Raw genomic sequence first — 144,179 nt, 5'->3', positions numbered from 1 at the left:
TATATTCAAGAAAGAAATTGATAATGTTTTGGATATTAGGGGCATCATGGGGTATGGAGAGAAAATGGAAAAATGGCATTGAGACAGAGAATCAGCTATGATCAAATTGAATGGCAGAGCAGGCTCGAAGGGCCGAATGGCCTACTCCTGCTACTAGTTGTTATGTTTCTATCCTGGGGTTACCATTGACCAGAAACTGAACTGGACTAGCCATATAAATACTATGGCTACAAGAGCAGGTCAGGGGCTAGGAATCCTGTTGCAAGTAACTCACTTCCTGACTCTCCGAATCCTGTCCACCATCTATGAGGCACAAGTCAGGAGTGTGATGGAATATTCTCCACTTGCCTGGATGAGTGCAGCTCCAACAAAACTTAAGAAGCTTGACACCATCCAGGACAAAGCAGCTCACGTGATTGGCACCACCTCCACAAACATTCACTCCCTCCACCACCGACGCACAGTAGCAACAGTGTTCACTGTTCACTGAACATTCCTTCACCCATTCATCCACCCATTGCACATCCACCCAATGGCTCCCAGCCCGGATTGACATTCAGCATGGCATGATTTTTCTTTTCAGTCAGGAACAGACTTGGCAGCAGAGCTTAGTTGGGAATCAACTTCAATAAGAAAAAAGTCAGAACAAGTTTATTGAATTTCAAGCAAACTCCAGTGATAAACCGAGGCAGTGCTTTACAGTTTAAAGCAGGTTATACCACCCGTGTCGAGAACTGGACAGCTGAGCGCACCAAGGACTTCGCGCAGTATTGATCTTTGAGCTTTTCCTCTGTCTCTTTCTCTCTCAGGGTTTTTACCCTCTGATTCTGGTTCCTCTCTCCCACACAGCCTTGTCTCGGAGGGTCTCTTTTATCCCATCTGATCAACCCCTCCCTGCTTCTGGTCATATCCATGTGAGCAAAACTAGCTTCACTGAGTTATGTTAGTTTATCATATTCAAAGTTCATGTAAGCAATACTAGCTTCACTTAAATCGCATAATGTTCTCTTTATTCCTCATTGTTCTGACTTCCTCTTACCTCAAAGCTGCTAAGTCCTGTTGGCATTTATTTCACTGACATCCTGTATTAACTTCAACAACATCAAGGCGTTTTTTAGCTTTTAGCTGCAGTGAGCTTTTTAAAACTTCACATAGCATCCCAGGACCACTCAAACTTGGCATCTTTTCGATACGATGTCCTATTTCCTACCTTTGCCCACTGCACTATTTTACTAAGGAGAGTTTCAGGTGAAGTTAAATGTTAGCTTCTAATTATCAAAAGTTAAATGTTAACAACTTTTTTATTCATTCATGGGAGGTGGGCCTTGTTGGATAGGCTAACAGTTATTGCCCATTCCTAATTGCCACAGAGGAGGTGGTGGTGAGCTACTTTCTTTAACTGCTGCAGTCCCTGTGGTGTAGGTACACCCACAGTGCTGTTAGGATGGGAATTTCAGGACTTCCACTGAGTGACAGTGAAGGGACAGCAATATATTTCCAAGTCAGGATGGTGTGTGGCTTGTCCCTTCTCCTTCTAGATGATAGTGGTCATGGGTTTGGAAGGTGCTGCCTAAGGAGGATTGGTGAGTTCCTGCAGTGCATCTTGTAGATGGTACACACACTGCTGCCACTGTGGAGGAAGTGTATGTTTGTGGATGGGGTGCAAATAAAGCAGGCGCTTTGTCCTGGATGGTGTCAAGCCTCTTGAGTGTTATGAGAGCTGAACTCATCCAGACAAGTGGCGAGTATTTTATCACACTCCTGACTTGTGCCTCGTAGATGATGTACAGGTTTGGAGAGTCAGGAGGTGAGTTACTTGCCACAGAATTCCTAGCCTCTGACCTGCTGTTGTAGCCACAGTATTCACATGGCTAGTCCAGTTCAGCTTCTGGTCAATGTTAACCCATAGGATTGTGATAGAGTGGGGTTCAATAATTGTAATGCCATTGAATATCAAGGGGTGATAGTTAGATTTTCTCTTGACCAGGTCTTGCTGCATTTGGACATGGACTGCTTCAGTGTCTGAGGAGTCGGGAATGTTGCTGAACACTATGCAATTATCAGTGAACATCCCCACTTCTAAACTTCGGATGGAAGGAAGGTCATTCAAGAAGCAGCAAAAGATGGTTGGGCCGAGGACACTACCCTGAGGAACTCCTGCAGTGATGTCCTAGAGCTGAGGTGACTGACCTCCAAGAACTACAACCATCTTCCTTTGTGCTAGGTATGACACCAACCAGCAGAGAGTTTTCCCCCCGATTCCCGTTGACTTCAGTTTTGCTTGGGCTCCTTGGTGCCACACTTTGACAAATGCGGCCATTGATATCGAGGGCAGTCACTCTCACCTCACCAGAAGAGTTCAGCTCTTTTGTCCATGTTTGAACCAAGGCTGTAATGAGGTCAGGAGCTGAGCGACCCTGGCGGAACCCAAACTGAGTGTCAGTGAGCAGGTTATTGTTAAGCAAGTGCCACTTGATAGCACTGTTGATGACCCCTTCCATCACTTTACTGATGATCGAGGGTAGACTGATGGGAGCAGTAATTGGGTTGTAGTTGTCCTGCTTTTTGTGTACAGGACATACCTGGGCAATTTCCCACATTGCCGTGTAGATGCCGATGTTGAAACTGTACTGGAACAGCTTGGAATTATTTTGTTAATAACCTAATAATCTTACAGCATGAGCCCAGTGAGAGCATGAGCTGGCCCTTGGGGTATCAAGAGCTGGAAGTGGTTCCAATCAATACATTTTCTGTGTCATTATTTAAAAAGGAAATTAACATTTTGTCAAACCCCTGCATGCACACCCTTGGTGAATTACAATTTCTGGCCCAGACCCTTCCTATTGCTTCTACCCGGTGCATCCTATATGGTTTCAGCAGAGGGAGAGACAGGCTACTCACATCCCTGCTCTCACTGCCGAGAGGCTTTTGGTCTCCACACTCTGGGTTTCAGAGCCCCATAGGATCCTGGCAAAGACTGATCCACCTGTATCTGTGCAGGGGCAGATTCAGCTGGTGGGAGACTGAGGGGTGGGGGAGGGGTGGCGGGTGGTGGGAGGCGGCATGTCGAAAGGTGGGTCTGTGTGTTGAGAGCCGGGGCCACATGTCATGTGCTGCTTCAGGTTGGGAGGATGGTTAATGGGTGAGAAGTTGGAACACTTTGAGTCAAGTTCCCACTTCCATGTCTCCTTTTTCCATCATCTCTCTCCTGGGCCAGCATCACATCATTCCTCCCATTCTGCTAGAGCCCAGCTTGGTGGAGATCAGTGATGTGTTGTAAGGTCACAGATACAGTGTCTGTCATCCTGTTTAAAGCAGCAGACATCTCCTGCACGGCTGTGGTCATGACCTGCATGGACCCATTTCAGAGCCTTGCTTAAAGCTCCATGGAGGCAGCCACTCTCTCCATGACAGACAATCTCTGGAACCTTCTCCAGCCCCTTGAACCTTTGAGCTCCCTGTGCTCCTCCAATTCTGACCATTTGCACATCCACCACCCACATCACTCCACTGGCTGCCGATGCCCCAGGTTTTGAATTCCCTCCTAAAACTCTATCCTCCTTAAAATCTGCCTCTTTGACCAAGTTTTTGATCATCTGTGAAGCACCTTGGGATGTTTTACTATGTTATAGATTCTATATCAATGCAACTTGTTGTTATTGCCTTACATTGGTAGAATCAAGGATGTCACACAAACATTTTAAATCCTTGTAGCATAATTACCACAATCAGTTCCTGACTGGAAACTTAAACCTGCTGTTTCACTTTCAGTCAGGAACAGATCACAATTTTACATCAATCTCTGGCTTGACAGAATGTTTCCAGCATTTACCGTTGTTCTTCCTGACTCTAAACACAGTTGTAAAGGAGCCTTCTGTTCTGTATCTAGGAGCACTCTACCATGGAAGAGAGCGGTGGGACATATTTCTTACACACCACACATTCAGACTTGGATGTGATTAACAGCAGAAACAGCACAACTGAATCCATGCTGTCACTCATGAACTCGCTGGTGTGTCAACAGATGGGATGACCGAGTGAATCCCTTCCCACACACGGAGCAAGTGAACAGCCTCTCCCCAGTGTGAGTGCGTTGGTGTCTCTGCAAATGGGATAACTGAATGAATCCCTTCCCACACTCACAGCAGGTGAATGGTCTCTCTCCTGTGTGAACTCACTGGTGTTCCAGCAGGGTGAATGACCGAGCGAATCTCTGCCCACATTCAGAGCAGGTGAACGGTCTTTCCCCTGTGTGAACTCTCTGGTGCTGCAGCAGGTTAGATGACTGAGTGAATCCCTTCCCACACATGGTGCAGGTGAATAGTCTTTCCCCAGTGTGAACTCGCTGGTGTTTAAGCAGGTGGGATGGCTGAGTGAATCCCATTCCACACTCAGAGCAGGTGAATGGCCTCTCTCCAGTGTCTCAGCAGATCACTGCTGTTTTTAAAGCTTGCCTCACAGTTAGAACATTTAAATGGTCTCATATCAGAGTGAACACGCTTGTGTCTCAGCACCTTGGATGAATGAGTGAATCCCTTCCCACACCCAGAGCAGGTGAATGGTCTCTTCCCAGTGTGAATTCGTTGGTGTACGGTGAGTTGAGATGATTTCCTGAACCCAGTCCCGCAGTGAGAGCATCTGAACGGCCTCTCAACAATATGAACACATTGATGGCACGACAGTTTCCTGGAACTTTTATAGCACTTCCCGCTGTCTGGACATTTAAAAAGTCCCTTCCCAATGTGAATTTGCTGATGTGTCAGCAGGTGGCAGGACTGGGTGAATCCCTTCCCACACTTGGAACAGGTGAATGGCCTCTCCCCAGTGTGAGTGCGTCAGTGAATCTCCAGTAGGGATGGGTAGTTGAATCCCTTCCCACAGTCTCCACATTTCCATGGTTTCTCCATAGTGCTGGTGTTCTTGTGTCTCTCCAGGTTGGATGATCAGTTGAAGCCTCGTCCACACCCAGAACACGTGTACAGTCTCTCCCCACTGTGAACAGTGTAATGCTTTTTCCAGGCTGTGCAACTGGTTAAAGCTCTTTCCACAGCCAGTTCACTGGAACATGCTCACTCAGGTGCCTGTGTGTCTCGGTGCCTTTCCAGTCACACTGATGTTTGAAACCTTTTCCCACAGACAGAACAGACACACATTTCTCCTTCCACATTCAAAGGCCGATGATATTCAGGTCCCGATGAAGTGAGTGACTCTACCAGATCTTGATGTAAAGTTTGTTTTGAGTTTCCCATCTCTAAATCCTCCCCTTCTCATGCCCTGTAAAAGAAGTTTATAAAAGTCACCACTGGAAGAACAGGACAGAAATTCAGAAGACAAATCTAGTTTCTATGGAACATTGTTTCCCTTGAAGATGTAAATCCCCGTCCCACACATTATCTCATACCGTATGCTCAAGTCCAAACGCATCTCCAGCATTTCTTTCCTCCACACCCAGTTTTCTCTCTCCCATTACGCTGACTGGGATCAGCTCTCTGACCCTTGGGTATTAGAGTAAGAATAAAATGAATGAGTCAATTATTTCTCTCCTGGTTACTGGAACCCTAAAGCCCTGCCCAATCTCTGTTCTCGCACCAAGATAGACATGCATGCACTCTGCCTGCTGAACACACCTCTTCCAAGATGGTGGCAGTCACCTGAGTAACCTGTCACCGAGGAAACCCCGCCCTTCTGATTCATCTTGACTCTCTTACTTAAGCAGTCTCTCAGGATCAAGGATGACTTGCTTCCATTCTTGCTCATTGTGCTTGTAGATGGCTGATAAGTCCAATGCGTATTCGGCAGACTGTCACATGTGGGCAGGTGGTGGTTGAAGGGTTGGTAGTTGAGGCGTTTGGTGGTTTCTGTGCTCTCTGAAGTCTTGACTTCACCCCTGCATACTCCTCATGAAGTCTCTCAATATGTTTGGTGCCTCCAGAAATAAACCTCCAGTTTGGTCGGTTGCAATCCAGGGAGTCCTATGAGTCTGTGGGGATATTTGCTCGCTCCAGGGATGCTATAAGGAAATCCCTGAATGTTCCCACTATCCTCCTGAGAGTCTCACTGTGACCGAGGTCCAAGAAGAGCAGTTGATTCAGGAGCCTGGTGTTAGGCATATGACTGACATGTCCTGCCTAGTTTTGAGTGGTTCGTGCCTCAGTGCTGGGCTTGGGAGAGGACACTGCGGGCTGACCATCTTGCTACCAGATTTGAAGGATCTTGTGAAGGCACCACTGGTGGTACTTCTCCAGTGCTCTGAGGTGCCTGATGTAGGTTGTCCAAGTCTCTGAAGACAATAGGAGTGTGGGGATCACTGCTGCCCAGTAAACCAGGACCTGAGTCTCGGGTTTGACATCCTGGTGTTCAAATACTCCGTTCATCATTCGGCTGAAGGCTGAACTGGAATATTAGAGGTGATGATGAATTTCATTATCTAGTCCGCCTTTGACAAAAAGAAGCTACCAAGATATGGATAATGATCCACATTTTCCTGGATCCTGCCGTTGATATGAATCGATTGGGGAGGTGTTAAAACACACAAGATATATTACAAATGGTGAGTAGAAATTGCAAGAGATCCAACAACTCGTGGACACCAACAAGATGCGTGGTTTCCTCAGTGCTGTCAAGACAATCTGTGACCCAAACACTCAAGGGCCAACCTCCTTGACAGCCAAGCATGGAGGGAGCTCATCAAGGACATGGAGTCAGTCAGTGCTCACTGGAGAGAATATTTTGAAGAACTCCTCAATCGAGACTCTGCCTTCCACTTTTTTTATTCATTTATGTGATGTGGGCTTTGCTGGTACTGTTACACTTCTGGCACGGCCGCACAATCTCTTATTCCTCATTGAGAAGAGGGATAAATGCCAGCGGATCTTTGGGACACTGTGACTGTGATTATATTCAAGAAGAGAGACAAGTCTGATTGCAGTAATTACAGAGGAGTCTTCCAGTTGTCTGCCACAGGAAAGATCATTGCAAGGATCCTCTTCAATCACCTTCTCTTAGTGGCCAAAGAGCTCCTTCCAGAGTCACAGTGTGGTTTTCCCCCATCGGGAGACATCACAGACATGATCTTCACTGCGCGGAAAACCCAAGAAAAATGCAAGGAACAGCATAAACCTATGTACTTGGCCTTTCTCAACCTCCCAGAAGCCTTTTACACTGTCACTCATGAGGTTTTATGCAGTATCCACCTCAAATTTAGCTGCCCCTTGAAATTTGTCACCATCCTCCGCCTACTCCATGATATCATGAAAGCCATGATCCTCATCAATAGAACGACCACAGACCCTATCTCAGCGAAGACTGAGATCAGAAAAGGCATTTTCTGCTCAGCATTTCACCTCAAGCAAATTACCAACAGGCGTGGAGATAATCTACAGAACTGATGGGAAACCAACACCACCTTGAAAACAAAACCAGAATTAGTCCAAGCTCAGACATTGGCTCCATTATGCCCATACCTGATTTCTATGTTAAATCCATCCAACTGCCTAGATTCCATAACCCTTAATACCCTTGCCTCACCGACGTCCAGCACTCTCAGTTTTTTTACATTTTCAATTGACAAACTCGCAACAGAATTCCAGATTTCCACTATATTTTCTGTGAAGTGATTTCTGACATGGCCCTGAACAGCCGAGTCTCAGTTACACATATAAATATCGTTGATTGGTACCAAAAACAAAAAGTGCTGGAAAAACTCAGCAGGTCTGACAGCATCTGTGGAAAGAAAGGCAGAGTTAACATTTCGAGTCCGTATGACTCTTCTGAAGAAGATGCTGTTAAACCTTCTGAGTTTTTCCAGCAATTTTTGTTTTTGTTTCAGATTTCCAGCATCCGCAATATTTTGCCTTTATCGCTGATTTGTACATTTGAATGGTAACAATTATTTTGCTTTTAACTAAGTTGTGCAACAAAATTTTTAAAACATAATTTTAGTAAAATACGGTGGATGCTGGAAATCTGAAATAAAAACAGAAAGTTCTGGAAATCCTCAGCAGGTTTGGCAGCTACTGTGAAGAGAGAGAAACAGATTTAACATTTCCAATCCAATATGATTCTTCTTCAGAACTGAGTATTTCCAGCATTCTTGATTTCATTTTAAACACATAATTGATGTAAACTTTATTGTCCTTACAGGTATCTGGATGTAAATCTGATTTCAGACCTTCCTCTGAACAGTTTTCAAACTGACTCCAGCTCATTGTCCATCCCTTCACTAAATACCCGGATGGAAAACCCTCAGCACAAGATGGCGGCGGCCGGTTGCCCGGGTAACCCGGGCCTGTCACCGGGGAGAAGCCCCGTCCTCACTCCCCTCTTCCCTCACCGAGATGGCCGCCCATGCGCCCCGCTCCCTGAACAAGACTCGCTTTCCTCTCCCACGATGGCGGCGGCCAGTGAGCGCGTTCCCAGTGCGCAGGTGCAGTGTGGATTGTGCGCTCTGAGTATGCTCAGTGTCAGTCATGGTGACAGAGTGAGGAGGAATGGACGGTTCGGGAGGAGATTGTGAGCACAGGGTAGGAATGGAAATGGCGGCTGGACTGGGAACTGGAGCAACTTCTGGGGTAGGCCCTAGGCCCCGTTTTTACCCCGCGGTGACAGGCCCGGGGGAAGGGAGCGATGGAGCCGGCGGCTGGACGGGGAGGATTTGGAAACACTTTGTGGATCCGCAAACCCTGAGGAATAATTGTCAGCTCCTGGTTTGCAGCTGCGGGGCTTCTCCCTCCCGGGAACAGGCCCAGGTTAACGGCCGCCATCCTGGGTCAGCGAGTGGAGGATGGTTCACATCAGAGGATGGGGGAGGGGGGGTGGGGACAATAAATAAGAGGTTACACTTTGGGCACAAACCAATGAGGAATCTGATCTATGGGAAGGAAGGAAGCCCTGGGAGGTGGGCGGGGAGGATTCAGAAACACCCGCTGGAGGCCCGAAACCCCCAATAAGAACCTGCAGGTCCCGTGTTTGCAGCTCGGGGACTTTTTGTTTTACGTGCGGCGGCCATCTTGGTGAAGCAACAAAGAGTGGGCGGGGCTTCAGGGTCCCAGTGACCAGGAGAGAAAATGATTGATTTTATTCACCTGCACAGAGTGGCTGGAGGACAGAATCTAGCCAGATTGCATGGAGGGAAAAAACTGGGAGTTGAGGAAAGAAATGTTGGAGATGGTTTGATGGATTCAGATTTTAGTCCATGGAGGTTGGAGTGTATTTGGGATGTGGATTTACAGTTTTGGGGAACAAGAGGAAAATAAATTCCATCAAGGTGAAGCGATTGTGTTGTGGTAATGTCACTGGACTAGTAATCCAAAGGCCCAAGGTAAGGCTCTGGGAACATAGGTTCAAATCCCCTCACATCAGCTGGTGGAATTTAAATTCAATTAATAAATCTGGAATTATAAGCTTGTCTCAGCAATGGTGACCATGAAATTGTCATTGAGCGTTGTAAAAACCCATTTGGTTCAGTAATGTCCTTTAGGAAATCTGCCTGGTCTGATCTACATGTAATTGACTCTGAAATGCGCTCTAAAATGGCCTCGCAAGCTACTCAGTTCAGGGTAATCAAGGATGGGCAACAAATGTTGGCCTTCCCAGCGATGCCAACATACTGAGAAAGAATATTTTAAAAAACTGGAATTGTCAAGCCTGAATTTCTACACCCTGCTTACACTTATAACAATTAATTTTGTAAACTCTTTTTGCAGTTATTAGAAGGGAAGGATTTGTGGATTGAGAAATCTAAACAAGCATCCTGGTTTGAGTCATTTGATTATTCTAGACATGAATATCATGAACCTTTGAATGTGGAAGGAGAAATGTTTGTCTCTTCTGTCTGTGGAAAAGATTTCAAACATCAGTGTGACTGGAAAAGCACCAATACACACACGCACGCCTGAGTGAGAGTGTTCCAGTGACCTGACTGTGGAAAGAGCTTTAACCAGGTACACAGCCTGAAAAAATATCATAACATTCACAGCAGGGAGAAACCATACACGTGTTCTGTGTGCGATCGAGGGTTCAACTTATTGTCCAACCTGGAAAGACACAATGACACCCAAGGCATGGAGAAACCGTCGAAATTTGTGGACTGAGAAAAGATTCAATTCATCATCCTGACTGGAAATCCATCGACACATTCACACTGGGGAGAAGCCATTCAGCTGTTCCGTGTGTGGGAAGGGATTTACTAAGACAACCTATCTGATGTTACACCAGAGAATTCACACTGAGGAGAGGCCCTTCAGCTGCACTTACTGTGGGAAAAGGTTCAACAGTTCATCCACCTTCGCAACACCAGCGAATTCACACTGGGGAGAAGCCGTTCACCTGCTCCTTGTCTGGGGAGGGATTCAATCGGTCATCCGGCCTTTGGACACACCGGCGAGTTCACACTGAGGAGAAGCCATTCAGCTGCACTTACTGCAAAAAGAGTTTCGGGCAGTCGTCCACCCTCACTGCGCACCAACACACTCACACTGGGGAGAGACCGTTCATCTGCTCTGTGTGTGGGAAGAAGTTTTCTCAGTCATTTGATCTGATGAGACACCAGCGACTTCACACTGGGGAGAGACCATTCACCTGCTCTCTGTGTGGGAAGGGATTCGCTCGGTTATTCACCCTCCAGTCACACCACTGAATTCACACTGAGGAGAATCCATTCAGCTGCATTACCTGTGGAAAGAGTTTCAGGCAGTCATCCAACCTTCTGACTCACCAACGCACTCACACTGGGGAGAGACCTTTCACCTGCTCCTCGTGTGGGAAAGCATTCACAAGGTCTTCCAGCCTGCTGAGACACCGACAAATTCATCAGTGACTGTGGGGTTGGATTCTGTTGTTATTGCTGCTGTTAATCACATCCAGGATTGATGGTATTATGGAATATTGTGTGCAATTTTGGTCTCCTTACCGAGGAAAGGATATACTTGCCATAGAGGGAGTGCAGCGAAGGTTCACCAGACTGATTCCTGGGATTGCAGGATTGTCGTATGAGAGAGATTGGGCTGACTAGTCCTGCATTCACTAGAGTTTAAAAGAATGAAAGGGGATCTACTTGAAAGATATAAAATCCTGACGGGGCTGGACAGACTGGATGCAAGGATGATGTTTCCTCTGGCTGGGGGTGGAGGAGGGGTTTGGGGGGTGGTGGGGAGGGGATGTCCATAACAAGGGATCCATCTCAGGATAATGGGTAGAACATTTAGGACTGAGATGAGGAGAAACTTCTTCACTCAGTGCGTGGTGAACCTGTGGAATTCTCCACCACAGAAGACTGGAAGCCGAGTCACAGAATATATTAAAGAAGGAAATAGATTTCTGGACTCTAAAGGTATCAAGGGGGATGCCAAGAGATTGGGAGGATGGCTTTGAGATAGAGGATCAGCCATGATCATATTAAATAGCAGAGCAGGTTCGAGGGCCAAATGACCTACTCCTGCTCCTATTCTCTATGTTTCTATATCAGGGTTGTTCCTGCTTACGTTAACAACCCCGAGAACTAGATGGAGTTTAATATTCTGGAGATGTCACTGCTTTTTGCGGCTGCAGTGTCCCATTTTAAAAGCCCCATCTGTGATCTTTCCCTTCTCAACTGGAACTCGTTTGCAATAAAATAATGAACTTTCGCTTCAATCCTAAATTGGTTTTTGGTGCCAAATCTACAATTCAGTGTCAGAAAGGTTCCACTGATTAACATCCCCAATTAGAAAGTGCTGATTAATCCTTGCTGAAAATTCTTACTGACTTCACAGTGACACCTCTGTTATGAAAGTAAATTATCAAAGAAGAATCAAAATAGTAAAATATTTTACAGGTACATCAATAAAAGCTTCATTGATCAACATTGATATTGATGAAGCTTGGAAGTCGCTGAGTTCAATCATTTCTAACACAGCAGCAGCAATATTTGGTAAAGTTGGAACCCACAAGGACTGTTTTGAGAAAAATCAGCAGACATGACAATTCCTACCTGATGCACAAAACCCCACATCTAGAACCCTCCGTAACTTGAATGTAGCCAAGACAGTCGTGTAAAAGACAGGGAGATACTGTCATGAAGCTATTAATGTCTACAATATTTTGGAAAATGTTTTTCTTTCAAAGTAGCGGTTTAGTCTGTGGGTATGTCTTAATTGGATAAAAGTTAGTCTGGGTGCTTTGAAATGTAATGGTTTTGTTATGTAAGAGAGAGAGAGCGTGCATTTGCAATTTTTGAATAGATCATTCAAGAAGTAGGGTGAAAATTGACATTTTTCTAGCAGCTACCAAGCATTATGTTCATCTTACTCATAAAATTGGTATTATGAAAGGGGTGTCATTGTTAAAAGGTAAAGTTCAAAGAGGTTGTTGATACAATGAGAATTAACATTCAATGAGGCTGGTAGATATAACTTCAGTAGCTTTCAAGTGCGCAGGCAGAGGCAATGTAAGGTCAAAAGGCAATTGCAAGCCTTCAACTGGTTCCACAGTGAAAATAACCTCATTTTGAATTTCTAAGGTGAAAATGCTTTGACTGGTGTTTGGTGAAGTCTATGGACTGCTGTTGCCTTAATGGAGATTAGTTTGGGAATTTGTTAAAAACTATAATAGTATTAATTTGTAGCCATGTGTATATGTTTTCACCTGTGTAAATTAATAAATGTTTCAGTTAGTTTCATGTAAAACCTCGAGATCTGATGGTCTGATTCCTGAATTTAAGGCCGCACCTCGAACATAACACTTAAAATGATAGGTTTTGACAGTTGGTTAAAGTTTCCCTCTGGGATTTTATATAACTCTACTTCACCAACTGCATTGTTCATAACAGCAAATAAACACTGGATCGACCTGTGTCAAGAAATTCGACCAGGCTGCAACATACGTGCTATGTGTGATTGGATGAACAGGGCACTTGGTCTGATCATCACCGAAATCACACAGTGAAGTGCTCAGCAACAGAAGTAATCAGATGTCCTGCTGGGTTGAACATTACTGTGATCTGTACACCCATGAGATGGACATCTTCCAGTCTCTGTTTGACTCTCCAGTAACTTCCTGTCATTGTTAGTTAGACAAGGAATCCTCATCACTCGAGCTTGAAAAGACCATTGATTGTTCAGCAAGCAGAAAGTCACGCTGCCTAATGGAATTCCAGCTGAACTGCTCAAGCACGGAAAGTCCCATCTATTGTTAGCACCCACTTCTCTGTTGGGAGGTAGGAACCATTCCACATGCGTGACACAAAAATCATCACAATAACCAAAAACAAAGGTGACAGAAGAGATTGTGAAGACAGGAACATCTCACTCCGTACTGTCACTAGGAAGACCTTCACTTGCGTCATGTTTTAAACATTATCTTTTTGCAGACCGAGTCTATGGAGAAGCACAGTAATGTTTCTTGCTGGTAATTCTACAGTGGACATGATCTTCTCCATACACTAGCTACAAGAGAAGTTGGAGGACGAAGAAAGGAAAAGCAATAGTGATAGGGGATTTGTTAGTTAAGGGAACAGAGAGGTGTTTCTGCGGCCGTAGACATGAATCCAGGATGGTATGTTACCTTCCTGGTGCCAGGGTCAAGGATGTCACTGAGTGGGTGGAGGACATTCTTCTGGGGGAGGGTGAACAGCCAGAGGTCATGGTCCATGTTGATACCAATGACTTAAGTAGGAAGAGAGATGTTGTCCTGCAGACAGAATTCAGGGCGCTAGGTAGAAAATTAGCAAACAGGACCTCAAATGTAGTATTCTCCATATTACTTCCAGTGCCATGTGCAAGTGAATATAGAAATAGGAGGTTAAGGCAGATGAATGTGTGGCTGGAAAGATGTTGCAGGAGGGAGGGCTTTAGATTCCTGGGACTGGTTCTGAGGGAAGATGGCACCTGTACAAGCAGGAAGTGTTGCAGTTGAACAGAGCTGGGATTGAGCTCCTTGAGATGTGTACGCTTGTCCTGTTGGGGTGCGGGGCCTTCAAACTAATTCAGCACGGGTGTGGGAACCAGGAGAGAATATTAGAGAGTAATACCAAGGTGCACAAAATACTGGGAGAGACAGATAACACTAGAATAGCAAATAGGGAGTGAGGGAGAAAGTAATACACTCAAAATCAGTGTTATACTATATGTATGTGAATGCACGGAGTATAGTAGATAAGATTGCTGAGTTACAGGTGCAGATTGCCATGTTACGTTGTGGCGATGACCGATAGCTGGCTCAGGAAAGGGCAGGTGTTAAATATTCCTGGGAACAACGTGTTCAGGAAAGATAGGGCAGGAAGAAAAGCAGGAGGGGTGGCCATATTGATTAAGAAAAGCATTGCAGTGCTGCAGAAAGAAGATGTCCCAGAGGGTTCAAGGACAGAATCAATTTGGCTAGAGCTAAGGAACAAAAAGGGTGCAATTACATTGCTCAGTGTAGTCTATCGACCGTCAACTAGTGGGAAGGATGTAGAAGACCAAATTTGCAGGGAAACAGCAGAGAGGTGCAAACATTATAGAGTAGTTATAATGGCAGACTTTAATTGCATGATTATAGACTGAGATAATGGTAGTGTAAAAAATAGAGAGGGGCAAGAGTTCCTAGGATGTGTTCAGGCAAATTTTCTACAGCATCTGTCCAGTCCAACAAGAAAGGAAGCACTGCCAGACCTGGTTCTTGGAAATGATATGAGCCAAGTAGATCAGGTGTCAGTGGGGAAATATTCAGGAGACCATGATCATTCTATCGTAAGGCTTAGGATGATGGTAGAAAAGGACAATGTGCAATCCAGAGTAAGAATAATTAACTGGGGGAGAGCCAAATTCAATAGAGCAAGAACAGAACTGGGCTGGATAGACTGGAACCAAAGGTTGGTGGGAAGAGGTAGCTGAGCAATGGGCTACCTTCAAAGAAGAAATGGTTCGAGGTATAATCCCTCAAAAAAGAAAGGTAAGGCAAAAAAATCCAGAGCTCCCTGGATGAAAAATGAGATAGAAGTTAAGATAAAGGAGAAAAAGTGTGCCGATGACAGGTGTCAGATTGAAAATACAATTGGGAACCGATCAGACTACAGAAGGTTCAGAAGGGAGGTGAAAATGCAAATAAGAGAAGCAAAGTGGGGTCATGAGAAAAAAACTGGAGCCAACATAAAGGGGAATGCCAAAGTCTTCTATATGTACATAAAAGGATAGTAAAAGGAGGAGTAGGGTCGATTAGGGGCCAAAAAGGGGGATTACACATGGAGGCAGGGTGAGGTGTTAAATGAATATTTCGCATCTGACTTTACCAAGGAAGCAGATGCTACACAGGCCGCGGTGACAGACAGGGAACCTCTGTCACTGGAAGGGTACAAACTTGATAAGGAGGAAGTGTTGATTGAACTGTTGGCACTTAAAGTTAACAAGGCAAGGGGACTGGATAAGATGCATCCAAGGATACTGAAAGAAGTGAGAGTGGAAATTGCAAGGGCACTGGCCATAATCGTTCAATCTTCTTTTGACTCAGGGGAGGTTCTAGAAGACTAGAGAATTGCAAACATTACGCCCTTGCTCAAAAAAGGTAAGGATAAGCCCAACATTTACAGACCAGTTATTTTAACTTCGTTGATGGGGAAGCTTCCAGAGAAAATTATTTTTGATAGAATTAGTCATCACATGGAAGAATATGGGTTGATTAGGAAGAGCCACTCAAGTATTTCTAAAGGGAAAATTGTGTTTAACAAGCTTGCTGGAGTTCTTTGAAGAGGTAACAGAGAACGTTGATGAGGGTAATGCACTTGATATGTTTATGGACTTTCAAAAGGCATTCAATACAGTGCTGCACAACAGACTTGTGAGAAAGGTTATAGTTCATGGAATAAAAAGGACAACAGTAACGCGAATACAGAATTGGCTGAGTAATAGGAAACAGAGTTATGGTCAATGGATATTTTTCTGGCTGGAGGAAGGTTTCTAGTGGAGATCCCCACAGGTCAGCATTGGGACCCTTGCTTTTTGCGACCAATATTAATGATCTGGATCTTGATGTGCAAGGGACAATTTCAAAGTTTGCAGATGATACTAAACTTGGAAGCACTGTAAACTGTGAGGCAGACAGCATAGAACTTCAAAAGGACATAGGCAAGTTGGTAGAGCGGGCAGATAGATAGCAGATGCAGTTCAATATGGAGAAATGTGAGATGATGTATTTTGGTAGAAAGAACATGGAGAGGCAATATAAAATAAGGGGTACAATTCTAAATAGGGTGCAGGAGCAGTTGGGCCTGTGTGTATACGTGCATAAATCATTGGGCCTGCGTGCATACGTGCATAAATCATTGAAGGTGGCAGGAGAGGTGAAGAGAGCCGTTAATAAAGCATACAGTATTCTGGGCTTTTAATGGGGCATAGAGTACAAGAGCATGGGGATTATGCTGAATTTATATAAGGCACTAGCTAGACCTCACCTGGAGTATTGTGTACTGCTCTGGGTGCCACAGGATAGGAAGGATGTGATGCATTGGAGAGAGTGAAGACGAGGTTTACAAGAAAGGTTCCAGGGATGAGAATCTTCAGTTATGAAGATAGATTAGAGAAGCTGTAACTATTCTCCTTGGAGAGGAGAAGGTTAGAGGAGATTTGATAGAGATGTTCAAAATCACGAGGGGGCTGGATAGAGTAGATTGGGGGGTGGGGGTGAACTGTTCCTGCTCATAAAAGGATAGAGAACAAGAGGGCACTGATTTGAAATGGTTTACAAAACAAGCAAATGTGATGCGATAAAAAAAAATTCACTGAGTGAGTGGTTCGAGTCTGGAATGTACTGCCTGGAAGTGTGGTGGAGGCAGGCTCAATCATTCCCAGGCATTCGAAGGCATTGGGTGATTATCTGAATAGAAACAATGTGCAAGACGACAGGGAAAAGGCAGAGAATAGCACTAAGTCATCATGCTCATTTGGAGAGCCAGTACAGGCACGCTGGGCCAACTGGCCTCCTTTTGTGCCATTACAATTCTGTGTTTCTGTGATTATCAGAAGGATTTGAGATCCCAGTTTGAGCTGGAAAATCATGGGTAAAATCATGAAAAGGTCATTCACCCTCTCAATGTGGAAATGACTTATATAAAAGCCACATAATGCGGATGTTGGAAATCTGAAATAAAAACATAAAATGCTGGAAAAACTCAGCAGGTCTTGTAGCATCTGTGGAGAGAGAACATAGTTAATGTTTTGAATCTGTATGACTCTTCTTCAGAAGAAGTGATTCACTTGGTCACCCCATTCGCTGACACAGCAACACAGTTACACTTGAGAGAGACCATTCAGATACTGCATTTGTGCAAAGGGGTTGACTCACTTTGCTCACCTGTTAACACACCAGGTTTAAACCTTCAGAGGATTTGATCCAAAATTGCTACTGACAACACAGAGTTTGAATGTTGTGCATGGGAAGAAAAGTCACTTGTTCAAACCGCCTACTGAGAGTCCAGTGAGCTCACAATTAACCGTAGGTGTAGGTTCTGCTGTTAATTATACCGGGACAGAGCTATGGTGGAGGTCCGGTGCACTTTGGTTGCCGTATCAATGGACTTAATAATTTTATATAACAGAAACAAAGAAAGTGCTGGAAAAACTCAGCAGGTCTGACAGCATCTGACAGAGAAACAGGCTTGACGCTTCAAGTCCGCATGATTCTTCTTCAGAACTGAGGAAGAGTCATACGGACTTGAAACATCGTGTGTGTTTCTCTATCCACATTTGCTGTCAGAACTACTGAGTTTTTCCAGCATTTTCTGTTTTTCTTTCAGATTTTCCACATCTGCAGAATTTTGCTTTTATGATAATTTTATATCTTGGCCCTGTGACTCCAATCAGCATCGGATCACAAAACATAATTTTCTGCTGTACAAAATCACATTTCAATGGCAGCCTATTTACCCAGTATTCGCCGCGGGGTGGAATGGACCCTATTCTTTTTATTCATACTCGGGGAAGTGGGCGGTGCCGGCTCAGCCAGGATTAGAGGTGATCCTTGCGCAGGCGCGGTATCGGGCAGCGGCTGCAACATGCAGTGAACTCAAACCGGAGCATGCGCAGTCCGGAGCTGACCGAATGACTGAGAAATATCGAGAACAGGCAAGTGAAGGGAGCCGGTGAGTGGGGAGGAATGGAAGCGGCGGAGATGGCGGGGATCTTCATAAACACCCAGTAGAGGTCCGAAACCGTGAATAAGAAGCTACTGGTTCTGCGGTTGCATCGGGCAGGTGGGACCCGCTTTACCTTCGGAGAGACACCCGAGTAAACGGCCGCCATTTGTATAGGGGACAATGTGCTGCAGGGCGCATGCGCCGCCGCCATCTTTCTAGTGGGAAACGTGCAGCTGGACTCAATCACACAAAGCAGAAGAGGCCATTCGGCCCATCGAGTCTGCACCGACACGTGAGAAACACCTGTCCTACCTACCTAATCCCATTTACCAGCACTTGGCCCATAGCCTTGAATGTTATGATGTGCCAAGTGCTCACCCAGATACTTTTTAAAGGATGCTGGAAATCTAGAACAAAAACAAAAATACCTGGAAAAACTCAGCAGATCTGACAGCATCTGCGAAGAGGGATACAGTTAATGTTTCGAGTCTGTTATGACCCTTCATCAGAACGAAGACATATAGAAATGAGATGAAATATAAGCTGGTAGAAGGGGGTGGGGCAGGAGAGCTCGATAGGGGGCCAGTGATAGATGGAGGCCCAAGAAGGGATTTCCAGCTTTTAAAGGATGTGAGGCATCCCGCATCCACCACCCTCCCAGGCAGCGCATTCCAGACCGTCACCACCCTCTGGGTGAAAACGATTTTCCTCACATCCCCCCTAAACCTCCTGCCTCTCACCTTGAACTTGTGTCCCCTCGTGACTGATCCTTCAACTAAAGGGAACAGCTGCTCCCGATCCACCCTGTCCATGCCCCTCATAATCTTGTACACCTTGATCAGGTCGCCCCTCAGTCTTCTCTGCTCCAACGAAAACAACCCAAGTCTATCCAACCTCTCTACATAACTTAAATGTTTCATCCCAGGCAACATCGTGGTGAATCTCCTCTGCACCCCCTCCAGTGCAATCACATCCTTCCTATAATGTGGCGATCAGAACTGCACACAGTACTCCAACTGTGGCCTCACCAAGGTTCTATACAATTCCAACATGACCTCCCTACTTTTGTAATCTATGCCTCGATTGAAAAAGGCAAATGCCCCATCTGCCTTTTTTACCATCCCACTGACATGCCCCTCCACCTTCAGAGATCTATGGACACACATGCCAAGGCCCCTTTGTTCCTCAGGACTTCCTAGTGTCATGCCGTTCATTGAATACTTCTTTGTCAAATTGCTCCTTCCAAAGTGTATCACCTCACATTTCTCAGGGTTAAATTCCATCAGCCACTTATCTGCCCATCTATATCTTCCTGTAGCCCAAGACACTCCCAAAACAATTAGGATTGCAAACAGGGGAATGAGAAAGCTCTGGCTGGAAAAGCAGGGAAAATCCCAAGATATTCCAGAAGTATATCAATAAGAAGAGGATAACCAGGAAAAGAATAGGACCCATTAGGGACCAAGGGGAAAATCTATGGGTGGAGCCAGTGACGGTCTGGAATGCACTGCCTGGGAGGGTGGTGGAGGCAAGTTGCCTTACATCTTTTAAAAAGTACCTGGATGATCACTTGGCACATCATAACATTCAAGGCGATGGGACAAGTGCTGGTAAATGGGATTAGGTAGGTAGGTCAGGTGTTTCTCATGTGTTGGTGCAGACTCGATGGGCCGAAGGGCCTCTTCTGCACTCTGTGATTCTGTGATTAAGCTCCACCCTGCACTTTCTCTATTCCACTAATGCCTCAGCTGATTTGCTTCCCTTGTACCTGCTAAAAGCCGCTCTTTTCCTTCTCATCGTATCCTGAATATCTCTGGTCATCCATGGTTCTTTGGGCTTGTTACTGCTTCCTATCACCTTAGAGGGAACATGTTGAGCCTGTACCCTTCCCATTTCCTTTTTGAACCCCCCCCCACCACCCACTGCTCTTCTGTAGATTTCCCCACAAGTAGCTGTTCCTAGTCCACCTTGGCCAGATCCTGCCTTATTTTATTAAAATCTGCTCTCCCCCAATTCAAAACATTTTTTGCAACTTGTCTATTTCTTTGTCCAAAACAAGGTTAAATTGTACCATGTTGTGGTCGCTATCACTAAAATGCTCCCCACATGCGCGGTCATCCCTCTCCCTGACAGCAGGAGGAGAGAATATTGTGAATGTCTATCCTGGACTGACAGGGATGGATTTTGAAAACTCTTTTTACAGGGGGTTAAAAGGGGAGGATTTACACACATCAAACGCAAACCAAGAGAAATGTATTTTTCCTCTCAATGTCTATCCTGGACTGGCAGTCATGGATTTTGGAAATTTCTTTTCCAAGATATTAGAGGCAGAGGATTGACGGACAGGAAACTCCATCACATCAAGATCTGACAGAGTCATGTGATTCGTCAGGACCTGAATATCATCAAACTTTTAATGTGGAAGGTAAACAACTTATCTGTTCTGCCTGTGTGCAAAGATTTCAAGTAAGGGTAAGAATAATTAACTGGGGGAAAGCCAACTTCAATGGGGTAAGAATGGATCTGACCTAGGTAAGTTGGAATTTCAAAGGGAATGGAGTTTAAAAATCAGGAAGTCTTGCTAAAACTATATAAGGCACTAGTTGGACCACACCTAGAATACTGTGAACAGTCTTGGTCCCCTTCTCTAAGCAAAGATATGCTGGCATTGGAGGCAGTCCAGAGAAGGTTCTTGAGGTTGGTCTCAGGTATGGAGGGATTTTCTTATGAGGAGAGGTTCAGTAGGCTGGGTCTGTACTCATTGGCGTTTAGAAGTGTGAGAGACGACCTTATTGAAACATATAAGATTCTTAGGGGTCTTGACAGGGTAGATGCTGAGTGGGAGAGTCTAGGACCAGGGGGCATAATCTCAGAGTAAAGGGTCGCCCATTTAAGACAGGGGTAATGAAGAATTTCTTCTCTCGGTAGGCAGTGAGACTGTCGAATTCTTTACCACAAAGGGCTGTAGAGGTTGGGTCGTTAAGTATATTCAAGGCTGAGATAAACAGATTTTTAACCTGTAAGGGAATCAAGGGCTATGCAGGAAAGTGGAGTTGCGGATTATCAGATCAGCCATGACTTCACTGAATGGCGGAGCAGATTCGATGGGCCGAATAGCCTTCTGCTCCTACATCTTAAGGTCTTATGAATCAATGTTTGGCAGATGAAGCTGTAACTGAACAATGCACTGCCTTCAAAGAAGAGAGAGATCTGACACAGTAAAGATATATTCCCATGAAGGGGAAAGGTAGGGTAAACAAATCCACAGCCCCCTCGAAGAGAAAAGAGATAGAAATTGAGATAAAGGAGAAAAAGTGTGCTTATGACACATATTAGCTGGATAATAAAACCAAGAAGCAGGCTGAATAGAGAAGGTTCAGAGAGACCTGGAAAACCAAATAAGAAAAGCAAAGAGAGCATGAAAAGAGACTGAAAGCAAACATGGAAATAAATCATGAAGTCTTCCATGGCCATGTAAATAGTAAAAGAGTGGTAAAGGAGGAGTGGAGGCAATTAGGGACCAAAGAGGTGATTTAGGCATGGAGGCAGGGGGCATGGTTGAGGTATTAAGTGAATATTTTGCATCTGCCTTTACCAAGGGAAAATATGCTGCACAGGTGATTGTGAAAGAGGAGATAGTTCAGATCCTTGTGGGGTTTAAAATTAATAAGGAGGAGATATTGGATAGGCTGTCTGATAAAGTTGATATAACTCCAGGACTGGATGAGATGCACCCAGGGATACTGAGGTGAAATGAGAGTGGAAATTGTGGAAGTGCTGGCCATAATTTTCCAGCCTTCCTGAGATTCAGAGTTGCTGACACAGGGACTGGAAAATTGCAAATGTTACACCTTCGTTCAAAGAAAGGTACAAAGATAAGCCCAACAACTACAGACCAGTCAGTTTAATCTCAATGCTGGGGAAGCTTCCAGAAATGGCAATTCAGGACAAACTTAATAGTCACTTGAGCAAATGTCAGTTAATTAAGGAAAGCCAGCACAGATTTGTTAAGGGAAAATTGTGTTTAACTAAGTTGCTTAAGGTTTTTGATGAGGTAACAGAGAGCGTTGTTCAGGGTAATGTATACATAAATGATTTGGAGGAAAATGTAACTGGGCTAATTAGTAAGTTTGCAGACGACACTAAGGTTGGAGAAGCTGCAGATAGTGAAGAGGATTGTCAAAGGATACAACGGGATATAGATCGGTTGGAGACTTGGGCGGAGAATTGCGAGCTAATGCATTTTGGAAGGTCTAATACAGGCAGGAATTACACAGTAAATGGCAGAACCCTTAAGTGCATTGACAGGCAGAGGGATCTGGGTGTACAGGTCTACAGGTCACTGAAAGAGGCAACGCAGTTGGATAAGTAGTCAGGAAGGCATATGGCATGCTTGCCTTCGTTGGCAGGGGTATTGAGTATAAAAGCTGGGAAGTCATGCTGCAGCTGTATAGAACCTTGGTTAGGCCACGCTTGGAATATTGCGTGCAATTCTGGTCACCACATTACCAGAAGGATATGGAGGCGTTGGAGAGGGTGCAGAGGAGGTTTACCAGGATGCTGCCTGGTCTGGAGGTTATTAGCTATGAGAAGAGGTTGGAGAAACTCAGATTGTTCCCAGTAGAGTGACAAAGGTTGAGGGGCAACTTGATAGAAGTTTACAAAATTATGAGTGGCGTGGACAGAGTAGATAGTCAGAAGCTTTTTCCCAGGGTGGAAGAGTCAATTACTAGGGGACATAAATTTAAGGTGAGAGGAGAAAACTATAGAGGAGATGTGCGGGGCAAGTTTTTTACGCAGAGGGTAGTGAGTGTCTGGAATTCACTGCCAGAGGAGGTGGTGGAAGCAGGTACGATAGTGGTGTTTAAGAGGCAGCTTGACAAATACATGAATAGGATGGGAATAGAGGGACAGGGACCCCGGAAGTGCAAAATGTTTTAGTTGACAGGCAATATGATTGGCGCAGGCTTGGAGGGCCGAAGGGCCTGTTCCTGTGCTGTACTTTTCTTTGTTCTTTCTAATGCTGTTAATGTGGTGTGCATGGACTTCCAAATGGCATTAGATAAAGTGCCATGCAACAGACTTGTGAGCAAAGATTATATCTCATGGAATAAAAGAGACAGAAGCAACACGGGTACAATATTGGCTGACTGGAAACAGAGAGTTGTGGTTAATGGATGTTTTTCAGACTGGAGGAAGGTTAAGAGTGGACTTCCCCAGGAGTCAGTGTTCGGACCCATGCTGTTCCTTGATACATATAAATGATCCAGACCTTAGTGTTCAGGCACAATTTTGAAATTTGTGGACAGAGTCTTGAATGGACATAGACCACGTAGCAGGTTCCCTTCCCTGAAGGACATTAGTGAACCAGTTGGGTTTTTATGACAATCCAGCAGTTTTCATGGTCACTTTTCCCTTGTGCCAGCCCTAGAAATTACCAGATTCATTCAGCTCAATTTCACAACCTGCCTTTGTATTTTTATAGGTTCTCTCTCACTTTTTTACATCAATTTCACAGGGTATTAGAAGAGGAGGATTTGCAGTCAGGCAACTCAAACCAAACATCATATCAGAATCTGACAGAGTGATCCAATTTATCGTAACCTAAATGTCACTGAATTTTGAACATGGAAGGAGAAAGCACCGTTCACAGCGGAGAGAAACTGTACACATGTTCTGTGTGTGGACAAGGCGTCAGCCAATCTTCTGGCCTGTCAGAACATAAATGCCGTCACAACAGGATAAAACCATGGCAATGTGGAAAGGGATTCAAATCCTCATCTCACCTGGAACGTCACTGCCGCACTCACACTGGGGAGAAAACATTCACCTGCTCCGAGTGCGGGAAGGGATTCACTAGTTCATCCTATCTGCTGATACATCAATGAGTTCACACTGGGGAGAGGCCATTCACCTGCTTTAAGTGTGGGAAGGGATTCCTTCAGTCATCCAACATGCGGACACACCAGCGAGTTCACACTGACGAGAGACCTTTTAAATGTCCGGACTGCGGGAAGTACTATAGAGGTTCCACGGAACTGATGCGCCATCGACGTGTTCATACTGACGAGAGACCATTCAGATGCTCTCTCTGCGGGACTGGCTTCAGGTGGTTGTCTCAACTCACTGTACACAAGAACAGCCACACTGGGGACAGGCCATTCACCTGCTCTGTGTGTGGGAAGGGATTCACTCAGTCATCCAACCTGCTGAGACACCAGCGAGCTCATACTGGGGAGACACCATTTACGTGCTCTGAATGTGGGAAGGGTTTTACCCAGTTATCCAACCTGCTGACACACCAGTGTGTTCACACTGGGGAGAGACCATTTCCATGCTCTGAATGTGGGAATGGGTTTGCTCTTTTATCTACACCAGCGAGTTCACAAGTAACGACAATGTTTGGATTTTGCTGTTAATCATATCCAGGATTGGGGTCTGTTTCTGATGATGTTAATATACTCCAGCCCAGTTATTTGGGCTGATATTGTAGATAAAGGTCAAATGGATCAGCTTTGTGTTAAATATACAGTGTCTTGAGTCTTTTTAATATCTCAGACCTAAGTTAGTTCCTTTTGAAGTGCTCTCTCTCCCCTGTCTCCTCCACCCTCACCTCCAACAACAAGTGTGAGGATTTCATGGAGCTTCTTTGTCACTAAGTTTAAGACAATCCAATCAGCTGCCTCTGCTACTTCTCTCCCTCACCAGCAGTGGCTGTGACTATTTGAATTAGATTTTTACATAATCACTTGGTAAGTGATCGGGTGTCACTGAACTTTGGCAGAAAATTGTTCCATTATCATCCTCACAGTGACTGTATCTTGCAGACCAAGTGATTCTATCCACACCAGCCTTTCTGGAGAAGATCACCAGAGAAGAGTGAAGACATTAGAGTCCACAACCCAGCTCATAGCGGTGCACACATCTGATAAATTCAGTTAAAATGTAGAGTATATCGGTTTGCTACAGGTTTATCTATAGACAGTGATTATCAATCATAATAAATATGAATTAAAGTTCCTGGGTCCCCAGTTTGAAACCAGGCAGAAACATTATCAAAATGAATTGTAGTGTGAGCAATAATTCACCTTTATTGTTAAATATTAACTGAATATAATAACAGCCAAGTGATATTAGCTCTTCCCTGCTACAGTCTGTACAAACTAGACAGAATCTTCCACTTGCTCCCATTTCCAGTCCTGATGGTTCAGAAAGCCTCCCTCAAACTTGCACATTCTGGCTGATTGATGTTGATTTGTGTAAGATTATTAAAGGCTCCTGCAGCATGACCTCCATTACTAACAGTTGGTCAAAGCTACATTTCAGATGGGGCAACAGACGCATCAATGATTCTGTCTTCCCTGCTCCACAGTGAGTGAGACAGGGACAAGCAGCAGGATTTTGCCCTGCACACTCCAATCACCCGCTGCCAACCGAAAGCAGCTTCAATCAATACTGCCCATCCCTGGGATGCAAGGTACCGCCACCTGGTCCAAACCTCCGAATACACTGAGCACAGACTCAGGAAAACACAAGGTTATATTCCAATCAATCAACCTCCAAGCAGTGTTCCAGAGTCAATGAAATATTTCTTGAGCTTCAATTAAGAACCTCAGCTGATACAACTTGTGGAAACTTATTCTGCATGAACGTTTTCACTTTTATGAAAGAGGCTAAAATCCTTTTACATTTGGTAACAGCTGCATCAGACTATTCATGTCCTGAGAACCTTTTTAACCAAACTCTTAAAATACAGTCCACAAAATGAGAAGCGACATAAGTGCATGGCACTAAGAGCACAAAGTGATGAAAGTGTTGACTGTCACACAGCAGATACATTAGCATTTCTTACAGCCTGCAACAGAAATGTATGGGTTTATTGAAGCAGATTGCCATTTTTACACACCAACATTCAAATATCAATGTCATATATTAAATCCTGAAACAAGCCTTGAAAATGGATTGCAATGTTTGGAAAGAGGTACAGCAATGAAGTGGAAGATGAGAATGATGTTATTGATGATTGAGAGGAATGCATTGCACCCTGGGGCTTTTGTAGGTCAATTACCTTCTACACTTTGAAATTCAGAACAAACTGAGACACTGGGTGGAAACCAACATTTGTCTCCCTGTATTTTGAGATATGAAAGCCTGATTCATGAATGCCCGGCTGCTTCAGCCCGTGGGGCATCAGCTTCTTAATCTTAGGATCCTGTGTTCAAGCTCCTTTCGGATTAGGGTTAGGGTTAACTTTAAACATTGCTGCTGTTTTCAGGAGTAAACCCCAGCTTTCCATTCCTCCGGCAGCGTCACCACATTGGAACGGAGTCTGTCTCCATCAGGTAACATCACAGTTATTGGGCTCGGAGTGCAAACTGGCCTTTGCTTCACTGGAAGTGCGGGACAGAAGCTTGTAGGTGCAGGTCTGATATGCAATGAATGATGATTGAGTATTTTTAAGGCAGAGGTAGATAGATTCATGTTAGGCAAGACAATCAAAGGTTATCAGGGTTAGATGGGAATGTGGAAATTGAAACACAAGAAGATCAGCCATGACCTTATTGAATGACGTAGCAGGCTCAAGGGGCCGAATGGTCTACTCTTACGCTCTTATGGCAGTTTAAAAGTGGCAAGTTCCACTCAAGCCCCTGCACCAACAGAACTGTTCAGAGTCACAGAATTAGAATAGTCAGTTCCTGGAGGACTGATAGCATCGAGTCTACATCCAATGGGATCCAGATGAAAATGGTCTAATTCATAAGATTACAGGAGGGAAATTAGGGAACTGCAACTGAAATTATCCAAGTCACAGTGGAGATTTCTTTTCCTGTGTGACTTGTGTGGATTTGTTCAACGAAATGTTTGTTCCAGTTAACAGAAGGGAAGGATTGAGAGTTTTCAGTGTGGGGCAGAAGTGAGAGCAGAGAGAACTGATTGAGACAGAATGGCACCATCATCCCTTGTGTTTTTTTTATTCATGGGATGTAGATGGTACTGGCTGGGCCGGCATTTTATTGACTATCTCTAATTGCTCCTGAGAACCAAGTCACTTGCTCAGCCATTTCAGAGTCAACCACATTGCTGTGTGTCCAGAGTCACATGTTGGGCAGACCAGGTAAGGACAGCAGGTTTCTGAAAGGACATTCGTGAATTGGATGGGTTTTTTAAGGACAAATGATGGTTTCATCATTTAGGATTTTAATTCAAATTTCACCGCCTGCCATGGTGGGATTCACACATTTCCCTGGGCCTTTGGAGTACTAGTCCAGTGACAATACCAGTCCACTGCCCCCTCCATTTCTCCTGCTCCTACCAACTTATCACAGACATTCCCTTTTGTTTCTTCCTTCTCTGCTCTGTATCTGTTTCAAACCTGTTACATCTCAAACATTTACAAGTTTTGATGTAGCACAGTGGTATTTTCACTGGGCTGGTATTCCAGAGACCCAGGGTAATGCTCTGGTGGCCCCACCATGGCAGATGGTGAAACTTGAATTCAATAAAAATCTGGAATTATAAGTCTGTAAAAACCCATCTGGTTCACTAATGTCCTTTCGAGAAGGGAATCTGCTGTCCTTACCTGGACTAGCCTACAGTAGCTGACTCTTAGCTGCCCCATGAAAAAATGGGCAATTTAATTATGAGCAATAAATGCTGGCTTAGCCAGAAGCGCCCACATTCCATGAATGAATAACAAAAAAATAACATTAACTCTGTTTCTCTCTCTGCCTGCTATTTTCAGCATTTTCTTGAAAAGTCAGGAGTCACTCCATGAAAAAAACAAAAGGGAAGGTCTGTGATAGAGAGCGAGGCAGGATGGATAAACTGACACAAGAATGATGGACAGGGCAGCACGGAGCTGGCGACGGTGGACCCCGGGTGGTTTGGAGTCATTGGTTTCACAATCACAGCCTGGACTTGATGGCCGGTGACTAAACATAACCAAACAAACCATTTTGTGTGAGAAACCTGTCGGCAGTGTCAGTGAATGGAAGGGCAGTAACTGGTAAAGAGATGATCATCAGAGATTTTGAAGGCTCAGTTTTCAGTTTTCCTGGTCAGTCCAACCATTGGAATCCTCCAAACATTCTGGCAGCTCAGCACGGCCCTGTTTGCTACACAAATATTTATCCTCTGTAAGATTCCGTTCCAGGAACAAAATTATTCCAAACGAAATGAAGGAAATGAACTATTGAAGAACCTGATCTTGGCAGGGTTCTGTTAAACTCCTTAATAAACATTTTCCTCTGTAATACCACACCCTCCATTGAGTGGTTGTGGAGCAAAAGTAATAAGGTTGTATAAATTAACTCAGATATAATGAAATGTTTGATCACAACAAAAAACACTTTCATGCATTCGATATGAAATCAATTGCATAATTACATCATGTTCATATAGGAAAGTATATTAATCCAAATCGTCATGTGAACCTTGTGAATTAAGGGAAACGAGGCATGGATTCTGCGGAAACTACATTTTCAAAAGGGAATTCAGCAATTTAATGAAAGGGAGGAAAAAAGACTGGTTCATTAAGAGAGAGAAGCAGATTGCGATTAATTACTTAGCTCATTTAAAAAGGGGCCTCGGATTGGATGATAGCAGGGCCTCTTATGCCTTTGATTGGATGCACAGTGCTAGCCCATTTTATGATTACATTGTTACATGAGTCTCGCTGCAGCGTTCCTGAGAACAGCAGTTGTATTCCATTTCTCCGCAATAGAGACCCAGATTGCTGCAGCGTTACAGCGCAGTTTAGCATTCCGGACAGGAATACCGTGACCGCGCGGTAGTTTCTGTAGTGTAGTGGTTATCACGTTCGCCTCACACGCGAAAGGTCCCCGTTTCGAAACCAGGCAGAAACATTATGAAAACTTACTCATTAAATAGTGAGGATAATTTGCGTCATTGAAGCCTAACTGAATCTCCTAGGTTGCAGGCGATATTGCATTTGCTCTCACCGAGGTCACAAAATGAATGCAGCAAAATCAGCACCTGCTGAGATTCCATGACACACTTGAGTGGATAGATGTTCGTCGTTCACTGCGCTTACATATTAGCAGCTCGTTTAGTCAACACGATAAATCCATGGGCTTTTCGATGCAGCTTACGAACGTTACTCACCGTGTCAAAGGTGTCTCAGTGTAATGTGTGCTCATAAAGACAGACAAAGAGGGATCAGATCTAATTAACGCATCATTCCCAAGCCTATTTCCTGTAAAATTCTTTGATTTTGTTGAAATGCTGACATCTCACATCAGACCCATAGCAAATGCATTACCTGGTGACTTACATTCTTTTGTTTGACAGTCAAGTTTGCAATTCGATGTTGTCGATTTCAGAGAGCATCAAGTCAACCAAGGGCATCAATATCAAATACATTAATACTGAATGGTGAATAAGGTAAAACAAATTGCTGAGAAAAGTTTGTTGAATTTCTTCTGCCGAGGAGAAGTGTGTTCATAATGATTTAGCCGGTAGCAATGCTGCCTAAGACATTTGCTGAACCGAGTCTTCTGAATTTTGAAATTCAAACAGCGGCACCAGGTGGAAACCAAAAGTTGTCTTTCTGTAACAAGTGACATGACCTCTCAGTCTAAGCACTGGAATCCTCCAAACATTCTGGTAGATCAGCACTATCCTGTTTCATAAAGAAATATATATTCTGTAAAATTACATTCCCAGAACAAAATTATATTTAAACAACTGAACGAAATGACCTATTACAGCATGTGATCCTGGCAGGGCTCTGTTTAACTGTAGCAATCATTTTCCACTGTGATATAACACCCTCGATTAACGAGTCATGGAGCAAGTGTAATCAGATTGTGGAAATAACTCAGAAATAATGAGATGTTTGATCAGAAGAGTACGCATTTTCGTCAATTCGATATGTAAACAAGAGGTAAGTAAATAATGTTCATATGCATAGCTATGTAAGGAACACAAGTCTAAACCTTCATGGCACTGGGTGAGGGAAACGTTGTTAATTGAGGCAAACGAGGCATGGAATCTGCGGAAACTCCTTTTTCAAAAGGGAATGATGCAATTAATTGCTATGCAGAAAAATAACAAGATCGCTAATAGAGAGAAGGAAACTGGGATTAATTCATTGGCTCTTTAAAAAAACTGACAGAGAAAAGATGATGGAAGGGCCATTGCATGGATACATGGTGTTAAGCCATTTTATGATGACATTGTTTTTGAGTCTGTCTGCAGCATTCCCAATTATAGCAGCTGAATTCCATTTGTCCCATCCAAAGAGCCAAAGCGCTGCTGCATGACAGCACAGTTTACCATTCCAGATAGATTCACTGCAGTGATGTCTGGCCAATGTTTCTGTAGTTTAGTGGTTGTCACGTTTGCCTCACACGCGAAAAATCACCGGTTTGAAACCTGGCAGAAACCTTATCCAAGCATGCCAATGTTGAGAGAGGAAAATTTGTGTATGTCATGTTTGTTGTTGAATGTTACCTGAATCTCACATGCTACAGAAATGGTGCTTTTGCTCTTACCTGGGCCTTGAAATGAATGCAGCAAAATGAGAAATACTGAAATTTCATGACACACTGAGTAGAAATAGATGTTCATTTTTTGACTCAGCGCACATTTTAGCAGTTCGTCTGGCCAGCAACAGAATTTAGTGGGTTCTCGGTGCAGATTTACATCGTTACTCACCATCTCACAGATGTCTCATGCTAAAGTGTGCACATAAGGACAGGTACAGGCGATGCTTCAATTGAACCAGAGGAAATGACAGACCTGTTACAGAATCACTCCTTTAAATATTCGGTCTTCAGCATAGAGTATCAGAAAAAATGACCGAGGGAGTCATGGAAACCGAGGCACAGTGCAGATCTGCTGGCTTCCCCCCCTGTCTTCTACATGGTTGCGATTAAGGCACCAGAAGGCTTCTCACCTGGAGCAAAGAGGGATCAAATATAACGAATGCATAATTCTCAAAACTGCTCCCAGTAAAATTCCTGCATTTTGTTTAAAAGCTAATTGTACTCAATTTGAAAAGAGCACCACATGGTTTGCATTACATATTGATTGGCATTCTTTTGTCTATCAGTCATGTTTGCAATTCGAGTTTCGGTGTATCTTTCAGAGAGTCTCAATTCAAATGAAGGCAGCAATAACAGATACAATATTAATATTAAATATAGAATAACGGAACAAATGCGGAGTGAAGTTTGTTTAATTTTGTCTGCCAAGAATAAGACGGATATTCCTAATAATTGAGCAGAAAGCATAGCACCCGGAGACATTTGCTGGATGGACACGCCTACATTTTGAAATTCAAATAAGCTGAGGCAGCAGGCTGAAACGAACAGCTGTCTTCCTGCAACAAGTGACCCTCAGTCCAACCATTGGAAACCTCCAAACATTCTAGTAGCTCAGCATTGCCTGGTTTGTTCCACAAATATTTATCCTCTGTTAGATTCCGGTTCAGGATCAAAATTATTTCAAACCAAATGAAGTAAATGAAGAATTGAAGCATGCAAACTTGGCAGGGCCCTGCTAAACACCGGAACAAACATTTTCCTCTGTAATATAGCACCCTCGATTGAATGGCTGTGGAGCAAAATAATAAGATTGTAAAAATAGTAAGGTTGAAAAATCACACTTTCACAAGTTCGATATGAGCTCAATTGCATAATTACACCATGTTCATCTGGCGAAGTATATGAGGAACCCAAGCTCAAATCGTCATGTGAACCTTGTGAGTTAAGGTAACCCAGGTTTGGATTCTGCAGAAACGACTTTTTCAAAAGGGAATTCAGCAATTTAACGAAAGGGAGGAAAAAACGGATTCACTAAGAGAGAGAAGCAATTTGCGATTATTTAGTGTGCTCGTTAAAAAGGGGCCTCGGATCGGATGATAGAAGGGCCACTTATGCCTTTGATTGGATGCACGGTGCTAGGCCATTTTATGATAACATTGTTACATGAGTCTCGCTGCAGCGTTCCTGAGAATAACAGCTGTATTTCATTTCTCCGCAATAGGGACTCAGATTGCTGCAGCGTTACAGCGCAGTTTAGCATTCCAGACAGTGCTCCATAACATATCAGTTTCTTTAGTTTCGTAGATATCACATTCGCTGAACACGCGAAAGGTCCCCAGTTCGGAACCGTGCAGAAACATTATGAAAACTTAAGCAGTAAATATTGAGAATCATTTGCATCTTTGAAGCTTACCTGAATTTTCAATGTTGCATGCAAATTGCATTTGCTCTCACCGAGGTCATAAAGCGCATGCAGCCAAATCAGAATACCTGCAAAAACTCAGCAAGTCTGGCAGCATCTGCGGAGAGGAACACAATTAATAAATAGAAAAAAGGTATATGAGATTTAATATTTCTCCTCTTTTCCAATTTTACTCAGTTCTGTTGAAGAGTCATACGGACTCGAAACGTTAACTATCTTCCACTCCGCAGATGCTACCAGACCTGCTGAATTTTCCAGGTATTTTTATTTTGGTTTTGGATTTCCAGCACCCGCAGTTTTTTGCTTTTATCTGCAGCAAAATCAACACGTCTTTCCATGCAGCTTAAAACAGTTACTCACCATATCAAAGGTATCTCATAGTAACGTGTGCTCATAAAGACAGACAAAGAGTGATCAGATCTAATTAACGCATCGTTCTCAAGCCTATTCTCAGTAAAGTTCTTGCATTTTGTTTAAAAGCTAACTGCGCTCAATTTCAAATGAGCACCATATGATTTGCATACCTGTTGACTGACATTCTTTCGTCTATCAGTCATGTTTGCAATTCGGGGCTGGTGTATATTTCAGAGAGTTTCAATTCAGACGAAGGCATCAATAAGAGATAAAATATGAATCTTAAATATAGAATAACGGAACAAGTACTGAGTTTCTTTAATTTTGTCTTCCAAGAATGAGAAGGATGTTCCTGATGATTGAGCAGAAAGCATTGCACTCGGAGACATTTGCTGGGCGGACACGTCTACATATTGAAATTCAAAACAAGCTGAGGCACCAGGGTGAAACCAACAGTTGCTTCCCTGCAGCAAGTGACATGGCCCCTCAGTCCAACCATTGGAAACCTTCAAACACCCTGGTAGCTCAGCACTGCCCAGTTTGTTCCACAAATATTTATCCTCTGTTAGATTCCGGTCCAGGAACCAAATTATTTCAAACCAAACGAAGTAAAGGAACAATTGAAGCACGTGATCTTGGCCGGGGCCTGTTAAACTTAGGAACAAACATTTTGCTCTGTAATATCGCACCTTCGGTTGAAGGGGTATGGAGCAAAAGTAATAAGATTGTAAAAATAGTAAGGTTGAAACAATAACACTTTTGCAAATTCGATGTGAGATCAATTGCATAATGACATCATGTACATCTGGTAAAAGCATATTAGGAACCCAAGTCCAAATGGTCATGTGAACCTTGTCAATTAAGGCAGCGCAAGCATGGATTCTGCAGAAATGACTTTTTCAAAAGAGAATTGAGTAATTTAATGAAAGGGAGAAGAAATAGATCATTAAGAGAGAGAAGCAAATTGTGATGAATTCGTTTTGTCGTTTTAAAAGGGGCCAGCGATCGGACGTTGGATGGGCCACTTTTTTCATTGTTTGGATACGTGGGTGCTAGGCCATTTTATGATTACATTGTTACATCAGTCTCGCTGCAGCATTCCTGAGAACAGCAGCTGTATTCCATTTCTCCGCAATAGAGACCCAGATTGCTGCAGCGTTACAGCGCAGTTTAGCATTCTGGACTGGAATAACGAGACCGCGTGGCAGTTTCTGTAGTGTAGTGGTTATCACGTTCGCCTCAAACGCGAAAGGTCCCCGGTTGGAAACTGGGCAGAAACATTATGAAAACTTACTCATTAAATAGTGACGATAATTTGCGTCGTCGAAGCCTACCTGAATCTCATAGGTTGCAGGCGATATTGCATTTTCTCTCACCGAGGTCACAAAATGAATGCAGCAAAATCAGCACCTGCTGAGATTCCATGACACACTTGAGTGGATAAATGTTCGTAGTTCACTGCGCTTACATATTAGCTGCTCGTTTAGTCAACACGATAAATCCATGGGCTTTTCGATGCAGCTTACGAAAGTTACTCACCGTGTCAAAGGTGTCTCAGTGTAATGTGTGCTCATAAAGACAGACAAAGAGGGATCAGATCTAATTAACGCATCATTCCCAAGCCTATTCCTTGTAAAATTCTTTGATTTTGTTGAAATGCTGACTGTTGTGCTACATCTCAAATCTGACCCATAGCAAATGCATTACCTGGTGACTTACATTCTTTTGTTTGCCGGTCAAGTTTGCAATTCGATGTTGTCTATTTCAGAGAGCATCAAGTCAACCAAGGGCATCAATATCAAATACATTAATACTGAATGGTGAATAAGGTAAAAAAAAATTGCTGAGAAAAGTTTGTTGAATTTCTTCTGCCGAGGAGAAGTGTGTTCATAATGATTTAGCCGGTAGCAATGCTGCCTAAGACATTTGCTGAACCGAGTCTTCTGAATTTTGAAATTCAAACAGCGGCACCAGGTGGAAACCAAAAGTTGTCTTTCTGTAACAAGTGACATGACCTCTCAGTCTAAGCACTGGAATCCTCCAAACATTCTGGTAGATCAGCACTATCCTGTTTCATAAAGAAATATATATTCTGTAAAATTACATTCCCAGAACAAAATTATATTTAAACAACTGAACGAAATGACCTATTACAGCATGTGATCCTGGCAGGGCTCTGTTTAACTGTAGCAATCATTTTCCACTGTGATATAACACCCTCGATTAACGAGTCATGGAGCAAGTGTAATCAGATTGTGGAAATAACTCAGAAATAATGAGATGTTTGATCAGAAGAGTACGCATTTTCGTCAATTCGATATGTAAACAAGAGGTAAGTAAATAATGTTCATATGCATAGCTATGTAAGGAACACAAGTCTAAACCTTCATGGCACTGGGTGAGGGAAACGTTGTTAATTGAGGCAAACGAGGCATGGAATCTGCGGAAACACGTTTTTCAAAAGGGAATGATGCAATTAATTGCTATGCAGAAAAATAACAAGATCGCTAATAGAGAGAAGGAAACTGGGATTAATTCATTGGCTCTTTAAAAAAACTGACAGAGAAAAGATGATGGAAGGGCCATTGCATGGATACATGGTGTTAAGCCATTTTATGATGACATTGTTTTTGAGTCTGTCTGCAGCATTCCCAATTATAGCAGCTGAATTCCATTTGTCCCATCCAAAGAGCCAAAGCGCTGCTGCATGACAGCACAGTTTACCATTCCAGATAGATTCACTGCAGTGATGTCTGGCCAATGTTTCTGTAGTTTAGTGGTTGTCACGTTTGCCTCACACGCGAAAAATCACCGGTTTGAAACCTGGCAGAAACCTTATCCAAGCATGCCAATGTTGAGAGAGGAAAATTTGTGTATGTCATGTTTGTTGTTGAATGTTACCTGAATCTCACATGCTACAGAAATGGTGCTTTTGCTCTTACCTGGGCCTTGAAATGAATGCAGCAAAATGAGAAATACTGAAATTTCATGACACACTGAGTAGAAATAGAAGTTCATTTTTTGACTCAGCGCACATTTTAGCAGTTCGTCTGGCCAGCAACAGAATTTAGTGGGTTCTCGGTGCAGATTTACATCGTTACTCACCATCTCACAGATGTCTCATGCTAAAGTGTGCACATAAGGACAGGTACAGGCGATGCTTCAATTGAACCAGAGGAAATGACAGACCTGTTACTCCATTAAATATTCGGTCTTCAGCATAGAGTATCAGAAAACATGACCGAGGGAGTCATGGAAACCGAGGCACAGTGCAGATCTGCTGGCTTCCCCCCAACCCCCATGTCTTCTACATGGTTGCGATTAAGGCACCAGAAGGCTTCTCACCTGGAGCAAAGAGGGATCAAATATAATGAATGCATAATTCTCAAAACTACTCCCAGTAAAATTCCTGCATTTTGTTTAAAAGCTAATTGTTCTCAATTTCAAAAGAGCACCACATGGTTTGCATTACCTGTTGATTGGCATTCTTTTGTCTATCAGTCATGTTTGCAATTCGAGTTTCGGTGTATCTTTCAGAGAGTCTCAATTCAAATGAAGGCAGCAATAACAGATACAATATTAATATTAAATATAGAATAACGGAACAAATGCGGAGTGAAGTTTGTTTAATTTTGTCTGCCAAGGATAAGATGGATATTCCTAATAATTGAGCAGAAAGCATTGCACCCGGAGACTTTTGCTGGATGGACACGCCTACATTTTGAAATTCAAATAAGCTGAGGCACAAGGCTGAAACGAACAGCTGTCTTCCTGCAACAAGTGACCCTCAGTCCAACCATTGGAAACCTCCAAACATTCTGGAAGCTCACCATTGCCTTGTTTGTTCCACAAATATTTATCCTCTGTTAGATTCCGGTCCAGGATCAAAATTATTTCAAACCAAATGAAGTCAATGAAGAATTGAAGCATGCATTCTTGGCAGGGCCCTGCTAAACTCCGGAACTAACATTTTCCTCTGTAATATAGCACCCTCGATTGAATGGCAGTGGAGCAAAATAATAAGATTGTAAAAATAGTAAGGTTGAAAAATCACACTTTCGCAAGTTTGATATGAGCTCAATTGCATAATTACACCATGTTCATCTGGCGAAGTATATGAGGAACCCAAGTCCAAATCGTCATGTGAATCTTGTGAGTTAAGGTAACCCAGGTTTGGATTCTGCAGAAACGACTTTTTCAAAAGGGAACTCAGCAATTTAATGAAATGGAGGAAAAAACGGGTTCACTAAGAGAGAGAAGCAATTTGTGATTAGTCAGTGTGCTCGTTTAAAAAGGGGCCTTGGATCGGATGATAGAAGGGCCTCTTATGCCTTTGATTGGATGCACGGTGCTAGGCCATTTTATGATAACATTGTTACATGAGTCTCGCTGCAGCGTTCCTGAGAATAGCAGCTGTATTTCATTTCTCCGCAACAGGGACTCAGATTGCTGCAGCGTTACAGTGCAGTTTAGCATTCCAGACAGGACAACATGATATATCAGTTTCTGTAGTGTAGTGGCTATCACATTCGCCTAACATGCAAGAAGTCCCAGGTTCGAAACTGTGGCAGAAACATTATGAAAACTTAAATATTGAGGATGATTTGCATCTTTGAAGCTCACCTGAATTTCCAATGTTGTATGCAAATTGCATTTCCTCTCACTGAGGTCATAAAACGCATGCAGCCAAATCAGAATACCTGCAAAAACTCAGCAAGTCTGGCAGCATCTGCGGAGAGGGACACAGTTAATAAGTAGAAAAGAGGTAAATGAGATTTTATATTTCTCCTCTTTTCCAATTTTACTCAGTTCTGTTGAAGAGTCATACGGACTCGAAACGTTAACTATCTTCCACTCCGCAGATGCTACCAGACCTGCTGAATTTTCCAGGTATTTTTATTTTGGTTTTGGATTTCCAGCACCCGCAGTTTTTTGCTTTTATCTGCAGCAAAATCAACACGTCTTTCCATGCAGCTTAAAACAGTTACTCACCATATCAAAGGTATGTCATAGTAACGTGTGCTCATAAAGACAGACAAAGAGTGATCAGATCTAATTAACGCATCGTTCTCAAGCCTATTCTCAGTAAAGTTCTTGCATTTTGTTTAAAAGCTAACTGCGCTCAATTTCAAATGAGCACCATATGATTTGCATACCTGTTGACTGACATTCTTTCGTCTATCAGTCATGTTTGCAATTCGGGGCTGGTGTATATTTCAGAGAGTTTCAATTCAGACGAAGGCATCAATAAGAGATAAAATATGAATCTTAAATATAGAATAACGGAACAAGTACTGAGTTTCTTTAATTTTGTCTTCCAAGGATGAGAAGGATGTTCCTGATGATTGAGCAGAAAGCATTGCACTCGGAGACATTTGCTGGACGGACACGTCTACATTTTGAAATTCAAAACAAGCTGAGGCACCAAGGTGAAACCAACAGATGCTTCCCTGCAGCAAGTGACATGGACCCTCAGTCCAACCATTGGAAACCTTCAAACACCCTGGTAGCTCAGCACTGCCCAGTTTGTTCCACAAATATTTATCCTCTGTTAGATTCCGGTCCAGGAACCAAATTATTTCAAACCAAACGAAGTAAAGGAACAATTGAAGCACGTGATCTTGGCCGGGGCCTGTTAAACTTCGGAACAAACATTTTGCTCTGTAATATCGCACCTTCGGTTGAAGGGGTATGGAGCAAAAGTAATAAGATTGTAAAAATAGTATGGTTGAAACAATAACACTTTTGCAAATTCGATGGGAGATCAATTGCATAATGACATCATGTACATCTGGTAAAGTATATTAGGAACCCAAGTCCAAATGGTCATGTGAACCTTGTCAATTAAGGCAGCGCAAGCATGGATTCTGCAGAAATGACTTTTTCAAAAGAGAATTGAGTAATTTAATGAAAGGGAGAAGAAATAGATCATTAAGAGAGAGAAGCAAATTGTGATGAACTCGTTTTGTCGTTTTAAAAGGGGCCAGCGATCGGACGTTGGATGGGCCACTTTTTTCATTGTTTGGATACGTGGGTGCTAGGCCATTTTATGATTACATTGTTACATCAGTCGCGCTGCAGCGTTCCTGAGAACAGCAGCTGTATTCCATTTCTCCGCAATAGAGACCCAGATTGCTGCAGCGTTACAGCGCAGTTTAGCATTCCGGACAGGAATAACGAGACCGCATGGCAGTTTCTGTAGTGTAGTGGTTATCACGTTCGCCTTAAACGCGAAAGGTCCCCGGTTGGAAACTGGGCAGAAACATTATGAAAACTTACTCATTGAATAGTGACGATAAATAGCGTCGTTGAAGCCTACCTGAATCTCATAGGTTGCAGGCGATATTGCATTTTCTCTCACCGAGGTCACAAAATGAATGCAGCAAAATCAGCACCTGCTGAGATTCCATGACACACTTGAGTGGATAAATGTTCGTAGTTCACTGCGCTTACATATTAGCTGCTCGTTTAGTCAACACGATAAATCCATGGGCTTTTCGATGCAGCTTACAAAAGTTACTCACCGTGTCAAAGGTGTCTCAGTGTAATGTGTGCTCATAAAGACAGACAAAGAGGGATCAGATTAATTAACGCATCGTTCCCAAGCCTATTTCCTGTAAAATTCTTTGATTTTGTTGAAATGCTGACATCTCACATCAGACCCATATCAAATGCATTACCTGGTGACTTACATTCTTTTGTTTGACAGTCAAGTTTGCACTTCGATGTTGTCGATTTCAGAGAGCATCAAGTCAACCAAGGGCATCAATATCAAATACATTAATACTGAATGGTGAATAAGGTAAAACAAATTGCTGAGAAAAGTTTGTTGAATTTCTTCTGCCGAGGAGAAGTGTGTTCATAATGATTTAGCTGTAGCATTGCTGCCTAAGACACTTGCTGAACCGAGCCTTCTGTATTTTGAAATTCAAACAAACAGCGGCATCAGGGGGAAACCAAAGAGTTGTCATTCTGTAACAAGTGACATGACCTCTCAGTCTAACCACTGGAATCCTCCAAACATTCTGGTAGATCAGCACTATCCTGTTTCCTAAAGAAATATATATTCTGTAAAATTACATTCCCAGAACAAAATTATATTTAAAGAACTGAACGAAACGACCTATTACAGCATGTGATCCTGGCAGGGCTCTGTTTAACTGTAGCAATCATTTTCCACTGTGATATAACACCCTCGATTAACGAGTCATGGAGCAAATGTAATCAGATTGTGGAAATAACTCAGAAATAATGAGATGTTTGATCAGAAAAGTAAGCATTTTCGTCAATTCGATATGTAAACAAGAGGTAAGTAAATAATGTTCATATGCATAGCTATGTAAGGAACACAAGTCTAAACCTTCATGGCACTGGGTGAGGGAAACGTTGTTAATTCAGGCAAACTAGGCATGGAATCTGCGGAAACTCCTTTTTCAAAAGGGAATGATGCAATTAATTGATATGCAGAAAAATAACAAGTTGACTATTGGAGAGAAGGAAACTGGGATTAATTCGTTGGCTCTTTAAAAAAACTGACAGAGAAAAGATGATGGAAGGGCCGTTGCATGGATACATGGTGTTAAGCCATTTTATGATGACATTGTTATTGAGTCTGTCTGCAGCATTCCCAATTATAGCAGCTGAATTCCATTTGTCCCATCCAACGAGCCAAAGCGCTGCTGCATGACAGCACAGTTTACCATTCCAGATAGATTCACTGCAGTGATGTCTGGCCAATGTTTCTGTAGTTTAGTGGTTGTCACGTTTGCCTCACACGCGAAAAATCACAGGTTTGAAACCAGGCAGAAACCTTATCCAAGCCTGCCAATGTTGAGAGAGGAAAATTTGTGTATGTCATGTTTGTTGTTGAATGTTACCTGAATCTCACATGCTACAGAAATGGTGCTTTTGCTTTTACCTGGGCCTTGAAATGAATGCAGCAAATTGAGAAATACTGAAATTTCACGACACACTGAGTAGAAATAGATGTTCGTTTTTTGACTCAGCGCACATTTTAGCAGTTCTTCTGGCCAGCAACAGAATTTAGTGGGTTCTCGATGCAGATTTACATCGTTACTCACCATCTCAAAGATGTCTCATGCTAAAGTGTGCACATAAGGACAGGCGCAAGCGATGCTTCAATTGAACCAGAGGAAATGACAGACCTGTTACAGAATCACTGCTGTAAATATTCGGTCTTCAGCATAGAGTATCAGAAAAAATGACCGAGGGAGTCATGGAAACTGAGGCACAGTGCAGATCTGCTGGCTTCCCCCCCACCCCCATGTCTTCTACATGGTTGTGATTAAGGCACCAGAAGGCTTCTCACCTGGAGCAAAGAGGGATCAAATATAATGAATGCATAATTCTCAAAACTGCTCCCAGTAAAATTCCTGCATTTTGTTTAAAAGCTATTTGTACCCAATTTCAAAAGAGCACCACATGGTTTGCATTACCTGTTGATTGGCATACTTTTGTCTATCAGTCATGTTTGCAATTCGAGTTTCGGTGTATCTTTCAGAGAGTCTCAATTCAAATGAAGGCAGCAATAACAGATACAATATTAGTATTAAATATAGAATAACGGAACAAATGCGGAGTGAAGTTTGTTTAATTTTGTCTGCCAAGGATAAGACGGATATTCCTAATAATTGAGCAGAAAGCATTGCACCCGGAGACATTTGCTGGACGGACACGCCTACATTTTGAAATTCAAATAAGCTGAGGCACCAGGCTGAAGCGAACAGCTGTCTTCCTGCAACAAGTGACCCTCAGTCCAACCATTGGAAACCTCCAAACATTCTGGTAGCTCAGCATTGCCTGGTTTGTTCCACAAATATTTATCCTCTGTTAGATTCTGGTCCAGGATCAAAATTATTTCAAACCAAATGAAGTCAATGAAGAATTGAAGCATGCAATCTTGGCAGGGCCCTGCTAAGCTCCGGAACAAACATTTTCCTCTGTAATATAGCACCCTCGATTGAATGGCTGTGGAGCAAAATAATAAGATTGTAAAAATAGTAAGGTTGAAAAATCACACTTTCGCAAGTTCGATATGAGCTCAATTGCATAATTACACCATGTTCATCTGGCGAAGTATATGAGGAACCCAAGTCCAAATCGTCATGTGAACCTTGTGAGTTAAGGTAACCCAGGCATGGATTCTGCAGAAACGACTTTTTCAAAAGGGAATTCAGCAATTTAATGAAAGGGAGGAAAAAACGTGTTCACTAAGAGAGAGAAGCAATTTGCGATTAGTTAGTGTGCTCGTTTAAAAAGGGGCCTTGGATCGGATGATAGAAGGGCCTCATATGCCTTTGATTGGATGCACGGTGCTAGGCCATTTTATGATAACATTGTTACATGAGTCTCACTGCAGCGTTCCTGAGAATAGCAGCTGTATTTCATTTCTCCGCAACAGGGACTCAGATTGCTGCAGCGTTACAGTGCAGTTTAGCATTCCAGACAGGGACGTCTGATACATCAGTTTCTGTAGTGTAGTGGCTATCACATTCGCCTAACACGCGAAAGGTCCCTGGTTCGAAACCGGGTAGAAACATTATGAACACTTAAATATTGAGGATGATTAGCATTTTTGAAGCTTACCTCAATTTCCAATGTTGCATGCAAATTGCATTTCATCTCACTGAGGTCATAAAACGCATGCAGCCAAATCAGAATACCTGCAAAAACTCAGCAAGTCTGGCAGCATCTGCGGAGAGGGACACAGTTAATAAGTAGAAAAGAGGTAAAAGGTATATGAGATTTTACATTTCTCCTCTTTTCCAATTTTACTCAGTTCTGTTGAAGAGTCATACGGACTCGAAACGTTAACTGTCTTCCACTCCGCAGATGCTACCAGACCTGCTGAATTTTCCAGGTATTTTTATTTTGGTTTTGGATTTCCAGCACCCGCAGTTTTTTGCTTTTATCTGCAGCAAAATCAACACGTCTTTCCATGCAGCTTAAAACAGTTACTCACCATATCAAAGGTATGTCATAGTAACGTGTGCTCATAAAGACAGACAAAGAGTGATCAGATCTAATTAACGCATCGTTCTCAAGCCTATTCTCAGTAAAGTTCTTGCATTTTGTTTAAAAGCTAACTGCGCTCAATTTCAAATGAGCACCATATGATTTGCATACCTGTTGACTGACATTCTTTCGTCTATCAGTCATGTTTGCAATTCGGGGCTGGTGTATATTTCAGAGAGTTTCAATTCAGACGAAGGCATCAATAAGAGATAAAATATGAATCTTAAATATAGAATAACGGAACAAGTACTGAGTTTCTTTAATTTTGTCTTCCAAGGATGACAAGGATGTTCCTGATGATTGAGCAGAAAGCATTGCACTCGGAGACATTTGCCGGACGGACAAGTCTACATTTTGAAATTCAAAACAAGCTGAGGCACCAGGGTGAAACCAACAGTTGCTTCCCTGCAGCAAGTGACATGGCCCCTCAGTCCAACCATTGGAAACCTTCAAACACCCTGGTAGCTCAGCACTGCCCAGTTTGTTCCACAAATATTTATCCTCTGTTAGATTCCGGTCCAGGAACCAAATTATTTCAAACCAAACGAAGTAAAGGAACAATTGAAGCACGTGATCTTGGCCGGGGCCTGTTAAACTTCGGAACAAACATTTTGCTCTGTAATATCGCACCTTCGGTTGAAGGGGTATGGAGCAAAAGTAATAAGATTGTAAAAATAGTAAGGTTGAAACAATAACACTTTTGCAAATTCGATGGGAGATCAATTGCATAATGACATCATGTACATCTGGTAAAGTATATTAGGAACCCAAGTCCAAATGGTCATGTGAACCTTGTCAATTAAGGCAGCGCAAGCATGGATTCTGCAGAAATGACTTTTTCAAAAGAGAATTGAGTAATTTAATGAAAGGGAGAAGAAATAGATCATTAAGAGAGAGAAGCAAATTGTGATGAATTCGTTTTGTCGTTTTAAAAGGGGCCAGCGATCGGACGTTGGATGGGCCACTTTTTTCATTGTTTGGATACGTGGGTGCTAGGCCATTTTATGATTACATTGTTACATCAGTCTCGCTGCAGCGTTCCTGAGAACAGCAGCTGTATTCCATTTCTCCGCAATAGAGACCCAGATTGCTGCAGCGTTACAGCGCAGTTTAGCATTCCGGACAGGAATAACGAGACCGCGTGGCAGTTTCTGTAGTGTAGTGGTTATCACGTTCGCCTCAAACGCGAAAGGTCCCCGGTTGGAAACTGGGCAGAAACATTATGAAAACTTACTCATTAAATAGTGACGATAATTTGCGTCGTCGAAGCCTACCTGAATCTCATAGGTTGCAGGCGATATTGCATTTTCTCTCACCGAGGTCACAAAATGAATGCAGCAAAATCAGCACCTGCTGAGATTCCATGACACACTTGAGTGGATAAATGTTCGTAGTTCACTGCGCTTACATATTAGCTGCTCGTTTAGTCAACACGATAAATCCATGGGCTTTTCGATGCAGCTTACAAAAGTTACTCACCGTGTCAAAGGTGTCTCAGTGTAATGTGTGCTCATAAAGACAGACAAAGAGGGATCAGATTAATTAACGCATCGTTCCCAAGCCTATTTCCTGTAAAATTCTTTGATTTTGTTGAAATGCTGACATCTCACATCAGACCCATATCAAATGCATTACCTGGTGACTTACATTCTTTTGTTTGACAGTCAAGTTTGCACTTCGATGTTGTCGATTTCAGAGAGCATCAAGTCAACCAAGGGCATCAATATCAAATACATTAATACTGAATGGTGAATAAGGTAAAACAAATTGCTGAGAAAAGTTTGTTGAATTTCTTCTGCCGAGGAGAAGTGTGTTCATAATGATTTAGCCGGTAGCATTGCTGCCTAAGACATTTGCTGAACCGAGCCTTCTGTATTTTGAAATTCAAACAAACAGCGGCATCAGGGGGAAACCAAAGAGTTGTCATTCTGTAACAAGTGACATGACCTCTCAGTCTAAGCACTGGAATCCTCCAAACATTCTGGTAGATCAGCACTATCCTGTTTCCTAAAGAAATATATATTCTGTAAAATTACATTCCCAGAACAAAATTATATTTAAACAACTGAACGAAACGACCTATTACAACATGTGATCCTGGCAGGGCTCTGTTTAACTGTAGCAATCATTTTCCACTGTGATATAACACCCTCGATTAACGAGTCATGGAGCAAATGTAATCAGATTGTGGAAATAACTCAGAAATAATGAGATGTTTGATCAGAAAAGTAAGCATTTTCGTCAATTCGATATGTAAACAAGAGGTAAGTAAATAATGTTCATATGCATAGCTATGTAAGGAACACAAGTCTAAACCTTCATGGCACTGGGTGAGGGAAACGTTGTTAATTCAGGCAAACTAGGCATGGAATCTGCGGAAACTCCTTTTTCAAAAGGGAATGATGCAATTAATTGATATGCAGAAAAATAACAAGTTGACTATTGGAGAGAAGGAAACTGGGATTAATTCGTTGGCTCTTTAAAAAAACTGACAGATAAAAGATGATGGAAGGGCCGTTGCATGGATACATGGTGTTAAGCCATTTTATGATGACATTGTTATTGAGTCTGTCTGCAGCATTCCCAATTATAGCAGCTGAATTCCATTTGTCCCATCCAACGAGCCAAAGCGCTGCTGCATGACAGCACAGTTTACCATTCCAGATAGATTCACTGCAGTGATGTCTGGCCAATGTTTCTGTAGTTTAGTGGTTGTCACGTTTGCCTCACACGCGAAAAATCACCGGTTTGAAACCAGGCAGAAACCTTATCCAAGCCTGCCAATGTTGAGAGAGGAAAATTTGTGTATGTCATGTTTGTTGTTGAATGTTACCTGAATCTCACATGCTACAGAAATGGTGCTTTTGCTCTTACCTGGGCCTTGAAATGAATGCATCAAATTGAGAAATACTGAAATTTCACGACACACTGAGTAGAAATAGATGTTCGTTTTTTGACTCAGCGCACATTTTAGCAGTTCTTCTGGCCAGCAACAGAATTTAGTGGGTTCTCGATGCAGATTTACATCGTTACTCACCATCTCAAAGATGTCTCATGCTAAAGTGTGCACATAAGGACAGGCGCAAGCGATGCTTCAATTGAACCAGAGGAAATGACAGACCTGTTACAGAATCACTCCTTTAAATATTCGGTCTTCAGCATAGAGTATCAGAAAAAATGACCGAGGGAGTCATGGAAACTGAGGCACAGTGCAGATCTGCTGGCTTCCCCCCCACCCCCATGTCTTCTACATGGTTGTGATTAAGGCACCAGAAGGCTTCTCACCTGGAGCAAAGAGGGATCAAATATAATGAATGCATAATTCTCAAAACTGCTCCCAGTAAAATTCCTGCATTTTGTTTAAAAGCTATTTGTACCCAATTTCAAAAGAGCACCACATGGTTTGCATTACCTGTTGATTGGCATACTTTTGTCTATCAGTCATGTTTGCAATTCGAGTTTCGGTGTATCTTTCAGAGAGTCTCAATTCAAATGAAGGCAGCAATAACAGATACAATATTAGTATTAAATATAGAATAACGGAACAAATGCGGAGTGAAGTTTGTTTAATTTTGTCTGCCAAGGATAAGACGGATATTCCTAATAATTGAGCAGAAAGCATTGCACCCGGAGACATTTGCTGGATGGACACGCCTACATTTTGAAATTCAAATAAGCTGAGGCACCAGGCTGAAGCGAACAGCTGTCTTCCTGCAACAAGTGACCCTCAGTCCAACCATTGGAAACCTCCAAACATTCTGGTAGCTCAGCATTGCCTTGTTTGTTCCACAAATATTTATCCTCTGTTAGATTCTGGTCCAGGATCAAAATTATTTCAAACCAAATGAAGTCAATGAAGAATTGAAGCATGCAATCTTGGCAGGGCCCTGCTAAGCTCCGGAACAAACATTTTCCTCTGTAATATAGCACCCTCGATTGAATGGCTGTGGAGCAAAATAATAAGATTGTAAAAATAGTAAGGTTGAAAAATCACACTTTCGCAAGTTCGATATGAGCTCAATTGCATAATTACACCATGTTCATCTGGCGAAGTATATGAGGAACCCAAGTCCAAATCGTCATGTGAACCTTGTGAGTTAAGGTAACCCAGGCATGGATTCTGCAGAAACGACTTTTTCAAAAGGGAATTCAGCAATTTAATGAAAGGGAGGAAAAAACGTGTTCACTAAGAGAGAGAAGCAATTTGCGATTAGTTAGTGTGCTCGTTTAAAAAGGGGCCTTGGATCGGATGATAGAAGGGCCTCATATGCCTTTGATTGGATGCACGGTGCTAGGCCATTTTATGATAACATTGTTACATGAGTCTCGCTGCAGCGTTCCTGAGAATAGCAGCTGTATTTCATTTCTCCACAACAGGGACTCAGATTGCTGCAGCATTACAGTGCAGTTTAGCATTCCAGACAGGTATGCCTGATGTGTCAGTTTCTGTAGTGTAGTGGCTATCACATTCGCCTAACACGCGAAAGGTCCCTGGTTCGAAACCGGGCAGGAACATTATGAAAACTTAAATATTGAGGATGATTTGCATCTTTGAAGCTCACCTGAATTTCCAATGTTGCATGCAAATTGCATTTCCTCTCACTGAGGTCATAAAACGCATGCAGCCAAATCAGAATACCTGCAAAAACTCAGCAAGTCTGGCAGCATCTGCGGAGAGGGACACAGTTAATAAGTAGAAAAGAGGTAAAAGGTATATGAGATTTTATATTTCTCCTCTTTTCCAATTTTACTCAGTTCTGTTGAAGAGTCATACGGACTCGAAACGTTAACTATCTTCCACTCCGCAGATGCTACCAGACCTGCTGAATTTTCCAGGTATTTTTATTTTGGTTTTGGATTTCCAGCACCCGCAGTTTTTTGCTTTTATCTGCAGCAAAATCAACATGTCTTTCCATGCAGCTTAAAACAGTTACTCACCATATCAAAGGTATCTCATAGTAACGTGTGCTCATAAAGACAGACAAAGAGTGATCAGATCTAATTAACGCATCGTTCTCAAGCCTATTCTCAGTAAAGTTCTTGCATTTTGTTTAAAAGCTAACTGCGCTCAATTTCAAATGAGCACCATATGATTTGCATACCTGTTGACTGACATTCTTTCGTCTATCAGTCATGTTTGCAATTCGGGGCTGGTGTATATTTCAGAGAGTTTCAATTCAGACGAAGGCATCAATAAGAGATAAAATATGAATCTTAAATATAGAATAACGGAACAAGTACTGAGTTTCTTTAATTTTGTCTTCCAAGGATGAGAAGGATGTTCCTGATGATTGAGCAGAAAGCATTGCACTCGGAGACATTTGCTGGACGGACACGTCTACATTTTGAAATTCAAAACAAGCTGAGGCACCAGGGTGAAACCAACAGTTGCTTCCCTGCAGCAAGTGACATGACCCCTCAGTCCAACCATTGGAAACCTTCAAACACCCTGGTAGCTCAGCACTGCCCAGTTTGTTCCACAAATATTTATCCTCTGTTAGATTCCGGTCCAGGAACCAAATTATTTCAAACCAAACGAAGTAAAGGAACAATTGAAGCACGTGATCTTGGCCGGGGCCTGTTAAACTTCGGAACAAACATTTTGCTCTGTAATATCGCACCTTCGGTTGAAGGGGTATGGAGCAAAAGTAATAAGATTGTAAAAATAGTAAGGTTGAAACAATAACACTTTTGCAAATTCGATGGGAGATCAATTGCATAATGACATCATATACATCTGGTAAAGTATATTAGGAACCCAAGTCCAAATGGTCATGTGAACCTTGTCAATTAAGGCAGCGCAAGCATGGATTCTGCAGAAATGACTTTTTCAAAAGAGAATTGAGTAATTTAATGAAAGGGAGAAGAAATAGATCATTAAGAGAGAGAAGCAAATTGTGATGAATTCGTTTTGTCGTTTTAAAAGGGGCCAGCGATCGGACGTTGGATGGGCCACTTTTTTCATTGTTTGGATACGTGGGTGCTAGGCCATTTTATGATTACATTGTTACATCAGTCTCGCTGCAGCGTTCCTGAGAACAGCAGCTGTATTCCATTTCTCCGCAATAGAGACCCAGATTGCTGCAGCGTTACAGCGCAGTTTAGCATTCTGGACAGGAATAACGAGACCGCGTGGCAGTTTCTGTAGTGTAGTGGTTATCACGTTCGCCTCAAACGCGAAAGGTCCCCGGTTGGAAACTGGGCAGATACATTATGAAAACTTACTCATTAAATAGTGACGATAATTTGCGTCGTCGAAGCCTACCTGAATCTCATAGGTTGCAGGCGATATTGCATTTTCTCTCACCGAGGTCACAAAATGAATGCAGCAAAATCAGCACCTGCTGAGATTCCATGACACACTTGAGTGGATAAATGTTCGTAGTTCACTGCGCTTACATATTAGCTGCTCGTTTAGTCAACACGATAAATCCATGGGCTTTTCGATGCAGCTTACAAAAGTTACTCACCGTGTCAAAGGTGTCTCAGTGTAATGTGTGCTCATAAAGACAGACAAAGAGGGATCAGATTAATTAACGCATCGTTCCCAAGCCTATTTCCTGTAAAATTCTTTGATTTTGTTGAAATGCTGACATCTCACATCAGACCCATATCAAATGCATTACCTGGTGACTTACATTCTTTTGTTTGACAGTCAAGTTTGCACTTCGATGTTGTCGATTTCAGAGAGCATCAAGTCAACCAAGGGCATCAATATCAAATACATTAATACTGAATGGTGAATACGGTAAAACAAATTGCTGAGAAAAGTTTGTTGAATTTCTTCTGCCGAGGAGAAGTGTGTTCATAATGATTTAGCGGTAGCATTGCTGCCTAAGACATTTGCTGAACCGAGCCTTCTGTATTTTGAAATTCAAACAAACAGCGGCATCAGGGGGAAACCAAAGAGTTGTCATTCTGTAACAAGTGACATGACCTCTCAGTCTAAGCACTGGAATCCTCCAAACATTCTGGTAGATCAGCACTATCCTGTTTCCTAAAGAAATATATATTCTGTAAAATTACATTCCAAGAACAAAATTATATTTAAACAACTGAACGAAACGACCTATTGCAACATTTGATCCTGGCAGGGCTCTGTTTAACTGTAGCAATCATTTTCCACTGTGATATAACACCCTCGATTAACGAGTCATGGAGCAAATGTAATCAGATTGTGGAAATAACTCAGAAATAATGAGATGTTTGATCAGAAAAGTAAGCATTTTCGTCAATTCGATATGTAAACAAGAGGTAAGTAAATAATGTTCATATGCATAGCTATGTAAGGAACACAAGTCTAAACCTTCATGGCACTGGGTGAGGGAAACGTTGTTAATTCAGGCAAACTAGGCATGGAATCTGCGGAAACTCCTTTTTCAAAAGGGAATGATGCAATTAATTGATATGCAGAAAAATAACAAGTTGACTATTGGAGAGAAGGAAACTGGGATTAATTCGTTGGCTCTTTAAAAAAAACTGACAGATAAAAGATGATGGAAGGGCCGTTGCATGGATACATGGTGTTAAGCCATTTTATGATGACATTGTTATTGAGTCTGTCTGCAGCATTCCCAATTATAGCAGCTGAATTCCATTTGTCCCATCCAACGAGCCAAAGCGCTGCTGCATGACAGCACAGTTTACCATTCCAGATAGATTCACTGCAGTGATGTCTGGCCAATGTTTCTGTAGTTTAGTGGTTGTCACGTTTGCCTCACACGCGAAAAATCACCGGTTTGAAACCAGGCAGAAACCTTATCCAAGCCTGCCAATGTTGAGAGAGGAAAATTTGTGTATGTCATGTTTGTTGTTGAATGTTACCTGAATCTCACATGCTACAGAAATGGTGCTTTTGCTCTTACCTGGGCCTTGAAATGAATGCATCAAATTGAGAAATACTGAAATTTCACGACACACTGAGTAGAAATAGATGTTCGTTTTTTGACTCAGCGCACATTTTAGCAGTTCTTCTGGCCAGCAACAGAATTTAGTGGGTTCTCGATGCAGATTTACATCGTTACTCACCATCTCAAAGATGTCTCATGCTAAAGTGTGCACATAAGGACAGGCGCAAGCGATGCTTCAATTGAACCAGAGGAAATGACAGACCTGTTACAGAATCACTCCTTTAAATATTCGGTCTTCAGCATAGAGTATCAGAAAAAATGACCGAGGGAGTCATGGAAACCGAGGCACAGTGCAGATCTGCTGGCTTCCCCCCCACCCCCATGTCTTCTACATGGTTGTGATTAAGGCACCAGAAGGCTTCTCACCTGGAGCAAAGAGGGATCAAATATAATGAATGCATAATTCTCAAAACTGCTCCCAGTAAAATTCCTGCATTTTGTTTAAAAGCTATTTGTACCCAATTTCAAAAGAGCACCACATGGTTTGCATTACCTGTTGATTGGCATACTTTTGTCTATCAGTCATGTTTGCAATTCGAGTTTCGGTGTATCTTTCAGAGAGTCTCAATTCAAATGAAGGCAGCAATAACAGATACAATATTAGTATTAAATATAGAATAACGGAACAAATGCGGAGTGAAGTTTGTTTAATTTTGTCTGCCAAGGATAAGACGGATATTCCTAATAATTGAGCAGAAAGCATTCCACCCGGAGACTTTTGCTGGATGGACATGCCTACATTTTGAAATTCAAATAAGCTGAGGCACCAGGGTGAAACGAACAGCTGTCTTCCTGCAACAAGTGACCCTCAGTCCAACCATTGGAAACCTCCAAACATTCTGGTAGCTCAGCATTGCCTTGTTTGTTCCACAAATATTTATCCTCTGTTAGATTCTGGTCCAGGATCAAAATTATTTCAAACCAAATGAAGTCAATGAAGAATTGAAGCATGCAATCTTGGCAGGGCCCTGCTAAGCTCCGGAACAAACATTTTCCTCTGTAATATAGCACCCTCGATTGAATGGCTGTGGAGCAAAATAATAAGATTGTAAAAATAGTAAGGTTGAAAAATCACACTTTCGCAAGTTTGATATGAGCTCAATTGCATAATTACACCATGTTCATCTGGCGAAGTATATGAGGAACCCAAGTCCAAATCGTCATGTGAACCTTGTGAGTTAAGGTAACCCAGGCATGGATTCTGCAGAAACGACTTTTTCAAAAGGGAATTCAGCAATTTAATGAAAGGGAGGAAAAAACGTGTTCACTAAGAGAGAGAAGCAATTTGCGATTAGTTAGTGTGCTCGTTTAAAAAGGGGCCTTGGATCGGATGATAGAAGGGCCTCATATGCCTTTGATTGGATGCACGGTGCTAGGCCATTTTATGATAACATTGTTACATGAGTCTCACTGCAGCGTTCCTGAGAATAGCAGCTGTATTTCATTTCTCCGCAACAGGGACTCAGATTGCTGCAGCATTACAGTGCAGTTTAGCATTCCAGACAGGGACGTCTGATACATCAGTTTCTGTAGTGTAGTGGCTATCACATTCGCCTAACACGCGAAAGGTCCCTGGTTCGAAACCGGGCAGAAACATTATGAACACTTAAATATTGAGTATGATTTGCATTTTTGAAGCTTACCTGAATTTCCAATGTTGCATGCAAATTGCATTTCCTCTCACTGAGGTCATACAACGCATGCAGCCAAATCAGAATACCTGCAAAAACTCAGCAAGTCTGGCAGCATCTGCGGAGAGGGACACAGTTAATAAGTAGAAAAGAGGTAAAAGGTATATGAGATTTTATATTTCTCCTCTTTTCCAATTTTACTCAGTTCTGTTGAAGAGTCATACGGACTCGAAACGTTAACTATCTTCCACTCCGCAGATGCTACCAGACCTGCTGAATTTTCCAGGTATTTTTATTTTGGTTTTGGATTTCCAGCACCCGCAGTTTTTTGCTTTTATCTGCAGCAAAATCAACACGTCTTTCCATGCAGCTTAAAACAGTTACTCACCATATCAAAGGTATGTCATAGTAACGTGTGCTCATAAAGACAGACAAAGAGTGATCAGATCTAATTAACGCATCGTTCTCAAGCCTATTCTCAGTAAAGTTCTTGCATTTTGTTTAAAAGCTAACTGCGCTCAATTTCAAATGAGCACCATATGATTTGCATACCTGTTGACTGACATTCTTTCGTCTGTCAGTCATGTTTGCAATTCGGGGCTGGTGTATATTTCAGAGAGTTTCAATTCAGACGAAGGCATCAATAAGAGATAAAATATGAATCTTAAATATAGAATAACGGAACAAGTACTGAGTTTCTTTAATTTTGTCTTCCAAGGATGAGAAGGATGTTCCTGATGATTGAGCAGAAAGCATTGCATTCGGAGACATTTGCTGGACGGACACGTCTACATTTTGAAATTCAAAACAAGCTGAGGCACCAGGGTGAAACCAACAGTTGCTTCCCTGCAGCAAGTGACATGGCCCCTCAGTCCAACCATTGGAAACCTTCAAACACCCTGGTAGCTCAGCACTGCCCAGTTTGTTCCACAAATATTTATCCTCTGTTAGATTCCGGTCCAGGAACCAAATTATTTCAAACCAAACGAAGTAAAGGAACAATTGAAGCACGTGATCTTGGCCGGGGCCTGTTAAACTCCGGAACAAACATTTTGCTCTGTAATATCGCACCTTCGGTTGAAGGGGTATGGAGCAAAAGTAATAAGATTGTAAAAATAGTAAGGTTGAAACAATAACACTTTTGCAAATTCGATGGGAGATCAATTGCATAATGACATCATGTACATCTGGTAAAGTATATTAGGAACCCAAGTCCAAATGGTCATGTGAACCTTGTCAATTAAGGCAGCGCAAGCATGGATTCTGCAGAAATGACTTTTTCAAAAGAGAATTGAGTAATTTAATGAAAGGGAGAAGAAATAGATCATTAAGAGAGAGAAGCAAATTGTGATGAATTCGTTTTGTCGTTTTAAAAGGGGCCAGTGATCGGACGTTGGATGGGCCACTTTTTTCATTGTTTGGATACGTGGGTGCTAGGCCATTTTATGATTACATTGTTACATCAGTCTCGCTGCAGCGTTCCTGAGAACAGCAGCTGTATTCCATTTCTCCGCAATAGAGACCCAGATTGCTGCAGCGTTACAGCGCAGTTTAGCATTCTGGACAGGGAAAACGAGAAGGCGTGGCAGTTTCTGTAGTGTAGTGGTTATCACGTTCGCCTCAAACGCGAAAGGTCCCCGGTTGGAAACTGGGCAGAAACATTATGAAAACTTACTCATTAAATAGTGACGATAATTTGCGTCGTCGAAGCCTACCTGAATCTCATAGGTTGCAGGCGATATTGCATTTTCTCTCACCGAGGTCACAAAATGAATGCAGCAAAATCAGCACCTGCTGAGATTCCATGACACACTTGAGTGGATAAATGTTCGTAGTTCACTGCGCTTACATATTAGCTGCTCGTTTAGTCAACACGATAAATCCATGGGCTTTTCGATGCAGCTTACAAAAGTTACTCACCGTGTCAAAGGTGTCTCAGTGTAATGTGTGCTCATAAAGACAGACAAAGAGGGATCAGATTAATTAACGCATCGTTCCCAAGCCTATTTCCTGTAAAATTCTTTGATTTTGTTGAAATGCTGACATCTCACATCAGACCCATATCAAATGCATTACCTGGTGACTTACATTCTTTTGTTTGACAGTCAAGTTTGCACTTCGATGTTGTCGATTTCAGAGAGCATCAAGTCAACCAAGGGCATCAATATCAAATACATTAATACTGAATGGTGAATAAGGTAAAACAAATTGCTGAGAAAAGTTTGTTGAATTTCTTCTGCCGAGGAGAAGTGTGTTCATAATGATTTAGCCGGTAGCATTGCTGCCTAAGACATTTGCTGAACCGAGCCTTCTTTATTTTGAAATTCAAACAAACAGCGGCATCAGGGGGAAACCAAAGAGTTGTCATTCTGTAACAAGTGACATGACCTCTCAGTCTAAGCACTGGAATCCTCCAAACATTCTGGTAGATCAGCACTATCCTGTTTCCTAAAGAAATATATATTCTGTAAAATTACATTCCAAGAACAAAATTATATTTAAAGAACTGAACGAAACGACCTATTACAACATGTGATCCTGGCAGGGCTCTGTTTAACTGTAGCAATCATTTTCCACTGTGATATAACACCCTCGATTAACGAGTCATGGAGCAAATGTAATCAGATTGTGGAAATAACTCAGAAATAATGAGATGTTTGATCAGAAAAGTAAGCATTTTCGTCAATTCGATATGTAAACAAGAGGTAAGTAAATAATGTTCATATGCATAGCTATGTAAGGAACACAAGTCTAAACCTTCATGGCACTGGGTGAGGGAAACGTTGTTAATTCAGGCAAACTAGGCATGGAATCTGCGGAAACTCCTTTTTCAAAAGGGAATGATGCAATTAATTGATATGCAGAAAAATAACAAGTTGACTATTGGAGAGAAGGAAACTGGGATTAATTCGTTGGCTCTTTAAAAAAACTGACAGAGAAAAGATGATGGAAGGGCCATTGCATGGATACATGGTGTTAAGCCATTTTATGATGACATTGTTATTGAGTCTGTCTGCAGCATTCCCAATTATAGCAGCTGAATTCCATTTGTCCCATCCAACGAGCCAAAGCGCTGCTGCATGACAGCACAGTTTACCATTCCAGATAGATTCACTGCAGTGATGTCTGGCCAATGTTTCTGTAGTTTAGTGGTTGTCACGTTTGCCTCACACGCGAAAAATCACCGGTTTGAAACCAGGCAGAAACCTTATCCAAGCCTGCCAATGTTGAGAGAGGAAAATTTGTGTATGTCATGTTTGTTGTTGAATGTTACCTGAATCTCACATGCTACAGAAATGGTGCTTTTGCTCTTACCTGGGCCTTGAAATGAATGCAGCAAATTGAGAAATACTGAAATTTCACGACACACTGAGTAGAAATAGATGTTCGTTTTTTGACTCAGCGCACATTTTAGCAGTTCTTCTGGCCAGCAACAGAATTTAGTGGGTTCTCGATGCAGATTTACATCGTTACTCACCATCTCAAAGATGTCTGATGCTAAAGTGTGCACATAAGGACAGGCGCAAGCGATGCTTCAATTGAACCAGAGGAAATGACAGACCTGTTACAGAATCACTCCTTTAAATATTCGGTCTTCAGCATAGAGTATCAGAAAAAATGACCGAGGGAGTCATGGAAACTGAGGCACAGTGCAGATCTGCTGGCTTCCCCCCCACCCCCATGTCTTCTACATGGTTGTGATTAAGGCACCAGAAGGCTTCTCACCTGGAGCAAAGAGGGATCAAATATAATGAACGCATAATTCTCAAAACTGCTCCCAGTAAAATTCCTGCATTTTGTTTAAAAGCTAATTGTACGCAATTTCAAAAGAGCACCACATAGTTTGCATTACCTGTTGATTGGCATACTTTTGTCTATCAGTCATGTTTGCAATTCGAGTTTCGGTGTATCTTTCAGAGAGTCTCAATTCAAATGAAGGCAGCAATAACAGATACAATATTAGTATTAAATATAGAATAACGGAACAAATGCAGAGTGAAGTTTGTTTAATTTTGTCTGCCAAGGATAAGACGGATATTCCTAATAATTGAGCAGAAAGCATTGCACCCGGAGACATTTGCTGGATGGACACGCCTACATTTTGAAATTCAAATAAGCTGAGGCACCAGGCTGAAGCGAACAGCTGTCTTCCTGCAACAAGTGACCCTCAGTCCAACCATTGGAAACCTCCAAACATTCTGGTAGCTCAGCATTGCCTTGTTTGTTCCACAAATATTTATCCTCTGTTAGATTCTGGTCCAGGATCAAAATTATTTCAAACCAAATGAAGTCAATGAAGAATTGAAGCATGCAATCTTGGCAGGGCCCTGCTAAGCTCCGGAACAAACATTTTCCTCTGTAATATAGCACCCTCGATTGAATGGCTGTGGAGCAAAATAATAAGATTGTAAAAATAGTAAGGTTGAAAAATCACACTTTCGCAAGTTCGATATGAGCTCAATTGCATAATTACACCATGTTCATCTGGCGAAGTATATGAGGAACCCAAGTCCAAATCGTCATGTGAACCTTGTGAGTTAAGGTAACCCAGGCATGGATTCTGCAGAAACGACTTTTTCAAAAGGGAATTCAGCAATTTAATGAAAGGGAGGAAAAAACGTGTTCACTAAGAGAGAGAAGCAATTTGCGATTAGTTAGTGTGCTCGTTTAAAAAGGGGCCTTGGATCGGATGATAGAAGGGCCTCATATACCTTTGATTGGATGCACGGTGCTAGGCCATTTTATGATAACATTGTTACATGAGTCTCGCTGCAGCGTTCCTGAGAATAGCAGCTGTATTTCATTTCTCCGCAACAGGGACTCAGATTGCTGCAGCGTTACAGTGCAGTTTAGCATTCCAGACAGGGACGTCTGATACATCAGTTTCTGTAGTGTAGTGGCTATCACATTCGCCTAACACGCGAAAGGTCCCTGGTTCGAAACCGGGCAGAAACATTATGAACACATAAACATTGAGGATGATTAGCATTTTTGAAGCTTACCTGAATTTCCAATGTTGCATGCAAATTGCATTTCATCTCACTGAGGTCATAAAACGCATGCAGCCAAATCAGAATACCTGCAAAAACTCAGCAAGTCTGGCAGCATCTGCGGAGAGGGACACAGTTAATAAGTAGAAAAGAGGTAAAAGGTATATGAGATTTTATATTTCTCCTCTTTTCCAATTTTACTCAGTTCTGTTGAAGAGTCATTCGGACTCGAAACGTTAACTGTCTTCCACTCCGCAGATGCTACCAGACCTGCTGAATTTTCCAGGTATTTTTATTTTGGTTTTGGATTTCCAGCACCCGCAGTTTTTTGCTTTTATCTGCAGCAAAATCAACACGTCTTTCCATGCAGCTTAAAACAGTTACTCACCATATCAAAGGTATGTCATAGTAACGTGTGCTCATAAAGACAGACAAAGAGTGATCAGATCTAATTAACGCATCGTTCTCAAGCCTATTCTCAGTAAAGTTCTTGCATTTTGTTTAAAAGCTAACTGCGCTCAATTTCAAATGAGCACCATATGATTTGCATACCTGTTGACTGACATTCTTTCGTCTATCAGTCATGTTTGCAATTCGGGGCTGGTGTATATTTCAGAGAGTTTCAATTCAGACGAAGGCATCAATAAGAGATAAAATATGAATCTTAAATATAGAATAACGGAACAAGTACTGAGTTTCTTTAATTTTGTCTTCCAAGGATGAGAAGGATGTTCCTGATGATTGAGCAGAAAGCATTGCACTCGGAGACATTTGCTGGACGGACACGTCTACATTTTGAAATTCAAAACAAGCTGAGGCACCAGGGTGAAACCAACAGTTGCTTCCCTGCAGCAAGTGACATGGCCCCTCAGTCCAACCATTGGAAACCTTCAAACACCCTGGTAGCTCAGCACTGCCCAGTTTGTTCCACAAATATTTATCCTCTGTTAGATTCCGGTCCAGGAACCAAATTATTTCAAACCAAACGAAGTAAAGGAACAATTGAAGCATGTGATCTTGGCCGGGGCCTGTTAAACTTCGGAACAAACATTTTGCTCTGTAATATCGCACCTTCGGTTGAAGGGGTATGGAGCAAAAGTAATAAGATTGTAAAAATAGTAAGGTTGAAACAATAACACTTTTGCAAATTCGATGTGAGATCAATTGCATAATGACATCATGTACATCTGGTAAAGTATATTAGGAACCCAAGTCCAAATGGTCATGTGAACCTTGTCAATTAAGGCAGCGCAAGCATGGATTCTGCAGAAATGACTTTTTCAAAAGAGAATTGAGTAATTTAATGAAAGGGAGAAGAAATAGATCATTAAGAGAGAGAAGCAAATTGTGATGAATTCGTTTTGTCGTTTTAAAAGGGGCCAGCGATCGGACGTTGGATGGGCCACTTTTTTCATTGTTTGGATACGTGGGTGCTAGGCCATTTTATGATTACATTGTTACATCAGTCTCGCTGCAGCGTTCCTGAGAACAGCAGCTGTATTCCATTTCTCCGCAATAGAGACCCAGATTGCTGCAGCGTTACAGCGCAGTTTAGCATTCCGGACAGGAATAACGAGACCGCGTGGCAGTTTCTGTAGTGTAGTGGTTATCACGTTCGCCTCAAACGCGAAAGGTCCCCGGTTGGAAACTGGGCAGAAACATTATGAAAACTTACTCATTAAATAGTGAGGATAATTTGCGTCGTTGAAGCCTACCTGAATCTCATAGGTTGCAGGCGATATTGCATTTTCTCTCACCGAGGTCACAAAATGAATGCAGCAAAATCAGCACCTGCTGAGATTCCATGACACACTTGATTGGATAAATGTTCGTAGTTCACTGCGCTTACATATTAGCTGCTCGTTTAGTCAACACGATAAATCCATGGGCTTTTCGATGCAGCTTACAAAAGTTACTCACCGTGTCAAAGGTGTCTCAGTGTAATGTGTGCTCATAAAGACAGACAAATAGGGATCAGATTAATTAACGCATCGTTCCCAAGCCTATTTCCTGTAAAATTCTTTGATTTTGTTGAAATGCTGACATCTCACATCAGACCCATATCAAATGCATTACCTGGTGACTTATATTCTTTTGTTTGACAGTCAAGTTTGCACTTCGATGTTGTCGATTTCAGAGAGCATCAAGTCAACCAAGGGCATCAATATCAAATACATTAATACTGAATGGTGAATAAGGTAAAACAAATTGCTGAGAAAAGTTTGTTGAATTTCTTCTGCCGAGGAGAAGTGTGTTCGTAATGATTTAGCCGGTAGCATTGCTGCCTAAGACATTTGCTGAACCGAGCCTTCTGTATTTTGAAATTCAAACAAACAGCGGCATCAGGGGAAACCAAAGAGTTGTCATTCTGTAACAAGTGACATGACCTCTCAGTCTAAGCACTGGAATCCTCCAAACATTCTGGTAGATCAGCACTATCCTGTTTCCTAAAGAAATATATATTCTGTAAAATTACATTCCCAGAACAAAATTATATTTAAACAACTGTACGAAACGACCTATTACAACATGTGATCCTGGCAGGGCTCTGTTTAACTGTAGCAATCATTTTCCACTGTGATATAACACCCTCGATTAACGAGTCATGGAGCAAATGTAATCAGATTGTGGAAATAACTCAGAAATAATGAGATGTTTGATCAGAAAAGTAAGCATTTTCGTCAATTCGATATGTAAACAAGAGGTAAGTAAATAATGTTCATATGCATAGCTATGTAAGGAACACAAGTCTAAACCTTCATGGCACTGGGTGAGGGAAACGTTGTTAATTCAGGCAAACTAGGCATGGAATCTGCGGAAACTCCTTTTTCAAAAGGGAATGATGCAATTAATTGATATGCAGAAAAATAACAAGTTGACTATTGCAGAGAAGGAAACTGGGATTAATTCGTTGGCTCTTTAAAAAAACTGACAGATAAAAGATGATGGAAGGGCCGTTGCATGGATACATGGTGTTAAGCCATTTTATGATGACATTGTTATTGAGTCTGTCTGCAGCATTCCCAATTATAGCAGCTGAATTCCATTTGTCCCATCCAACGAGCCAAAGCGCTGCTGCATGACAGCACAGTTTACCATTCCAGATAGATTCACTGCAGTGATGTCTGGCCAATGTTTCTGTAGTTTAGTGGTTGTCACGTTTGCCTCACATCCGAAAAATCACTGGTTTGAAACCTGGCAGAAACCTTATCCAAGCCTGCCAATGTTGAGAGAGGAAAATTTGTGTATGTCATGTTTGTTGTTGAATGTTACCTGAATCTCACATGCTACAGAAATGGTGCTTTTGCTCTTACCTGGGCCTTGAAATGAATGCAGCAAAATGAGAAATACTGAAATTTCACGACACACTGAGTAGAAATAGATGTTCGTTTTTTGACTCAGCGCACATTTTAGCAGTTCTTCTGGCCAGCAACAGAATTTAGTGGGTTCTCGATGCAGATTTACATCGTTACTCACCATCTCAAAGATGTCTCATGCTAAAGTGTGCACATAAGGACAGGCGCAAGCGATGCTTCAATTGAACCAGAGGAAATGACAGACCTGTTACAGAATCACTCCTTTAAATATTCGGTCTTCAGCATAGAGTATCAGAAAAAATGACCGAGGGAGTCATGGAAACTGAGGCACAGTGCAGATCTGCTGGCTTCCCCCCCACCCCCATGTCTTCTACATGGTTGTGATTAAGGCACCAGAAGGCTTCTCACCTGGAGCAAAGAGGGATCAAATATAATGAATGCATAATTCTCAAAACTGCTCCCAGTAAAATTCCTGCATTTTGTTTAAAAGCTATTTGTACTCAATTTCAAAAGAGCACCACATGGTTTGCATTACCTGTTGATTGGCATACTTTTGTCTATCAGTCATGTTTGCAATTCGAGTTTCGGTGTATCTTTCAGAGAGTCTCAATTCAAATGAAGGCAGCAATAACAGATACAATATTAATATTAAATATAGAATAACGGAACAAATGCGGAGTGAAGTTTGTTTAATTTTGTCTGCCAAGGATAAGACGGATATTCCTAATAATTGAGCAGAAAGCATTGCACCCGGAGACATTTGCTGGATGGACACGCCTACATTTTGAAATTCAAATAAGCTGAGGCACCAGGCTGAAGCGAACAGCTGTCTTCCTGCAACAAGTGACCCTCAGTCCAACCATTGGAAACCTCCAAACATTCTGGTAGCTCAGCATTGCCTTGTTTGTTCCACAAATATTTATCCTCTGTTAGATTCTGGTCCAGGATCAAAATTATTTCAAACCAAATGAAGTCAATGAAGAATTGAAGCATGCAATCTTGGCAGGGCCCTGCTAAGCTCCGGAACAAACATTTTCCTCTGTAATATAGCACCCTCGATTGAATGGCTGTGGAGCAAAATAATAAGATTGTAAAAATAGTAAGGTTGAAAAATCACACTTTCGCAAGTTCGATATGAGCTCAATTGCATAATTACACCATGTTCATCTGGCGAAATATATGAGGAACCCAAGTCCAAATCGTCATGTGAACCTTGTGAGTTAAAGTAACCCAGGCATGGATTCTGCAGAAACGACTTTTTCAAAAGGGAATTCAGCAATTTAATGAAAGGGAGGAAAAAACGTGTTCACTAAGAGAGAGAAGCAATTTGCGATTAGTTAGTGTGCTCGTTTAAAAAGGGGCCTTGGATCGGATGATAGAAGGGCCTCATATGCCTTTGATTGGATGCACGGTGCTAGGCCATTTTATGATAACATTGTTACATGAGTCTCGCTGCAGCGTTCCTGAGAATAGCAGCTGTATTTCATTTCTCCGCAACAGGGACTCAGATTGCTGCAGCGTTACAGTGCAGTTTAGCATTCCAGACAGGGATGCAGGACATATCAGTTTCTGTAGTGTAGTGGCTATCACATTCGCCTAACACGCGAAAGGTCCCTGGTTCGAAACCGGGCAGAAACATTATGAAAACTTAAATATTGAGGATGATTTGCATCTTTGAAGCTCACCTGAATTTCCAATGTTGCATGCAAATTGCATTTCCTCTCACTGAGGTCATAAAACGCATGCAGCCAAATCAGAATACCTGCAAAAACTCAGCAAGTCTGGCAGCATCTGCGGAGAGGGACACAGTTAATAAGTAGAAAAGAGGTAAATGAGATTTTATATTTCTCCTCTTTTCCAATTTTACTCAGTTCTGTTGAAGAGTCATACGGACTCGAAACGTTAACTATCTTCCACTCCGCAGATGCTACCAGACCTGCTGAATTTTCCAGGTATTTTTATTTTGGTTTTGGATTTCCAGCACCCGCAGTTTTTTGCTTTTATCTGCAGCAAAATCAACACGTCTTTCCATGCAGCTTAAAACAGTTACTCACCATATCAAAGGTATGTCATAGTAACGTGTGCTCATAAAGACAGACAAAGAGTGATCAGATCTAATTAACGCATCGTTCTCAAGCCTATTCTCAGTAAAGTTCTTGCATTTTGTTTAAAAGCTAACTGCGCTCAATTTCAAATGAGCACCATATGATTTGCATACCTGTTGACTGACATTCTTTCGTCTATCAGTCATGTTTGCAATTCGGGGCTGGTGTATATTTCAGAGAGTTTCAATTCAGACGAAGGCATCAATAACAGATAAAATATGAATATTAAATATAGAATAATGGAACAAGTACTGAGTTTCTTTAATTTTGTCTTCCAAGGATGAGAAGGATGTTCCTGATGATTGAGCAGAAAGCATTGCACTCGGAGACATTTGCTGGACGGACACGTCTACATTTTGAAATTCAAAACAAGCTGAGGCACCAGGGTGAAACCAACAGTTGCTTCCCTGCAGCAAGTGACATGACCCCTCAGTCCAACCATTGGAAACCTTCAAACACCCTGGTAGCTCAGCACTGCCCAGTTTGTTCCACAAATATTTATCCTCTGTTAGATTCCGGTCCAGGAACCAAATTATTTCAAACCAAACGAAGTAAAGGAACAATTGAAGCACGTGATCTTGGCCGGGGCCTGTTAAACTTCGGAACAAACATTTTGCTCTGTAATATCGCACCCTCGGTTGAAGGGGTATGGAGCAAAAGTAATAAGATTGTAAAAATAGTAAGGTTGAAACAATAACACTTTTGCAAATTCGATGTGAGATCAATTGCATAATTACGTCATGTTCATCTGGTAAAGTATGTGAGGAACCCAAGTCCAAATTGTCATGTGAAACTTGTGAATTAAGGCAGCGCAAGCATGGATTCTGCAGAAATGACTTTTTTTCAAAAGAGAATTGAGTAATTTAATGAAAGGGAGAAGAAATAGATCATTAAGAGAGAGAAGCAAATTGTGATGAATTCGTTTTGTCGTTTTAAAAGGGGCCAGCGATCGGACGTTGGATGGGCCACTTTTTTCATTGTTTGGATACGTGGGTGCTAGGCCATTTTATGATTACATTGTTACATCAGTCTCGCTGCAGCGTTCCTGAGAACAGCAGCTGTATTCCATTTCTCCGCAATAGAGACCCAGATTGCTGCAGCGTTACAGCGCAGTTTAGCATTCCGGACAGGAATAACGAGACCGCGTGGCAGTTTCTGTAGTGTCGTGGTTATCACGTTCACTTCACACGTGAAAGGTCCCTGGTTTGAAACAGAGCAGAAACATTATGAAAACTTACTCATTAAATTGTGAGGATAATTTGCGTCTGAATCTCCTATGTTGCAGGCAATATTGCAAGAGGTCACAAAATGAATGCAGCAAAATCAGCACCTGCTGAGATTCCATGACACACTTGAGTGGATAGATGCTCGTAGTTCACTGCACTTACATATTAGCTGCTCGTTTAGTCAACACGATAAATCGAAAAGTTACTCACCGTGTCAAAGGTGTCTCAGTGTAATGTGTGCTCATAAAGACAGACAAAGAGGGATCAGATTAATTAACGCATCGTTCCCAAGCCTATTTCCTGTAAAATTCTTTGATTTTGTTGAAATGCTGACATCTCACATCAGACCCATATCAAATGCATTACCTGGTGACTTACATTCTTTTGTTTGACAGTCAAGTTTGCACTTCGATGTTGTCGATTTCAGAGAGCATCAAGTCAACCAAGGGCATCAATATCAAATACATTAATACTGAATGGTGAATAAGGTAAAACAAATTGCTGAGAAAAGTTTGTTGAGTTTCTTCTGCCGAGGAGAAGTGTGTTCATAATGATTTAGCGGTAGCATTGCTGCCTAAGACATTTGCTGAACCGAGCCTTCTGTATTTTGAAATTCAAACAAACAGCGGCATCAGGGGGAAACCAAAGAGTTGTCATTGTGTAACAAGTGACATGACCTCTCAGTCTAAGCACTGGAATCCTCCAAACATTCTGGTAGATCAGCACTATCCTGTTTCCTAAAGAAATATATATTCTGTAAAATTACATTCCCAGAACAAAATTATATTTAAACAACTGAACGAAACGACCTATTACAACATGTGATCCTGGCAGGGCTCTGTTTAACTGTAGCAATCATTTTCCACTGTGATATAACACCCTCGATTAACGAGTCATGGAGCAAATGTAATCAGATTGTGGAAATAACTCAGAAATAATGAGATGTTTGATCAGAAAAGTAAGCATTTTCGTCAATTCGATATGTAAACAAGAGGTAAGTAAATAATGTTCATATGCATAGCTATGTAAGGAACACAAGTCTAAACCTTCATGGCACTGGGTGAGGGAAACGTTGTTAATTCAGGCAAACTAGGCATGGAATCTGCGGAAACTCCTTTTTCAAAAGGGAATGATGCAATTAATTGATATGCAGAAAAATAACAAGTTGACTATTGGAGAGAAGGAAACTGGGATTAATTCGTTGGCTCTTTAAAAAAACTGACAGAGAAAAGATGATGGAAGGGCCATTGCATGGATACATGGTGTTAAGCCATTTTATGATGACATTGTTATTGAGTCTGTCTGCAGCATTCCCAATTATAGCAGCTGAATTCCATTTGTCCCATCCAACGAGCCAAAGCGCTGCTGCATGACAGCACAGTTTACCATTCCAGATAGATTCACTGCAGTGATGTCTGGCCAATGTTTCTGTAGTTTAGTGGTTGTCACGTTTGCCTCACACGCGAAAAATCTCCGGTTTGAAACCGGGCAGAAACCTTATCCAAGCCTGCCAATGTTGAGAGAGGAAAATTTGTGTATGTCATGTTTGTTGTTGAATGTTACCTGAATCTCACATGCTACAGAAATGGTGCTTTTGCTCTTACCTGGGCCTTGAAATGAATGCAGCAAATTGAGAAATTCTGAAATTTCACGACACACTGAGTAGAAATAGATGTTCGTTTTTTGACTCAGCGCACATTTTAGCAGTTCTTCTGGCCAGCAACAGAATTTAGTGGGTTCTCGATGCAGATTTACATCGTTACTCACCATCTCAAAGATGTCTCATGCTAAAGTGTGCACATAAGGACAGGCGCAAGCGATGCTTCAATTGAACCAGAGGAAATGACAGACCTGTTACAGAATCACTCCTTTAAATATTCGGTCTTCAGCATAGAGTATCAGAAAAAATGACCGAGGGAGTCATGGAAACTGAGGCACAGTGCAGATCTGCTGGCTTCCCCCCCACCCCCATGTCTTCTACATGGTTGTGATTAAGGCACCAGAAGGCTTCTCACCTGGAGCAAAGAGGGATCAAATATAATGAATGCATAATTCTCAAAACTGCTCCCAGTAAAATTCCTGCATTTTGTTTAAAAGCTATTTGTACTCAATTTCAAAAGAGCACCACATGGTTTGCATTACCTGTTGATTGGCATACTTTTGTCTATCAGTCATGTTTGCAATTCGAGTTTCGGTGTATCTTTCAGAGAGTCTCAATTCAAATGAAGGCAGCAATAACAGATACAATATTAATATTAAATATAGAATAACGGAACAAATGCGGAGTGAAGTTTGTTTAATTTTGTCTGCCAAGGATAAGACGGATATTCCTAATAATTGAGCAGAAAGCATAGCACCCGGAGACATTTGCTGGATGGACACGCCTACATTTTGAAATTCAAATAAGCTGAGGCACCAGGCTGAAGCGAACAGCTGTCTTCCTGCAACAAGTGACCCTCAGTCCAACCATTGGAAACCTCCAAACATTCTGGTAGCTCAGCATTGCCTTGTTTGTTCCACAAATATTTATCCTCTGTTAGATTCTGGTCCAGGATCAAAATTATTTCAAACCAAATGAAGTCAATGAAGAATTGAAGCATGCAATCTTGGCAGGGCCCTGCTAAGCTCCGGAACAAACATTTTCCTCTGTAATAAAGCACCCTCGATTGAATGGCTGTGGAGCAAAATAATAAGATTGTAAAAATAGTAAGGTTGAAAAATCACACTTTCGCAAGTTCGATATGAGCTCAATTGCATAATTACACCATGTTCATCTGGCGAAGTATATGAGGAACCCAAGTCCAAATCGTCATGTGAACCTTGTGAGTTAAGGTAACCCAGGCATTGATTCTGCAGAAACGACTTTTTCAAAAGGGAATTCAGCAATTTAATGAAAGGGAGGAAAAAACGTGTTCACTAAGAGAGAGAAGCAATTTGCGATTAGTTAGTGTGCTCGTTTAAAAAGGGGCCTTGGATCGGATGATAGAAGGGCCTCATATGCCTTTGATTGGATGCACGGTGCTAGGTTATTTTATGATTACATTGTTACATGAGTCTCGCTGCAGCGTTCCTGAGAATAGCAGCTGTATTTCATTTCTCCGCAACAGGGACTCAGATTGCTGCAGCGTTACAGTGCAGTTTAGCATTCCAGACAGGGACGCAGGACATATCAGTTTCTGTAGTGTAGTGGCTATCACATTCGCCTAACACGCGAAAGGTCCCTGGTTCGAAACCGGGCAGAAACATTATGAACACTTAAATATTGAGGATGATTTGCATTTTTGAAGCTTACCTGAATTTCCAATGTTGCATGCAAATTGCATTTGCTCTCACTGAGGTCATATAAGGCATGTAGCCAAATCAGAATACCTGCAAAAACTCAGCAAGTCTGGCAGCATCTGCGGAGAGGGACACAGTTAATAAATAGAAAAGAGGTAAAAGGTGTATGAGATTTTATATTTCTCCTCTTTTCCAATTTTACTCAGTTCTGTTGAAGAGTCATATGGACTCGAAACGTTAACTGTCTTCCACTCCGCTGATGCTACCAGACCTGCTGAATTTTCCAGGTATTTTTATTTTGGTTTTGGATTTCCAGCACCCGCAGTTTTTTGCTTTTATCTGCAGCAAAATCAGCACGTCTTTCCATGCAGCTTAAAACAGTTACTCACCATATCAAAGGTATCTCATAGTAACGTGTGCTCATAAAGACAGACAAAGAGTGATCAGATCTAATTAACGCATCGTTCTCAAGCCTATTCTCAGTAAAGTTCTTGCATTTTGTTTAAAAGCTAACTGCGCTCAATTTCAAATGAGCACCATATGATTTGCATACCTGTTGACTGACATTCTTTCGTCTATCAGTCATGTTTGCAATTCGGGGCTGGTGTATATTTCAGAGAGTTTCAATTCAGACGAAGGCATCAATAAGAGATAAAAGATGAATCTTAAATATAGAATAACGGAACAAGTACTGAGTTTCTTTAATTTTGTCTTCCAAGGATGAGAAGGATGTTCCTGATGATTGAGCAGAAAGCATTGCATTCGGAGACATTTGCTGGACGGACACGTCTACATTTTGAAATTCAAAACAAGCTGAGGCACCAGGGTGAAACCAACAGTTGCTTCCCTGCAGCAAGTGACATGGCCCCTCAGTCCAACCATTGGAAACCTTCAAACACCCTGGTAGCTCAGCACTGCCCAGTTTGTTCCACAAATGTTTATCCTCTGTTAGATTCCGGTCCAGGAACCAAATTATTTCAAACCAAATGAAGTAAAGGAACAATTGAAGCACGTGATCTTTGCCGGGGCCTGTTAAACTTCGGAACAAACATTTTGCTCTGTAATATCGCACCTTCGGTTGAAGGGGTATGGAGCAAAAGTAATAAGATTGTAAAAATAGTAAGGTTGAAACATTAACACTTTTGCAAATTCGATGGGAGATCAATTGCATAATGACATCATGTACATCTGGTAAAGTATATTAGGAACCCAAGTCCAAATGGTCATGTGAACCTTGTCAATTAAGGCAGCGCAAGCATGGATTCTGCAGAAATGACTTTTTCAAAAGAGAATTGAGTAATTTAATTAAAGGGAGAAGAAATAGATCATTAAGAGAGAGAAGCAAATTGTGATGAATTCGTTTTGTCGTTTAAAAAGGGGCCAGAGATCGGACGTTGGAAGGGCCGCTTTTGTCATTGTTTGGATACGTGGGTGCTAGGCCATTTTATGATTACATTGTTACATCAGTCTCGCTGCAGCGTTCCTGAGAACAGCAGCTGTATTCCATTTCTCCGCAATAGAGACCCAGATTGCTGCAGCGTTACAGCGCAGTTTAGCATTCCGGACAGGAATATCGAGACCTCGCTGTAGTTTCTGTAGCGTAGTGGTTATCACGTTCGCCTCACACGCGAAAGGTCCCCGGTTAGAAACTGGGCAGAAACATTATGAAAACTTACTCATTAAATAGTGAGGATAATTTGCGTCGTTGAAGCCTATCTGTATCTTCTAGGTTGCAGGCGATATTGCATTTTCTCTCACCGAGGTCACAAAATGAATGCAGCAAAATCAGCACCTGCTGAGATTCCATGACGCACTTGAGTGGATAGATGTTCGTCGTTCACTGCGCTTACATATTAGCTGCTCATTTAGTCAACACGATAAATCCATAGGCTTTTCGCTGCAGCTTACGAAAGTTACTCACCGTGTCAAAGGTGTCTCAGTGTAATGTGTGCTCATAAAGACAGACAAAGAGGGATCAGATCTAATTAACGCATCGTTCCCAAGCCTATTTCCTGTAAAATTCTTTGATTTTGTTGAAATGCTGACATCTCACATCAGACCCATAGCAAATGCATTACCTGGTGACTTACATTCTTTTGTTTGACAGTCAAGATTGCAATTCGATGTTGTCGATTTCAGAGAGCATCAAGTCAACCAAGGGCATCAATATCAAATGCATTAATACTGAATGGTGAATAAGGTAAAACAAATTGCTGAGAAAAGTTTGTTGAATTTCTTCTGCCGAGGAGAAGTGTGTTCATAATGATTTAGCCGGTAGCATTGCTGCCTAAGACATTTGCTGAACCGAGCCTTCTGCATTTTGAAATTCAAACAAACAGCGGCACCAGGTGGAAACCAAAAGTTGTCTTTCTGTAACAAGTGACATGACCTCTCAGTCTAAGCACTGGAATCCTCCAAACATTCTGGTAGATCAGCACTATCCTGTTTCCTAAAGAAATATATATTCTGTAAAATTACATTCCCAGAACAAAATTATATTTAAACAACTGAACGAAACGACCTATTACAGCATGTGATCCTGGCAGGGCTCTGTTTAACTGTAGCAATCATTTTCCACTGTGATATAACACCCTCGATTAACGAGTCATGGAGCAAATGTAATCAGATTGTGGAAATAACTCAGAAATAATGAGATGTTTGATCAGAAAAGTAAGCATTTTCGTCAATTCGATACGAAAACAAGAGGTAAGTAAATAATGTTCATATGCATAGCTATGTAAGGAACACAAGTCTAAACCTTCATGGCACTGGGTGAGGGAAACGTTGTTAATTCAGGCAAACTAGGCATGGAATCTGCGGAAACTCCTTTTTCAAAAGGGAATGATGTAATTAATTGATATGCAGAAAAATAACAAGTTGACTATTGGAGAGAAGGAAACTGGGATTAATTCGTTGGCTCTTTAAAAAAACTGACAGAGAACAGATGATGGAAGGGCCGTTGCATGGATACATGGTGTTAAGCCATTTTATGATGACATTGTTATTGAGTCTGTCTGCAGCATTCCCAATTATAGCAGCTGAATTCCATTTGTCCCATCCAACGAGCCAAAGCGCTGCTGCATGACAGCACAGTTTACCATTCCAGATCGATTCACTGCAGTGATGTCTGGCCAATGTTTCTGTAGTTTAGTGGTTGTCACGTTTGCCTCACACGCGAAAAATCACCGGTTTGAAACCAGGCAGAAACCTTATCCAAGCCTGCCAATGTTGAGAGAGGAAAATTTGTGTATGTCATGTTTGTTGTTGAATGTTACCTGAATCTCACATGCTACAGAAATGGTGCTTTTGCTGTTACCTGTGCCTTGAAATGAATGCAGCAAAATGAGAAATACTGAAATTTCACGACACACTGAGTAGAAATAGATGTTCGTTTTTTGACTCAGCGCACATTTTAGCAGTTCTTCTGGCCAGCAACAGAATTTAGTGGGTTCTCGATGCAGATTTACATCGTTACTCACCATCTCAAAGATGTCTCATGCTAAAGTGTGCACATAAGGAGAGGCGCAAGCGCTGCTTCAATTGAACCAGAGGAAATGACAGACCTGTTACTCCATTAAATATTCGGTCTTCAGCATAGAGTATCAGAAAACATGACCGAGGGAGTCATGGAAACCGAGGCACAGTGCAGATCTGCTGGCTTCCCCCCAACCCCCATGTCTTCTACATGGTTGCGATTAAGGCACCAGAAGGCTTCTCACCTGGAGCAAAGAGGGATCAAATATAATGAATGCATAATTCTCAAAACTACTCCCAGTAAAATTCCTGCATTTTGTTTAAAAGCTAATTGTTCTCAATTTCAAAAGAGCACCACATGGTTTGCATTACCTGTTGATTGGCATTCTTTTGTCTATCAGTCATGTTTGCAATTCGAGTTTCGGTGTATCTTTCAGAGAGTCTCAATTCAAATGAAGGCAGCAATAACAGATACAATATTAATATTAAATATAGAATAACGGAACAAATGCGGAGTGAAGTTTGTTTAATTTTGTCTGCCAAGGATAAGATGGATATTCCTAATAATTGAGCAGAAAGCATTGCACCCGGAGACATGTGCTGGATGGACACGCCTACATTTTGAAATTCAAATAAGCTGAGGCACAAGGCTGAAACGAACAGCTGTCTTCCTGCAACAAGTGACCTTCAGTCCAACCATTGGAAACCTCCAAACATTCTGGAAGCTCACCATTGCCTTGTTTGTTCCACAAATATTTATCCTCTGTTAGATTCCGGTCCAGGATCAAAATTATTTCAAACCAAATGAAGTCAATGAAGAATTGAAGCATGCATTCTTGGCAGGGCCCTGCTAAACTCCGGAACTAACATTTTCCTCTGTAATATAGCACCCTCGATTGAATGGCTGTGGAGCAAAATAATAAGATTGTAAAAATAGTAAGGTTGAAAAATCACACTTTCGCAAGTTTGATATGAGCTCAATTGCATAATTACACCATGTTCATCTGGCGAAGTATATGAGGAACCCAAGTCCAAATCGTCATGTGAATCTTGTGAGTTAAGGTAACCCAGGTTTGGATTCTGCAGAAACGACTTTTTCAAAAGGGAACTCAGCAATTTAATGAAATGGAGGAAAAAACGTGTTCACTAAGAGAGAGAAGCAATTTGTGATTAGTCAGTGTGCTCGTTTAAAAAGGGGCCTTGGATCGGATGATAGAAGGGCCTCTTATGCCTTTGATTGGATGCACGGTGCTAGGCCATTTTATGATAACATTGTTACATGAGTCTCGCTGCAGCGTTCCTGAGAATAGCAGCTGTATTTCATTTCTCCGCAACAGGGACTCAGATTGCTGCAGCGTTACAGTGCAGTTTAGCATTCCAGACAGGACAACATGATATATCAGTTTCTGTAGTGTAGTGGCTATCACATTCGCCTAACATGCAAGAAGTCCCAGGTTTGAAACCGTGGCAGAAACATTATGAAAACTTAAATATTGAGGATGATTTGCATCTTTGAAGCTCACCTGAATTTCCAATGTTGTATGCAAATTGCATTTCCTCTCACTGAGGTCATAAAACGCATGCAGCCAAATCAGAATACCTGCAAAAACTCAGCAAGTCTGGCAGCATCTGCGGAGAGGGACACAGTTAATAAGTAGAAAAGAGGTAAATGAGATTTTATATTTCTCCTCTTTTCCAATTTTACTCAGTTCTGTTGAAGAGTCATACGGACTCGAAACGTTAACTATCTTCCACTCCGCAGATGCTACCAGACCTGCTGAATTTTCCAGGTATTTTTATTTTGGTTTTGGATTTCCAGCACCCGCAGTTTTTTGCTTTTATCTGCAGCAAAATCAACACGTCTTTCCATGCAGCTTAAAACAGTTACTCACCATATCAAAGGTATGTCATAGTAACGTGTGCTCATAAAGACAGACAAAGAGTGATCAGATCTAATTAACGCATCGTTCTCAAGCCTATTCTCAGTAAAGTTCTTGCATTTTGTTTAAAAGCTAACTGCGCTCAATTTCAAATGAGCACCATATGATTTGCATACCTGTTGACTGACATTCTTTCGTCTATCAGTCATGTTTGCAATTCGGGGCTGGTGTATATTTCAGAGAGTTTCAATTCAGACGAAGGCATCAATAAGAGATAAAATATGAATCTTAAATATAGAATAACGGAACAAGTACTGAGTTTCTTTAATTTTGTCTTCCAAGGATGAGAAGGATGTTCCTGATGATTGAGCAGAAAGCATTGCACTCGGAGACATTTGCTGGACGGACACGTCTACATTTTGAAATTCAAAACAAGCTGAGGCACCAGGGTGAAACCAACAGTTGCTTCCCTGCAGCAAGTGACATGACCCCTCAGTCCAACCATTGGAAACCTTCAAACACCCTGGTAGCTCAGCACTGCCCAGTTTGTTCCACAAATATTTATCCTCTGTTAGATTCCGGTCCAGGAACCAAATTATTTCAAACCAAACGAAGTAAAGGAACAATTGAAGCACGTGATCTTGGCCGGGGCCTGTTAAACTTCGGAACAAACATTTTGCTCTGTAATATCGCACCCTCGGTTGAAGGCGCATGGAGCAAAAGTAATAAGATTGTAAAAATAGTAAGGTTGAAACAATAACACTTTTGCAAATTCGATGTGAGATCAATTGCATAATGACATCATGTACATCTGGTAAAGTATATTAGGAACCCAAGTCCAAATGGTCATGTGAACCTTGTCAATTAAGGCAGCGCAAGCATGGATTCTGCAGAAATGACTTTTTCAAAAGAGAATTGAGTAATTTAATGAAAGGGAGAAGAAATAGATCATTAAGAGAGAGAAGCAAATTGTGATGAATTCGTTTTGTCGTTTTAAAAGGGGCCAGCGATCGGACGTTGGATGGGCCACTTTTTTCATTGTTTGGATACGTGGGTGCTAGGCCATTTTATGATTACATTGTTACATCAGTCTCGCTGCAGCGTTCCTGAGAACAGCAGCTGTATTCCATTTCTCCGCAATAGAGACCCAGATTGCTGCAGCGTTACAGCGCAGTTTAGCATTCCGGACAGGAATAACGAGACCGCGTGGCAGTTTCTGTAGTGTAGTGGTTATCACGTTCGCCTCACACGCGAAAGGTCCCCGGTTGGAAACTGGGCAGAAACATTATGAAAACTTACTCATTAAATAGTGAGGATAATTTGCGTCGTTGAAGCCTACCTGAATCTCATAGGTTGCAGGCGATATTGCATTTTCTCTCACCGAGGTCACAAAATGAATGCAGCAAAATCAGCACCTGCTGAGATTCCATGACACACTTGAGTGGATAAATGTTCGTAGTTCACTGCGCTTACATATTAGCTGCTCGTTTAGTCAACACGATAAATCCATGGGCTTTTCGATGCAGCTTACAAAAGTTACTCACCGTGTCAAAGGTGTCTCAGTGTAATGTGTGCTCATAAAGACAGACAAAGAGGGATCAGATTAATTAACGCATCGTTCCCAAGCCTATTTCCTGTAAAATTCTTTGATTTTGTTGAAATGCTGACATCTCACATCAGACCCATATCAAATGCATTACCTGGTGACTTACATTCTTTTGTTTGACAGTCAAGTTTGCACTTCGATGTTGTCGATTTCAGAGAGCATCAAGTCAACCAAGGGCATCAATATCAAATACATTAATACTGAATGGTGAATAAGGTAAAATAAATTGCTGAGAAAAGTTTGTTGAGTTTCTTCTGCCGAGGAGAAGTGTGTTCATAATGATTTAGCGGTAGCATTGCTGCCTAAGACATTTGCTGAACCGAGCCTTCTGTATTTTGAAATTCAAACAAACAGCGGCATCAGGGGGAAACCAAAGAGTTGTCATTCTGTAACAAGTGACATGACCTCTCAGTCTAAGCACTGGAATCCTCCAAACATTCTGGTAGATCAGCACTATCCTGTTTCCTAAAGAAATATATATTCTGTAAAATTACATTCCCAGAACAAAATTATATTTAAACAACTGAACGAAACGACCTATTACAACATGTGATCCTGGCAGGGCTCTGTTTAACTGTAGCAATCATTTTCCACTGTGATATAACACCCTCGATTAACGAGTCATGGAGCAAATGTAATCAGATTGTGGAAATAACTCAGAAATAATGAGATGTTTGATCAGAAAAGTAAGCATTTTCGTCAATTCGATATGTAAACAAGAGGTAAGTAAATAATGTTCATATGCATAGCTATGTAAGGAACACAAGTCTAAACCTTCATGGCACTGGGTGAGGGAAACGTTGTTAATTCAGGCAAACTAGGCATGGAATCTGCGGAAACTCCTTTTTCAAAAGGGAATGATGCAATTAATTGATATGCAGAAAAATAACAAGTTGACTATTGGAGAGAAGGAAACTGGGATTAATTCGTTGGCTCTTTAAAAAAACTGACAGAGAAAAGATGATGGAAGGGCCATTGCATGGATACATGGTGTTAAGCCATTTTATGATGACATTGTTATTGAGTCTGTCTGCAGCATTCCCAATTATAGCAGCTGAATTCCATTTGTCCCATCCAACGAGCCAAAGCGCTGCTGCATGACAGCACAGTTTACCATTCCAGATAGATTCACTGCAGTGATGTCTGGCCAATGTTTCTGTAGTTTAGTGGTTGTCACGTTTGCCTCACACGCGAAAAATCACCGGTTTGAAACCAGGCAGAAACCTTATCCAAGCCTGCCAATGTTGAGAGAGGAAAATTTGTGTATGTCATGTTTGTTGTTGAATGTTACCTGAATCTCACATGCTACAGAAATGGTGCTTTTGCTCTTACCTGGGCCTTGAAATGAATGCAGCAAATTGAGAAATACTGAAATTTCACGACACACTGAGTAGAAATAGATGTTCGTTTTTTGACTCAGCGCACATTTTAGCAGTTCTTCTGGCCAGCAACAGAATTTAGTGGGTTCTCGATGCAGATTTACATCGTTACTCACCATCTCAAAGATGTCTCATGCTAAAGTGTGCACATAAGGACAGGCGCAAGCGATGCTTCAATTGAACCAGAGGAAATGACAGACCTGTTACAGAATCACTCCTTTAAATATTCGGTCTTCAGCATAGAGTATCAGAAAAAATGACCGAGGGAGTCATGGAAACTGAGGCACAGTGCAGATCTGCTGGCTTCCCCCCCACCCCCATGTCTTCTACATGGTTGTGATTAAGGCACCAGAAGGCTTCTCACCTGGAGCAAAGAGGGATCAAATATAATGAATGCATAATTCTCAAAACTGCTCCCAGTAAAATTCCTGCATTTTGTTTAAAAGCTATTTGTACTCAATTTCAAAAGAGCACCACATGGTTTGCATTACCTGTTGATTGGCATACTTTTGTCTATCAGTCATGTTTGCAATTCGAGTTTCGGTGTATCTTTCAGAGAGTCTCAATTCAAATGAAGGCAGCAATAACAGATACAATATTAATATTAAATATAGAATAACGGAACAAATGCGGAGTGAAGTTTGTTTAATTTTGTCTGCCAAGGATAAGACGGATATTCCTAATAATTGAGCAGAAAGCATTGCACCCGGAGACATTTGCTGGATGGACACGCCTACATTTTGAAATTCAAATAAGCTGAGGCACCAGGCTGAAGCGAACAGCTGTCTTCCTGCAACAAGTGACCCTCAGTCCAACCATTGGAAACCTCCAAACATTCTGGTAGCTCAGCATTGCCTTGTTTGTTCCACAAATATTTATCCTCTGTTAGATTCCGGTCCAGGATCAAAATTATTTCAAACCAAATGAAGTCAATGAAGAATTGAAGCATGCAATCTTGGCAGGGCCCTGCTAAGCTCCGGAACAAACATTTTCCTCTGTAATATAGCACCCTCGATTGAATGGCTGTGGAGCAAAATAATAAGATTGTAAAAATAGTAAGGTTGAAAAATCACACTTTCGCAAGTTCGATATGAGCTCAATTGCATAATTACACCATGTTCATCTGGCGAAGTATATGAGGAACCCAAGTCCAAATCGTCATGTGAACCTTGTGAGTTAAGGTAACCCAGGCATGGATTCTGCAGAAACGACTTTTTCAAAAGGGAATTCAGCAATTTAATGAAAGGGAGGAAAAAACGTGTTCACTAAGAGAGAGAAGCAATTTGCGATTAGTTAGTGTGCTCGTTTAAAAAGGGGCCTTGGATCGGATGATAGAAGGGCCTCATATGCCTTTGATTGGATGCACGGTGCTAGGCCATTTTATGATAACATTGTTACATGAGTCTCGCTGCAGCGTTCCTGAGAATAGCAGCTGTATTTCATTTCTCCGCAACAGGGACTCAGATTGCTGCAGCGTTACAGTGCAGTTTAGCATTCCAGACAGGGATGCGTGATATGTCAGTTTCTGTAGTGTAGGTACTATCACATTCGCCTAACAGGTGAAAGGTCCCTGGTTCGAAACCGGGCAGAAACATTATGAAAACTTAAATATTGAGGATGATTTGCATCTTTGAAGCTCACCTGAATTTCCAATGTTGCATGCAAATTGCATTTCCTCTCACTGAGGTCATACAACGCATGCAGCCAAATCAGAATACCTGCAAAAACTCAGCAAGTCTGGCAGCATCTGCGGAGAGGGACACAGTTAATAAGTAGAAAAGAGGTAAAAGGTATATGAGATTTTATATTTCTCCTCTTTTCCAATTTTACTCAGTTCTGTTGAAGAGTCATACGGACTCGAAACGTTAACTATCTTCCACTCCGCAGATGCTACCAGACCTGCTGAATTTTCCAGGTATTTTTATTTTGGTTTTGGATTTCCAGCACCCGCAGTTTTTTGCTTTTATCTGCAGCAAAATCAACACGTCTTTCCATGCAGCTTAAAACAGTTACTCACCATATCAAAGGTATGTCATAGTAACGTGTGCTCATAAAGACAGACAAAGAGTGATCAGATCTAATTAACGCATCGTTCTCAAGCCTATTCTCAGTAAAGTTCTTGCATTTTGTTTAAAAGCTAACTGCGCTCAATTTCAAATGAGCACCATATGATTTGCATACCTGTTGACTGACATTCTTTCGTCTATCAGTCATGTTTGCAATTCGGGGCTGGTGTATATTTCAGAGAGTTTCAATTCAGACGAAGGCATCAATAAGAGATAAAATATGAATCTTAAATATAGAATAACGGAACAAGTACTGAGTTTCTTTAATTTTGTCTTCCAAGGATGACAAGGATGTTCCTGATGATTGAGCAGAAAGCATTGCACTCGGAGACATTTGCTGGACGGACACGTCTACATTTTGAAATTCAAAACAAGCTGAGGCACCAGGGTGAAACCAACAGTTGCTTCCCTGCAGCAAGTGACATGACCCCTCAGTCCAACCATTGGAAACCTTCAAACACCCTGGTAGCTCAGCACTGCCCAGTTTGTTCCACAAATATTTATCCTCTGTTAGATTCCGGTCCAGGAACCAAATTATTTCAAACCAAACGAAGTAAAGGAACAATTGAAGCACGTGATCTTGGCCGGGGCCTGTTAAACTTCGGAACAAACATTTTGCTCTGTAATATCGCACCTTCGGTTGAAGGGGTATGGAGCAAAAGTAATAAGATTGTAAAAATAGTAAGGTTGAAACAATAACACTTTTGCAAATTCGATGGGAGATCAATTGCATAATGACATCATGTACATCTGGTAAAGTATATTAGGAACCCAAGTCCAAATGGTCATGTGAACCTTGTCAATTAAGGCAGCGCAAGCATGGATTCTGCAGAAATGACTTTTTCAAAAGAGAATTGAGTAATTTAATGAAAGGGAGAAGAAATAGATCATTAAGAGAGAGAAGCAAATTGTGATGAATTCGTTTTGTCGTTTAAAAAGGGGCCAGAGATCGGACGTTGGAAGGGCCGCTTTTGTCATTGTTTGGATACGTGGGTGCTAGGCCATTTTATGATTACATTGTTACATCAGTCTCGCTGCAGCGTTCCTGAGAACAGCAGCTGTATTCCATTTCTCCGCAATAGAGACCCAGATTGCTGCAGCGTTACAGCGCAGTTTAGCATTCCGGACAGGAATAACGAGACCGCGTGGCAGTTTCTGTAGTGTAGTGGTTATCACGTTCGCCTCACATGCGAAAGGTCCCCGGTTGGAAACTGGGCAGAAACATTATGAAAACTTACTCATTAAATAGCGAGGATAATTTGCGTCGTTGAAGCCTACCTGTATCTTCTAGGTTGCAGGCGATATTGCATTTTCTCTCACCGAGGTCACAAAATGAATGCAGCAAAATCAGCACCTGCTGAGATTCCATGACGCACTTGAGTGGTTAGATGTTCGTAGTTCACTGCGCTTACATATTAGCAGCTCGTTTAGTCAACACGATAAATCCATGGGCTTTTCGATGCAGCTTACGAAAGTTACTCACCGTGTCAAAGGTGTCTCAGTGTAATGTGTGCTCATAAAGACAGACAAAGAGGGATCAGATCTAATTAACGCATCGTTCCCAAGCCTATTTCCTGTAAAATTCTTTGATTTTGTTGAAATGCTGACATCTCACATCAGACCCATAGCAAATGCATTACCTGGTGACTTACATTCTTTTGTTTGACAGTCAAGTTTGCAATTCGATGTTGTCGATTTCAGAGAGCATCAAGTCAACCAAGGGCATCAATATCAAATACATTAATACTGAATGGTGAATAAGGTAAAACAAATTGCTGAGAAAAGTTTGTTGAATTTCTTCTGCCGAGGAGAAGTGTGTTCATAATGATTTAGCCGGTAGCATTGCTGCCTAAGACATTTGCTGAACCGAGCCTTCTGCATTTTGAAATTCAAACAAACAGCGGCACCAGGTGGAAACCAAAAGTTGTCTTTCTGTAACAAGTGACATGACCTCTCAGTCTAAGCACTGGAATCCTCCAAACATTCTGGTAGATCAGCACTATCCTGTTTCCTAAAGAAATATATATTCTGTAAAATTACATTCCCAGAACAAAATTATATTTAAACAACTGAACGAAACGACCTATTACAGCATGTGATCCTGGCAGGGCTCTGTTTAACTGTAGCAATCATTTTCCTCTGTGATATAACACCCTCGATTAACGAGTCATGGAGCAAATGTAATCAGATTGTGGAAATAACTCAGAAATAATGAGATGTTTGATCAGAAAAGTAAGCATTTTCGTCAATTCGATATGAAAACAAGAGGTAAGTAAATAATGTTCATATGCATAGCTATGTAAGGAACACAAGTCTAAACCTTCATGGCACTGGGTGAGGGAAACGTTGTTAATTCAGGCAAACTAGGCATGGAATCTGCGGAAACTCCTTTTTCAAAAGGGAATGATGCAATTAATTGATATGCAGAAAAATAACAAGTTGACTATTGGAGAGAAGGAAACTGGGATTAATTCGTTGGCTCTTTAAAAAAACTGACAGAGAAAAGATGATGGAAGGGCCGTTGCATGGATACATGGTGTTAAGCCATTTTATGATGACATTGTTATTGAGTCTGTCTGCAGCATTCCCAATTATAGCAGCTGAATTCCATTTGTCCCATCCAACGAGCCAAAGCGCTGCTGCATGACAGCACAGTTTACCATTCCAGATAGATTCACTGCAGTGATGTCTGGCCAATGTTTCTGTAGTTTAGTGGTTGTCACGTTTGCCTCACACGCGAAAAATCACCGGTTTGAAACCAGGCAGAAACCTTATCCAAGCCTGCCAATGTTGAGAGAGGAAAATTTGTGTATGTCATGTTTGTTGTTGAATGTTACCTGAATCTCACATGCTACAGAAATGGTGCTTTTGCTCTTACCTGGGCCTTGAAATGAATGCAGCAAATTGAGAAATACTGAAATTTCACGACACACTGAGTAGAAATAGATGTTCGTTTTTTGACTCAGCGCACATTTTAGCAGTTCTTCTGGCCAGCAACAGAATTTAGTGGGTTCTCGATGCAGATTTACATCGTTACTCACCATCTCAAAGATGTCTCATGCTAAAGTGTGCACATAAGGACAGGCGCAAGCGATGCTTCAATTGAACCAGAGGAAATGACAGACCTGTTACAGAATCACTCCTTTAAATATTCGGTCTTCAGCATAGAGTATCAGAAAAAATGACCGAGGGAGTCATGGAAACTGAGGCACAGTGCAGATCTGCTGGCTTCCCCCCCACCCCCATGTCTTCTACATGGTTGTGATTAAGGCACCAGAAGGCTTCTCACCTGGAGCAAAGAGGGATCAAATATAATGAATGCATAATTCTCAAAACTGCTCCCAGTAAAATTCCTGCATTTTGTTTAAAAGCTATTTGTACTCAATTTCAAAAGAGCACCACATGGTTTGCATTACCTGTTGATTGGCATACTTTTGTCTATCAGTCATGTTTGCAATTCGAGTTTCGGTGTATCTTTCAGAGAGTCTCAATTCAAATGAAGGCAGCAATAACAGATACAATATTAATATTAAATATAGAATAACGGAACAAATGCGGAGTGAAGTTTGTTTAATTTTGTCTGCCAAGGATAAGACGGATATTCCTAATAATTGAGCAGAAAGCATTGCACCCGGAGACATTTGCTGGATGGACACGCCTACATTTTGAAATTCAAATAAGCTGAGGCACCAGGCTGAAGCGAACAGCTGTCTTCCTGCAACAAGTGACCCTCAGTCCAACCATTGGAAACCTCCAAACATTCTGGTAGCTCAGCATTGCCTTGTTTGTTCCACAAATATTTATCCTCTGTTAGATTCTGGTCCAGGATCAAAATTATTTCAAACCAAATGAAGTCAATGAAGAATTGAAGCATGCAATCTTGGCAGGGCCCTGCTAAGCTCCGGAACAAACATTTTCCTCTGTAATATAGCACCCTCGATTGAATGGCTGTGGAGCAAAATAATAAGATTGTAAAAATAGTAAGGTTGAAAAATCACACTTTCGCAAGTTCGATATGAGCTCAATTGCATAATTACACCATGTTCATCTGGCGAAGTATATGAGGAACCCAAGTCCAAATCGTCATGTGAACCTTGTGAGTTAAAGTAACCCAGGCATGGATTCTGCAGAAACGACTTTTTCAAAAGGGAATTCAGCAATTTAATGAAAGGGAGGAAAAAACGTGTTCACTAAGAGAGAGAAGCAATTTGCGATTAGTTAGTGTGCTCGTTTAAAAAGGGGCCTTGGATCGGATGATAGAAGGGCCTCATATGCCTTTGATTGGATGCACGGTGCTAGGCCATTTTATGATAACATTGTTACATGAGTCTCGCTGCAGCGTTCCTGAGAATAGCAGCTGTATTTCATTTCTCCACAACAGGGACTCAGATTGCTGCAGCGTTACAGTGCAGTTTAGCATTCCACACAGGGATGCATGATATATCAGTTTCTGTAGTGTGGTGGCTATCACATTCGCCTAACACGCGAAAGGTCCCTGATTTGAAACCGGGCAGAAACATTATGAACACTTAAATATTGAGGATGATTTGCATCTTTGAAGCTCACCTGAATTTCCAATGTTGCATGCAAATTGCATTTGCTCTCACTGAGGTCATAAAACGCATGCAGCCAAATCAGAATACCTGCAAAAACTCAGCAAGTCTGGCAGCATCTGCGGAGAGGGACACAGTTAATAAGTAGAAAAGAGGTAAAAGGTATATGAGATTTTATATTTCTCCTCTTTTCCAATTTTACTCAGTTCTGTTGAAGAGTCATACGGACTCGAAACGTTAACTATCTTCCACTCCGCAGATGCTACCAGACCTGCTGAATTTTCCAGGTATTTTTATTTTTGTTTTGGATTTCCAGCACCCGCAGTTTTTTGCTTTTATCTGCAGCAAAATCAGCACGTCTTTCGATGCAGCTTAACACAGTTACTCACCATATCAAAGGTATCTCATTGTAACGTGTGCTCACAAAGACAGACAAAGAGTGATCAGATCTAATTAACGCATAATTCTCAAGCCTATTCTCAGTAAAATTCTTGGATTTTGTTTAAAAGCTAACTGCGCTCAATTTCAAATGAGCACCATATGATTTGCATTACCTATTGACTGACATTCTTTCGTCTATCAGTCATGTTTGCAATTCGGGGCTGGTGTATATTTCAGAGAGTTTCAATTCAGACGAAGGCATCAATAACAGATAAAATATGAATATTAAATATAGAATAACGGAACAAATACTGAGTTTCTTTAATTTTGTCTTCCAAGGATGAGAAGGATGTTCCTGATGATTGAGCAGAAAGCATTGCACCCGGAGACATTTGCTGGACGGACACGTCTACATTTTGAAATTCAAAACAAGCTGAGGCACCAGGGTGAAACCAACAGTTGCTTCCCTGCAGCAAGTGACATGGACCCTCAGTCCAACCATTGGAAACCTTCAAACACCCTGGTAGCTCAGCACTGCCCAGTTTGTTCCACAAATATTTATCCTCTGTTAGATTCCAAACCAGGAACAAAATTATTTCAAACCAAATGAAGTAAAGGAACAATTGAAGCACGTGATCTTGGCCGGGGCCTGTTAAACTTCGGAACAAACATTTTGCTCTGTAATATCGCACCTTCGGTTGAAGGGGTATGGAGCAAAAGTAATAAGATTGTAAAAATAGTAAGGTTGAAACAATAACACTTTTGCAAATTCGATGTGAGATCAATTGCATAATGACATCATGTACATCTGGTAAAGTATATTAGGAACCCAAGTCCAAATGGTCATGTGAACCTTGTCAATTAAGGCAGCGCAAGCATGGATTCTGCAGAAATGACTTTTTCAAAAGAGAATTGAGTAATTTAATGAAAGGGAGAAGAAATAGATCATTAAGAGAGAGAAGCAAATTGTGATGAATTCGTTTTGTCGTTTAAAAAGGGGCCAGAGATCGGACGTTGGAAGGGCCGCTTTTGTCATTGTTTGGATACGTGGGTGCTAGGCCATTTTATGATTACATTGTTACATCAGTCTCGCTGCAGCGTTCCTGAGAACAGCAGCTGTATTCCATTTCTCCGCAATAGAGACCCAGATTGCTGCAGCGTTACAGCGCAGTTTAGCATTCCGGACAGGAATAACGAGACCGCGTGGCAGTTTCTGTAGTGTAGTGGTTATCACGTTCGCCTCACACGCGAAAGGTCCCCGGTTCGAAACCGGGCAGAAACATTATGAAAACTTACTCATTAAATAGCGAGGATAATTTGCGTCGTTGAAGCCTACCTGAATCTTCTAGGTTGCAGGCGATATTGCATTTTCTCTCACCGAGGTCACAAAATGAATGCAGCAAAATCAGCACCTGCTGAGATTCCATGACGCACTTGAGTGGTTAGATGTTCGTAGTTCACTGCGCTTACATATTAGCAGCTCGTTTAGACAACACGATAAATCCATAGGCTTTTCGATGCAGCTTACGAAAGTTACTCACCGTGTCAAAGGTGTCTCAGTGTAATGTGTGCTCATAAAGACAGACAAAGAGGGATCAGATCTAATTAACGCATCGTTCCCAAGCCTATTTCCTGTAAAATTCTTTGATTTTGTTGAAATGCTGACATCTCACATCAGACCCATAGCAAATGCATTACCTGGTGACTTACATTCTTTTGTTTGACAGTCAAGTTTGCAATTCGATGTTGTCGATTTCAGCGAGCATCAAGTCAACCAAGGGCATCAATATCAAATACATTAATACTGAATGGTGAATAAGGTAAAACAAATTGCTGAGAAAAGTTTGTTGAATTTCTTCTGCCGAGGAGAAGTGTGTTCATAATGATTTAGCCGGTAGCATTGCTGCCTAAGACATTTGCTGAACCGAGCCTTCTGCATTTTGAAATTCAAACAAACAGCGGCACCAGGTGGAAACCAAAAGTTGTCTTTCTGTAACAAGTGACATGACCTCTCAGTCTAAGCACTGGAATCCTCCAAACATTCTGGTAGATCAGCACTATCCTGTTTCCTAAAGAAATATATATTCTGTAAAATTACATTCCCAGAACAAAATTATATTTAAACAACTGAACGAAACGACCTATTACTGCATGTGATCCTGGCAGGGCTCTGTTTAACTGTAGCAATCATTTTCCACTGTGATATAACACCCTCGATTAACGAGTCATGGAGCAAATGTAATCAGATTGTGGAAATAACTCAGAAATAATGAGATGTTTGATCAGAAAAGTAAGCATTTTCGTCAATTCGATATGAAAACAAGAGGTAAGTAAATAATGTTCATATGCATAGCTATGTAAGGAACACAATTCTAAACCTTCATGGCACTGGGTGAGGGAAACGTTGTTAATTCAGGCAAACTAGGCATGGAATCTGCGGAAACTCCTTTTTCAAAAGGGAATGATGCAATTAATTGATATGCAGAAAAATAACAAGTTGACTATTGGAGAGAAGGAAACTGGGATTAATTCGTTGGCTCTTTAAAAAAACTGACAGAGAAAAGATGATGGAAGGGCCGTTGCATGGATACATGGTGTTAAGCCATTTTATGATGACATTGTTATTGAGTCTGTCTGCAGCATTCCCAATTATAGCAGCTGAATTCCATTTGTCCCATCCAATGAGCCAAAGCGCTGCTGCATGACAGCACAGTTTACCATTCCAGATAGATTCACTGCAGTGATGTCTGGCCAATGTTTCTGTAGTTTAGTGGTTGTCACGTTTGCCTCACACGCGAAAAATCAGCGGTTTGAAACCAGGCAGAAACCTTATCCAAGCCTGCCAATGTTGAGAGAGGAAAATTTGTGTATGTCATGTTTGTTGTTGAATGTTACCTGAATCTCACATGCTACAGAAATGGTGCTTTTGCTCTTACCTGGGCCTTGAAATGAATGCAGCAAATTGAGAAATACTGAAATTTCACGACACACTGAGTAGAAATAGATGTTCGTTTTTTGACTCAGCGCACATTTTAGCAGTTCTTCTGGCCAGCAACAGAATTTAGTGGGTTCTCGATGCAGATTTACATCGTTACTCACCATCTCAAAGATGTCTCATGCTAAAGTGTGCACATAAGGACAGGCGCAAGCGATGCTTCAATTGAACCAGAGGAAATGACAGACCTGTTACAGAATCACTCCTTTAAATATTCGGTCTTCAGCATAGAGTATCAGAAAAAATGACCGAGGGAGTCATGGAAACTGAGGCACAGTGCAGATCTGCTGGCTTCCCCCCCACCCCCATGTCTTCTACATGGTTGTGATTAAGGCACCAGAAGGCTTCTCACCTGGAGCAAAGAGGGATCAAATATAATGAATGCATAATTCTCAAAACTGCTCCCAGTAAAATTCCTGCATTTTGTTTAAAAGCTATTTGTACTCAATTTCAAAAGAGCACCACATGGTTTGCATTACCTGTTGATTGGCATACTTTTGTCTATCAGTCATGTTTGCAATTCGAGTTTCGGTGTATCTTTCAGAGAGTCTCAATTCAAATGAAGGCAGCAATAACAGATACAATATTAGTATTAAATATAGAATAACGGAACAAATGCGGAGTGAAGTTTGTTTAATTTTGTCTGCCAAGGATAAGACGGATATTCCTAATAATTGAGCAGAAAGCATTGCACCCGGAGACATTTGCTGGATGGACACGCCTACATTTTGAAATTCAAATAAGCTGAGGCACCAGGCTGAAGCGAACAGCTGTCTTCCTGCAACAAGTGACCCTCAGTCCAACCATTGGAAACCTCCAAACATTCTGGTAGCTCAGCATTGCCTTGTTTGTTCCACAAATATTTATCCTCTGTTAGATTCCGGTCCAGGATCAAAATTATTTCAAACCAAATGAAGTCAATGAAGAATTGAAGCATGCAATCTTGGCAGGGCCCTGCTAAGCTCCGGAACAAACATTTTCCTCTGTAATATAGCACTCTCGATTGAATGGCTGTGGAGCAAAATAATAAGATTGTAAAAATAGTAAGGTTGAAAAATCACACTTTCGCAAGTTCGATATGAGCTCAATTGCATAATTACACCATGTTCATCTGGCGAAGTATATGAGGAACCCAAGTCCAAATCGTCATGTGAACCTTGTGAGTTAAGGTAACCCAGGCATGGATTCTGCAGAAACGACTTTTTCAAAAGGGAATTCAGCAATTTAATGAAAGGGAGGAAAAAACGTGTTCACTAAGAGAGAGAAGCAATTTGCGATTAGTTAGTCTGCTCGTTTAAAAAGGGGCCTTGGATCAGACGATAGAAGGGCCTCATATGCCTTTGATTGGATGCACGGTGCTAGGCCATTTTATGATAACATTGTTACATGAGTCTCGCTGCAGCGTTCCTGAGAATAGCAGCTGTATTTCATTTCTCCACAACAGGGACTCAGATTGCTGCAGCGTTACAGTGCAGTTTAGCATTCCAGACAGGGATGCCTGATATGTCAGTTTCTGTAGTGTAGGTACTATCACATTCGCCTAACACGCGAGAAGTCCCAGGTTCGAAACCGGGCAGAAACATTATGAAAACTTAAATATTGAGGATGATTTGCATCTTTGAAGCTCACCTGAATTTCCAATGTTGCATGCAAATTGCATTTCCTCTCACTGAGGTCATACAACGCATGCAGCCAAATCAGAATACCTGCAAAAACTCAGCAAGTCTGGCAGCATCTGCGGAGAGGGACACAGTTAATAAGTAGAAAAGAGGTAAAAGGTATATGAGATTTTATATTTCTCCTCTTTTCCAATTTTACTCAGTTCTGTTGAAGAGTCATACGGACTCGAAACGTTAACTATCTTCCACTCCGCAGATGCTACCAGACCTGCTGAATTTTCCAGGTATTTTTATTTTGGTTTTGGATTTCCAGCACCGGCAGTTTTTTGCTTTTATCTGCAGCAAAATCAACACGTCTTTCCATGCAGCTTAAAACAGTTACTCACCATATCAAAGGTATGTCATAGTAACGTGTGCTCATAAAGACAGACAAAGAGTGATCAGATCTAATTAACGCATCGTTCTCAAGCCTATTCTCAGTAAAGTTCTTGCATTTTGTTTAAAAGCTAACTGCGCTCAATTTCAAATGAGCACCATATGATTTGCATACCTGTTGACTGACATTCTTTCGTCTATCAGTCATGTTTGCAATTCGGGGCTGGTGTATATTTCAGAGAGTTTCAATTCAGACAAAGGCATCAATAAGAGATAAAATATGAATCTTAAATATAGAATAACGGAACAAGTACTGAGTTTCTTTAATTTTGTCTTCCAAGGATGACAAGGATGTTCCTGATGATTGAGCAGAAAGCATTGCACTCGGAGACATTTGCTGGACGGACACGTCTACATTTTGAAATTCAAAACAAGCTGAGGCACCAGGGTGAAACCAACAGTTGCTTCCCTGCAGCAAGTGACATGACCCCTCAGTCCAACCATTGTAAACCTTCAAACACCCTGGTAGCTCAGCACTGCCCAGTTTGTTCCACAAATATTTATCCTCTGTTAGATTCCGGTCCAGGAACCAAATTATTTCAAACCAAACGAAGTAAAGGAACAATTGAAGCATGTGATCTTGGCCGGGGCCTGTTAAACTTCGGAACAAACATTTTGCTCTGTAATATCGCACCTTCGGTTGAAGGGGTATGGAGTAAAAGTAATAAGATTGTAAAAATAGTAAGGTTGAAACAATAACACTTTTGCAAATTCGATGTGAGATCAATTGCATAATGACATCATGTACATCTGGTAAAGTATATTAGGAACCCAAGTCCAAATGGTCATGTGAACCTTGTCAATTAAGGCAGCGCAAGCATGGATTCTGCAGAAATGACTTTTTCAAAAGAGAATTGAGTAATTTAATGAAAGGGAGAAGAAATAGATCATTAAGAGAGAGAAGCAAATTGTGATGAATTCGTTTTGTCGTTTTAAAAGGGGCCAGCGATCGGACGTTGGATGGGCCACTTTTTTCATTGTTTGGATACGTGGGTGCTAGGCCATTTTATGATTACATTGTTACATCAGTCTCGCTGCAGCGTTCCTGAGAACAGCAGCTGTATTCCATTTCTCCGCAATAGAGACCCAGATTGCTGCAGCGTTACAGCGCAGTTTAGCATTCCGGACAGGAATAACGAGACCGCGTGGCAGTTTCTGTAGTGTAGTGGTTATCACGTTCGCCTCACATGCGAAAGGTCCCCGGTTGGAAACTGGGCAGAAACATTATGAAAACTTACTCATTAAATAGTGAGGATAATTTGCGTCGTTGAAGCCTACCTGAATCTCATAGGTTGCAGGCGATATTGCATTTTCTCTCACCGAGGTCACAAAATGAATGCAGCAAAATCAGCACCTGCTGAGATTCCATGACGCACTTGAGTGGTTAGATGTTCGTAGTTCACTGCGCTTACATATTAGCAGCTCGTTTAGACAACACGATAAATCCATAGGCTTTTCGATGCAGCTTACGAAAGTTACTCACCGTGTCAAAGGTGTCTCAGTGTAATGTGTGCTCATAAAGACAGACAAAGAGGGATCAGATCTAATTAACGCATCGTTCCCAAGCCTATTTCCTGTAAAATTCTTTGATTTTGTTGAAATGCTGACATCTCACATCAGACCCATAGCAAATGCATTACCTGGTGACTTACATTCTTTTGTTTGACAGTCAAGTTTGCAATTCGATGTTGTCGATTTCAGCGAGCATCAAGTCAACCAAGGGCATCAATATCAAATACATTAATACTGAATGGTGAATAAGGTAAAACAAATTGCTGAGAAAAGTTTGTTGAATTTCTTCTGCCGAGGAGAAGTGTGTTCATAATCATACAGGAGAAAGCATTGCTGCCTAAGACATTTGCTGAACTGAGCCTTCTGCATTTTGAAATTCAAACAAACAGAGGCACCAAGAGTTGTCTTTCTGTAACAAGCAACATGACCTCTCAATCTAACCATTGGAATCCTCCAAACATTCTGGTAGATCAGCACTATCCTGTTTCCTAAAGAAATACATATTTTGTAAAATTACTTTCCCAGAACAAAATTATATTTAAACAACTGAACGAAACGACCTGTTACAGCAAGTGATCCTGCAGGGCTCTGTTTAACTGTAGCAATCATTTTCCTCTGTGATATAACACCCTCGATTAACAAATCATGGAGTAAATGTAATCAGATTGTGTAAATAACTCAGAAATAATGAGATGTTTGATCAGAGAAGTAAGCACTTTCGTCAATTCGATATGAAAACAAGAGATAAGTAAATAATGTTCATATGCATAGCTATGTAAGGAACACAAGTCTAAACCTTCATGGCATTGGGTGAGGGAAACGTTGTTAATTCAGGCAAACTCGGCATGGAATATGCAGAAACTCCTTTTTCAAAAGGGAATGATGCAATTAATTGATATGCAGAAAAATAACAAGTTGACTATTGGAGAGAAGGAAACTGGGATTAATTCGTTGGCTCTTTAAAAAAACTGACAGAGAAAAGATGATGGAAGGGCCATTGCATGGATACATGGTGTTAAGCCATTTTATGATGACATTGTTATTGAGTCTGTCTGCAGCATTCCCAATTATAGCAGCTGAATTCCATTTGTCCCATCCAACGAGCCAAAGCGCTGCTGCATGACAGCACAGTTTACCATTCCAGATAGATTCACTGCAGTGATGTCTGGCCAATGTTTCTGTAGTTTAGTGGTTGTCACGTTTGCCTCACACGCGAAAAATCACCGGTTTGAAACCAGGCAGAAACCTTATCCAAGCCTGCCAATGTTGAGAGAGGAAAATTTGTGTATGTCATGTTTGTTGTTGAATGTTACCTGAATCTCACATGCTACAGAAATGGTGCTTTTGCTCTTACCTGGGCCTTGAAATGAATGCAGCAAATTGAGAAATACTGAAATTTCACGACACACTGAGTAGAAATAGATGTTCGTTTTTTGACTCAGCGCACATTTTAGCAGTTCTTCTGGCCAGCAACATTATTTAGTGGGTTCTCGATGCAGATTTACATCGTTACTCACCATCTCAAAGATGTCTCATGCTAAAGTGTGCACATAAGGACAGGCGCAAGCGATGCTTCAATTGAACCAGAGGAAATGACAGACCTGTTACAGAATCACTCCTTTAAATATTCGGTCTTCAGCATAGAGTATCAGAAAAAATGACCGAGGGAGTCATGGAAACTGAGGCACAGTGCAGATCTGCTGGCTTCCCCCCCACCCCTATGTCTTCTACATGGTTGTGATTAAGGCACCAGAAGGCTTCTCACCTGGAGCAAAGAGGGATCAAATATAATGAATGCATAATTCTCAAAACTGCTCCCAGTAAAATTCCTGCATTTTGTTTAAAAGCTATTTGTACTCAATTTCAAAAGAGCACCACATGGTTTGCATTACCTGTTGATTGGCATACTTTTGTCTATCAGTCATGTTTGCAATTCGAGTTTCGGTGTATCTTTCAGAGAGTCTCAATTCAAATGAAGGCAGCAATAACAGATACAATATTAATATTAAATATAGAATAACGGAACAAATGCGGAGTGAAGTTTGTTTAATTTTGTCTGCCAAGGATAAGACGGATATTCCTAATAATTGAGCAGAAAGCATTGCACCCGGAGACATTTGCTGGATGGACACGCCTACATTTTGAAATTCAAATAAGCTGAGGCACCAGGCTGAAGTGAACAGCTGTCTTCCTGCAACAAGTGACCCTCAGTCCAACCATTGGAAAACTCCAAACATTCTGGTAGCTCAGCATTGCCTTGTTTGTTCCACAAATATTTATCCTCTGTTAGATTCTGGTCCAGGATCAAAATTATTTCAAACCAAATGAAGTCAATGAAGAATTGAAGCATGCAATCTTGGCAGGGCCCTGCTAAGCTCCGGAACAAACATTTTCCTCTGTAATATAGCACCCTCGATTGAATGGCTGTGGAGCAAAATAATAAGATTGTAAAAATAGTAAGGTTGAAAAATCACACTTTTGCAATTCGATATGAGCTCAATTGCATAATTACACCATGTTCATCTGGCGAAATATATGAGGAACCCAAGTCCAAATCGTCATGTGAACCTTGTGAGTTAAAGTAACCCAGGCATGGATTCTGCAGAAACGACTTTTTCAAAAGGGAATTCAGCAATTTAATGAAAGGGAGGAAAAAACGTGTTCACTAAGAGAGAGAAGCAATTTGCGATTAGTTAGTGTGCTCGTTTAAAAAGGGGCCATGTATCGGATGATAGAAGGGCCTCATATGCCATTGATTGGATGCACGGTGCTAGGCCATTTTATGATAACAATGTGACATGAGTCTCACTGCAGCGTTCCTGAGAATAGCAGCTGTATTTCATTTCTCCGCAACAGGGACTCAGCTTGCTGCAGCTTTACAGTGCAGTTTAGCATTCCAGACAGGGATGCATGATATATCAGTTTCTGTAGTGTGGTGGCTATCACATTCGCCTAACACGCGAAAGGTCCCTGATTTGAAACCGGGCAGAAACATTATGAACACTTAAATATTGAGGATGATTTGCATCTTTGAAGCTCACCTGAATTTCCAATGTTGCATGCAAATTGCATTTGCTCTCACTGAGGTCATAAAACGCATGCAGCCAAATCAGAATACCTGCAAAAACTCAGGAAGTCTGGCAGCATCTGCGGAGAGGGACACAGTTAATAAGTGGAAAAGAGGTAAAAGTTATATGAGATTTTATATTTCTCCTCTTTTCCAATTTTACTCAGTTCTGTTGAAGAGTCATACGGACTCGAAACGTTAACTGTCTTCCACTCCGCAGATGCTACCAGACCTGCTGAATTTTCCAGGTATTTTTATTTTGGTTTTGGATTTCCAGCACCCGCAGTTTTTTGCTTTTATCTGCAGCAAAATCAGCACGTCTTTCCATGCAGCTTAAAACAGTTACTCACCATATCAACGGTATCTCATAGTAACGTGTGCTCATAAAGACAGACAAAGAGTGATCAGATCTAATTAACGCATCGTTCTCAAGCCTATTCTCAGTAAAGTTCTTGCATTTTGTTTAAAAGCTAACTGCGCTCAATTTCAAATGAGCACCATATGATTTGCATACCTGTTGACTGACATTCTTTCGTCTATCAGTCATGTTTGCAATTCGGGGCTGGTGTATATTTCAGAGAGTTTCAATTCAGACGAAGGCATCAATAAGAGATAAAATATGAATCTTAAATATAGAATAACGGAACAAGTACTGAGTTTCTTTAATTTTGTCTTCCAAGGATGAGAAGGATGTTCCTGATGATTGAGCAGAAAGCATTGCACTCGGAAACATTTGCTGGACGGACACGTCTACATTTTGAAATTCAAAACAAGCTGAGGCACCAGGGTGAAACCAACAGTTGCTTCCCTGCAGCAAGTGACATGACCCCTCAGTCCAACCATTGGAAACCTTCAAACACCCTGGTAGCTCAGCACTTCCCAGTTTGTTCCACAAATATTTATCCTCTGTTAGATTCCGGTCCATGAACCAAATTATTTCAAACCAAATGAAGTAAAGGAACAATTGAAGCACGTGATCTTGGCCGGGGCCTGTTAAACTTCGGAACAAACATTTTGCTCTGTAATATCGCACCTTCGGTTGAAGGGGTATGGAGCAAAAGTAATAAGATTGTAAAAATAGTAAGGTTGAAACAATAACACTTTTGCAAATTCGATGTGAGATCAATTGCATAATGACATCATGTACATCTGGTAAAGTATATTAGGAACCCAAGTCCAAATGGTCATGTGAACCTTGTCAATTAAGGCAGCGCAAGCTTGGATTCTGCAGAAATGACTTTTTCAAAAGAGAATTGAGTAATTTAATGAAAGGGAGAAGAAATAGATCATTAAGAGAGAGAAGCAAATTGTGATGAATTCGTTTTGTCGTTTAAAAAGGGGCCAGAGATCGGACGTTGGAAGGGCCGCTTTTGTCATTGTTTGGATACGTGGGTGCTAGGCCATTTTATGATTACATTGTTACATCAGTCTCGCTGCAGCGTTCCTGAGAACAGCAGCTGTATTCCATTTCTCCGCAATAGAGACCCAGATTGCTGCAGCGTTACAGCGCAGTTTAGCATTCCGGACAGGAATAACGAGACCGCGTGGCAGTTTCTGTAGTGTAGTGGTTATCACGTTCGCCTCACACGCGAAAGGTCCCCGGTTCGAAACCGGGCAGAAACATTATGAAAACTTACTCATTAAATAGCGAGGATAATTTGCGTCGTTGAAGCCTACCTGTATCTTCTAGGTTGCAGGCGATATTGCATTTTCTCTCACCGAGGTCACAAAATGAATGCAGCAAAATCAGCACCTGCTGAGATTCCATGACGCACTTGAGTGGTTAGATGTTCGTAGTTCACTGCGCTTACATATTAGCAGCTCGTTTAGACAACACGATAAATCCATAGGCTTTTCGATGCAGCTTACGAAAGTTACTCACCGTGTCAAAGGTGTCTCAGTGTAATGTGTGCTCATAAAGACAGACAAAGAGGGATCAGATCTAATTAACGCATCGTTCCCAAGCCTATTTCCTGTAAAATTCTTTGATTTTGTTGAAATGCTGACATCTCACATCAGACCCATAGCAAATGCATTACCTGGTGACTTACATTCTTTTGTTTGACAGTCAAGTTTGCAATTCGATGTTGTCGATTTCAGCGAGCATCAAGTCAACCAAGGGCATCAATATCAAATACATTAATACTGAATGGTGAATAAGGTAAAACAAATTGCTGAGAAAAGTTTGTTGAATTTCTTCTGCCGAGGAGAAGTGTGTTCATAATGATTTAGCCGGTAGCATTGCTGCCTAAGACATTTGCTGAACCGAGCCTTCTGCATTTTGAAATTCAAACAAACAGCGGCACCAGGTGGAAACCAAAAGTTGTCTTTCTGTAACAAGTGACATGACCTCTCAGTCTAAGCACTGGAATCCTCCAAACATTCTGGTAGATCAGCACTATCCTGTTTCCTAAAGAAATATATATTCTGTAAAATTACATTCCCAGAACAAAATTATATTTAAACAACTGAACGAAACGACCTATTACAGCATGTGATCCTGGCAGGGCTCTGTTTAACTGTAGCAATCATTTTCCACTGTGATATAACACCCTCGATTAACGAGTCATGGAGCAAATGTAATCAGATTGTGGAAATAACTCAGAAATAATGAGATGTTTGATCAGAAAAGTAAGCATTTTCGTCAATTCGATATGAAAACAAGAGGTAAGTAAATAATGTTCATATGCATAGCTATGTAAGGAACACAATTCTAAACCTTCATGGCACTGGGTGAGGGAAACGTTGTTAATTCAGGCAAACTAGGCATGGAATCTGCGGAAACTCCTTTTTCAAAAGGGAATGATGCAATTAATTGATATGCAGAAAAATAACAAGTTGACTATTGGAGAGAAGGAAACTGGGATTAATTCGTTGGCTCTTTAAAAAAACTGACAGAGAAAAGATGATGGAAGGGCCGTTGCATGGATACATGGTGTTAAGCCATTTTATGATGACATTGTTATTGAGTCTGTCTGCAGCATTCCCAATTATAGCAGCTGAATTCCATTTGTCCCATCCAATGAGCCAAAGCGCTGCTGCATGACAGCACAGTTTACCATTCCAGATAGATTCACTGCAGTGATGTCTGGCCAATGTTTCTGTAGTTTAGTGGTTGTCACGTTTGCCTCACACGCGAAAAATCACCGGTTTGAAACCAGGCAGAAACCTTATCCAAGCCTGCCAATGTTGAGAGAGGAAAATTTGTGTATGTCATGTTTGTTGTTGAATGTTACCTGAATCTCACATGCTACAGAAATGGTGCTTTTGCTCTTACCTGGGCCTTGAAATGAATGCAGCAAAATGAGAAATACTGAAATTTCACGACACACTGAGTAGAAATAGATGTTCGTTTTTTGACTCATCGCACATTTTAGCAGTTCTTCTGGCCAGCAACAGAATTTAGTGGGTTCTCGATGCAGATTTACATCGTTACTCACCATCTCAAAGATGTCTCATGCTAAAGTGTGCACATAAGGACAGGCGCAAGCGATGCTTCAATTGAACCAGAGGAAATGACAGACCTGTTACAGAATCACTCCTTTAAATATTCGGTCTTCAGCATAGAGTATCAGAAAAAATGACCGAGGGAGTCATGGAAACTGAGGCACAGTGCAGATCTGCTGGCTTCCCCCCCACCCCCATGTCTTCTACATGGTTGTGATTAAGGCACCAGAAGGCTTCTCACCTGGAGCAAAGAGGGATCAAATATAATGAATGCATAATTCTCAAAACTGCTCCCAGTAAAATTCCTGCATTTTGTTTAAAAGCTATTTGTACTCAATTTCAAAAGAGCACCACATGGTTTGCATTACCTGTTGATTGGCATACTTTTGTCTATCAGTCATGTTTGCAATTCGAGTTTCGGTGTATCTTTCAGAGAGTCTCAATTCAAATGAAGGCAGCAATAACAGATACAATATTAGTATTAAATATAGAATAACGGAACAAATGCGGAGTGAAGTTTGTTTAATTTTGTCTGCCAAGGATAAGACGGATATTCCTAATAATTGAGCAGAAAGCATTGCACCCGGAGACATTTGCTGGATGGACACGCCTACATTTTGAAATTCAAATAAGCTGAGGCACCAGGCTGAAGCGAACAGCTGTCTTCCTGCAACAAGTGACCCTCAGTCCAACCATTGGAAACCTCCAAACATTCTGGTAGCTCAGCATTGCCTTGTTTGTTTCACAAATATTTATCCTCTGTTAGATTCCGGTCCAGGATCAAAATTATTTCAAACCAAATGAAGTCAATGAAGAATTGAAGCATGCAATCTTGGCAGGGCCCTGCTAAGCTCCGGAACAAACATTTTCCTCTGTAATATAGCACCCTCGATTGAATGGCTGTGGAGCAAAATAAGATTGTAAAAATAGTAAGGTTGAAAAATCACACTTTCGCAAGTTCGATATGAGCTCAATTGCATAATTACACCATGTTCATCTGGCGAAGTATATGAGGAACCCAAGTCCAAATCGTCATGTGAACCTTGTGAGTTAAGGTAACCCAGGCATGGATTCTGCAGAAACGACTTTTTCAAAAGGGAATTCAGCAATTTAATGAAAGGGAGGAAAAAACGTGTTCACTAAGAGAGAGAAGCAATTTGCGATTAGTTAGTCTGCTCGTTTAAAAAGGGGCCTTGGATCAGATGATAGAAGGGCCTCATATGCCTTTGATTGGATGCACGGTGCTAGGCCATTTTATGATAACATTGTTACATGAGTCTCGCTGCAGCGTTCCTGAGAATAGCAGCTGTATTTCATTTCTCCACAACAGGGACTCAGATTGCTGCAGCGTTACAGTGCAGTTTAGCATTCCAGACAGGGATGCCTGATACGTCAGTTTCTGTAGTGTAGTGGCTATCACATTCGCCTAACACGCGAGAAGTCCCAGGTTCGAAACCGGGCAGAAACATTATGAAAACTTAAATATTGAGGATGATTTGCATCTTTGAAGCTCACCTGAATTTCCAATGTTGCATGCAAATTGCATTTCCTCTCACTGAGGTCATACAACGCATGCAGCCAAATCAGAATACCTGCAAAAACTCAGCAAGTCTGGCAGCATCTGCGGAGAGGGACACAGTTAATAAGTAGAAAAGAGGTAAAAGGTATATGAGATTTTATATTTCTCCTCTTTTCCAATTTTACTCAGTTCTGTTGAAGAGTCATACGGACTCGAAACGTTAACTATCTTCCACTCCGCAGATGCTACCAGACCTGCTGAATTTTCCAGGTATTTTTATTTTGGTTTTGGATTTCCAGCACCCGCAGTTTTTTGCTTTTATCTGCAGCAAAATCAACACGTCTTTCCATGCAGCTTAAAACAGTTACTCACCATATCAAAGGTATGTCATAGTAACGTGTGCTCATAAAGACAGACAAAGAGTGATCAGATCTAATTAACGCATCGTTCTCAAGCCTATTCTCAGTAAAGTTCTTGCATTTTGTTTAAAAGCTAACTGCGCTCAATTTCAAATGAGCACCATATGATTTGCATACCTGTTGACTGACATTCTTTCGTCTATCAGTCATGTTTGCAATTCGGGGCTGGTGTATATTTCAGAGAGTTTCAATTCAGACAAAGGCATCAATAAGAGATAAAATATGAATCTTAAATATAGAATAACGGAACAAGTACTGAGTTTCTTTAATTTTGTCTTCCAAGGATGACAAGGATGTTCCTGATGATTGAGCAGAAAGCATTGCACTCGGAGACATTTGCTGGACGGACACGTCTACATTTTGAAATTCAAAACAAGCTGAGGCACCAGGGTGAAACCAACAGTTGCTTCCCTGCAGCAAGTGACATGACCCCTCAGTCCAACCATTGTAAACCTTCAAACACCCTGGTAGCTCAGCACTGCCCAGTTTGTTCCACAAATATTTATCCTCTGTTAGATTCCGGTCCAGGAACCAAATTATTTCAAACCAAACGAAGTAAAGGAACAATTGAAGCATGTGATCTTGGCCGGGGCCTGTTAAACTTCGGAACAAACATTTTGCTCTGTAATATCGCACCTTCGGTTGAAGGGGTATGGAGTAAAAGTAATAAGATTGTAAAAATAGTAAGGTTGAAACAATAACACTTTTGCAAATTCGATGTGAGATCAATTGCATAATGACATCATGTACATCTGGTAAAGTATATTAGGAACCCAAGTCCAAATGGTCATGTGAACCTTGTCAATTAAGGCAGCGCAAGCATGGATTCTGCAGAAATGACTTTTTCAAAAGAGAATTGAGTAATTTAATGAAAGGGAGAAGAAATAGATCATTAAGAGAGAGAAGCAAATTGTGATGAATTCGTTTTGTCGTTTTAAAAGGGGCCAGCGATCGGACGTTGGATGGGCCACTTTTTTCATTGTTTGGATACGTGGGTGCTAGGCCATTTTATGATTACATTGTTACATCAGTCTCGCTGCAGCGTTCCTGAGAACAGCAGCTGTATTCCATTTCTCCGCAATAGAGACCCAGATTGCTGCAGCGTTACAGCGCAGTTTAGCATTCCGGACAGGAATAACGAGACCGCGTGGCAGTTTCTGTAGTGTAGTGGTTATCACGTTCGCCTCACATGCGAAAGGTCCCCGGTTGGAAACTGGGCAGAAACATTATGAAAACTTACTCATTAAATAGTGAGGATAATTTGCGTCGTTGAAGCCTACCTGAATCTCATAGGTTGCAGGCGATATTGCATTTTCTCTCACCGAGGTCACAAAATGAATGCAGCAAAATCAGCACCTGCTGAGATTCCATGACACACTTGAGTGGATAAATGTTCGTAGTTCACTGCGCTTACATATTAGCTGCTCGTTTAGTCAACACGATAAATCCATGGGCTTTTCGATGCAGCTTACAAAAGTTACTCACCGTGTCAAAGGTGTCTCAGTGTAATGTGTGCTCATAAAGACAGACAAAGAGGGATCAGATTAATTAACGCATCGTTCCCAAGCCTATTTCCTGTAAAATTCTTTGATTTTGTTGAAATGCTGACATCTCACATCAGACCCATATCAAATGCATTACCTGGTGACTTACATTCTTTTGTTTGACAGTCAAGTTTGCACTTCGATGTTGTCGATTTCAGAGAGCATCAAGTCAACCAAGGGCATCAATATCAAATACATTAATACTGAATGGTGAATAAGGTAAAATAAATTGCTGAGAAAAGTTTGTTGAGTTTCTTCTGCCGAGGAGAAGTGTGTTCATAATGATTTAGCCGGTAGCATTGCTGCCTAAGACATTTGCTGAACCGAGCCTTCTGTATTTTGAAATTCAAACAAACAGCGGCATCAGGGGGAAACCAAAGAGTTGTCATTCTGTAACAAGTGACATGACCTCTCAGTCTAAGCACTGGAATCCTCCAAACATTCTGGTAGATCAGCACTATCCTGTTTCCTAAAGAAATATATATTCTGTAAAATTACATTCCCAGAACAAAATTATATTTAAACAACTGAACGAAACGACCTATTACAACATGTGATCCTGGCAGGGCTCTGTTTAACTGTAGCAATCATTTTCCACTGTGATATAACACCCTCGATTAACGAGTCATGGAGCAAATGTAATCAGATTGTGGAAATAACTCAGAAATAATGAGATGTTTGATCAGAAAAGTAAGCATTTTCGTCAATTCGATATGTAAACAAGAGGTAAGTAAATAATGTTCATATGCATAGCTATGTAAGGAACACAAGTCTAAACCTTCATGGCACTGGGTGAGGGAAACGTTGTTAATTCAGGCAAACTAGGCATGGAATCTGCGGAAACTCCTTTTTCAAAAGGGAATGATGCAATTAATTGATATGCAGAAAAATAACAAGTTGACTATTGGAGAGAAGGAAACTGGGAATAATTCGTTGGCTCTTTAAAAAAACTGACAGAGAAAAGATGATGGAAGGGCCATTGCATGGATACATGGTGTTAAGCCATTTTATGATGACATTGTTATTGAGTCTGTCTGCAGCATTCCCAATTATAGCAGCTGAATTCCATTTGTCCCATCCAACGAGCCAAAGCGCTGCTGCATGACAGCACAGTTTACCATTCCAGATAGATTCACTGCAGTGATGTCTGGCCAATGTTTCTGTAGTTTAGTGGTTGTCACGTTTGCCTCACACGCGAAAAATCACCGGTTTGAAACCAGGCAGAAACCTTATCCAAGCCTGCCAATGTTGAGAGAGGAAAATTTGTGTATGTCATGTTTGTTGTTGAATGTTACCTGAATCTCACATGCTACAGAAATGGTGCTTTTGCTCTTACCTGGGCCTTGAAATGAATGCAGCAAATTGAGAAATACTGAAATTTCACGACACACTGAGTAGAAATAGATGTTCGTTTTTTGACTCAGCGCACATTTTAGCAGTTCTTCTGGCCAGCAACAGAATTTAGTGGGTTCTCGATGCAGATTTACATCGTTACTCACCATCTCAAAGATGTCTCATGCTAAAGTGTGCACATAAGGACAGGCGCAAGCGATGCTTCAATTGAACCAGAGGAAATGACAGACCTGTTACAGAATCACTCCTTTAAATATTCGGTCTTCAGCATAGAGTATCAGAAAAAATGACCGAGGGAGTCATGGAAACTGAGGCACAGTGCAGATCTGCTGGCTTCCCCCCCACCCCCATGTCTTCTACATGGTTGTGATTAAGGCACCAGAAGGCTTCTCACCTGGAGCAAAGAGGGATCAAATATAATGAATGCATTATTCTCAAAACTGCTCCCAGTAAAATTCCTGCATTTTGTTTAAAAGCTATTTGTACTCAATTTCAAAAGAGCACCACATGGTTTGCATTACCTGTTGATTGGCATACTTTTGTCTATCAGTCATGTTTGCAATTCGAGTTTCGGTGTATCTTTCAGAGAGTCTCAATTCAAATGAAGGCAGCAATAACAGATACAATATTAATATTAAATATAGAATAACGGAACAAATGCGGAGTGAAGTTTGTTTAATTTTGTCTGCCAAGGATAAGACGGATATTCCTAATAATTGAGCAGAAAGCATTGCACCCGGAGACATTTGCTGGATGGACACGCCTACATTTTGAAATTCAAATAAGCTGAGGCACCAGGCTGAAGTGAACAGCTGTCTTCCTGCAACAAGTGACCCTCAGTCCAACCATTGGAAAACTCCAAACATTCTGGTAGCTCAGCATTGCCTTGTTTGTTCCACAAATATTTATCCTCTGTTAGATTCTGGTCCAGGATCAAAATTATTTCAAACCAAATGAAGTCAATGAAGAATTGAAGCATGCAATCTTGGCAGGGCCCTGCTAAGCTCCGGAACAAACATTTTCCTCTGTAACATAGCACCCTCGATTGAATGGCTGTGGAGCAAAATAATAAGATTGTAAAAATAGTAAGGTTGAAAAATCACACTTTTGCAATTCGATATGAGCTCAATTGCATAATTACACCATGTTCATCTGGCGAAATATATGAGGAACCCAAGTCCAAATCGTCATGTGAACCTTGTGAGTTAAAGTAACCCAGGCATGGATTCTGCAGAAACGACTTTTTCAAAAGGGAATTCAGCAATTTAATGAAAGGGAGGAAAAAACGTGTTCACTAAGAGAGAGAAGCAATTTGCGATTAGTTAGTGTGCTCGTTTAAAAAGGGGCCATGTATCGGATGATAGAAGGGCCTCATATGCCATTGATTGGATGCACGGTGCTAGGCCATTTTATGATAACAATGTGACATGAGTCTCACTGCAGCGTTCCTGAGAATAGCAGCTGTATTTCATTTCTCCGCAACAGGGACTCAGCTTGCTACAGCTTTACAGTGCAGTTTAGCATTCCAGACAGGGATGCATGATATATCAGTTTCTGTAGTGTGGTGGCTATCACATTCGCCTAACACGCGAAAGGTCCCTGATTTGAAACCGGGCAGAAACATTATGAACACTTAAATATTGAGGATGATTTGCATCTTTGAAGCTCACCTGAATTTCCAATGTTGCATGCAAATTGCATTTGCTCTCACTGAGGTCATAAAACGCATGCAGCCAAATCAGAATACCTGCAAAAACTCAGGAAGTCTGGCAGCATCTGCGGAGAGGGACACAGTTAATAAGTAGAAAAGAGGTAAAAGTTATATGAGATTTTATATTTCTCCTCTTTTCCAATTTTACTCAGTTCTGTTGAAGAGTCATACGGACTCGAAACGTTAACTGTCTTCCACTCCGCAGATGCTACCAGACCTGCTGAATTTTCCAGGTATTTTTATTTTGGTTTTGGATTTCCAGCACCCGCAGTTTTTTGCTTTTATCTGCAGCAAAATCAGCACGTCTTTCCATGCAGCTTAAAACAGTTACTCACCATATCAACGGTATCTCATAGTAACGTGTGCTCATAAAGACAGACAAAGAGTGATCAGATCTAATTAACGCATCGTTCTCAAGCCTATTCTCAGTAAAGTTCTTGCATTTTGTTTAAAAGCTAACTGCGCTCAATTTCAAATGAGCACCATATGATTTGCATACTTGTTGACTGACATTCTTTCGTCTATCAGTCATGTTTGCAATTCGGGGCTGGTGTATATTTCAGAGAGTTTCAATTCAGACGAAGGCATCAATAAGAGATAAAATATGAATCTTAAATATAGAATAACGGAACAAGTACTGAGTTTCTTTAATTTTGTCTTCCAAGGATGAGAAGGATGTTCCTGATGATTGAGCAGAAAGCATTGCACTCGGAAACATTTGCTGGACGGACACGTCTACATTTTGAAATTCAAAACAAGCTGAGGCACCAGGGTGAAACCAACAGTTGCTTCCCTGCAGCAAGTGACATGACCCCTCAGTCCAACCATTGGAAACCTTCAAACACCCTGGTAGCTCAGCACTGCCCAGTTTGTTCCACAAATATTTATCCTCTGTTAGATTCCGGTCCATGAACCAAATTATTTCAAACCAAATGAAGTAAAGGAACAATTGAAGCACGTGATCTTGGCCGGGGCCTGTTAAACTTCGGAACAAACATTTTGCTCTGTAATATCGCACCTTCGGTTGAAGGGGTATGGAGCAAAAGTAATAAGATTGTAAAAATAGTAAGGTTGAAACAATAACACTTTTGCAAATTCGATGTGAGATCAATTGCATAATGACATCATGTACATCTGGTAAAGTATATTAGGAACCCAAGTCCAAATGGTCATGTGAACCTTGTCAATTAAGGCAGCGCAAGCTTGGATTCTGCAGAAATGACTTTTTCAAAAGAGAATTGAGTAATTTAATGAAAGGGAGAAGAAATAGATCATTAAGAGAGAGAAGCAAATTGTGATGAATTCGTTTTGTCGTTTAAAAAGGGGCCAGAGATCGGACGTTGGAAGGGCCGCTTTTGTCATTGTTTGGATACGTGGGTGCTAGGCCATTTTATGATTACATTGTTACATCAGTCTCGCTGCAGCGTTCCTGAGAACAGCAGCTGTATTCCTTTTCTCCGCAATAGAGACCCAGATTGCTGCAGCGTTACAGCGCAGTTTAGCATTCCGGACATGAATAACGAAACCGTGCGGCAGTTTCTGTAGTGTAGTGGTTATCACGTTTGTCTCACACGCGAATGGTCCCCGGTTCTGAACCGGGCAGAAACATTATGAAAACTTACTCATTAAATAGTGAGGATAATTTGCGTCGTTGATGCCTACCTGAATCTTCTAGGTTGCAGGCGATATTGCATTTTCTCTCACCGAGGTCACAAAATGAATGCAGCAAAATCAGCACCTGCTGAGATTCCATGACGCACTTGAGTGGATAGATGTTCGTAGTTCACTGCGCTTACATATTAGCAGCTCGTTTAGTCAACACGATAAATCCATGGGCTTTTCGATGCAGCTTACGAAAGTTACTCACCGTGTCAAAGGTGTCTCAGTGTAATGTGTGCTCATAAAGACAGACAAAGAGGGATCAGATCTAATTAACGCATCGTTCCCAAGCCTATTTCCTGTAAAATTCTTTGATTTTGTTGAAATGCTGACATCTCACATCAGACCCATAGCAAATGCATTACCCGGTGACTTACATTCTTTTGTTTGACAGTCAAGTTTGCAATTCGATGTTGTCGATTTCAGAGAGCATCAAGTCAACCAAGGGCATCAATATCAAATACATTAATACTGAATGGTGAATAAGGTAAAACAAATTGCTGATAAAAGTTTGTTGAATTTCTTCTGCCGAGGAGAAGTGTGTTCATAATGATTTAGCCGGTAGCATTTCTGCCTAAGACATTTGCTGAACCGAGTCTTCTGAATTTTGAAATTCAAACAAACAGCGGCACCAGGTGGAAACCAAAAGTTGTCTTTCTGTAACAAGTGACATGACCTCTCAGTCTAAGCACTGGAATCCTCCAAACATTCTGGTAGATCAGCACTATCCTGTTTCCTAAAGAAATATATATTCTGTAAAATTACATTCCCAGAACAAAATTATATTTAAACAACTGAACGAAACGACCTATTACAGCATGTGATCCTGGCAGGGCTCTGTTTAACTGTAGCAATCATTTTCCACTGTGATATAACACCCTCGATTAACGAATCATGGAGCAAGTGTAATCAGATTGTGGAAATAACTCAGAAATAATGAGATGTTTGATCAGAAAAGTAAGCATTTTCGTCAATTCAATGTGAAAACAAGAGGTAAGTAAATAATCTTCATATGCATAGCTATGTAAGGAACACAAGTCTAAACCTTCATGGCACTGGGTGAGGGAAACGTTGTTAATTCAGGCAAACTAGGCATGGAATCTGCGGAAACTCCTTTTTCAAAAGGGAATGATGCAATTAATTGATATGCAGAAAAATAACAAGTTGACTATTGGAGAGAAGGAAACTGGGATTAATTCGTTGGCTCTTTAAAATAACTGACAGAGAAAAGATGATGGAAGGGCCATTGCATGGATACATGGTGTTAAGCCATTTTATGATGACATTGTTATTGAGTCTGTCTGCAGCATTCCCAATTATAGCAGCTGAATTCCATTTGTCCCATCCAATGAGCCAAAGCGCTGCTGCATGACAGCACAGTTTACCATTCCAGATAGATTCACTGCAGTCATGTCTGGCCAATGTTTCTGTAGTTTAGTGGTTGTCACGTTTGCCTCACACGCGAAAAATCACCGGTTTGAAACCAGGCAGAAAACTTATCCAAGCCTGCCAATTTTGAGAGAGGAAATTTTGTGTATGTCATGTTTGTTGTTGAATGTTACCTGAATCTCACATGCTACAGAAATGGTGCTTTTGCTCTCACCTGGGCCTTGAAATGAATGCAGCAAAATGAGAAATACTGAAATTTCATGACACACTGAGTAGAAATACATGTTCGTTTTTTGACTCAGCGCTCATTTAAGCAGTTCATCTGGCCAGCAACTGAATTTAGTGGGTTCTCGATACAGATTTACATTGTAACTCACCATCTCAAAGATGTCTCATGCAAAAGTGTGCACATAAGGACAGGCGCAAGCGATGCTTCAATTGAACCAGAGGTAATGAAAGACCTGTTACAGAATCACTCCTTTAAATATTCGGTCTTCAGCATAGAGTATCAGATAAAATGACCGAGGGAGTCATGGAAACCGAGGCACAGTGCAGATCTGCTGGCATCCCCCCCTGTCTTTTACATGGTTGCGATTAAGGCACCAGAAGGCTTCTCACCTGGAGCAAAGAGGGATCAAATATAACGAATGCATAATTCTCAGAACTGCTCCCAGTAAAATTCCTGCATTTTGTTTAAAAGCTAATTGTACTCAATTTCAAAAGAGCACCACATGGTTTGCATTACCTGTTGATTGGCATTCTTTTGTCTATCAGTCATGTTTGCAATTCGAGTTTCGGTGTATCTTTCAGAGAGTCTCAATTCAAATGAAGGCAGCAATAACACATACAATATTAATATTAAATATAGAATAACGGAACAAATGCGGAGTGAAGTTTGTTTAAATTTGTCTGCCAAGAATAAGACGGATATTCCTAATAATGGAGCAGAAAGCATAGCACCCGGAGACATTTGCTGGATGGACACGCCTACATTTTGAAATTCAAATAAGCTGAGACACCAGGCTGAAACGAACAGCTGTCTTCCTGCAACAAGTGACCCTCAGTCCAACCATTGGAAACCTCCAAACATTCTGGTAGCTCAGCATTGCCTTGTTTGTTCCACAAATATTTATCCTCTGTTAGATTCTGGTCCAGGATCAAAATTATTTCAAACCAAATGAAGTCAATGAAGAATTGAAGCATGCAACCTTGGCAGGGCCCTGCTAAACTCCGGAACAAACATTTTTCTCTGTAATATAGCATCCTCGATTGAATGGCTGTGGAGCAAAATAATAAGATTGTAAAAATAGTAAGGTTGAAAAATCACACTTTCACAAGTTCGATATGAGCTCAATTGCGTAATTACACCATGTTCATCTGGCGAAGTATGTGAAGAAGCCAAGGTCAAATCGTCATGTGAACCTTGTGAGTTAAGGTAACCCAGGCATGGATTCTGCAGAAACGACTTTTTCAAAAGGGAATTCAGCAATTCAATGAAAGGGAGGAAAAAACGTGTTCACTAAGAGAGAGAAGCAATGTGCGATTAGTTAGTGTGCTCGTTTAAAAAGGGGCCTTGGATCGGATGATAGAAGGGCCTCTTATGCCTTTGATTGGATGCACAGTGCTAGGCCATTTTATGATTACATTGTTACATGAGTCTCGCTGCAGCGTTCCTGAGAATAGCAGCTGTATTTCATTTCTCCGCAACAGGGACTCCGATTGCTGCAGCATTACAGTGCAGTTTAGCATTCCAGAAGGGCTGCATGATATATCAGTTTCTGTAGTGTAGTGGCTATCACATTCGCCTAACACGCGAAAGGTCCCCGGTTTGAAACCGGGCAGAAACATTATGAAAACTTAAATATTGAGGATGATTTGCATCTTTGAAGCTTACCTGAATTTCCAATGTTGCATGCAAATTGCATTTGCTCTCACCGAGGTCATAAAACGCATGCAGCCAAATCAGAATACCTGCAAAAACTCAGCAAGTCTGGCAGCATCTGCGGAGAAGAACACAGTTAATAAATAGAAAAGAGGTAAAAGGTATATGAGATTTTATATTTCTCCTCTTTTCCAATTTTACTCAGTTCTGTTGAAGAGTCATACGGACTCGAAACGTTAACTGGCTTCCTCTCCGCAGATGCTGCCAGTCCTGCTGAATTTTCCAGGTATTTTTATTTTTGTTTTGGATTTCCAGCACCCGCAGTTTTTTGCTTTTATCTGCAGCAAAATCGGCACGTCTTTCCATGCAGCTTAAAACAGTTACTCACCATATCAAAGGTATCTCATAGTAACGTGTGCTCATAAAGACAGACAAAGAGTGATCAGATCTAATTAACGCATCGTTCTCAAGCCTATTCCCAGTAAAATTCTTGCATTTTGTTTAAAAGCTAACTGCGCTCAATTTCAAATGAGCACCATATGATTTGCATACCTGTTGACTGACATTCTTTCGTCTATCTGTCATTTTTGCAATTCGGGGCTGGTGTATATTTCAGAGAGTATCAATTCAGACGAAGGCATCAATAAGAGATAAAATATGAATATTAAATATAGAATAACGGAACAAGTACTGAGTTTCTTTAATTTCGTCTTCCAAGGATGAGAAGGATGTTCCTGATGATTGAGCAGAAAGCATTGCACTCGGAGACATTTGCTGGACAGGACACGTCTACATTTTGAAATTCAAAACAAGCTGAGGCACCAGGGTGAAACCAACAGTCGCTTCCCTGCAGCAAGTGACATGGACCCTCAGTCCAACCATTGGAAACCTTCAAACACCCTGGTAGCTCAGCACTGCCCAGTTTGTTCCACAAATGTTTATCCTCTGTTACATTCCGGTGCAGGAACAAAATTATTTCAAACCAAATGAAGTAAAGGAACAATTGAAGCACGTGATCTTGGCCGGGGCCTGTTAAACTTCGGAACAAACATTTTGCTCTGTAATATCGCACCCTCGGTTGAAGGGGCATGGAGCAAAAGTAATAAGATTGTAAAAATAGTAAGGTTGAAACAATAACACTTCCGCAAATTCGATGTGAGATCAATTGCATAATGACATCATGTACATCTGGTAAAGTATATTAGGAACCCAATCCAAATGGTCATGTGAACCTTGTCAATTAAGGCAGCGCAAGCTTGGATTCTGCAGAAATGACTTTTTCAAAAGAGAATTGAGTAATTTAATGAAAGGGAGAAGAAATAGATCATTAAGAGAGAGAAGCAAATTGTGATGAATTCGTTTTGTCGTTTAAAAAGGGGCCAGAGATCGGACGTTGGAAGGGCCGCTTTTGTCATTGTTTGGATACGTGGGTGCTAGGCCATTTTATGATTACATTGTTACATCAGTCTCGCTGCAGCGTTCCTGAGAACAGCAGCTGTATTCCATTTCTCAGCAATAGAGACCCAGATTGCTGCACCGTTACAGCGCAGTTTAGCATTCCGGACAGGAATAACGAGGCCGCGCACCAGTTTCTGTAGTGCAGTGGTTATCACGTTTGCCTCACTCGCGAAAGGTCCCCGGTTGGAAACCGGCCAGAAACATTATGAAAACTTACTCATTAAATAGTGAGGATAATTTGCGTCGTTGAAGCCTACCTGAATCTCCTAGGTTGCAGGCGATATTGCATTTTCTCTCACCGAGGTCACAAAATGAATGCAGCAAAATCAGCACCTGCTGAGATTCCATGACAGACTTGAGTGGATAGATGTTCGTAGTTCACTGCGCTTACATATTAGCAGCTCGTTTAGTCAACACGATAAATCCATGGGCTTTTCGATGCAGCTTACGAAAGTTACTCACTGTGTCAAAGGAGTCTCAGTGTAATGTGTGCTCATAAAGACAGACAAAGAGGGATCAGATCTAATTAATGCAACGTTCCCAAGCCTATTTCCTGTAAAATTCTTTGATTTTGTTGAAATGCTGACATCTCACATCAGACCCATAGCAAATGCATTACCTGGTGAATTACATTCTTTAGTTTGACAGTCAAGTTTGCAATTCGATGTTGTCGAATTCAGAGAGCATCAAGTCAACTAAGGGCATCAATATCACATACATTAATACTGAATGGTGAATAAGGTAAAACAAATTGCTGAGAAAAGTTTGTTGAATTTCTTCTGCCGAGGAGAAGTGTGTTCATAATGATTTAGCCGGTAGCATTGCTGCCTAAGACTTTTGCTGAACCGAGCCTTCTGCATTTTGAAGTTCAAACAAACAGCGGCACCAGGTGGAAACCAAGAGTTGTCTTTCTGTAACAATTTACATGACCTCTCAGTCTAACCATTGGAATCCTCCAAACATTCTGGTAGATTAGCACTATCCTGATTCCTAAAGAAATATATATTCTGTAAAATTACATTCCCAGAACAAAATTATATTTAAACAACTGAACGAAACGACCTATTACAGCATGTGATCCTGGCAGGGCTCTGTTTAACTGTAGCAATCATTTTCCACTGTGATATAACACCCTCGATTAATGAGTCATGGAGCAAATGTAATCAGATTGTGGAAATAACTCAGAAATAATGAGATGTTTGATCAGAAAAGTAAGCATTTTCATCAATTCGATATGAAAACAAGAGGTAAGTAAATAATGTTCATATGCATAGCTATGTAAGGAACACAAGTCTAAACCTTCATGGCACTGGGTGATGGAAACGTTGTTAATTCAGGCAAACTAGGCATGGAACCTGCGGAAACTCCTTTTTCAAAAGGGAATGATGCAATTAATTGATATGCAGAAAAATAACAAGTTGACTATTGGAGAGAAGGAAACTGGGATTAATTCGTTGGCTCTTTAAAAAAACTGACAGAGAAAAGATGATGGAAGGGCCATTGCATGGATACATGGTGTTAAGCCATTTTATGATGACATTTTTATTGAGTCTGTCTGCAGTATTCCCAATTATAGCAGCTGAATTCCATTTGTCCCATCCAAAGAGCCAAAGCGCTGATGCATGACAGCACAGTTTACCATTCCAGATAGATTCACTGCGGTGATGTCTGGCCAATGTTTCTGTAGTTTAGGGGTTGTCACGTTTGCCTCACACGCGAAAAATCACCGGTTTGAAACCAGGCAGAAACCTTATCCAAGCCTGCCAGTGTTGAGAGAGGAAAATTTGTGTATGTCATGTTTGTTGTTGAATGTTACCTGAATCTCACATGCTACAGAAATGGTGCTTTTGCTCTTACCTGGGCCTTGAAATGAAAGCAGCAAAATGAGAAATACTGAAATTTCATGACACACTGAGTAGAAATAGATGTTCGTTTTTTGACTCAGCGCACATTTTAGCAGTTCTTCTGGCCAGCAACAGAATTTAGCGGGTTCTCAATGCAGATTTACATCGTTACTCACCATCTCAAAGATGTCTCATGCTAAAGTGTGCACAAAAGGACAGGCGCAAGCGATGCTTCAATTGAACCAGAGGAACTGACAGACCTGTTACAGAATCACTCCTTTAATTATTCGGTCTTCAGCATAGATTATCAGAAAAAATGACCGAGGGAGTCATGGAAACTGAGGCACAGTGCAGATCTGCTGGCTTCCCCCCGCCCATGTCTTCTACATGGTTGCGATTAAGGCACCAGAAGGCTTCTTACCTGGAGCAAAGAGGGATCAAATATAATGAATGCATAATTCTCAACACTGCTCCCAGTAAAATTCCTGCATTTTGTTTAAAAGCTAATTGTACTCAATTTCAAAAGAGCATCACATGGTTTGCATTACCTGTTGATTGGCATTCTTTTGTCTATCAGTCATGTTTGCAATTCGAGTTTCGGTGTATCTTTCAGAGAGTCTCAATTCAAATGAAGGCAGCAATAACAGATACAATATTAATATTAAATATAGAATAATGGAACAAATGCGGAGTGAAGTTTGTTTAATTTTGTCTGCCAAGGATAAGATGGATATTCCTAATAATTGAGCAGAAAGCATTCCACCCGGAGACATTTGCTGGATGGACACACCCACATTTTGAAATTCAAATAAGCTGAGGCACCAAGCTGAAACGAACAGCTGTCTTCCTGCAACATGTGACCCTCAGTCCAACCATTGGAAACCTCCAAACATTCTGGTAGCTCAGCATTGCCTGGTTTGTTCCACAAATATTTATCCTCTGTTAGATTCTGGTCCAGGATCAAAATTATTTCAAAACAAATGAAGTCAATGAAGAATTGAAGCATGCAACCTTGGCAGGGCCCTGCTAAACTCCGGAACAAACATTTTTCTCTGTAATATAGCACCCTCGATTGAATGGCTGTGGAGCAAAATAATAAGATTGTAAAAATAGTAAGGTTGAAAAATCACACTTTCACAAGTTCGATATGAGCTCAATTGCGTAATTACACCATGTTCATCTGGTGAAGTATGTGAAGAAGCCAAGGTCAAATCGTCATGTGAACCTTGTGAGTTAAGGTAACCCAGGCATGGATTCTGCAGAAACGACTTTTTCAAAAGGGAATTCAGCAATTCAATGAAAGGGAGGAAAAAACGTGTTCACTAAGAGAGAGAAGCAATGTGCGATTAGTTAGTGTGCTCGTTTAAAAAGGGGCCTCGGATCGGATGATAGAAGGGCCTCTTATGCCTTTGATTGGATGCACGGTGCTAGGCCATTTTATGATTACATTGTTACATCAGTCTCGCTGCAGCGTTCCTGAGAATAGCAGCTGTATTTCATTTCTCCGCAACAGGGATTCAGATTGCTGCTGAGTTACAGCGCAGTCTAGCATTCCAGACAGGACTCAATAATATGTCAGTTTCTGTAGTGTAGTGGTTATCACATTCCCCTAATACATGAAAGGTCCCTGGATCGAAACCGGGCAGAAACATTATAAAAACTTACTCATCAAATATTGTGGATAATTTGCATCTTTGAAGCTTACCTGAATCTCCAATATTGCATGCAAATTGCATTTGCTCTCACCGAGGTCATAAAATGCGTGCGGCAAAATCAGAATACCTGCAAAAACTCAGCATCTCTGGCAGTATGTGCAGAGAGGAACACAGTTAATAAATAGAAAAGAGGTAAAAGGTATATAAGATTTTATATTTCTCCTCTTTTCTATTTTTACTCAGTTCTGTTGAAGAGTCATACGGACTCGAAACGTTAACTGGCTTCCTCTCCGCAGATGCTGCCAGTCCTGCTGAATTTTCCAGGTATTTTTATTTTTGTTTTGGAATTCCAGCACCCGCAGTTTTTTGCTTTTATCTGCAGCAAAATCGGCACGTCTTTCCATGCAGCTTAAAACAGTTACTCACCATATCAAAGGTATCTCATAGTAACGTGTGCTCATAAAGACAGACAAAGAGTGATCAGATCTAATTAACGCATCGTTCTCAAGCCTGTTCCCAGTAAAATTCTTGCATTTTGTTTAAAAGCTAACTGCGCTCAATTTCAAATGAGCACCATATGATTTGCATACCTGTTGACTGACATTCTTTCGTCTATCTGTCATTTTTGCAATTCGGGGCTGGTGTATATTTCAGAGAGTATCAATTCAGACGAAGGCATCAATAAGAGATAAAATATGAATATTAAATATAGAATAATGGAACAAGTACTGAGTTTCTTTAATTTCGTCTTCCAAGGATGAGAAGGATGTTCCTGATGATTGAGCAGAAAGCATTGCACTCGGAGACATTTGCTGGACGGACACGTCTGCATTTTGAAATTCAAAACAAGCTGAGGCACCAGGGTGAAACCAACAGTTGCTTCCCTGCAGCAAGTGACATGGACCCTCAGTCCAACCATTGGAAACCTTCAAACACCCTGGTAGCTCAGCACTGCCCAGTTTGTTCCACAAATGTTTATCCTCTGTTACATTCCGGTGCAGGAACAAAATTATTTCAAACCAAATGAAGTAAAGGAACAATTGAAGCACGTGATCTTGGCCGGGGCCTGTTAAACTTCGGAACAAACATTTTGCTCTGTAATATCGCACCCTCGGTTGAAGGGGCATGGAGCAAAAGTAATAAGATTGTAAAAATAGTAAGGTTGAAACAATAACACTTCCGCAAATTCGATGTGAGATCAATTGCATAATGACATCATGTACATCTGGTACAGTATATTAGGAACCCAATCCAAATGGTCATGTGAACCTTGTCAATTAAGGCAGCGCAAGCTTGGATTCTGCAGAAATGACTTTTTCAAAAGAGAATTGAGTAATTTAATGAAAGGGAGAAGAAATAGATCATTAAGAGAGAGAAGCAAATTGTGATGAATTCGTTTTGTCGTTTAAAAAGGGGCCAGAGATCGGACGTTGGAAGGGCCGCTTTTGTCATTGTTTGGATACGTGGGTGCTAGGCCATTTTATGATTACATTGTTACATCAGTCTCGCTGCAGCGTTCCTGAGAACAGCAGCTGTATTCCATTTCTCAGCAATAGAGACCCAGATTGCTGCACCGTTACAGCGCAGTTTAGCATTCCGGACAGGAATAACGAGGCCGCGCACCAGTTTCTGTAGTGCAGTGGTTATCACGTTTGCCTCACTCGCGAAAGGTCCCCGGTTGGAAACCGGCCAGAAACATTATGAAAACTTACTCATTAAATAGTGAGGATAATTTGCATCGTTGAAGCCTACCTGAATCTCCTAGGTTGCAGGCGATATTGCATTTTCTCTCACCGAGGTCACAAAATGAATGCAGCAAAATCAGCACCTGCTGAGATTCCATGACAGACTTGAGTGGATAGATGTTCGTAGTTCACTGCGCTTACATATTAGCAGCTCGTTTAGTCAACACGATAAATCCATGGGCTTTTCGATGCAGCTTACGAAAGTTACTCACTGTGTCAAAGGAGTCTCAGTGTAATGTGTGCTCATAAAGACAGACAAAGAGGGATCAGATCTAATTAATGCAACGTTCCCAAGCCTATTTCCTGTAAAATTCTTTGATTTTGTTGAAATGCTGACATCTCACATCAGACCCATAGCAAATGCATTACCTGGTGAATTACATTCTTTAGTTTGACAGTCAAGTTTGCAATTCGATGTTGTCGAATTCAGAGAGCATCAAGTCAACTAAGGGCATCAATATCACATACATTAATACTGAATGGTGAATAAGGTAAAACAAATTGCTGAGAAAAGTTTGTTGAATTTCTTCTGCCGAGGAGAAGTGTGTTCATAATGATTTAGCCGGTAGCATTGCTGCCTAAGACTTTTGCTGAACCAAGCCTTCTGCATTTTGAAGTTCAAACAAACAGCGGCACCAGGTGGAAACCAAGAGTTGTCTTTCTGTAACAATTTACATGACCTCTCAGTCTAACCATTGGAATCCTCCAAACATTCTGGTAGATTAGCACTATCCTGATTCCTAAAGAAATATATATTCTGTAAAATTACATTCCCAGAACAAAATTATATTTAAACAACTGAACGAAACGACCTATTACAGCATGTGATCCTGGCAGGGCTCTGTTTAACTGTAGCAATCATTTTCCACTGTGATATAACACCCTCGATTAATGAGTCATGGAGCAAATGTAATCAGATTGTGGAAATAACTCAGAAATAATGAGATGTTTGATCAGAAAAGTAAGCATTTTCATCAATTCGATATGAAAACAAGAGGTAAGTAAATAATGTTCATATGCATAGCTATGTAAGGAACAATAGTCTAAACCTTCATGGCACTGGGTGATGGAAACGTTGTTAATTCAGGCAAACTAGGCATGGAACCTGCGGAAACTCCTTTTTCAAAAGGGAATGATGCAATTAATTGATATGCAGAAAAATAACAAGTTGACTATTGGAGAGAAGGAAACTGGGATTAATTCGTTGGCTCTTTAAAAAAACTGACAGAGAAAAGATGATGGAAGGGCCATTGCATGGATACATGGTGTTAAGCCATTTTATGATGACATTTTTATTGAGTCTGTCTGCAGTATTCCCAATTATAGCAGCTGAATTCCATTTGTCCCATCCAAAGAGCCAAAGCGCTGATGCATGACAGCACAGTTTACCATTCCAGATAGATTCACTGCGGTGATGTCTGGCCAATGTTTCTGTAGTTTAGTGGTTGTCACGTTTGCCTCACACGCGAAAAATCACCGGTTTGAAACCAGGCAGAAACCTTATCCAAGCCTGCCAGTGTTGAGAGAGGAAAATTTGTGTATGTCATGTTTGTTGTTGAATGTTACCTGAATCTCACATGCTACAGAAATGGTGCTTTTGCTCTTACCTGGGCCTTGAAATGAAAGCAGCAAAATGAGAAATACTGAAATTTCATGACACACTGAGTAGAAATAGATGTTCGTTTTTTGACTCAGCGCACATTTTAGCAGTTCTTCTGGCCAGCAACAGAATTTAGCGGGTTCTCAATGCAGATTTACATCGTTACTCACCATCTCAAAGATGTCTCATGCTAAAGTGTGCACAAAAGGACAGGCGCAAGCGATGCTTCAATTGAACCAGAGGAACTGACAGACCTGTTACAGAATCACTCCTTTAATTATTCGGTCTTCAGCATAGATTATCAGAAAAAATGACCGAGGGAGTCATGGAAACTGAGGCACAGTGCAGATCTGCTGGCTTCCCCCCGCCCATGTCTTCTACATGGTTGCGATTAAGGCACCAGAAGGCTTCTTACCTGGAGCAAAGAGGGATCAAATATAATGAATGCATAATTCTCAACACTGCTCCCAGTAAAATTCCTGCATTTTGTTTAAAAGCTAATTGTACTCAATTTCAAAAGAGCATCACATGGTTTGCATTACCTGTTGATTGGCATTCTTTTGTCTATCAGTCATGTTTGCAATTCGAGTTTCGGTGTATCTTTCAGAGAGTCTCAATTCAAATGAAGGCAGCAATAACAGATACAATATTAATATTAAATATAGAATAATGGAACAAATGCGGAGTGAAGTTTGTTTAATTTTGTCTGCCAAGGATAAGATGGATATTCCTAATAATTGAGCAGAAAGCATTCCACCCGGAGACATTTGCTGGATGGACACACCCACATTTTGAAATTCAAATAAGCTGAGGCACCAAGCTGAAACGAACAGCTGTCTTCCTGCAACATGTGACCCTCAGTCCAACCATTGGAAACCTCCAAACATTCTGGTAGCTCAGCATTGCCTGGTTTGTTCCACAAATATTTATCCTCTGTTAGATTCTGGTCCAGGATCAAAATTATTTCAAAACAAATGAAGTCAATGAAGAATTGAAGCATGCAACCTTGGCAGGGCCCTGCTAAACTCCGGAACAAACATTTTTCTCTGTAATATAGCACCCTCGATTGAATGGCTGTGGAGCAAAATAATAAGATTGTAAAAATAGTAAGGTTGAAAAATCACACTTTCACAAGTTCGATATGAGCTCAATTGCGTAATTACACCATGTTCATCTGGTGAAGTATGTGAAGAAGCCAAGGTCAAATCGTCATGTGAACCTTGTGAGTTAAGGTAACCCAGGCATGGATTCTGCAGAAACGACTTTTTCAAAAGGGAATTCAGCAATTCAATGAAAGGGAGGAAAAAACGTGTTCACTAAGAGAGAGAAGCAATGTGCGATTAGTTAGTGTGCTCGTTTAAAAAGGGGCCTTGGATCGGATGATAGAAGGGCCTCTTATGCCTTTGATTGGATGCACAGTGCTAGGCCATTTTATGATTACATTGTTACATGAGTCTCGCTGCAGCGTTCCTGAGAATAGCAGCTGTATTTCATTTCTCCGCAACAGGGACTCCGATTGCTGCAGCATTACAGTGCAGTTTAGCATTCCAGAAGGGCTGCATGATATATCAGTTTCTGTAGTGTAGTGGCTATCACATTCGCCTAACACGCGAAAGGTCCCCGGTTCGAAACCGGGCAGAAACATTATGAAAACTTAAATATTGAGGATGATTTGCATCTTTGAAGCTTACCTGAATTTCCAATGTTGCATGCAAATTGCATTTGCTCTCACCGAGGTCATAAAACGCATGCAGCCAAATCAGAATACCTGCAAAAACTCAGCAAGTCTGGCAGCATCTGCGGAGAAGAACACAGTTAATAAATAGAAAAGAGGTAAAAGGTATATGAGATTTTATATTTCTCCTCTTTTCCAATTTTACTCAGTTCTGTTGAAGAGTCATACGGACTCGAAACGTTAACTGGCTTCCTCTCCGCAGATGCTGCCAGTCCTGCTGAATTTTCCAGGTATTTTTATTTTTGTTTTGGAATTCCAGCACCCGCAGTTTTTTGCTTTTATCTGCAGCAAAATCGGCACGTCTTTCCATGCAGCTTAAAACAGTTACTCACCATATCAAAGGTATCTCATAGTAACGTGTGCTCATAAAGACAGACAAAGAGTGATCAGATCTAATTAACGCATCGTTCTCAAGCCTATTCCCAGTAAAATTCTTGCACTTTGTTTAAAAGCTAACTGCGCTCAATTTCAAATGAGCACCATATGATTTGCATACCTGTTGACTGACATTCTTTCGTCTATCTGTCATTTTTGCAATTCGGGGCTGGTGTATATTTCAGAGAGTATCAATTCAGACGAAGGCATCAATAAGAGATAAAATATGAATATTAAATATAGAATAACGGAACAAGTACTGAGTTTCTTTAATTTCGTCTTCCAAGGATGAGAAGGATGTTCCTGATGATTGAGCAGAAAGCATTGCACTCGGAGACATTTGCTGGACAGACACGTCTACATTTTGAAATTCAAAACAAGCTGAGGCACCAGGGTGAAACCAACAGTCGCTTCCCTGCAGCAAGTGACATGGACCCTCAGTCCAACCATTGGAAACCTTCAAACACCCTGGTAGCTCAGCACTGCCCAGTTTGTTCCACAAATGTTTATCCTCTGTTACATTCCGGTGCAGGAACAAAATTATTTCAAACCAAATGAAGTAAAGGAACAATTGAAGCACGTGATCTTGGCCGGGGCCTGTTAAACTTCGGAACAAACATTTTGCTCTGTAATATCGCACCCTCGGTTGAAGGCGCATGGAGCAAAAGTAATAAGATTGTAAAAATAGTAAGGTTGAAACAATAACACTTCCGCAAATTCCATGTGAGATCAATTGCATAATGACATCATGTACATCTGGTAAAGTATATTAGGAACCCAATCCAAATGGTCATGTGAACCTTGTCAATTAAGGCAGCGCAAGCATGGATTCTGCAGAAATGACTTTTTCAAAAGAGAATTGAGTAATTTAATGAAAGGGAGAAGAAATAGATCATTAAGAGAGAGAAGCAAATTGTGATGAATTCGTTTTGTCGTTTAAAAAGGGGCCAGAGATCGGACGTTGGAAGGGCCGCTTTTGTCATTGTTTGGATACGTGGGTGCTAGGCCATTTTATGATTACATTGTTACATCAGTCTCGCTGCAGCGTTCCTGAGAACAGCAGCTGTATTCCATTTCTCAGCAATAGAGACCCAGATTGCTGCACCGTTACAGCGCAGTTTAGCATTCCGGACAGGAATAACGAGGCCGCGCACCAGTTTCTGTAGTGTAGTGGTTATCACGTTTGCCTCACTCGCGAAAGGTCCCCGGTTGGAAACCGGGCAGAAACATTATGAAAACTTACTCATTAAATAGTGACGATAATTTGCGTCGTTGAAGCCTACCTGAATCTCCTAGGTTGCAGGCGATATTGCATTTTCTCTCACCGAGGTCACAAAATTAATGCAGCAAAATCAGCACCTGCTGAGATTCCATGACAGACTTGAATGGATAGATGTTCGTAGTTCACTGCGCTTACATATTAGCAGCTCGTTTAGTCAACACGATAAATCCATGGGCTTTTCGATGCAGCTTACGAAAGTTACTCACTGTGTCAAAGGAGTCTCAGTGTAATGTGTGCTCATAAAGACAGACAAAGAGGGATCAGATCTAATTAATGCAACGTTCCCAAGCCTATTTCCTGTAAAATTCTTTGATTTTGTTGAAATGCTGACATCTCACATCAGACCCATAGCAAATGCATTACCTGGTGAATTACATTCTTTAGTTTGACAGTCAAGTTTGCAATTCGATGTTGTCGAATTCAGCGAGCATCAAGTCAACTAAGGGCATCAATATCACATACATTAATACTGAATGGTGAATAAGGTAAAACAAATTGCTGAGAAAAGTTTGTTGAATTTCTTCTGCCGAGGAGAAGTGTGTTCATAATGATTTAGCCGGTAGCATTGCTGCCTAAGACTTTTGCTGAACCGAGCCTTCTGCATTTTGAAGTTCAAACAAACAGCGGCACCAGGTGGAAACCAAGAGTTGTCTTTCTGTAACAAGTTACATGACCTCTCAGTCTAACCATTGGAATCCTCCAAACATTCTGGTAGATTAGCACTATCCTGATTCCTAAAGAAATATATATTCTGTAAAATTACATTCCCAGAACAAAATTATATTTAAACAACTGAACGAAACGACCTATTACAGCATGTGATCCTGGCAGGGCTCTGTTTAACTGTAGCAATCATTTTCCACTGTGATATAACACCCTCGATTAATGAGTCATGGAGCAAATGTAATCAGATTGTGGAAATAACTCAGAAATAATGAGATGTTTGATCAGAAAAGTAAGCATTTTCATCAATTCGATATGAAAACAAGAGGTAAGTAAATAATGTTCATATGCATAGCTATGTAAGGAACACAAGTCTAAACCTTCATGGCACTGGGTGATGGAAACGTTGTTAATTCAGGCAAACTAGGCATGGAACCTGCGGAAACTCCTTTTTCAAAAGGGAATGATGCAATTAATTGATATGCAGAAAAATAACAAGTTGACTATTGGAGAGAAGGAAACTGGGATTAATTCGTTGGCTCTTTAAAAAAACTGACAGAGAAAAGATGATGGAAGGGCCATTGCATGGATACATGGTGTTAAGCCATTTTATGATGACATTTTTATTGAGTCTGTCTGCAGTATTCCCAATTATAGCAGCTGAATTCCATTTGTCCCATCCAAAGAGCCAAAGCGCTGATGCATGACAGCACAGTTTACCATTCCAGATAGATTCACTGCGGTGATGTCTGGCCAATGTTTCTGTAGTTTAGTGGTTGTCACGTTTGCCTCACACGCGAAAAATCACCGGTTTGAAACCAGGCAGAAACCTTATCCAAGCCTGCCAGTGTTGAGAGAGGAAAATTTGTGTATGTCATGTTTGTTGTTGAATGTTACCTGAATCTCACATGCTACAGAAATGGTGCTTTTGCTCTTACCTGGGCCTTGAAATGAAAGCAGCAAAATGAGAAATACTGAAATTTCATGACACACTGAGTAGAAATAGATGTTCGTTTTTTGACTCAGCGCACATTTTAGCAGTTCTTCTGGCCAGCAACAGAATTTAGCGGGTTCTCAATGCAGATTTACATCGTTACTCACCATCTCAAAGATGTCTCATGCTAAAGTGTGCACAAAAGGACAGGCGCAAGCGATGCTTCAATTGAACCAGAGGAACTGACAGACCTGTTACAGAATCACTCCTTTAATTATTCGGTCTTCAGCATAGATTATCAGAAAAAATGACCGAGGGAGTCATGGAAACTGAGGCACAGTGCAGATCTGCTGGCTTCCCCCCGCCCATGTCTTCTACATGGTTGCGATTAAGGCACCAGAAGGCTTCTTACCTGGAGCAAAGAGGGATCAAATATAATGAATGCATAATTCTCAACACTGCTCCCAGTAAAATTCCTGCATTTTGTTTAAAAGCTAATTGTACTCAATTTCAAAAGAGCATCACATGGTTTGCATTACCTGTTGATTGGCATTCTTTTGTCTATCAGTCATGTTTGCAATTCGAGTTTCGGTGTATCTTTCAGAGAGTCTCAATTCAAATGAAGGCAGCAATAACAGATACAATATTAATATTAAATATAGAATAATGGAACAAATGCGGAGTGAAGTTTGTTTAATTTTGTCTGCCAAGGATAGGATGGATATTCCTAATAATTGAGCAGAAAGCATTCCACCCGGAGACATTTGCTGGATGGACACACCCACATTTTGAAATTCAAATAAGCTGAGGCACCAAGCTGAAACGAACAGCTGTCTTCCTGCAACATGTGACCCTCAGTCCAACCATTGGAAACCTCCAAACATTCTGGTAGCTCAGCATTGCCTGGTTTGTTCCACAAATATTTATCCTCTGTTAGATTCTGGTCCAGGATCAAAATTATTTCAAAACAAATGAAGTCAATGAAGAATTGAAGCATGCAACCTTGGCAGGGCCCTGCTAAACTCCGGAACAAACATTTTTCTCTGTAATATAGCACCCTCGATTGAATGGCTGTGGAGCAAAATAATAAGATTGTAAAAATAGTAAGGTTGAAAAATCACACTTTCACAAGTTCGATATGAGCTCAATTGCGTAATTACACCATGTTCATCTGGTGAAGTATGTGAAGAAGCCAAGGTCAAATCGTCATGTGAACCTTGTGAGTTAAGGTAACCCAGGCATGGATTCTGCAGAAACGACTTTTTCAAAAGGGAATTCAGCAATTCAATGAAAGGGAGGAAAAAACGTGTTCACTAAGAGAGAGAAGCAATGTGCGATTAGTTAGTGTGCTCGTTTAAAAAGGGGCCTTGGATCGGATGATAGAAGGGCCTCTTATGCCTTTGATTGGATGCACAGTGCTAGGCCATTTTATGATTACATTGTTACATGAGTCTCGCTGCAGCGTTCCTGAGAATAGCAGCTGTATTTCATTTCTCCGCAACAGGGACTCCGATTGCTGCAGCATTACAGTGCAGTTTAGCATTCCAGAAGGGCTGCATGATATATCAGTTTCTGTAGTGTAGTGGCTATCACATTCGCCTAACACGCGAAAGGTCCCCGGTTCGAAACCGGGCAGAAACATTATGAAAACTTAAATATTGAGGATGATTTGCATCTTTGAAGCTTACCTGAATTTCCAATGTTGCATGCAAATTGCATTTGCTCTCACCGAGGTCATAAAACGCATGCAGCCAAATCAGAATACCTGCAAAAACTCAGCAAGTCTGGCAGCATCTGCGGAGAAGAACACAGTTAATAAATAGAAAAGAGGTAAAAGGTATATGAGATTTTATATTTCTCCTCTTTTCCAATTTTACTCAGTTCTGTTGAAGAGTCATACGGACTCGAAACGTTAACTGGCTTCCTCTCCGCAGATGCTGCCAGTCCTGCTGAATTTTCCAGGTATTTTTATTTTTGTTTTTGGAATTCCAGCACCCGCGGTTTTTTGCTTTTATCTGCAGCAAAATCGGCACGTCTTTCCATGCAGCTTAAAACAGTTACTCACCATATCAAAGGTATCTCATAGTAACGTGTGCTCATAAAGACAGACAAAGAGTGATCAGATCTAATTAACGCATCGTTCTCAAGCCTATTCCCAGTAAAATTCTTGCATTTTGTTTAAAAGCTAACTGCGCTCAATTTCAAATGAGCACCATATGATTTGCATACCTGTTGACTGACATTCTTTCGTCTATCTGTCATTTTTGCAATTCGGGGCTGGTGTATATTTCAGAGAGTATCAATTCAGACGAAGGCATCAATAAGAGATAAAATATGAATATTAAATATAGAATAACGGAACAAGTACTGAGTTTCTTTAATTTCGTCTTCCAAGGATGAGAAGGATGTTCCTGATGATTGAGCAGAAAGCATTGCACTCGGAGACATTTGCTGGACAGACACGTCTACATTTTGAAATTCAAAACAAGCTGAGGCACCAGGGTGAAACCAACAGTCGCTTCCCTGCAGCAAGTGACATGGACCCTCAGTCCAACCATTGGAAACCTTCAAACACCCTGGTAGCTCAGCACTGCCCAGTTTGTTCCACAAATGTTTATCCTCTGTTACATTCCGGTGCAGGAACAAAATTATTTCAAACCAAATGAAGTAAAGGAACAATTGAAGCACGTGATCTTGGCCGGGGCCTGTTAAACTTCGGAACAAACATTTTGCTCTGTAATATCGCACCCTCGGTTGAAGGCGCATGGAGCAAAAGTAATAAGATTGTAAAAATAGTAAGGTTGAAACAATAACACTTCCGCAAATTCGATGTGAGATCAATTGCATAATGACATCATGTACATCTGGTAAAGTATATTAGGAACCCAATCCAAATGGTCATGTGAACCTTGTCAATTAAGGCAGCGCAAGCATGGATTCTGCAGAAATGACTTTTTTAAAAGAGAATTGAGTAATTTAATGAAAGGGAGAAGAAATAGATCATTAAGAGAGAGAAGCAAATTGTGATGAATTCGTTTTGTCGTTTAAAAAGGGGCCAGAGATCGGACGTTGGAAGGGCCGCTTTTGTCATTGTTTGGATACGTGGGTGCTAGGCCATTTTATGATTACATTGTTACATCAGTCTCGCTGCAGCGTTCCTGAGAACAGCAGCTGTATTCCATTTCTCAGCAATAGAGACCCAGATTGCTGCACCGTTACAGCGCAGTTTAGCATTCCGGACAGGAATAACGAGGCCGCGCACCAGTTTCTGTAGTGTAGTGGTTATCACGTTTGCCTCACTCGCGAAAGGTCCCCGGTTGGAAACCGGGCAGAAACATTATGAAAACTTACTCATTAAATAGTGACGATAATTTGCGTCGTTGAAGCCTACCTGAATCTCCTAGGTTGCAGGCGATATTGCATTTTCTCTCACCGAGGTCACAAAATTAATGCAGCAAAATCAGCACCTGCTGAGATTCCATGACAGACTTGAATGGATAGACGTTCGTAGTTCACTGCGCTTACATATTAGCAGCTCGTTTAGTCAACACGATAAATCCATGGGCTTTTCGATGCAGCTTACGAAAGTTACTCACTGTGTCAAAGGAGTCTCAGTGTAATGTGTGCTCATAAAGACAGACAAAGAGGGATCAGATCTAATTAAAGCAACGTTCCCAAGCCTATTTCCTGTAAAATTCTTTGATTTTGTTGAAATGCTGACATCTCACATCAGACCCATAGCAAATGCATTACCTGGTGAATTACATTCTTTAGTTTGACAGTCAAGTTTGCAATTCGATGTTGTCGAATTCAGCGAGCATCAAGTCAACTAAGGGCATCAATATCACATACATTAATACTGAATGGTGAATAAGGTAAAACAAATTGCTGAGAAAAGTTTGTTGAATTTCTTCTGCCGAGGAGAAGTGTGTTCATAATGATTTAGCCGGTAGCATTGCTGCCTAAGACTTTTGCTGAACCGAGCCTTCTGCATTTTGAAGTTCAAACAAACAGCGGCACCAGGTGGAAACCAAGAGTTGTCTTTCTGTAACAAGTTACATGACCTCTCAGTCTAACCATTGGAATCCTCCAAACATTCTGGTAGATTAGCACTATCCTGATTCCTAAAGAAATATATATTCTGTAAAATTACATTCCCAGAACAAAATTATATTTAAACAACTGAACGAAACGACCTATTACAGCATGTGATCCTGGCAGGGCTCTGTTTAACTGTAGCAATCATTTTCCACTGTGATATAACACCCTCGATTAATGAGTCATGGAGCAAATGTAATCAGATTGTGGAAATAACTCAGAAATAATGAGATGTTTGATCAGAAAAGTAAGCACTTTCGTCAATTCGATATGAAAACAAGAGATAAGTAAATAATGTTCATATGCATAACTATGTAAGGAACACAAGTCTAAACCTTCATGGCATTGGGTGAGGGAAACGTTGTTAATTCAGGCAAACTAGGCATGGAATATGCAGAAACTCCTTTTTCAAAAGGGAATGATGCAATTAATTGATATGCAGAAAAATAACAAGTTCACTAATAGAGAGAAGGAAACTGGGATTAATTCGTTGGCTCTTTTAAAAAACTGACAGAGACAAGATGATGGAAGGGCCATTGTATGGATACATGGTGTTAAGCCATTTTATGATGACATTGTTATCTGAGTCTGTCTGCAGCATTCCCAATTATAGCAGCTGAATTCCATTTCTCCCATCCAAAGAGCCAAAGCGCTGCTGCATGACAGCACAGTTTACCATTCCAGATAGGCTCACTGCAGTCATGTCTGGCCAATGTTTCTGTAGTATAGTGGTTGTCACCTTTGCCTCACATGCGAAAAATCACTGGTTTGAAACCGGGCAGAAACATTATCCAAGCTTGCCAATTTTGAGAGAGGAAAATTTGTGTATGTCAGGTTTGTTGTTGAATGTTACCTGAATCTCACATGCTACAGCCATGGTGCTTTTGCTCTTACCTGGGCGTTGAAATGAATGCAGCAAAATCAGAAATGCTGAAATTTCATGACACACTGAGTAGAAATAGATGTATGTTTTTTAACTCGGCATGCATTTTAGCAGTTTGTCTGGCCAGCAACAGAATTTAGTGGGTTTTCGATGCAGATTTACATCGTTACTCACCATCTCACAGAGATGACTCATGCCAAAGTGTGCGCATAAGGACAGGCGCAAGCGATGCTGTAATTGAACCAGAGGAAATGACAGAGCTGGTTCAGAATCACATCTTTAAATAATCAGTCTTCAGAATAGAGTATCAAGAAAAATGAACCAGCGATCTTGGAAACCGAGGTGCAGTGCAGACCTGCTGGCTTCCCTCCTGTCTTCTACATGGAGGCAATGTAGGCCTCAGAAGGCTTCTCACCTGGAACAAAGAGGGATCAAATATAATGAACGCATCTTCTCAAAACTGCTCCCAGTAAAATTCTTGCATTTTGTTTAAAAGCTAACTGCTCAATTTCAAAAGAGCACCACGTGGTTTGCATTACCTGTTGACTGGCATTCTTTGGGATATCAGTCATTTTTGAAATTCCAGGTTGGTGTATATTTCAGAGAGTCTCAATTCCAATGACGGCATCAATAACAGCTCAAATATTAAACAACGGAACAAATAGTGGGCAAAGTTTGTTCAATTTCATCTCCCAAGGTTAAGATGGATTTTCCTAATAATTGAGCAGAAAGCATTCCACCCGGAGACATTTGCTGGATGGACACACCCACATTTTGAAATTCAAATAAGCTGAGGCACCAAGCTGAAACGAACAGCTGTCTTCCTGCAACATGTGACCCTCAGTCCAACCATTGGAAACCTCCAAACATTCTGGTAGCTCAGCATTGCCTGATTTGTTCCACAAATATTTATCCTCTGTTAGATTCTGGTCCAGGATCAAAATTATTTCAAAACAAACGAAGTCAATGAAGAATTGAAGCATGCAACCTTGGCAGGGCCCTGCTAAACTCCGGAACAAACATTTTCCTCTGTAATATAGCACCCTCGATTGAATGGCTGTGGAGCAAAATAATAAGATTGTAAAAATAGTAAGGTTGAAAAATCACACTTTCACAAGTTCGATATGAGCTCAATTGCGTAATTACACCATGTTCATCTGGCGAAGTATGTGAAGAAGCCAAGGTCAAATCGTCATGTGAACCTTGTGAGTTAAGGTAACCCAGGCATGGATTCTGCAGAAACGACTTTTTCAAAAGGGTTAAAAACAAAAAAACTGCGGATGCTGGAAATCCAAAACAAAAACAGAATTACCTGGAAAAACTCAGCAGGTCTGGCAGCATCGGCGGAGAAGAAAAAAAAGGGAATTCAGCAATTCAATGAAAGGGAGGAAAAAACGTGTTCACTAAGAGAGAGAAGCAATTTGCGATTAGTTAGTGTGCTCGTTTAAAAAGGGGCCTTGGATCGGATGATAGAAGGGCCTCTTATGCCTTTGATGGGATGCACAGTGCTAGGCCATTTTATGATTACATTGTTACATGAGTCTCGCTGCAGCATTCCTGAGAATAGCAGCTGTATTTCATTTCTCCGCAACAGGGACTCCGATTGCTGCCACATTACAGTGCGATTTAGCATTCCAGAAGGGCTGCATGATATATCAGTTTCTGTAGTGTAGTGGCTATCACATTCGCCTAACACGCGAAAGGTCCCCGGTTCGAAACCGGGCAGAAACATTATGAAAACTTAAATATTGAGTATGATTTGCATCTTTGAAGCTTACCTGAATTTCCAATGTTGCATGCAAATTGCATTTGCTCTCACCAAGGTCATAAAACGCATGCAGCCAAATCAGAATACCTGCAAAAACTCAGCAAGTCTGGCAGCATCTGCGGAGAGGAACACAGTTAATAAATAGAAAAGAGGTAAAAGGTATATGAGATTTTATATTTCTCCTCTATTCCAATTTTACTCAGTTCTATTGAAGAGTCATCCGGACTCAAAACGTTAACTGGCTTCCTCTCCGCAGATGCTGCCAGACCTGATGAATTTTCCAGGTATTTTTATTTTTGTTTTGGATTTCCAGCACCCGCAGTTCTTTGCTTTTATCTGCAGCAAAATCGGCACGTCTTTCCATGCAGCTTAAAACAGTTACTCACCATATCAAAGGTATCTCATAGTAACGTGTGCTCATAAAGACAGACAAAGAGTGATCAGATCTAATAAACGCATCGTTCTCAAGCCTATTCCCAGTAAAATTCTTGCATTTTGTTTAAAAGCTAACTGCGCTCAATTTCAAATGAGCACCATATGATTTGCATACCTGTTGACTGACATTCATTCGTCTATCAGTCATGTTTGCAATTCGGGGCTGGTGTATATTTCAGAGAGTTTCAATTCAGACGAAGGCATCAATAAGAGATAAAATATGAATCTTAAATATAGAATAACGGAACAAGTACTGAGTTTCTTTAATTTTGTCTTCCAAGGATGAGAAGGATGTTCCTGATGATTGAGCAGAAAGCATTGCACTCGGAGACATTTGCTGGACGGACACGTCTACATTTTGAAATTCAAAACAAGCTGAGGCACCAGGGTGAAACCAACAGTTGCTTCCCTGCAGCAAGTGACATGGCCCCTCAGTCCAACCATTGGAAACCTTCAAACACCCTGGTAGCTCAGCACTGCCCAGTTTGTTCCACAAATATTTATCCTCTGTTACATTCCGGTGCAGGAACAAAATTATTTCAAACCAAATGAAGTAAAGGAACAATTGAAGCACGTGATCTTGGCCGGGGCCTGTTAAACTTCGGAACAAACATTTTGCTCTGTAATATCGCACCCTCGGTTGAAGCGGTATGGAGCAAAAGTAATAAGATTGTAAAAATAGTAAGGTTGAAACAATAACACTTTCGCAAATTCGATGTGAGATCAATTGCATAATGACATCATGTACATCTGGTAAAGTATATTAGGAACCCAAGTCCAAATGGTCATGTGAACCTTGTCAATTAAAGCAGCACAAGCATGGATTCTGAAGAAATGACTTTTTCAAAAGAGAATTGAGTAATTTAATGAAAGGGAGAGAAGCAAATTGTGATGAATTCGTTTTGTCGTTTAAAAAGGGGCCAGAGATCGGACGTTGGAAGGGCCGCTTTTGTCATTGTTTGGATACGTGGGTGCTAGGCCATTTTATGATTACATTGTTACATCAGTCTCGCTGCAGCGTTCCTGAGAACAGCAGCTGTATTCCATTTCTCAGCAAAAGAGACCCAGATTGCTGCAGCGTTACAGCGCAGTTTAGCATTCCGGACAGGAATAACGAGGCCACGCGGCAGTTTCTGTAGTGTAGTGGTTATCACGTTCGCCTCACACGCGAAAGGTCCCCGGTTGGAAACCGGGCAGAAACATTATGAAAACTTACTCATTAAATAGTGAGGATAATTTGCGTCGTTGAAGCCTACCTGAATCTCCCAGGTTGCAGGCGATATTGCATTTTCTCTCACCGAGGTCACAAAATGAATGCAGCAAAATCAGCACCTGCTGAGATTCCATGACGCACTTGAGTGGATAGATGTTCGTAGTTCACTGCGCTTACATATTAGCAGCTCGTTTAGTCAACACGATAAATCCATGGGCTTTTCGATGCAGCTTACGAAAGTTACTCACCGTGTCAAAGGTGTCTCAGTGTAATGTGTGCTCATAAAGACAGACAAAGAGGGATCAGTTCTAATTAACGCATCGTTCCCAAGCCTATTTCCTGTAAAATTCTTTGATTTTGTTGAAATGCTGACATCTCACATCAGACCCATAGCAAATGCATTACCTGGTGACTTACATTCTTTTGTTTGACAGTCAAGTTTGCAATTCGATGTTGTCGATTTCAGAGAGCATCAAGTCAACCAAGGGCATCAATATCAAATACATTAATACTGAATGGTGAATAAGGTAAAACAAATTGCTGAGAAAAGTTTGGTGAATTTCTTCTGCCGAGGAGAAGTGTGTTCATAATGATTTAGCCGGTAGCCTTGCTGCCTAAGACATTTGCTGAACCGAGCCTTCTGTATTTTGAAATTCAAACAAACAGCGGCACCAGGTGGAAACCAAAATTTGTCTTTCTGTAACAAGTGACATGACCTCTCAGTCTAACAACTGGAATCCTCCAAACATTCTGGCAGATCAGAATTATCCTGTTTCCTAAAGAAATATATATTCCGTAAAATTACATTCCCAGAACAATATTATATTTAAACAACTGAACGAAACGACCTATTACAGCATGTGATCCTGGCAGGGCTCTGTTTAACTGTAGCAATCATTTTCCACTTTGATATAATACCCTTGATTAATGAGTCATGGAGCAAATGTAATCAGATTGTGGAAATAACTCAGAAATAATGAGATGTTTGATCAGAAAAGTAAGCATTTTCATCAATTCGATATGAAAGCAAGAGGTAAGTAAATAATGTTCATATGCATAGCTATGTAAGGAACACAAGTCTAAACCTTCATGGCACTGGGTGAGGGAAACGTTGTTCATTCAGGCAAACTAGGCATGGAATCTGCGGAAACTCCTTTTTCAAAAGGGAATGATGCAATTAATTGATATGCAGAAAAATAACAAGTTGACTATTGGAGAGAAGGAAACTGGGATTAATTCGTTGGCTCTTTAAAAAAACTGACAGCGAAAAGATGATGGAAGGGCCATTGCATGGATACATGGTGTTAAGCCATTTTATGATGACATTGTTATTGAGTCTGTCTGCAGCATTCCCAATTATAGCAGCTGAATTCCATTTGTCCCATCCAAAGAGCCAAAGCGCTGCTGCATGACAGCACAGTTTACCATTCCAGATAGATTCACTGCGGTGATGTCTGGCCAATGTTTCTGTAGTTTAGTGGTTGTCACGTTTGCCTCACACGCGAAAAATCACCGGTTTGAAACCAGGCAGAAACCTTATCCAAGCCTGCCAATGTTGAGAGAGGAAAATTTGTGTATGTCATGTTTGTTGTTGAATGTTACCTGAATCTCACATGCTACAGAAATGGTGCTTTTGCTCTTACCTGGGCCTTGAAATGAATGCAGCAAAATGAGAAATACTGAAATTTCATGACACACTGAGTAGAAATAGATGTTCGTTTTTTGACTCAGCGCACATTTTAGCAGTTCTTCTGGCCAGCAACAGAATTTAGTGGGTTCTCGATGCAGATTTACATCGTTACTCACCATCTCAAAGATGTCTCATGCTAAAGTGTGCACATAAGGACAGGCGCAAGCGATGCTTCAACTGGGAAATGACAGACCTGTTACTCCTTTAAATATTCGGTCTTCAGCATAGAGTATCAGAAAAATGACCGAGGGGCTCATGGAAACCGAGGCACAGTGCAGATCTGCTGGCTTCCCCCCACCCCCCCATGTCTTCTACATGGTTGCGATTAAGGCACCAGAAGGCTTCTCACATGGAGCAAAGAGGGATCAAATATAATGAATGCATAATTCTCAAAACTGCTCCCAGTAAAATTCCTGCATTTTGTTTAAAAGCTAATTGTACTCAATTTCAAAAGAGCACCACATGGTTTGCATTACCTGTTGATTGGCATTCTTTTGTCTATCAGTCATGTTTGCAATTCGAGTTTTGGTGTATCTTTCAGAGAGTCTCAATTCAAATGAAGGCTGTAATAACAGATACAATATTAATATTAAATATAGAATAATGGAACAAATGTGGAGTGAAGTTTGTTTAATTTTGTCTGCCAAGGATAAGATGGATATTCCTAATAATTGAGCAGAAAGCATTCCACCCGGAGACATTTGCTGGATGGACCCGCCCACATTTTGAAATTCAAATAAGCTGAGGCACCAAACTGAAACGAACAGCTGTCTTCCTGCAACATGTGACCCTCAGTCCAACCTTTGGAAACCTCCAAACATTCTGGTCGCTCAGCATTGCCTGGTTTGTTCCACAAATATTTATCCTCTGTTAGATTCTGGTCCAGGATCAAAATTATTTCAAAACAAATGAAGTCAATGAAGAATTGAAGCATGCAACCTTGGCAGGGCCCTGCTAAACTCCGGAACAAACATTTTCCTCTGTAATATAGCACCCTCGATTGAATGGCTGTGGAGCAAAATAATAAGATTGTAAAAATAGTATGTTTAAAAATCACACTTTCACAAGTTCGATATGAGCTCAATTGCATAATTACACCATGTTCATCTGGCGAAGTATGTGAAGAAGCCAAGGTCAAATTGTCATGTAAACCTTGTGAGTTAAGGTAACCCAGGCATGGATTCTGCAGAAACGACTTTTTCAAAAGGGAATTCAGCAATTTAATGAAAGGGAGGAAAAAACGTGTTCACTAAGAGAGAGAAGCAATTTGCGATGAGTTAGTGTGCTCGTTTAAAAAGGGGCCTTGGATCGGATGATAGAAGGGCCTCTTATGCCTTTGATTGGATGCACGGTGCTAGGCCATTTTATGATTACATTGTTACATGAGTCTTGCTGCAGCGTTCCTGAGAATAGCAGCTGTATTTCATTTCTCCGCAACAGGGACTCCGATTGCTGCAGCGTTACAGTGCAGTTTATCATTCCAGACAGGGCTGCATGATATATCCGTTTCTGTAGTGTAGTGGCTATCACATTCGCCTAACATGCGAAAGGTCCCCGGTTTGAAACCGGGCAGAAACATTATGAAAACTTAAATATTGAGGATGATTTGCATCTTTGAAGCTTACCTGAATTTCCAATGTTGCATGCAAATTGCATTTGCTCTCACCGAGGTCATAAAATGCGTGCGGCAAAATCAGAATACCTGCAAAAACTCTGCAGGTCTGGCAGCATCTGCGGAGAGGAACACAGTTAATAAATAGAAAAGAGGTAAAAGGTATATGAGATTTTATATTTCTCCTCTTTTCCAATTTTACTCAGTTCTGTTGAAGAGTCATACAGACTCGAAACATTAACTGGCTTCCCCTCCGCAGATGCTGCCAGACCTGATGAATTTTCCAGGTATTTTTATTTTTGTTTTGGATTTCCAGCACCCGCAGTTTTTGGTTTTTATCTGCAGCAAAATCATCACGTCTTTCCATGCAGCTTAAAATAGTTACTCACCATATCAAAGGTATCTCATAGTAACGTGTGCTCATCAAGACAGACAAAGATTGATCAGATCTAATTAATGCACCGTTCTCAAGCCTATTCCCAGTAAAATTCTTGCATTTTGTTTAAAAGCTAACTGCGCTCAATTTCAAATGAGCACCATATGATTTGCATACCTGTTGACTGACATTCTTTCGTCTATCAGACATGTTTGCAATTCGGGGCTGGTGTATATTTCAGAGAGTTTCAATTCAGACGAAGGCATCAATAAGAGATAAAATATGAATCTTAAATATAGAATAATGGAACAAGTAATGAGTTTCTTTAATTTTGTCTTCCAAGGATGAGAAGGATGTTCCTGATGATTGAGCAGAAAGCATTGCACTCGGAGACATTTGCTGGACGGACACGTCTACATTTTGAAATTCAAAACAAGCTGAGGCACCAGGGTGAAACCAACAGTTGCTTCCCTGCAGCAAGTGACATGGACCCTCAGTCCAACCATTGGAAATCTTCAAACACCCTGGTAGCTCAGCACTGCCCAGTTTGTTCCACAAATATTTATCCTCAGTTAGATTCCGGTCCAGGAACAAAATTATTTCAAACCAAATGAACGAAACAAACTATGCCTGCCTTTGACCTTGGCAGGGTTCTGTTGAACTGTAACAATGATTTCCCACTGTGATATAACACCCTTGATTAGCGGTTTGTGGAGGAAATGTAATTAGATTTGTAAATCAACTCAGAAATAATGAGATTTTTGATAAAAAAAAATAAACACTTTTATCAATTCGATATGAATTCAATAGAAAAAGTAAATATTGTTCATATGCATAGCTATGTAAGAAGCACTAGTCTAATTCTTCAAGGCATTGGGTGAGTGAAACAATGTGAATTAAGGTAAACTAGGCAAGGAATCTGCAGAATCTTCTTTTTCAAAAGGGAATTTTGCAATTAATTGATATTCAAATAATTGATATAACAGGTTTCCTAAAAGAAGGAAGGAAACTGAGATTAATTGGTTTGCTCTTAAAAAAGCTGATCGAGACAGGATTATGGAAGGGCCCCTTATGCCATTGAATAGATACATGGTGTTTTGCAGTTTCATGATTACATTGTTATGTGAGTATGTCTGCAGCATTCCTGATAATACCAGCTGAATTCCATTTCACCGAAACAGAGACCCAGAGTGCTGCTGCATGACAGCATGGCTTAACATTCCGGATAGGCCCTGGTCAGTCGGACAGCTCACATTTCATTCTCTCCTGATTCCGTTTCCTAAAGAGTTTGTAAATATTCACAGAACTGGAGACTGAGTTTCCTGTTTTGGTTCCTCCTCCATTTTTCCGCCTGCCAACTAACAGCATTTTCTAAAATCACGTCACAATGTTCCGCCTTGCACCATGTTCAGGAGTGAACACATTCAGTTTGTGGAGAGACGAAAAGGCCGGGATCGTTTTCTTTAGAGCAAAGCAGGTTAAGCTGTGTTTTCATGGTGCTGTTTAAAATTATTGGGCTGAGGAAGGGATCGGCGGCGGGCGGTTTGATAGAGCAGTTAGGGAGAAACTGTTCCCACTCTCGAGGGTCAGTCACCAGAGGACTGGGGTTTATGTTAATTAAATAAAGATAGGCTTGCATTTATATTGCACCTTTCCCGACCAGCGGACGTTTCAAATCGCTTTCCAGTCAATGAAGGACATTGTTGTAATGTCGGAAACACGGCAGCCAATCACCGCTCAGCAAACTCCCACAAATAGCAACGTCATAATGAGCGGATAATTTGTCTTTGTGACGTTGGTTGAGGGATTAACATTGACCAGGATGCGGTGAGAACTCCCCTGCTCTTCTTTCAAAAAGGCTCATGGCATCTTTTACATTCTGGCGCCTAAATCCCGTTCATGTCTCTTCTTTCCAGACAGAAGAAGAAAGGAGGGTTTTCACCATGCCTGCACTGAGCCTCGGTTTCCTCGGACATCTTATCGCACCCTGGCAGTTTTTCCTCTTCCTCTGCTGAAGACAGACAAAGTGATGATGTAACGTGTCTGCTATTTCCTCTGTTTCAATTACAGTATCGCTTTCGTCTGTCTTTAGGAGCACGCATTACTGTTATTCATCTTTGATACGACAAGTAAGTATGTTAACCTACAGCAATAAACAGGTTTATTTATTATGTTAACTGAACCAACTGTTAATATGTCTGTCGAGTGATGGTGGAAAGTGTTTTACAACCTTTACTGTATCACTTTTGTTTTATTATGGGATGTCCTTTAGTATTTCGAGAAGACCAACTGTCACATGGCCGTAATACGCAAGTGCACTTAAACGAGCGGATTTCGGTAACATTTTGCCGGGTTTCGAACTGGGAGACTATTTGCCTGTTAGGATCGCTACGCTAGAGAAACCCTGCACTGTCGAATCCTCAATAGGCTTGGCTGAAACGGTAACCTATGCGCTCATGCAGCAGCACTTTGGGTTTTTGTTTTCAAGAAATGGAATTCAGCTGCTATCATTAGGAATGCTGGAGACAGACTGATTTAACAATGTCGCCATAAAATGGTACAGCACATGAGGAGACAATTCGGCCCATCGTGTCTATGGCAGCTTTTTGCAAAGAGCATTCAGATCAGTCCCAATGACTTCTTCATACGGACTCGAAACGTTAACTCTGTTTCTTTCTCCACAGCTGCTGACAGATCGGCTGAGTTTTTCCAGCATTTTCTGTTTTTGTTTCAGATTTGCAGCATCCGCAGTATTTTGATTTATTTTGATCCTGGAGTTTCTTTCCCCCGGGATCTACAAAACCCGTCACTTCTCTTCTTTCATTCTCACGCTTCCATTTCCAGTTTGAGTCGGTTCCCTTTTCGGGCTCTTCAACAAATCCATTTGGACGGACAAGTGGCATCTGAAATTTAATGTAAGGAAGTGTGAAGTGATTCATTTTGGTCGGAGAAGAGAGGCAACAGGAAATAAAGCGTACAGATTTATGTTGCACAGCGAGTGGTTAGGATCCGGAATGTATCAATGCGGCTCAGTTCCACAAGCAGGTGAAAGAATTTTTACCATCGCATTCACTTCACGCTTTACAACTACATTCACTTTAGTTTTGTAGCTTCATATTAAAATGGTTCAGAGAGAAAAAGCAGATTGGAAAGATTCCTTTTGTATCTTTTTGAACTGGAAATCTGAGGTGGAGGATACGAGTTAAAAATGTGACGTGAAAGTGAAGAATTTGATGTCTATTATTGCTTTAGGTGATGAATATCTGCCGTGCGTTGCATTGTCAGTTTCACAGGAGCCGCAGTGGTTAGGTTGGTGGGTTTTGGAAATTGAATTTTGCAATTCACAGCTTTGGTACTATTTCACCACACAGTCGATTTCATGTTCCAGCCAATAGCTACGTTGGTTTTCATTGGCTGAAGAAATAATTTGTGTTCGATCTTAACATGACATGTTGTCGGAGAAACTTCGCCCTCGTGAAAATGGTCCAGAATGAAGAAAATGGCAAAAGCCGCGTGGATATCCCGAGATGCAAGCGCAGCAAGCAGCTTCCTTGGTAATCCAGTGGTTAGGATTCGGCGATCTCACCGCTGCGGCCAATGTTTGCATCCCGGTCAGAAGCTAGCCGCTTAATTATTTTATTAAAACGACTTTATTAAGTTCCTGATTGAAAACAGAAAATGCGTTACAGCTCTGCCCGAATCAGTGGAGTTGGAACTGAAGCTCCGCATCAGAAATGAAAATGTCACATGTGCGTCAGGTCGAGAACAAATGTAGGTGTCGGGTCGGAAAGTAAAAGAATAAAAGAGAAAGTCTGTGAACGGTTGCAAAGCACTGGTTACAACGATGTTGGTACAAGGCAGAATATGGGTGAGAATGGGACTGATTTTACTGGAGTACTGTGTATAGCACCTGATAAGGTGCTGATAAGTATTGATCTTGGAAACACGGCAGCGCTGATCCACCAGGCTGTGAGTTCTGGAATGTGAGTGGACATTCTACCCTCTGTAAACTTGAGGTCATTCAAAACTCTGCTGCCAGTGTCTGAACTCGCAGCAAGTCCCATTCCCCTATCACCCCTGTGCTTTCTGACCTACATTGGCTCCTGGACAAGTACTATCTTTAGTTTAAAATTCTCCTGCTTGTTTTCAAATCCCTCCATGTCCTTGCCCCTCTCTTTCTCTTTAGTCTCCCAGAACCCCAAAACCTTCTGAGATGTCCACACTCCTTGAGATGTGGCAGATGAACGGAAATAGGAAAACGCGGAAGAGTTTATTTTCTACAATTTACCAATAATTTATTCTGGTTGAAATCGGGAATAATGAGGAAACGTAGGCGGTAGGATTCGAACCTACGTGGGAAAACCCCAATGGATTTCGAATCCATCGCCTTAACCACTCGGCCACGACTACGAGCATGCTCACAGCGTTCATATAAAATGATAGGTGGCTACAGCAGAGCAGGAAGACATTCGCCCCGACATGTTCGTGCCAGTTCTCTGGAAGAGCCAATCAGCTGGTTCCACACAGGCTCCTTTTCCCCCACAGAAATTCATATTTGTATTGCCTCTCCTTGTTCTTCCCATCAAAATAAAACACAGCACACTTCAACTTAAGTTTCCCCGTCTAAAGATTTTGTGACACTGCGCAAACACTAGCTCATTGGGGCTGTGGGATTCGAAGCCACGCCCCCAACGAAATGGTGCGTTTACTATAGCATTTTAGACCCCTCGGCCACAATAACATAATAGACGCTTTTTACCTTACTGTCTATATTTCAATCGAAATACCAAGTAAGGACAAGAGCAGGAAGCGGCCTTCAGGCGCCTCGAATCGGCTCTGCCACTTGTTTACATCATGGCGGATCCCCAGCCGCGATTCAAATTTTCCACCCCATCGCGCTAACCCTTTATTTCCTTAGAATCGAAAAATCTATCCATCTTAACCTTCAATGTACTCGCCGATTGAGGATCTGCAGATGTCTGGACTACAGTACTCCAAAGATTCACAACCCTTTGAGTGAAGAAATGTCTCCTCATCTCAGCCCTAAATGGCTGACACATTATCCGCAAGAAGGTGAGCCCAATTCTAGACGCTCCAGCCAGAGGGAAAACAACCTCTCACCATGAACACTCTCAAACTGTCTCAGGATTTCACACTTTGCAAAGAGGTAAAGGAGACCGAGACAGAGAGACCGTGAGGGCGAAAGCAGATATACGGAGGCAGATAGAGACAGAGACTTGGCTCGACACTGAAAGGAACAGATAAACTTTACCATTCCATATGGTTGTTAACTTAGATTGAAAGACCGAAAAGAATAAAAGACTTGCGTTTAAACAGAGCCTTTCACGAACTCAGGGCAACAGAAAGTGCTGTACAGCCGATGGAATGCTTTTGAAGTGTAGTCAGTGTTGTAATTTAATGACACAGAGAGACAGTTCGACAAAAATGCTGATGCAGCAAATGACAAAAAGTGATCTTAAGAACTACACCTCAATGTAAACATCTCATTCTATGTTTCTAAGCTTTTCAGTATTTGTTTGATCAGATTCATCAGATTCCTTGACAAAACAGGGACTAAGCATTCCATTTCTATAAGGCCAGCGTTCAGCCTTCCCTTTTCTAGAGTAAAGAGCTTCAGACTGTTCAGCCTTTCCAGGTGATTATAACATTTGGGATTGAACTTTAATTTACCTGTTCCTTCTGAGGTATGACCGCAGGAGAAACAGTTCCTAAGGTCTGAGGGATTTCAGTTTGGACTATTTGTATTTACAAATTCATTCTCTCGGTGTGTCCATTGCCTTAACTCATTCACCACAAGGACTCGGTTTCTGTCTGATTTAATGTTGCTCAGTGTCAATGTCAATTATCCCCCACTTTGTAACATACGGGCACTTAAGCGCTGAGCAGTCTCCATTCAAAAACAAATAGAGCCGGAATTCTACTCTTGCATGTTTTAAAGCTGCTCTTTTTTGTCTGTCCGATTTTAGTATGAAGCTACCCAACTAATATAAATAAAGTTTTGATTGGTAAAAGTGGGGAACCGAAGCGCATTGACACTCACACAGGAACACACACATACATATGAGACCGAGAGTGAGAGACCCAAGGACAGGCAAACACTCAGAAAACAAAGATATCACCAAATTGGCTCAGTTTTGTTTTCACAAATCCGACAGCAAATTCCGTAAATGCTTGTAGATGAGCGGCACTAGGAAAAAAACCAAAGTGTTTGGCTGTCTTTTTTATTCCATTGAACAGATAATTAGTCCTGCATCTGTAGACGCCTGGTTAAAATCGGGAATGAGGAGAAGTGTAGTCGGCTGGATGGGACCCTTGGTGGGAACAATCCATCACCTTATCCACTCCGCTTTCGCCTGCAGAACCTGTGTGCTCACCAATAGGGGTCATATAAAATCACAGAATGATTACGGAAGAGAAGGAGATCATTCGGCCCGTCATGTTCTTGTTGGCTCTTTGGAAGAGCAACTCAACTTGTCTCACAATGCCGGCCTTTTCCCAGTCGCCCTGTAATTAAAAATTCACAATTTCTCTCCTCGGAATTCCGACCAATCGGAAACACCGCTCACTTTCCTGCTATAAATTTTAGCAGCCTCCCCTCCGCCGGAAGCGATTTGCACGAAGTCCCCACAATAATCGGTTGATAATGGTGGCATTCGAACCCACGTCTCATTAAAGACTGGAAGTTAATTTCAGCACCTTGGACCGCTCGGCCACACTACCACAGTTCGTACAGTTAGTCATCGTCCTGACTGGCATCGGCACTGAATGAGAACATAAGAAATCGGACCAGTAGTCTGCCAAAAGGCCCCTCAAACTTACTAAACTACTTCATAAGATCACGGAGGATCCTGGGCCTCAACACCAATTTCCAAGCCCTTGATTCCTTTGCTGCACCTCGTCTTTGTGGCATAAGTTGTGAGTGTGTTCCGATATTAACTGAAAACTTGGTGGTTTGACATCATCCTGCAATGACAAAAGTCTCTTCCTCACCCTCCTCCCTTCCTACTTCCATTGCCGTCACAGTTCCGGATTGTGCGCTTTGATCTGATGAAAATATTCCCCAAACTTTGTCAGCCATCTGTTGTCCAGTATGTTCTCACACAAACAGGCGTTTCAATATTAATTTCAAACACAATGAGAATGAAAATAGTTCAACTGTGTACACACATCCAATTTATGAGAAATATAGGATTGAAAGCTGCGAATAGAAATTCATTCTCTGAATATATTAAGAGAACTGGAGCACACCATTGCACCGTGTGAAGTTCCATTTAATCTGTGGAAGTTACACAACTGGTATCAAGATAACTGGTATTAAAATAATCTCAGAATGAATATAAAGAAACGGTACAAAAAGGGAAACAGTTACAATAATAATACAATCAACACAATAAAAACATTTTAATTTGCCATAATGACAATCCAGAGATATTCGTGAATATTTTCATTTAGAGTCGATATTTCACAGACAGAATGCCACCTGGAGTCGCTCAAGGGCTCTACTTTTGACTAAACCTACAGAGCAGGCAGTTCATCAGTGTCACAGGTCAGAGCCGTGCCATGAAACTAACAGATCTTTTCATTATGTTATTGTGGTTTATTGTAAAGTAGGTTTATGGTGGTGAGTGTATGGTTCTGTCTGTGTGATTTAATTGAATTAGGGCCAGATAGACTGCAAGCTTCAAATTATCAAAAAACATTAGGGGCAAAAGGTATTTTAAATGCTATTGAGTAAACATGGCTGAGGTCTTAGCACGTATAGTGTGAAGGAAATTCGCATTTTTAGGTAAGTGAAGGAAGATAAGAAAGGCCAAATAGTGTGTTTATTTTCCCAAAGGTACTGACCACGTTAGCAACATGAAAAATTTTTGTATCATGGGAAAAGTAAATTTCCAAAGACACAAAGAACAATGGAATTTACAGATTAAAGAGAGAGAAACATATATGAAGAGGAATGGAAGGCTATGTTGGAGGGCCATGTAAGATCTAATAGGACCGTGCAAAACAACCTTGGGGAAGCCACCAGCCACTTTAGCAGATGCCTGCTGTGTCCAGTAACCAAAGGTGGAGGATAGCCTTTGGAATTCCACTGTCGAGTAGGTGCTGTGGTAAATTTGCTTGCTTGCTATTTAAATTTGAAAGCTATTTTGGACTGCTGTCCTAAAGAGGGTGTATAGTTTGGAGTGAGGTTAATTAGGGATTTTGGGATCTGTTATAGTATTAAGTAACTGAAATCTTATGCACGTGCTTGAAATCATTCCTGTTGTCAATAAATTTTTAGCTTAGTTTTAAAATCTATAAAGGTGTTAGTGGACTCATTACTTCTGAATTCAGTGCACAAATCTTCTCGTAATGAATACAAATTGTATAACCGTTGTGATAGCGTGGCCACGTTTCCTTTGTGGATTTGGTCCGCCTGGCCGACATCATCTGCTAGGACAGCTCAGCTGGGGATTAAAGGAAACTTTACTCTGGCATGACATTGCATCGCACATGATGCTACATTTATAACCAGCGTCATAAACTGACGCTGTTATGGAACAGAAGATTAAATATTGGACTCTCGGAATCATTGCATTTCATGGTCCAATGAGCGGTCAGGTTGACTGATTGTTCTGAAAAGAACTGACGTCATTTTTATTTTCAATTAACTGCAGATATGAGCAAGGTGCGACGTCACACAAACATGACTGACGCCAATTGGCCTGTAAGTGGATGACGACACAATGCTTTCCGCACACCATTGGGCTGTGATTGGTTCAGGTGCGGGAGATCATGGGCTATCTCCAGTCTCTGCTGAGCAGTGAAGTTTGAGCCGCCTGTGATCCTGATTCAGGACTGTGACCCCTTGGCACTTTAAAGGTGCCGTGCGCCTACTGAGAATGTCCGAGACGGGAGAAAGGACCGAGAAACTGGGAAGCGCAGTAATAGAGGTTAAAGATAAATGCAGCATAGAGGGGAGAGATGTCTTGAACAGTCGAGTGGTAGAGAGTGGGAGAGAAACTGGGACAGAGGAACAGATTAAACACTAACACAACCCTTTCTTAAAGATCATTCCAAACCCTTCAGGTGGGCCAGCAATTTTTCCCTCCCTTAATGTTACAGTGTTCATCAACAAGCGCCTGAACTCTAGGATTTTAAAGGAAAAACGGCTCTCTGCATCAGAAGGAAAACGTTGGAAGATATTGGGGTCTGACCAGAAATCTCTGTTGATATTCCCGTGACGGGGGGTGGTGGTGGGGTGGGGTGAGGGTGGGGGGGGGTGGTTTGGTGATGGTGGGGGGCGTGGGGTTGGGGTGGGGGTGTGGTGGTGATGGGGTGGAATCCCTGGGGTGATGTTCAGTGAGTTCAGGAGGTGGTGGTGGAGTGGGGGAGGTGGTGGAATGAAGGGGTCTCTGAGGAGATGCAGCTAAATCCCTGGGTTGATGGTCAGTGCTCACAGGGGGATGATATCAGTGGGAATGGAGCAGGGAGAGAGGATCCCTGGGGTGAAGTTCAGTAAGTTCAGGAGGATGGTCACACAGGGAATGGGGCAGGGAGAGAGAATCCCTGGGGTGATGTTCAGTGAGTTCAGGAGGATGGTCACACAGGGAATGGAGCAGGGAGAGAGGATCCCTGGGGTGATGTTCAGTGAGTTCAGGGAGATGGTATCAGGGGGAATGGAGCAGGGAGAGAGGATCCCTGGGGTGATGTTCAGTGAGTTCAGGAAGATGGTATCAGGGGGAATGGAGCAGGGAGAGAGGATTCATGGGGTGATGGTCAGTGAGTTCAGGAGAATGGTCACAGAGGGAGTGGTGCAGGGAGAGAGGATCCCTGGGGTGATGTTCTGTGATTTCAGTTGTTTGTTGCATCAGGCAGGCCGCAGGGCATGGTAATTTCCAGGATTGTGCTACCTGGTGTTCCTATTAAACCCCAAACTGTGGTAATAATTTGCAGAATTACTGCTTAAAAACGTGTCTGTGTCAGATCAGTCCCAGCCTCTCGGAATCGTCCCTGGGTTTCTACCAAATGTTCTGTGTGCAATATATGTGTATTCCTTGTTATTCATTTATGCGATATGGGAGTGGTTGTCTGGGTCAGCATTTATTGCCCATCCCTAATTGTCTTGAGAAGGTGGACTGTGACGTCTCTGCCTTGTGAGTGTTTAATTAGACAAGGTACAGAGAGTCCAGGTGAATGCTCTGGGGGCTTAGGTTCAAATCCCAACACAGCAGCTGCTGGCATGTGAATTCAATTAATAAAATCTGGAATTGAAAACTGGACTTAGTAATGGCAACTATCACCAATTGTCGTAAAAACCCAACTGCTTCACTACTGTCCTTTAGTGAAGGAAATCTGCCACTTTTACCCAGCCTGGCCAATATGTGATTCCAGGTCCACTGCAATGTGACTTCACTGCCCTCTGAAATGGCCTCAGAAGCCTGGCTGTTCGGGGCAGCCTTGCCAGTGAAACCTACATTTCATTAAAGGATAAAGAGAAAAAAACTTTTATTCTCTATCTAACCCCTGCTGCACAGACCCTGGGAGTGCTTGATGTGACAGTGTAAAGGAAGCTTTCTTTCTCCACGTACTGCCCTGTATCGGCCTCTGATGAAGCAAAGTCCTACTGTTTACAATTAGCTGACAGACCAGGATATGACTGAGGCTCCAAATCAAAAACAGAATTACCTGGAAAAACTCAGCAGGTCTGGCAGCATCGGCGGAGAAGAAAAGAGTTGACATTTCGAGTCCTCATGACCCTTCGACAGAACTTGAGTGAATCCAAGAAAGAGTTGAAATATAAGCAAGTTTAAGGTGTGTGTGTGTGTGTGTGTGTGTGTGTGTGTGTGTTGGGGGGGGGGAGGGGGGGGGTTGGGTGGAGGGAGAGAAATGGAGGGGGTTGGTGTGGTTGTAGGGACAAACAAGCAGTGATAGAAACAGATCATCAAAAGATGTCACAGACAACAGAACAAAAGAACACATAGGTGTTAAAGTAGGTGACATTATCTAAACGAATGTGCTAATTAAGAATGGATGGTTGGCGCACAAGGTATAGCTCTAGTGGGGGTGGGGGGAGCATAAAAGATTTAACAATATTTAAAAATAATGGAAATAGGTGGGAAAAGAAAAATCTATATAATTTATTGGAAAAAACAAAAGGAAGGGGGAAACAGAAAGGGGGTGGGGATGGAGGAGGGAGCTCAAGACCTAAAGTTGTTGAATTCAATATTCCATCTGGAAGGCTGTAAAGTGCCTAGTCGGAAGATGAGGTGTTGTTCCTCCAGTTTGCATTGGGCTTCACTGGAACAATGCAGCAAGCCAAGGATGGACATGTGGGCAAGAGAGCAGGGTGGAGTGTTAAAATGGCAAGCCCCAGGGAGGTTTGGGTCATTCTTGCGGACAGACCGCAGGTGTTCTGCAAAGCGGTCACCCAGTTTATGTTTGGTCTCTCCAATGTAGAGGAGACCACATTGGGAGCAACGAATGCAGTTGACTAAGTTGGGGGAAATGCAAGTAAAATGCTGCTTCACTTGAAAGGAGTGTTTGGGCCCTTGGACGGTGAGGAGAGAGGAAGTGAAGGGGCAGATGTTACATCTTTTGCGTGGGCATGAGGAGGTGCCATAGGAGGGGGTTGAGGAGTAGGGGGTGATGGAGGAGTGGACCAGGGTGTCCCGGAGGGAACGATCCCTACAGAATGCCGATAGGGAGGGTGAAGGGAAGATGTGTTTGGTGGTGGCATCATGCTGGAGTTGGCGGAAATGGCGGAGGATGATCCATTGAA

General features: G+C 41.5%; 30 non-coding genes across 30 annotated transcripts; 29 read left to right on the top strand and 1 right to left on the bottom strand.

Moving 5' to 3' along the window:
- Positions 1-28,874: 28,874 nt before the first annotated feature.
- On the top strand, positions 28,875-28,947 carry trnav-cac. The gene has a single exon. It is a non-coding gene; the product is annotated as a tRNA-Val (tRNA).
- A 4,907-nt stretch (positions 28,948-33,854) lies between these two features.
- trnal-caa lies at positions 33,855-33,927 on the top strand. Its single transcript has one exon. It is a non-coding gene; the product is annotated as a tRNA-Leu (tRNA).
- A 4,912-nt stretch (positions 33,928-38,839) lies between these two features.
- Positions 38,840-38,912, top strand: trnal-uaa. Its single transcript has one exon. It is a non-coding gene; the product is annotated as a tRNA-Leu (tRNA).
- A 3,221-nt stretch (positions 38,913-42,133) lies between these two features.
- trnav-aac lies at positions 42,134-42,206 on the top strand. The gene has a single exon. It is a non-coding gene; the product is annotated as a tRNA-Val (tRNA).
- A 1,623-nt stretch (positions 42,207-43,829) lies between these two features.
- On the top strand, positions 43,830-43,902 carry trnal-caa. The gene has a single exon. It is a non-coding gene; the product is annotated as a tRNA-Leu (tRNA).
- A 3,222-nt stretch (positions 43,903-47,124) lies between these two features.
- Positions 47,125-47,197, top strand: trnav-aac. The gene has a single exon. It is a non-coding gene; the product is annotated as a tRNA-Val (tRNA).
- A 1,623-nt stretch (positions 47,198-48,820) lies between these two features.
- Positions 48,821-48,893, top strand: trnal-caa. Its single transcript has one exon. It is a non-coding gene; the product is annotated as a tRNA-Leu (tRNA).
- A 3,222-nt stretch (positions 48,894-52,115) lies between these two features.
- On the top strand, positions 52,116-52,188 carry trnav-aac. The gene has a single exon. It is a non-coding gene; the product is annotated as a tRNA-Val (tRNA).
- Positions 52,189-53,811: 1,623 nt separating this feature from the next.
- On the top strand, positions 53,812-53,884 carry trnal-caa. Its single transcript has one exon. It is a non-coding gene; the product is annotated as a tRNA-Leu (tRNA).
- Positions 53,885-57,106: 3,222 nt separating this feature from the next.
- trnav-aac lies at positions 57,107-57,179 on the top strand. Its single transcript has one exon. It is a non-coding gene; the product is annotated as a tRNA-Val (tRNA).
- Positions 57,180-58,802: 1,623 nt separating this feature from the next.
- trnal-caa lies at positions 58,803-58,875 on the top strand. The gene has a single exon. It is a non-coding gene; the product is annotated as a tRNA-Leu (tRNA).
- A 3,221-nt stretch (positions 58,876-62,096) lies between these two features.
- Positions 62,097-62,169, top strand: trnav-aac. The gene has a single exon. It is a non-coding gene; the product is annotated as a tRNA-Val (tRNA).
- A 4,865-nt stretch (positions 62,170-67,034) lies between these two features.
- On the top strand, positions 67,035-67,107 carry trnav-aac. The gene has a single exon. It is a non-coding gene; the product is annotated as a tRNA-Val (tRNA).
- Positions 67,108-68,730: 1,623 nt separating this feature from the next.
- On the top strand, positions 68,731-68,803 carry trnav-cac. The gene has a single exon. It is a non-coding gene; the product is annotated as a tRNA-Val (tRNA).
- Positions 68,804-73,707: 4,904 nt separating this feature from the next.
- trnav-cac lies at positions 73,708-73,780 on the top strand. The gene has a single exon. It is a non-coding gene; the product is annotated as a tRNA-Val (tRNA).
- Positions 73,781-78,697: 4,917 nt separating this feature from the next.
- On the top strand, positions 78,698-78,770 carry trnav-cac. Its single transcript has one exon. It is a non-coding gene; the product is annotated as a tRNA-Val (tRNA).
- Positions 78,771-83,689: 4,919 nt separating this feature from the next.
- On the top strand, positions 83,690-83,762 carry trnav-cac. The gene has a single exon. It is a non-coding gene; the product is annotated as a tRNA-Val (tRNA).
- A 4,918-nt stretch (positions 83,763-88,680) lies between these two features.
- Positions 88,681-88,753, top strand: trnav-cac. Its single transcript has one exon. It is a non-coding gene; the product is annotated as a tRNA-Val (tRNA).
- A 4,905-nt stretch (positions 88,754-93,658) lies between these two features.
- trnav-cac lies at positions 93,659-93,731 on the top strand. The gene has a single exon. It is a non-coding gene; the product is annotated as a tRNA-Val (tRNA).
- A 3,219-nt stretch (positions 93,732-96,950) lies between these two features.
- trnav-aac lies at positions 96,951-97,023 on the top strand. The gene has a single exon. It is a non-coding gene; the product is annotated as a tRNA-Val (tRNA).
- Positions 97,024-98,646: 1,623 nt separating this feature from the next.
- On the top strand, positions 98,647-98,719 carry trnav-cac. Its single transcript has one exon. It is a non-coding gene; the product is annotated as a tRNA-Val (tRNA).
- An 8,204-nt stretch (positions 98,720-106,923) lies between these two features.
- On the top strand, positions 106,924-106,996 carry trnav-aac. Its single transcript has one exon. It is a non-coding gene; the product is annotated as a tRNA-Val (tRNA).
- A 9,908-nt stretch (positions 106,997-116,904) lies between these two features.
- On the top strand, positions 116,905-116,977 carry trnav-aac. The gene has a single exon. It is a non-coding gene; the product is annotated as a tRNA-Val (tRNA).
- Positions 116,978-118,599: 1,622 nt separating this feature from the next.
- On the top strand, positions 118,600-118,672 carry trnav-cac. Its single transcript has one exon. It is a non-coding gene; the product is annotated as a tRNA-Val (tRNA).
- Positions 118,673-121,890: 3,218 nt separating this feature from the next.
- On the top strand, positions 121,891-121,963 carry trnav-aac. Its single transcript has one exon. It is a non-coding gene; the product is annotated as a tRNA-Val (tRNA).
- Positions 121,964-123,586: 1,623 nt separating this feature from the next.
- trnav-cac lies at positions 123,587-123,659 on the top strand. Its single transcript has one exon. It is a non-coding gene; the product is annotated as a tRNA-Val (tRNA).
- Positions 123,660-126,961: 3,302 nt separating this feature from the next.
- On the top strand, positions 126,962-127,034 carry trnav-aac. Its single transcript has one exon. It is a non-coding gene; the product is annotated as a tRNA-Val (tRNA).
- A 1,601-nt stretch (positions 127,035-128,635) lies between these two features.
- trnav-cac lies at positions 128,636-128,708 on the top strand. The gene has a single exon. It is a non-coding gene; the product is annotated as a tRNA-Val (tRNA).
- Positions 128,709-131,914: 3,206 nt separating this feature from the next.
- Positions 131,915-131,987, top strand: trnav-aac. Its single transcript has one exon. It is a non-coding gene; the product is annotated as a tRNA-Val (tRNA).
- Positions 131,988-136,725: 4,738 nt separating this feature from the next.
- On the bottom strand, positions 136,726-136,807 carry trnas-cga. Its single transcript has one exon. It is a non-coding gene; the product is annotated as a tRNA-Ser (tRNA).
- Positions 136,808-144,179: the final 7,372 nt, after the last annotated feature.

The sequence above is a fragment of the Carcharodon carcharias genome, chromosome 27 (genome assembly GCF_017639515.1).
Source record: "Carcharodon carcharias isolate sCarCar2 chromosome 27, sCarCar2.pri, whole genome shotgun sequence".
Lineage (NCBI taxonomy): Eukaryota > Metazoa > Chordata > Chondrichthyes > Lamniformes > Lamnidae > Carcharodon > Carcharodon carcharias.
This window is presented reverse-complemented; position numbering and strand designations above follow the sequence as displayed.